This window comes from Rhamphochromis sp. 'chilingali', assembly GCF_963969265.1.
Source record: "Rhamphochromis sp. 'chilingali' genome assembly, chromosome: 12".
Lineage (NCBI taxonomy): Eukaryota > Metazoa > Chordata > Actinopteri > Cichliformes > Cichlidae > Rhamphochromis > Rhamphochromis sp. 'chilingali'.
The window spans coordinates 24,633,657-24,771,346 of NC_137939.1; the positions used below are offsets into that span (position 1 = coordinate 24,633,657).

General features: G+C 40.2%; 11 protein-coding genes and 2 pseudogenes across 17 annotated transcripts; 11 read left to right on the forward strand and 2 right to left on the reverse strand.

Moving 5' to 3' along the window:
- The first annotated feature begins 681 nt into the window (after nt 1–681).
- Nucleotides 682–2,894, forward strand: b3galt4 (UDP-Gal:betaGlcNAc beta 1,3-galactosyltransferase, polypeptide 4). The gene has a single exon (XM_080898616.1). It carries the CDS (start codon nt 1,384–1,386, stop codon nt 2,497–2,499), a length of 1,116 nt encoding a protein of 371 aa, XP_080754742.1. The 5' UTR covers nt 682–1,383; the 3' UTR covers nt 2,500–2,894.
- A 1,034-nt stretch (nt 2,895–3,928) lies between these two features.
- Nucleotides 3,929–17,428, reverse strand: wdr46 (WD repeat domain 46). 2 transcript variants are annotated; one of them, XM_080898615.1, is made up of 14 exons: nt 17,324–17,428; nt 16,892–17,068; nt 16,379–16,456; nt 16,177–16,289; nt 15,985–16,072; nt 15,453–15,514; nt 14,664–14,768; nt 14,425–14,575; nt 12,726–12,961; nt 11,208–11,361; nt 5,232–5,379; nt 4,807–4,997; nt 4,540–4,653; nt 3,929–4,436 (listed from the first exon to the last, which is right to left on the reverse strand). In XM_080898615.1, exons 1-14 carry the CDS (start codon nt 17,378–17,380, stop codon nt 4,317–4,319), a joined length of 1,794 nt encoding a protein of 597 aa, XP_080754741.1. In that variant the 5' UTR covers nt 17,381–17,428; the 3' UTR covers nt 3,929–4,316. The 2 variants fall into 2 exon arrangements, with proteins under 2 accessions (XP_080754741.1, XP_080754740.1); XM_080898614.1 differs by having other exon boundaries at nt 16,379–16,459.
- Nucleotides 17,429–19,554: 2,126 nt separating this feature from the next.
- Nucleotides 19,555–23,023, forward strand: LOC308407355 (cytosolic sulfotransferase 1-like). The gene is made up of 8 exons (XM_080898923.1): nt 19,555–19,680; nt 20,491–20,629; nt 20,734–20,856; nt 21,033–21,133; nt 21,309–21,435; nt 21,511–21,608; nt 22,350–22,524; nt 22,602–23,023. Exons 1-8 carry the CDS (start codon nt 19,660–19,662, stop codon nt 22,712–22,714), a joined length of 897 nt encoding a protein of 298 aa, XP_080755049.1. The 5' UTR covers nt 19,555–19,659; the 3' UTR covers nt 22,715–23,023.
- A 1,912-nt stretch (nt 23,024–24,935) lies between these two features.
- Nucleotides 24,936–26,510, forward strand: LOC308407310 (cytosolic sulfotransferase 3-like; the record flags this gene model as incomplete). Its single annotated transcript, XM_080898882.1, has 4 exons — nt 24,936–24,979; nt 25,424–25,545; nt 25,643–25,750; nt 25,833–26,510. Coding segments are annotated over 4 exons (417 nt in total), but the record flags the coding sequence as incomplete, so codon positions are not given.
- A 631-nt stretch (nt 26,511–27,141) lies between these two features.
- On the forward strand, nt 27,142–29,322 carry LOC308406934 (cytosolic sulfotransferase 3-like). The gene is made up of 8 exons (XM_080898253.1): nt 27,142–27,273; nt 27,697–27,835; nt 27,962–28,090; nt 28,185–28,285; nt 28,452–28,578; nt 28,662–28,759; nt 28,857–29,031; nt 29,104–29,322. The coding sequence occupies exons 1-8, from the start codon at nt 27,181–27,183 to the stop codon at nt 29,214–29,216; spliced, it is 975 nt and encodes a 324-aa protein (XP_080754379.1). The 5' UTR covers nt 27,142–27,180; the 3' UTR covers nt 29,217–29,322.
- A 1,377-nt stretch (nt 29,323–30,699) lies between these two features.
- Nucleotides 30,700–33,071, forward strand: LOC308407311 (cytosolic sulfotransferase 3-like; annotated as a pseudogene). Its single transcript, XR_013974689.1, has 6 exons — nt 30,700–30,706; nt 31,926–32,135; nt 32,230–32,330; nt 32,501–32,623; nt 32,707–32,804; nt 32,902–33,071. The product of XR_013974689.1 is annotated as a cytosolic sulfotransferase 3-like (transcript).
- A 16,772-nt stretch (nt 33,072–49,843) lies between these two features.
- Nucleotides 49,844–51,973, forward strand: LOC308406935 (cytosolic sulfotransferase 3-like). Its single transcript, XM_080898254.1, has 7 exons — nt 49,844–50,033; nt 50,359–50,487; nt 50,782–50,882; nt 50,964–51,090; nt 51,187–51,284; nt 51,561–51,735; nt 51,855–51,973. The coding sequence occupies exons 1-7, from the start codon at nt 49,895–49,897 to the stop codon at nt 51,965–51,967; spliced, it is 882 nt and encodes a 293-aa protein (XP_080754380.1). The 5' UTR covers nt 49,844–49,894; the 3' UTR covers nt 51,968–51,973.
- Nucleotides 51,974–59,414: 7,441 nt separating this feature from the next.
- LOC308407312 (cytosolic sulfotransferase 3-like) lies at nt 59,415–61,571 on the forward strand (annotated as a pseudogene). The gene is made up of 4 exons: nt 59,415–59,496; nt 59,971–60,071; nt 60,149–60,461; nt 61,362–61,571. The product of its transcript is annotated as a cytosolic sulfotransferase 3-like (transcript).
- Nucleotides 61,572–71,546: 9,975 nt separating this feature from the next.
- Nucleotides 71,547–73,619, forward strand: LOC308406936 (cytosolic sulfotransferase 3-like; the record flags this gene model as incomplete). Its single annotated transcript, XM_080898255.1, has 7 exons — nt 71,547–71,685; nt 72,011–72,139; nt 72,434–72,534; nt 72,616–72,742; nt 72,839–72,936; nt 73,213–73,387; nt 73,507–73,619. 7 exons carry the CDS (start codon nt 71,547–71,549, stop codon nt 73,617–73,619), a joined length of 882 nt encoding a protein of 293 aa, XP_080754381.1.
- Nucleotides 73,620–78,008: 4,389 nt separating this feature from the next.
- On the forward strand, nt 78,009–81,010 carry LOC308407313 (cytosolic sulfotransferase 3-like; the record flags this gene model as incomplete). The annotated part of the gene is made up of 7 exons (XM_080898883.1): nt 78,009–78,147; nt 78,397–78,525; nt 78,927–79,027; nt 79,113–79,239; nt 79,331–79,428; nt 80,604–80,778; nt 80,886–81,010. 7 exons carry the CDS (start codon nt 78,009–78,011, stop codon nt 81,008–81,010), a joined length of 894 nt encoding a protein of 297 aa, XP_080755009.1.
- Nucleotides 81,011–85,487: 4,477 nt separating this feature from the next.
- LOC308407314 (uncharacterized protein) lies at nt 85,488–95,284 on the forward strand. The gene is made up of 17 exons (XM_080898884.1): nt 85,488–85,506; nt 86,396–86,534; nt 86,770–86,898; nt 87,252–87,352; nt 87,437–87,563; nt 87,655–87,752; nt 89,080–89,254; nt 89,648–89,749; nt 90,696–90,723; nt 90,960–91,014; nt 92,673–92,811; nt 93,114–93,242; nt 93,338–93,438; nt 93,522–93,648; nt 93,737–93,834; nt 94,668–94,842; nt 94,949–95,284. Exons 1-17 carry the CDS (start codon nt 85,504–85,506, stop codon nt 95,059–95,061), a joined length of 1,839 nt encoding a protein of 612 aa, XP_080755010.1. The 5' UTR covers nt 85,488–85,503; the 3' UTR covers nt 95,062–95,284.
- A 2,583-nt stretch (nt 95,285–97,867) lies between these two features.
- LOC308407315 (cytosolic sulfotransferase 2-like) lies at nt 97,868–117,481 on the forward strand (the record flags this gene model as incomplete). The annotated part of the gene is made up of 14 exons (XM_080898885.1): nt 97,868–98,160; nt 102,977–103,071; nt 103,575–103,713; nt 103,842–103,970; nt 104,353–104,453; nt 105,059–105,185; nt 105,287–105,384; nt 106,357–106,531; nt 106,638–106,736; nt 116,522–116,622; nt 116,707–116,833; nt 116,925–117,022; nt 117,111–117,285; nt 117,369–117,481. Exons 1-14 carry the CDS (start codon nt 98,082–98,084, stop codon nt 117,479–117,481), a joined length of 1,656 nt encoding a protein of 551 aa, XP_080755011.1. The 5' UTR covers nt 97,868–98,081.
- Nucleotides 117,482–117,575: 94 nt separating this feature from the next.
- Nucleotides 117,576–133,724, reverse strand: LOC308406826 (uncharacterized protein). Of its 4 annotated transcripts, none has more exons than XM_080898064.1 (4): nt 133,138–133,724; nt 125,660–126,578; nt 125,154–125,456; nt 117,576–121,843 (listed from the first exon to the last, which is right to left on the reverse strand). In XM_080898064.1, the coding sequence occupies exons 2-4, from the start codon at nt 126,501–126,503 to the stop codon at nt 119,823–119,825; spliced, it is 3,168 nt and encodes a 1,055-aa protein (XP_080754190.1). In that variant the 5' UTR covers nt 126,504–126,578; nt 133,138–133,724; the 3' UTR covers nt 117,576–119,822. The 4 variants fall into 4 exon arrangements, with proteins under 4 accessions (XP_080754190.1, XP_080754191.1, XP_080754193.1 ...); XM_080898065.1 differs by having other exon boundaries at nt 125,660–126,581; XM_080898067.1 differs by lacking the exon at nt 133,138–133,724 and adding an exon at nt 130,450–130,572.
- Nucleotides 133,725–137,690: the final 3,966 nt, after the last annotated feature.

The following is a 137,690-nucleotide window of genomic DNA, read 5'->3' on the forward strand; positions in this document are numbered from 1 at the left end:
GAATATTTATGGTCACCCTGCTGCCACCTGAAGTTAAGCATGCTTGCTCCCTTAAAACCCCATAACCCAACACTGCTTTCTTGTAGACATGTAGCCTGAGCAAAACATGCAGGAAGTATCTTCCTTATATGGAAGATTATGGCTCCCAGTAGACATCTGTATTGGCTATGTCCAGCTGTTCATATTGTGGTGATTTCCCTGGGATTTACCCAGTGATACATGCAGGGTATTGGACAGCCTGTTACTGTTTAAGTTGTTTTAACCATCTTATCTTTCCTTTAGCTTGTTTATAATTCTTGTATCGGTTGTGCCAGTGAGTTTATTTTTATTCATGTGATTCTCTATTCAATACACTCCAGAGTGTATTGAACAGTTTAAACTTAACATTTCATAAATGATAACTTTAAGCTTATTATTCATTATAAATGATAATTATGATAGAGGTGTTTAAGACCTAGGACGTTTCTGGGTGGTTAACTGTAATGAAAAGAACTACACTTTAAATAAAATACCACTTGATTGCTTCAGTTTTTCCCCAAGCGCAGTTTTAGCGTGTGGGATAGGCAATTTGCTTACACATACACTCTCACATAAGGACAGGAAGGAAACGTAACCAAGCATCACCACCAGGTGTCACCCTGCACCATCCCGTATGACAGGAGCGACTGCAGAAGAGAAAAGCGCAGCGCCGCTCCACACTGATTCAAAGGAAAATTCATACATATCTGAAAATAGCGCATTTTCAGATATTTTTCCACTACTTTGGATTTTCTAGTTTGTAAATCGCACGCTGGGGTTTTGCCACTTCATTGAAAAAAGACTGCAGCCAAGACTCACATCTTTGACTGATTCTAAATAATAGGATCAGAATTACAGTCTTTGGATGTCATTTCAGAGCCTGTACGGCCATCTGGCTGTAAAGGAATACGTAGCTTTGTGACCTAAAAACCGCCGACCTTCAAAGCAAAGAAGCAGAAACAGCTTTGCCCCGGAAAGTCTGACAAACAAGCATGGGTGGAGTAACGGGTCTTTATCGCGCATAGCTCGACCTTTATCTCATCTAAAACGCTTCATAAGAGCTGGGGTAGCGGGGGGAATCGACCGTTTCATATGCGCAGCTGCAAACCCTACTTTCTCAAAATCCAATCAAGCTGCAGCATCAACAAAAAAACTAAAAGCTGGCGCATCCTTCCACTGACACAGTCTACTGCTGGTCCTACTGTAACTGAGACCGAAAGAGGAACGAAGGGGGACGCCCGAAGGTTAAAAAAAGAAAAAGAGACGCAATGACAAGGAGATACCTCTAGCTGTGAAGTCGAGGGACAGCCAAGGATTAAGAGGGGGGATTGTGGCGGCCACAGCGGTCTTCAGCAGAGGTTGGTCATGATCGGACGCGCATTATGGGTATGTAAGACCCGGGCAGGAAAGAGGGGTAACAAGCCTGGGATTCTGCCTTTTCTATGCGCGGTGATAGCGTGCTCAGCCCTGTCGGCTCTGCTTTTCGTGGACTTCATTGAATCATGGGTCACCTCCATGGGAATGAACACTGTGGTAGAGCCGCACATCGGGATCATCCCACCGCAAAGCGTCCCTCCTACCAGACCAGAGGAATTTTTGCTCATGCCTAGCCCACTTGTGTGCCAACGTGCCAAGCCTTACCTCATCATGATGGTTACTTCGGCTCCTGCCAATCAGAGGGCTCGCCAAGCCATCAGGGACACTTGGGGAGGGGAGGTGGAGGTGAGAGGTCTGCGGGTCATGACCCTCTTCATGGTCGGTGTGGCGTCTGACCCCGGACTGGCTAAGCTGCTGATAGAAGAGGCTCGGGAGAAGGGAGACCTGGTTCAGGGGCGTTTTTTGGACACGTACTCCAACCTCACCCTTAAGACTCTGTCCATGCTGGGCTGGACCCGGAGGTTCTGCCCTCAGGCTCACTTCATGGCCAAAGTGGATGATGATGTCCTGTTCAATCCCAGCTCTCTCCTACACTTTCTGAATAAGAGCCGTAACCCCTATGAACAAGGAGACTTGTACCTTGGCAGGGTGCATCTCCATGTGGCTCCCGACCGGGACCCGGACAGCAAGCACTACCTACCCTCAGGAGCCTACCCTCCTTCTGTCTTTCCAGACTATTGCAGTGGCACAGCCTATGTATTGTCCCGGTCTGCATTGCTCAAAATTTCCCTGGCAGCCTCTGCATCACCGTTATCCACACCTCTTCCGCCCGAGGATGTGTTTGTAGGCTTGTGTGCCCGGGCAGCTGGAGTGCTCCCCTCACACTGCCCTCTCTTCTCCGGTGGACCAAGTATGCCGTACGGACGCTGCTGCTATCAGGCCATGGTGTCCATCCACCACATCCCACCCAGAGACATGCTGCACTATTGGGCTGATGTGCATTCACCACCTCCCTGCTCCTGGTTGAATGTACGTGCTTCTTTGGGGATTTGCAAAGTCCGGGCGATGCTGGGCACAGCTCTGGGATTGGAGCAAGGATTGTGAGGGTTAACGGAAAGCAAACTCGGACTTATTTGGAGGCTGTGCCTCGCTTCAATACTGTGAACAGCACAAGTGCTCTTTAGGCTGTGAAGCTACACGTGCACTACGAAAATGCTACTTTGTTTAATTTGAAAGCTTTATTTTTTTAAACACCTCAATGTACTTATGTATCTTATTTTGCTGAAAAGGGAAGATCCGCTGGTAGTAAAGGGGGCTGTCAGGATCAGCTGTAGTATAGGGGTGTCTGCTGCCTCCCACATTATTACACTGACACGAACTGTAGATGTAGAGCAAAGTTTAGCATGCTGATGCTTTAAAGTAAGGACGCACGCAGCAACTGCACATTAAAACAACATTGTTTAGATAACTAAGTAATGATTATAGGCTGCTACTTTCAACACCTGCACAGGCCTGTAGTCTAGGCCAAGTATAATAGTTTAAATGCATGTTCACAAAAAAATAGGACCGATATAAAATCACAGGCTTATTACACAGCAATAATGAAGTTTTAGAATCACCAATAATGACTAGAGTATTTTTTATTTATTTATTTTAAAAAGGAGGGATTTATGATGTTATTCAGCCACAAGGGCACAATATTCACACACAATACGAAGGGATTACCTCGATTAGATACAGGGATCTTTGGGGGGGGGGGTTCATGAAGGCTTCACATTACATTAAATAGCTGAAACCGAATGCATGATAATTATTTTCTTAAACAACTGAAAATAAAACTAATATGATGCACAGCTGAATATTTATGCATCTGACAACTATTACTTATAAGATTCCTTTCTTTTGGCAAGATTACACACTGACTGGCAGCTTTGCAATGCTGTGAGTTTTATGGTCAACTGTGTCAGGCTTGGATCACATACATTTTCAATGAGGCTGCCATTTGTCAATAAAACCTCAGGCTGTTATTCTCACCAACAGTGTTTAAAGGGAAACGCTGATCCACTGTACTCAGGAAAAATATGTATTAGATTAAAGCAACCAATAAACTACTCAGTAATGAAAAATAGGTCTGTGTTTTGTTTTGAGCAGGATTGAACATTTCTATAAAACTGTTCCTCCTCTATAAATATACAGCAAAGTAGCAAACAGTTGTGACAGTCTGTCATGCTGCTATGATTTAGTTAGTTTGAAATACTTAAATTAGGATAAGCATCGATAGAAAAAAAACACGTAAAATGTGAATCCTAGAAAAACAGCCACATGCACACATACAAATTAAAACATGATAAAATATTTAAAATACCAAAACCTTTACGTTCCTCAGATGATCAAATTTCTGCTGTTCTAATTTGATAAAAGGAATTTTACTCCACCCAAAGACGTAATCATGGTAAATATATTCCAGCTTGGTTTGGATTCAGTAATAACAGTTCCGTGATTTCAAAATAATAGTCTCAATTCAAAGGCTTGGCATTATGTTGTTTATTTTTATAATTTAGTTATACCCAATTATAACACAGTTGACATATGCTCAGCAAGTTCAGAGGAAAGAACACCATCTGACAAGGTTAAAACTTCTGGGTGAAATCAATCCCAGCTAGCACATCTGCCCATGCAAACAGGATGCAGACATCAAATATAGCTTCCGCCGCTGCTCCACTCAAAATTGATTAGTTGCCCGTCACAATGCAAGCCCTTATTCCCAGAGTTTCAGCAGTTGGTGTTTTGCTCCCTGCAGTGGAATTATGTGTGCAAAAAAAAAAAAAACAACCAAAAAAACCGTGTTCTTTATGCAAAGTTCAAAGGTCACTCCCATAGAATGCCACTGGGCTTTCAGCTGCACAAAGCATGTTTCTTTTCTATTTCTTGAATCTGTCCAGAGCTGATTTCTGGGTAGATAACGCCGCCTTCTTCCGCTCTCGCTCCTTCCTTTCTTTTTCCATCTTCATTTTGTCCTCCACGCTTTTTCTGATTACATCCTGGGGAGTAAACAAGTCAAGAGAGATCAGCCATGGCCTGCAAATACAGCATAAAAGTCAGTGAGATGTGATTAAATTTCATTTCCTAACTTGGACTACTCACCCTCTGCTCCTCATGAGCCACTTGTTTCTTGCGCCTCTCAATGGCTCCTGCAGAACTACGACCTTTTTTCTTATACTTGGGGACAAACTTTTCTTTAGCAAGTGGATCAAATCCCTGAGACAAAAAAAAAAAAAAAAAAAAAAAAAAAAAGATAAAACATGCTTTCAGATGGGTGGCAATAATATTTAGCCTACTATATCTTATATCAAAATATACAGATATACATCTTAAATAATTGTAAATGCACAGTTGCTTTAAGACACTGACCAGAACTTCAACCCTGTCTTGATGCCTTTGTTCCCAGGTGGCCTGGTCAACTTGTGCCAGCTCAGTGGGATCAAGGCTGATAAGATCTGGCTGAATCTTCTCCATCAGTGCTTTAACCTCCCATTCCTGCCTCTGCTTCGCACTTCGGTATGGATTTGCATCCAGACCATCAAAGTTAGGCTCACCAGCACCTATGATAGTAAATGATGCGTTGCATTCAGTTTTAGTCAACAGTAATATGTATGCCAGGATTTACAAAAAAATAAAAAAATAAATTTACTTCAGTGAATGTAGTAATTGTAACAACCCATTAGGATCAATCATCAAATTAGTGCACCTATATTTTTGTTAAAATTTTCACTTTGGCCTTAACCTACATAATGTAGTTAAGGTACATGCCCAGATGTAATGCAAAATTGAGTGACCTGGTACGAGCATGCTGGTGAAACCATCTCCGTGCCCAACTCCGAGGACATCCTCAAAGGGACAGAAGTGCAGCCCCCACACTGTTCCCCGAAGTCTATGAGCCATGTACGGTTTAGTCACTGGCATGCTACATATGTCCTTGTACACCTGCAGATAAAGCATTTCCACATACAACATTAATACGTCATATCTACTGTTTATTAAAGTAAAGACACCAAGATATGTTCAACTCCTAAAAGCCATATGGAACTTTTCAATAGCCTCTTATTCATACTGAAAAGTTAAAGCATGTGGTTTGCGGCTTGCTTGGTGTTTCTGCATTTTGGTAAATGGGTCACCTGACTGCAGCAGTTTAAAGAAAAGGGCTCCAATAAGTTTAACTAAAATAGAACTTGAGCCATGTGCCATATTAATGATATCTGCTCAGTGATGAAGACCTTTCTGACATTGAGCATTTAGAGCAGCCTGAGTGTTTAGATTACAGGGATATGTGAAAAAATATGATCTTATTAGATCAATGCTTTTAACTGGGTAGCACTTTATAATAACGTCAAACTATTAAGCATTAGTAAAGTATTAGTAAGGGATTAGCAAGCACTTCATCATTTATATATCATTACTGCTCCGTTAATACATATGTTTATCCATCTGTTACTCTTACACCAAGTACAGCTATCACTGCTACTAATATATTACTGCTAGTAATAATCAAAATCATAGTTCAAATGATAAATCTGTATTTAAAAATGGCATACTAAGGAGGAGTAATGCTATATAAATGATAAATTAAGTACTTGCTAACACCATACTAATGCTTAACAGTATAACATTATCATAAAGTGCTTCCAAAAACTGTTGTCAGGTTAAAATTGGAGGTACAAGTCCTCAAGGTCTGGGAGCTCGTTTGGTGTGTGTTGTACACAGTTTTGGCTTCCTCAGATGGGGTCTGGTGTTGAATTAGTGCTGTATGACTGGTCCAAACATCTAAGTGCTGCCAACCATGGCAACCATGGTAACCATGGCAACCATCGAACCTGAGGGAAATCGCTAGTATTATTATTATTATTATTATTATACACAGTTCAGAACAGCTTGCTGACCAGCTGGTCTAGCTCCATTGCACTGCCTGCGGTTGAGTCGCGTTTCTTTTGTATTGCTCCACTGCCAGTGGCCCAGGGCGGACACAATCGTTTTCGCAGTTTCTTCCAATATACCTTCCCAACCTTTTATTTATTTTTTCCTTCTCTTTATCATTATGACTCATCTCCATATAAATATCCATATTTATATGATGATGATGAAGACAACAACTATTACTGTAGGTGATATAAGTGTTATTATTATTTTTACAATAGTAACGAACACTGTTAATTGATATATGACCTGCTAGTAAATACATCAGGGGGTCACCTAGGCAACAGGCGCCTGCTCAGGTGCGATGGAGCAAGATGCGAGGAATACCCTGTACAGGTTGAGAATGTGCTGCAAGGCCAACTCAGAAAGCAAGACAACCATTAAAACTCACATTGACACCTATGGGCAGCTTAGATTCACCAATTACCCAACTCCTGTGAGGGGAAGCCCGAGTGCTCTGAGGGAACCGACGCAGACACAGGGAGAACATGCAAGCTCTACACAGAGAGGCCCCAGCCTGATGGTGGATTTGAATCCAGGACCTTGTTGCTGTGAGTTATCCTGACTGATGCACTGTTTACTAGTAAAGTGTGGTTTCACTCAGACATCAGAGATATAAATACTTGGATAAACACCCAACAAATCTCTACATGCAGAATTCTGCAGATGTATGTACTGCAGATGTTAGTAATAGCAAGATCACTCCTGTCACCAGTTGTATGCATGTAGAATGTTATCACAAGTGGGCTTCATATCTATTGCTGTCATGAATCGCTGTGTGGCAGGCAAGCAGGAGTGGTGGACCCAAAATGCAGAACTCAGACACGGAAGTGAAACTTAAGGCGCAGCTTTATTGCTGGGAAAAACCTCGTACAACTAAACTCACCAAAAGAAAACCAAAAGTCAGAACAGAGGAACCAAGGACTGAAACACTGGAAAGAAACACTAAACTGGAGCAGGAGACCAAACACTAGGAACATAGAAGCAGAACACACAGCTAGTTGAGGGTACGACGCGACACTGACACAGAGAAACACAGGGCTTAAATACACAGACGGCAGTAATCAAGGGATGAGAGACAGAAGGGGAACACACCTGGGAGAAATCACAGCTGACGGGACAGGGGAAACGTAACTGAGCACACTGACATATGACACAAACCTTCACAATAAAACAGGAAACTCAGACACATGGAACCAGACAAGACATTGAACTAAACAGACAGATTCACAAACAGATGGGGTGACACCATAGACAGAGACAGACTCAAAGGCAGACCAAATATAACACACAGAACTCAAACAATAATAATCATCATCATCATCATAAACTAGAAAATGATAACTAAAAGCGCTGGGTCACCGACCCAGGACCATGACAATTGCACCCTCGCAGAGGGCCTATTGTGGAGTTGAGGACAACCAGGTACCCTGCTCAAGGGAGGTAACGGCTGAGTGAAACACAGAGTCATAATTCTCTCTTTTTTTAAGGTTTTAAGGATGGGGCTGAAGTTATAGCCCCCCGTGACATGGGCCAACATGTAAGAGTTGTGGATTTTCCTTTGTTTGTGAGTTTGGTCAAGGTATAAAAGGAATCAGGGTGGTGGCCCATCTTCAGAGACTGCTTAGGTATTCAACCAGAGCGTTTCTCTGTGTGTAGAATAATGATGAAAGATGTGTCAAAAAATGTATAGAATAATCAGAGAGGGAAGGTGTTAACGCAGAGATAAAAATGATATTAAATAAATGTCTTAGTGTATCAGTTGGCAGGTGACAGCTAATGGCTTAGGCAGCGGTTGAGGTCAAGGGTCGTGCTGTTTGGGGTCCTGCTAGTCATCATGAGAAGATTCCAGAACCACAGCAATAACCACAAAAGTTAAGAAAGATCTCTGCGTTAGACGCTGAGGAAGACAACAAGGGTGTACGACGTGCTCTGCCCTTCCATCCTACAGCTGTGTTGGAACGAGAGAGCGAACAACAGCATGCCAAGCTCCAACTCGGCGAAGACATTCAGGGGCTCTGCTCAAGGAAGCCCACCGTGTGGGAAGATGCGTAGTTGGTGGATTGTAATTTATCAAATCTCTGTGGACAAGTCTGCGCAGTTCCACAAAACAGACAGGCACCCAGACTAATCACTTGATGATGAAACTTAAAATACTGGCACCCAATTGAACTCGCAGACGTGGAAAGTATAATCCCTGCTCACATCCCATCACATTGATACATGCATCAATAATTTATGTTATTTTATTCTTTTTCTATGGTTCTTTTATTTGATCATAAATTGGATTTTGATTTTAATTATGTAACAGCATGATGGAAAATAAAGAAAGTAAAATAAAGGACAATAAAGAAAAGCTAATAGGTAGGACTCTTTACCCCCTGAAAGCCTACTAGGAGTCACCCTTGATGCTCTAATGTTCTGGACAGAGCAGGTTTTGTCATATTTCAGTTCTACTTATAAAACAAAATGACTTGAGTGTGCATCAGAACTGCCTCTGCAGTTACCCTGGGAAAACCTATTCTCATAGCCATCAAACACCTCTTTTCTAGCATTTACGTGCGAGTTTATGTACTATTTTAATATCAGCCACTTCCTGTACCCTAATGCAACATTAGATTTGATTTTCTGAAACACCAACTTCAACCTTCAACCAGTGTTTACCCACAGCAAACCACTGCTAATAATAATAATAATAAATCAATAAAAATAAATCTCTTAATCTTTACCTTCTATTTTTTGAAAAAATTAGAAAATCCTTTGCCTTATGGGGTCAAAGAGTGTGGAATTTGCATCTTCTCCATTTGTCTGTGTGACTTCTTTCCGGGTACTCTGTTGATACTAAATATATCGTTGGTGAAAATGTAAGCATTGTGTTTCTCTATGTTAGCCGTTCACCCTATAAAAGCACCCCTTGTAAAAGATTACTATTTTGTTTATGCTTGAGGACTCAGCCCGCCTGGAATGTTGATCATCGATGGAAGCATAATTCCCTCTAAGCTTTTCACCAAGTTGACGGATCTAGGACTCAGCTCATCACTGTGTCAGTGGATCCTCAACTTCCTCACAGACAGACCCCAATCAGTGAGGGTGGGAAAACAAGTCTCCCCCTCCATCTCACTCAGCACTGGAGTGCCTCAGGGCTGTGTTTTAAGCCCCCTGTTGTACTCACTGTACACTTATGACTTTGTAGCCACATCAGACACCACCTCCATTGTCAAGTTTGCTGACGACACTGCTGTTGTGGGTCTGATCTCCGACAACATCGAGACGGCCTACCTGGAGGAGATTAGGAACCTGGAGACCTGGTGCCAGGAGAATAACCTCCTAAACATCAGCAAGACTAAGGAGCTGATCGTGGACTTCACTACAAAGCAGGCGAGGAATTACAAACCCCTCATCATCAGTGGCACGCCAGTGGAGAGAGTGGACAGTTTCCGATACCTGGGTGTCCACATCACTCAGGACCTGTCATGGTCCTGCCACATCAACACCCTGGTTAAGAAAGCCCGTCAGCGTCTCTTCTTCCTCAGAAGACTTAGAGACTTCCATCTGCCACTGAAGGTGCTCAAGAACTTCTACTCCTGCACCATCGAGAGCGTCCTGACGGCAAACATCTGCACCTGGTTTGGGAACAGCACCAAGCAAGACAGACGAGATCTGCAAAGAGTGGTGCGCTCAGCCGAACGCATTATTCAATCAGAGCTCCCTGACCTGCTGTCCATCTACACCAAGCGGTGTAAGTCCAAAGCTAGGAAGATTATGATGGACCTCTCCCATCCCAACAATGGACTCTTCTCACTGTTGAGGTCTGGGAAGCGCTTCCGCTCCCTTAAGGCCAAAACAGAGAGAATGAGGAGGAGCTTCTTCCCCCAGGCTATTCGGGCCCTGAACCAGGTGTAGGACTGGACTCTCCCACACACGTCACTATAAGACTGGACTCTCACACACATCACATCACCACACGCACCACCACAAATTTCCTATAATTCCTATAATTTATAATCTTTATCTCTTCTGCTATTTGCACATTCTTTACTTTAAATTCCTAAGTTAATTTGTAAATTTTGTAGTAACCTGTAAATATATATATATTAAAATGTATATATGTATATATTGTAAAATGTATATATTGTACTATTCTTAGTTAGCGTATTGTCTGTCTTGTCTTAATGTTGGTTTAAAATGGAGCACTGTAACAAAAAATAATTTCCCCCAGGGATCAATAAAGTATTCTGATTCTGATTCTGATATTGTAAAACTTTTTTTCTGTCATTTAATGGTCGGACATTGTACAGCTACAAGCATTTCACCCCCATGTCATACTGTGTATGGTTGTGTGTGTGTGACAAATAAAATTTGAATTTGATTTGAATTGAATTTAAAGTAATGTATAAAATATGTATAACCAGTCTGTTAAACTTGCTCATGTTGGACTGTCAGTCAGCTCTAGAGAAGAACAAAGTGATAATAAACCAAGAGCAGAAGCCAAACTGATTGTAAAAAATAATTAACAGTCCTCTCTGCAGCCACTTTTCACACTATATTTATTTATATTAGATTTTTTTGTGTGCTTCTCCCATTACTGGTGAACTCCATTGGTCCCCCCTCCCCTATTCCAGCCAATGTATCAACCGATCAGCCTTCAACAGACACATGTTATCTACTTCAGTGATGTGCAGTTGGGATTTTGGAGTACTGCATGAGATAGGAGCAGGTTTCATCGGTTTGTGAAAACCCCTGTCTCTTTGCTGCTCAAACAGAAATGCATGTGTTGATGGACACATTTGCAGCATGTAATGTTTTTTTATTATAAATGTGCAAAGTGTGGCTCTGATAACCTGAACAACATCCCCCGTGGCTGCAGATAGCAGTCCCCTCTGGCTCAGTGACAAACAGGCAGCTCCAGCAGGAAGGAAGTATGACTTTAGGGGCTTGAAGGTTCTAACGTCATACACCTTCAGCTTCTTATCCATGCCAGACGTCACCATGTATCTGTCAAAAAAAAGAGGAAAAAAAACTAAATGAAAAGACTACTTTCTGGTGGACCAAGAGAAAAATGCAATTAACTGCTCACCAAAAAACTGAGTGCAAAATCATTGACCGCTGCAATAATGTACCCTATAAATCAAAAAATATTTTGCAAGGATTTTTTGATTTAACACAAAATTTAGACATACCAGATGTGCATAAACATCTCCCATGTGATTGCTGAAGCTTTTACATCTCAAAGAGAAGGTTTTTGTTAGCATGTGACTAAATGAGGCTAGAGGAGTTGTCAGGAACATCAACAACATCATCCCACCAAACCCTTGACTTGGGATTCAAAGATCCGAACTAGGATTCATTTGTTAAGTGTACACAAAAACAACAACAACAACAACAAAAACTAAGTTCTTATAAGATAAAGTAAAATATATACTCAGTGGCCACCTAATGTGATTAATGTGACTTTGAATGTGGCGTGGTTGTTTCAGAAAATGCTCATCCACTGAGATGTTCCCAGCAGATCTCAGTAGATCCATCTCTAGGATTTACAGAGAATGATTCAAAAAAAAGAAGAGCCCCAGTGAGTGGCAGATCTCAGAGGAAATGCCAGAGAAAACAGACAGACTGCTTCAAGTTGACAGAAAGCCAATAACAACTGTAATAACCACTGGTTACAATGAAAGTAAGCAGAAGAGCATGCCGAACACTGAAGCAGACAGGCTTTGCTGTGTGTCACTGCTGGCCGCTAAGAACAGGAAACTGAGGCTACAATTTACAAGTGCTCGCCAAAATCAGGCAGTGGAAGATTGGAAAACCCTGCCTGATCTAATGAGTCTTGATTTTTTCTGCAATATTCAGACACCAAGTCCAGAATTTGGCGAAAACATCATGACAGCATGGATCCATCCTACCTTAGTACCAGCTGAGCATTATTTAAATGTCACATCCTACCCAGGAATTGCTGCTAACAATGAAATCCCCTCTTCTGATGGCTGCTTTCAGCAGGATTCGGCCATGTCACAAAGCATGAATCATCTCAAACTGGTTTCGTGAACATGACATTTTGTTCGCTGTATTCAAATTAAACTCGACAACCACCAGATTTCTATCTAACGTGGTATCGGAAGATTCACATCGTGTATGTGCAGCAACTGTGTAATGCTATCATGTCAATACGGACAAAAATCTCTGAGGAATGTTTCCAACATCTTGTTGCATTAATGTCATGAAAAGCTAAGGCTGTTCTGGAGGCAACAAGGGGTCCAACCTGGTATTAGCAAGTCACTTTTAGTGCCTAGGACTATTGTGAAACAACATCCAGGTATCTTTTACAGACATTACAAAACATTTCCTCTTCTCATGTGACTTACGTGCCCGTCTTATCCACAGCGACAGAGCGCACGCCCCCTTGGTGACAGAGCATCTTCACCAAGGCTTCTTTCTGGTTTGGTGACCATAGGGTGACCGTGCCATTGGCATGACCTAGGTGGATGATGGCATTATGAGGGTTCTGACACATCACGTCAAGTCGGCCAGTCTTGGTGCAGATAGCTGCCACTTCCTTTCCCACTGACACATCCAAATACTGCAGGAAACTGGTAGCACTCTAAAGAAGACAGAAAAAAAAAACGTTTTACAGATAGTCAGGGCATCTAATTTTGCTTATAAATTTATTGTCAACAATAAATATTAAACAAAACAATTTTGACTCGTGTATATTTATCATGGTAACATTTAAACTGTCACAGTAACACATTCAAAACTGTTATCTTTACTCCTCTGTATTGTACAACACGTTGTCATTATTGCAACAATGTTTCAGCCCTACTCTCTTACTCAGCTTACTCTTATAAGAAAAGGTTTGGGGGCTTTTTGTACTGGCAGATTACTGGTTTCCCTTCGTAATCTGGCCAACCTGACTAGGAAATGACATTTGTTTGTATGCAGGAAAACAGTCTGTACGCATTTACCAAAGTTCAATCTGAAACTTGGCTATCGTCTTACCACGATTTAGCTTTTTAAAAGCTTTTATTTTTATCTAGAGTTACACAGACTGCCAGAAGCCAGAAAAAATTAATCGGCTGACAAAAGCAAAAAAAGTAACTTTAATAACAGCAAGACTATGACCTGAGAAAATTAAAGCTTAATAAAAAGAAAATACAGTGGTCCCTCGCCATAACGTGGTTCACCTTTCGCGGCCTCTCTGTTTCGCAGATGTTTTTGGGTGTAATTTTGCATGCTTTTTTTTTTTAACAGCGCATTGTGTTCTGCATCCTGCTTGGCTGCAGACCATCGTAAATCAATCTCGTGCTGTGTCTCCTGTACAGTACAGAATAGCTTCTCAAATTTACATGAATCTTCCATTGCTAGCAGTGTGACTCTAAAGTGCTGCACTGTATGATTGTAAGTTTTTCTCACCAACAAACACAACAATGTCGATGAAATGTTTTGCACCGTCAAAGGCACCTGGGGTAGCACCCAGAAGGCAGAGGAAGATGCTAACCATCGCACAAAAAGTTGGACTTCTAGACATGCTAAAGGAGGGTAGAACCATATTTTTCAGATTATAAAGCACACCGGATTATAAGGCGCATTAAGCGAAACAAAACAGTCAGATAAGTCAAACGTTACTCAACTCATTCTTTTTGCTTCCTCTATTTCCATACCATTGATTCATTAATGTTGAATTCTCTCGCAGCTGCTCTATTCCCATGTTCTGGTCCTGAAAACAGGGTTTGATCTTTGGTTTCCTTCTATAACACTGGACTTATTTTTCTACGAAGGTTTGAACTTTGAGAGTGTTTAAACAAGAGAGAAAAGTGTGAGAATGTTCATGCCTGTCTGAGAAAAGTGTATAAAGTGCGTAGTGAGGGGTTTTCCAGCCTTAAAACATCAATAATAATTGTAAAAGAATAAAGCTGGCTACTTTGCGGATTTCACCTATCGTGGGTTATTTTTAGAACATAACTCCCGCGATAAACGAGGGATCACTGTATTATATAATTTTTTAATTATTGTGGAAATGGAAATGCAAGAAATTGAAAGAAAAAAAGATTACTGTGAACTCACCGCTGTGGCAAGCAAAAAGTGATAGGGGAGGAACTGCATCCGAAGGACGTCATTGAATTTTCGGATGCAGTGAAGCTCTATTCCGTTAGAGTCGTAGATATAAAGCCACTTCTTCTGAGCCACTGCATACATAGCCTCGGTATGAAGCCACCTAAACAAAGGCAGAAATTTGTTTTAGTCTGGAGAAGATGATCAAAGTTTTATTTCTGCTTTATTTTTCATGAAGGCGGATGACTTACTTCACATCATTGACAGACTCCATCACATTTATCTCACACATCAGCTGTTTCGACGCCCAGTCTATACAAGCAACATGGCCTCTCCTCCCACCAAGCAGCAGGTGACTGAAGTGAAGAGAACATAAATATTTGCAAAACCTAAACTTATGAAGTCTCTCTATTTATATCTAAATAAATCTATTTACTGTAAAAACAGGAAATGATCATTCAGTTCTGCAGGTTCACCTCAGCTGTGGTTTAATTTCTTTCCATGTCTTTGTTTTAATTTCCAACATTGTTGATTTGCACTCTCAGCCTTTAGTAACAGGTTTTTTTTTCAAGCACAGAGAATCTCAGAAAAGCTTAAAGAAAGGAAAAGTTTATTTCCTTTGCTTGTACTAACTGGTGAGTGTGCCACTTAGCAAAGAAGCTAGAAATAATGAAGGCCTAATGTCAAAATCTACTTTTGTCAGGAAGACAGAGTTGGAAATAAATATGTACGTTTCATATCTGCTTAGAAGATTACAAAGGTTATAAAGGATACTTAGCATTTCCTCTAGAAACGGTGAGTCGTCCTGCCAAGCCCATCGACAACTTAGGTGGACTTGACATAAATCAGTGTTTTACAAAAAAAAAAAAACAAACCCAAAAAACCCCCACCACTACATGAAGGAGCAATTTGTTAAATGTTAAACCATCTGCTGATATATTGGCCTTTTAAATCACTAAATATCAGTCTCTCTCCACAAGAGAGAGACAAAACACTTCGCACAGATAAGCATGTGCTGCATGATATTGCATGATACTGACCGTCCAGTCTTGCTGTAATCCAATCGATACGGTCCAAACTGAGACAGTTTCAGATTAAAATACTGAGGAGGAGAAGATAGCAAGAAATGAACAACACTCACTCTGCAGAATCTCTTCCCGTGACAACTCCATAGCAAATTTATGTCTACGGTTGGAACTGAACCAGCAAACCTTTGCTTGCAAAATAAATGTGTTAAATAGTAATAGTAATAATAATAATGTAGCTTGCCATCACCAGTGTGTGAATTTGTCAGCAAAACCAAACAAAAGCCCATAATCTGTGTTGCTTCAAAATTTCTGTGCAAATTTTTCTGTTTAATAAGTTATTTATACATTCACACAAAACCTTTTTAAAATCCATCTTCTCCCCCGCAAAAATGGTTGATGATGAACTACATAAGTATGATGGTATGACAGGTATCAGTTTCCATTATTTTCTTAACCAACTTCAGTGCACACTTCAGGTACAATTTGTTAAAACAAACAACCTGTCAAACAAAGAAACATTTATTTGATAAAAAGGTCTCAGTACCTTTGCTCCAGATGTTATGTCCACAGCCTCCGCAATATCCTCCTGTGAGATCATACACGTGTCCTCATCTTCATCTCCTTCTAAAAACCTGAGATCAGGGACAAACATCACTCATGGGGTTTGAAATCACATGATATCTGTCACAGAGTACGATCTAACACAAAGAGGTGAGCATCATTTAAAGGACATTACCCTGCCTCCTCCGGGAGGAGAAGGTCAAACCGTGCTGCTTGTTTCTGGGCCATTTCTGAAGCGTCTTCTGAGCGAGCTATGATATCTCTCAGCTTGTGCTGCTTACGGTGAGGCTATTACAAAATGAAAGAGAAATCAGATGAAAGACAAGTGCTGAAAAAAAGAGCATACTATTTTAAAGAAGAGCCACTCAGATGCTTACCTTTTTAAGTTTATCTTTCCTCTTGAATTTTTGCAATCTGTCTTCTGGAATAGGAGCAGGGCCTGGGAATGGATCAGACTTCTGAAAGAATATGAACATTAGTTAGAACAATATATAATATACAGTCCTATATTACCTATACTAAAATGTAAAAGCAGACTGAATCATGATAAACATTAAATGCTATCTTCTTCTGGTCGTAAGTGGTGCTTCAAACTTAAATATTACTGCTAAAAGATTCAGTACAACACTCATGAATCATCATGGGAGATTAGGCATGCCTGGCTACCTTTGTTTACATAATAATCTGCTTTTTGGGGGATATTTGGAAGATTTTGCAGTGTAATAGCAGTACAAAGGCGATGCATAGGCTGTTTAGTGCAAATAAGGGTACCCCAAACTGCATCTTAAACATATTCTAGTGCAACACAGGACCTCACTAAAACAGTTTAAGCAAGAGCAAGAAATGATGGCGTGATTTTTGTCTGTCAATAGTAATTCGTGTACTCTTACCTCTGGCTTGACTTTCTCTCCATCACTTGGACTTTGGTCTTGTTTTCGCTTCTTTGCCTTCTGTGTCTTGTCCTCCTCCTGCTGCAGAGCCTCTTTGCTCTGTTCTCCGTCGCTTTTAACTTTGTTTTCATCCTTCCGTTCCTCCTCCTGGAGCTCCTGCCAGTATCGAGCAGGCAGCTGTAAGATAGGAGCGAACAGTGGCAAGTTAGAAGAAGTGACTATAACGTATTTCGTTATTTAAGCCCAGAAACTTTTTACACTGGTCTTCGCCCCCGTGTGGGGCTACTCACATTAGCCGCTTGACGCTAGCAAGAAAAAACTACCTTACGTTTACTGTTTATTAGTTATAAAACTGCGTTCCTCAGCTGCAGTCACCAATAGCTTCAAACGGCTGCGACGATATGCTTCTAGAAATTATTTATCTATATTTACCTTCTTCTTTTTACCCACGTGTGTCTCATCCACCGATGCCTCGCCGGGTGACGCCATCTCTGTTGTGTACGTTTTTCTTCTTCTGCATTAACGGCTTCAATAAACTGTATCTGTACATGATGAACGCCACCGTTCGGTCTGAAAGGGTTACTGCATCGGCTTATAGGTTCAGTATGTGCATAAAAAAAGAAATCTTTATAGTTCATTTAATGATACTCTCTCTTTGTAACAGGATTAAGATAATAAAAAAAATTCTACTTTTTTCTTTCCCTGCATATTTCAAATCTTTTATTTCAGTCTTGTATTCATCTTAGCCTTTTAATGTTGTCTCATGGTACCACCTAGTGGGTTAAAAGGGAATAAAAGTTTCCCTTCATCAAGTTCCTAAGTAACAAAATACATAAATAAATGAATTAATAAAAACACTAGGGATAATCACAACAAAATATCCAGGAAATTAAAAAACAATTAATAGAAACAATCAATTAAAAAAAAAACATAATAAAAGATGGTGATAACAAAATAAAAGTCTTAAACTGCTTTTCAAAGGAGTCCACAGAGTGGGAGACTATCCACAGACCAGAGTTATTCAAGTTTTTGTAATGATCTAATTAGTGTTTATTTTTATTTTGCTTCGACTTTTGGCTTTTAATTCAGTCTAGTTGCAGTATACCCAAGAGAATTTGCTCGTTTCAGTTTAATCTTTACTTTTTTTGAAAATGTTTAGTTTCTATTAGTTTCAGTCTTATTTTTAGTTGCTATTCATTATTATTGGATCATGCAATGCTCACAGTCTTGTAGACATCAAAAGACTCAATAAATGTTTCCATCAAAGCCTCATCTGGCAAGTTTTGATAAAAAAATAAAAAATAAATTCCCCCCAAATAACAAACACTAATACTATATTTACTCTTTGAAAACTAATGAACATTTTTTTAAAGTTCACAGATTAATTTCAGTTTGTTTTAACTTTTTATAAGTTTAGTTTTTAAAAATATGATATATTTAGATTTTTTTATTTTACTGAATTTCTTTTTCACATCTAGTTTTAATTTTTAGTTTAGTTTTAGTGAGCTATAATAACCTTGCCACAGACTGAAATACTCTGTCCCCCCAGTCTTTAGTCTCAACAGAAACTAATACGTTTTTAGCCTGCACTTAAAGTCTTCTCATAGAAGTGTGTTTAAGAAGAAGCTCGATGCCTCAGAGTCACAGGGTGGTGGAGCCCTTCACCCCTAACATAATTTGAAAGGTGGGGTACAGCATGAACTTACTGCCAGCCTATAGCAGGGCTCTCTCTTTAACATGCTAATTAATCATTCCTACCATATTCTTCTGACTCTTTTCTTTAGAGTTGATCTTGCTTGTACTTTACCCCTCTGAATAGTGTTTGTGTGATCTTTGGTCTGCAACTTCCTTTTTGTTCAAACAAACCCAATGTGCAGTTGTAATTTTTAACTTTTCATTTATTTTTCAGTTCCTTCTGTGAACATCAATTCTGGTTTTATGTTTACATTTCAAAGATTATATTTTGATGTTTGTGATTTTAATAATAAGTTCCATTAAACTGACCTGCAAAAAATGACTTATCGTTTGTCACTACAGTAACTACGATACTGATGTTCTAACTATTGTCCCCATATTAAAAATGTAAGCATAAAACACATGCATGCAGGAGATTTTTGCTATTTTTTTAATACTTGCGAAAGTAGTTAAGCATAACTGCTAAACTGGAACAATAATGCTGATAAAGGCCACAAGCCCAGAAATGTTTTTACTCTCCTTGATGTGTCTTTAAAGTAGATTAACTCCAGCCAGAAAGCCTATTCTCTTTATCTACAGCTATGTTGGATTTGAAAATCAAGATTTCCTTCTGACTTTTAAAAGCTTACCTTTCAAAGGGGAACATATTTGTTCCCTCACTTAAACCTCTGTACAGTCATAAATAAAAAGCTTTGTCATTGCATGACATTGCTTTTTGTTCAGTGGTCATGTGATAATATTACTGTAACGTCATCCAAACTTCTAATCAATGTATTGTATATCATGCATTTGCAATACTGTCCATTTAAAATGTCATACCAAATAAAGTGATTTGAATGCATGAGTAATGTTTTCATTGACACAATTCTAGGATTCATTTAGATCCTAGAATAGGAAAAGAAATGCTCCCAACAAAAGGATCCGGAAGTCAGGGAAGGGCTGGAATTTCAGTTCTCCCCTGGGAGGGCCCTTCTCACTGCAGCGTGTTACGTAATCAGAAGTTGCATATAAAATACTCATCTGGACAGAGAAAAATCCCAGTAAGAGAAACCAGACAAAAACCGGCAATCAGCATGTCTCTCGATCCAGAGAAGGTATGCCTGACATCTTTAAACCAAACTGTTTTTGTTGTTGCTTCAGCTAGAGTTTGCTCTAATTTTATGGTGTTTGTCTCTTGTTAAGCATGTAGAGCTAAGCTAATGACAATGGATTTATCAGTTAAAGTCGTGTAAATGCATGCATGAGCCATGTGGGTTCATTTTATTTTGCAAGTCAGAGGGTTACTTTATCAATCAGCACCAGTGTTTTTGTTGAGCAGCAGCCAGACTTCCTCTCTGAGCACACCAAGTATTTTTGTGCTGTTAACCATTTGTGATCTCGCTCTCTCTTTAAAGAGGACTTGTATAAAACAGCTTGAAGCATGATCTGACTTCATTACCCACAGATGGCACTGCAGTACCTGATTACATTACATTACATTGATTTCTCAGCCTTGATAAAGACAGCAAGAGCCCTGGTCCTCATAATATTTCAGGAAAACTTTAACAAGCCTGAGAGCAGCTGAGTGGTATTTCTATTATACATTTAACTGGTTAGTACACAAACAAAGTGTCCTCACTCTGTAGAAACAGTCAGCCATTGTAACCATTGTAAAATTTAATTTGTACCATCTGCATTCATACTATGAGTGAAATTTATAACTTGCAAACAATATTTTCCCTGCTTTATATTCTCTCTCTGTGTGTGTTTTATTTATTTATGTACATATTAACTGCATCATAAGTGATTTATTGTTGTTTTTAATCATCATGATGCACAACAAGTGTCCTTTTTGGGACAATAAAGTGAATTTAAGTACACATTCAGATTTTTTAAAAAATCTGGTTTTTGCTTTTTTCCCAAAGGCAGTTTTTCCTTCTCGACAACAACTGTTTGATTTCCATGGAGTCTCAATGATTCCCATTTTCACAACCAACTGGGAGAACGTTCAAAACTTTCAGGCCAGACCGGATGATATACTTATTGCAACATATCCCAAAGCAGGTCGGTCCAAGAAAGAGGTATAAACCTTTACAGCTCATCAAAGTGTGTGCATAGAGGTCAGTGTAGGGGTCATGTTAACTTCTTTTTCCCCCCTCTCACTTTAGGAACCACATGGGTCTCCCAGATTCTTGACCTGCTGTATTTTGGTCAGACAGAACGACAGAAAACCATCCCTATCTTTGAGAGAGTGCCCTTCCTGGAGATTGCCGTTCCACCTTTGTTTTCAGGTTTTTGATCAAATGTACCAATTTTACACAAACACCTACAAACCATTATGGATTGTTGGCCTCTTTTTCCTCAAACTTGACTAAAATCATATCGCTATGTTACCGTTGGTTAGTTGGTATTAACATTTTACACAGACAAACTTGTGTTTTTTTTTCATCTTCATCCCTCCATGCAGGAAAAGACCTGGCAGACAAGCTGCCCACCACCCCTCGACTCATTAAGACTCATTTTCCTGTCCAGTTTGTGCCAAAGTCCTTCTGGGAACAAAACTGCAAGGTTGCATTTTCCTGTCTGTTGTTTGCATCAGCTCAGTGTATCATCAAGAAGCTGATAATAATACCGATAATAGTGCAGTTTTCCACTTGGCTTAAGTTAAACTTGAAGCCTACCAAGAGAATTTGAGATTCATTTGAGTTAGAGTTCGTTTTTCCTTTTTAAAAATCTTTTGTAGATTGTCTATGTAGCCCGCAATGCAAAGGACAACATGGTGTCTTTTTTCCATTTTGATCGCATGAATATTGCTCACCCAGAGCCTGGCGACTGGAGCAACTACATCCACAGATTCATGGAAGGAAAAAGTATGCATAAAATACTATATTAAAGTTATTTTCATTTACTGTATGACTGCTATTTTCCTGTTTCTGTGGCCCTAGTGGTGTTTGGCTCCTGGTATGACCATGTGAATGGCTGGTGGAAGAAGAAACAGACTTACTCAAACATTCACTACATGTTCTATGAAGATATGATTGAGGTAATCTGATTCCTTTGTGAGTTCCTTTCTCTTTACGCTACTTGCTTGAAGCTCTCATTTAGTAGCTTATAATGCTGTAATGATGGCTGTAATGTTGTGATGATACAGTTAGGTCCATAAGTATTTGGACAATGTCACATTTCTTTTGTAATTTTGCCTCTGTGTACCACCAGAAAGGCTGTTAAATCAAGCAGTCAGTTTGTTTTAACTTAAAAATAACTGGACACACTAATATAGTTACCGTATACCTATATGGACTTGCTTTGAGATGTACTTCGAGGCCTTTACTGCAGCCACCTTCAGGTGCTGCATGTGTGGATCTCTGTCTTCAGTAACTAAACTGCATGCTCTATTGGATTGAGAGCAGGTAACTGACTTTGCCACTGAAGACTATCCCCTTTCCTTCTCTTAAGAAATCTCTGGGTTGCTTCGAGTCGTTATTTGTTTATATTATGACGCACCGTCTCATCAGTTTTGCAGCATTTGGATAAATCTGAGCAGATAGTATAGCCCCGTCCACTTCTAAAACCATCCTGATACTTCTATCAGTAGACACATCATCAATAAACAGTGACTTTGTTCCACTGGCAGCTATACATGCCAAAACATCATCTCCACTATGTTTGACAGATAATGTGGTATGCTTAAGATCAGGGGTCTCCAGCTCCAGTCATCGAGAGCTACTGTCCTGCAGCCTTTAGATGCATCCCTACTCCAAATAACTCTTATCTATCTTTTCAGGACACTGAACGGGAAATAGACAAACTCTGCAGCTTCCTCAGTTTGTCCAATTCAGCTGAGGATAAGAAAATGATTGCAGGTGGAGTCCAGTTTGATAACATGAAAAAGAATGAGATGACCAACTATTCCACGTTCTCCATTTTAGATTTCAAGATTTCTCCCTTCATGAGAAAAGGTACATTGAACCATATTGTGATGCATGAGGTGATATTAGGAAAAATACCTGACTGGTTTTTATCTATGTCTCTGCAGGAAAGGTTGCTGACTGGAAGAACCACTTCACCGTCGCTCAGAATGAAGTGTTTGATGAAGACTACAAGAAGAAGATGAAAGATCCCACACTTCAGTTCCGCACTGAAATTTGAACAGAGCCAGGCATATAGAATGTAAAAAGGGTCACTGATTGACTTTATCTAAATCTTTAACTAAATCAATGTGCTTTATATTATTAATCACAAATTAAAAGGCATTTCATGTTTGAAAGTGAATATTTATGTCACTACAAACAAAAAAATATTGGACATTACCAGTAACACTGTACTGCAATACTGAAACTTTGGTGTGTAGATTAAAATGTATAAAGTAATACGAAAGTTTACTTTTTTAAGTTTTTTACTAAGTGCTAACAGCCCATTTTTTATTCTCTGTGTGTGATAAAAAAAATAAAAGGTAATGACTGGTCCATTTGTTTTGCAGGGTTTTCTATTTGATTTTATTCAGGTTTAGTTATATTTTACAGCCAGGTAAAAAATCTGCATTGTTCCGTCAAGAAATACCGAACTAGCAACAATGTATTGTTTGTGTAGCTGAAATCAATATGAATTCCTCTGTCTGGGGGGTTTTGAGAATGTGGTTTACCCAAGACAAAATGAATACAACTATTCTTATCATATTTTAATTAGTCAATACTATTTATAAACTAAATATAAAATACAAATGTACCTTATCACAGGGGATCGTCCTCCTGGCCCTGGGAGCAGTATTGTCTAATAGGGTCTCCCATTAGAAATTGGTCACAAGGGAGGCACCAGATTAAGAGTGATTCAAAACATGCTAATGGAAATTCCTGCACCGTATAATCTCACCATGGGAAATCAAGGCCCCTCTTGGAGCCAGATTGGGGAGGGAAGCTTGCCAGCTAGACTCTGGTGACTGGATCTGGATTAATGAGGCTTGTTCAGGCACAGCTTCAAGAAATCATATGAATCCACCATCCTGTGGGCCTACTATGCACAATGACAGGCACCAGGGCCAGGGTCAGTGTAATCTGGGTAGCAGGCAAAGGCAAGGGCTAGGCATATTGACAGCCCCAAAACATCACAGACTTTGTTTTGTGGGAAGTGAACTGTCTTGCTAGCAGGAAAGAAACCTAGATAACTAGATATAGTTAGGTTCACCACGACATAAGGGTCCTGGAACCAAACTGCTGGAGAAGGGCTGGACTCATTCTTTTTCCAGAGTGGCCCATGGTGAAAGGTGCTGGTGAAGTCTGACTCACACGGCCTTGGCCAGCCGCCTGAAAAGGTATACCAGAGATGTAGAAGGCAGGAGAATAAACCAGCTGTTCTCCACAGAACCATCCAAGGTGTATTCTCAGTGGCAGGGGAACAATATGAGAACAGCAGCACCACCAAGTCTGGAGATGGAGTAATACTGGAAGAGCATATGGGACAAGGATGCTATGTATAACAACAATGTTCAGTGGCTCGTGAATCTAAGGGCAGACCACAGCAACCTCCCTAAACAGGGTCCGGGGAGGCTGTTACCCTGAGCAGGGTCCAGTAACCATCACAGTGCTAGACATCCAAGAAAGGGTCTCAAGTATGAAGGGCTGGACAGCACCAGGCCTGGACATGGTTCACGGCTAAAGAAGCCAGCTGCACTCAATGAACTTCTAGCAGCACAAATGAACCAGCTGCTAGTCAATAAGAGACACCCAGAATGGTGTCTGATGTCAGAAAGGCCAGAAAGTCCTGATGCCCAAGGATCCCCAGAATGGATCAGTCCTATCTAACTACCAGCCAATAACCTGGCTCAGTACAACATGGAAGCTCCTGTCCAGGCATCATAGCGGCTAAGATGAATAGGCATATGGCTCAAAACATGAGCGGGCACAGAAGGGAATTGGCACGAGTATCAATATCAGTGGAGTGAAACACCAGGTACTGGTAGACAGAGCAGCCGAGACTACAAACCCTGGCTCAACATCCTGTGCACTGCCTGGATTGACTACAAGAAGGCCCATGACTTGATGCCCCACGATCCTTTTTGGGAATGTGCTGCAGGTCTGAATGACAGGAAAGGATGTATATTTACAAATGAAATGAAGTTGACCAGGCAAAACATGACAACATTTTGTGTTCATATTGTCTGTAATGACACACAAGTCAAAGTAAATTTAGAAATCACTAATTTCTATACTTTTCCATACTGTCCCAAATTTTTCTGATTTGGTTTTGTATGAACAAGAAGGAAGTACTGGACTTTCACAACGTAACGCAAAGCTCAGATACGCTGATAGTGGTGTGTTTCGCAACCAGACGTTTGGTAGAAAACACTCAGCTGGTGAGGGAGTAATGCATTCAAAGAAGCAAGGCAGAACCCAGATCATGTTCCTTAACCCTAAAAAGGTATGTATGATATCTCTAAACAAAGCTGTTTTAGTATCTTTTTTAGCTACAATTTGATTTCCTTTCATGGAGTTTTTACTTGTTAAGCATGTAATTCTGAGCTAAAAACAAAGAAAGTAGTTTGAACGCATGCAGGAGGAATCGATAATCAATTCATTTGACAAAATGTGAAAGTTTAAGACCGTCTTTTTGTCACTTGGCACTAGTGTTTTTGTTGAGTTCAACCAAAGACTTGATCTCTAAGCACAAGGGCTTTTGTTCCGTTAATCATTTGTTGTATCACTCTCTTTATAGAGGACTTGTAGAAATAAGCTTGAAGCACTACCTGACTTCACTACCCACAACTGCCAACACTCTTTTTCTTCTCCGCAGTCAAATCCCTGCAGTTGCTGTTCACACATTTAGTTTTTTCTCTTTTCCCCAAAAAGCTATTTTGTTTTCCAGACCAGAGCTCTTTGATTTCCATGGAGTCTCAATGACTCACTATTTTACAGACAACTGGGAGAATGTTCAGAACTTTCAGGTCAGACCAGATGATATACTTATTGCAACATATCCCAAAGCAGGTCAGTCCAACAAACGTGTACAAACTTTATAGCTCATCAAAATGTGTGTATAGAGGTCAGTGTTGGGATCAAGTTATTTGCCTCTCCCTCTTTCTAGGAACTACATGGGTCTCCCAGATCCTTGACCTGCTGTATTTTGGTCAGACGTGTCCAGAGAGGCAAAAAACCATCCCCATCTATGAAAGAGTACCCTTTCTGGAGATTGGTAACCTGAATCCAAAGATGGCATGGCAATCAGTCATATTGCTATGGTTATATTATCATGTTACCCGTTTCCCATATCAAAGTTTTCCTTACTCCATGTTCACCCCTCCATGCAGGGAAAGACCTGGCAGACAAGCTGCCCACCACCCCTCGACTCATTAAGACTCATTTTCCTGTCCAGTTTGTGCCAAAGTCCTTCTGGGAGCAAAACTGTAGGGTACAGTAACCTGTGTGCTGTTTTTCAAGAAGCTGATAATAGTACTGATAACAGTGCAATCTAAGGCAGCACGTCAGGCGTAACTTGAACCTTTAAGCCTAATAAGGAGCTCCAAAGTGTCTACTTCTGGTAAAGGTTTAAGATTTTTTTTTTCCCCCCCATCTTCTGCAGATTGTTTATGTAGCCCGCAATGCTTGTTTCCTGAAGGGGCAGCACGGCGGGTCTGTGTGCCGCGCTGGAATGGTAGCGCTGTGCAGGGTGGCTGCTGTGTTCGCTTCGGATTACTCCTCAACCCCCACCCACCCCTGTGGCTTGTCATGTCTTCACAATGTTGTGCTGTGGACATTTATGTGCTTCTTGTGCAGAGGAGTTTTTTTGTTTCCTGTTCTCATGCTGTCCTACCATGGAAGCATAGCATGAGTAGGGGTCTCTTTTTTTCCTCTTGTACTTTCCCCAGTGTAGTGTACATTTCAATGTTTTTTTCTGATTCTACCAATCTCTGACCTGTATCCCCATGTAATGTTTGTGCTATATGTGTAAGGTCGGGGGGGGTCCTATTTCACTGCAGGGCAACCTGCATGTGACGAATAAAGCTTTGATTGATTGATTGATTGATTGATTGATTGATTGATTGAGAACAAGAAGAACAGAGAAATGAGATGTAGGCTAGGGACCAATGCTAAATCCACTGAGATGCTAACCTTTAAATTTGTCTTTGCTCTTAAATTTCTAACTTTTATGCTGTCTTGCTTGTTTCTGGGCCACTACGCCCTCAAAGGCATCCTTTATTTTGACACTTTTTTTTTGACAAATAAAGGACAGCTCAAATTTAAAGCTGTCATTTTAAAGTCAAACAAACCTTTTCTTAATGATTTTTCATTTTTAAATGGGGATTCTCATACATTTATTCTCTTTCCATGACCCTTGTGTTTAAAAGTCTTTGGTCAGTGGTCAAACTTCTTCCAACTCATTACAAAGAACTCACAAAAAAAGATAAATAACTAAATGCACACTTATCTCTATCCAGTCTACAGCATATGATGTGCTTTTTAAAAATATTGCCTACTTAAAATTTCACACCAAATAGAACACGGAATTCATTTGAAGCACTTCAAATCCTTAAGCGAATGTGGCCACAAAAGGGTCAGGAAATCTGAAACCAGAGGGGCGGGGCTTTCAGATTACATGTGGAAGTGAGCGCAGCTAACAATGGTATGTTATGCAACCAGAAAAGGAGGAGAATTTTTCTTACAACACCAAAAGCCAGGCAGAAACCAACAATGAACATATCACTTAGTGCTGAGAAGGTATGTATGGTATCTCTAAACAAAACAGTTTGATGTTTTTAGCTACAGGTTGCTTTCCTGTTGTGGAGTTTGTTTCTTGTTAAGCATGTGAGGCTGAGCTATTAAAAAAGAAAGCGGTTTTAAATGCACGTAGAAGCAACCTATATTTTATTTGTTTTTCCAATGTTTGAAGCTTTAAGACTTTCTCTTTGTCACTTGGAACCAGTGTTTTTGTTAAGTTCAGCCAAAGACTTGATCTCTGAGCACACTGTGTGCTTTTGTGCTGTTAATCATTTGTTGTGTCACTCAGAAGTAGAAACAAATCTGAATTCACTACCCACAACTGCCAACACTAGTTTCTCTTTTTCTTCTCCGCAGTCAAATCCCTGCAGTTGCTGTTCACACACTCTAATGTTAGTTTTTTCTTTTCTTTTTCCCCAAAAGGCAATTTTGTCTTCCAGACCAGAGCTCTTTGATTTCCATGGAGTCTCAATGACTCACTATTTTACAGACAACTGGGAGAATGTTCAGAACTTTCAGGCCAGACCAGATGATATACTTATTGCAACATATCCCAAAGCAGGTCAGTCCAACAAACGTGTACAAAAATTATGGCTCATCAAAATGTGTGTATAGAGGTCAGTGTTGGGATCAAGTTTATTTGCCTCTCTCTCTCTCTCTCTCTCTCTCTCTCTCTCCCCCTTTCTAGGAACTACATGGGTCTCCCAGATCCTTGACCTGCTGTATTTTGGTCAGACGTGTCCAGAGAGGCAAAAAACCATCCCCATCTATGAAAGAGTACCCTTTCTGGAGATTGCCATCCCATCTTTGGATTCAGGTTACCAATCAGTCATATTGCTATGGTTATATTATCATGTTACCTGTTTCCCATATCAAAGTTTTCCTTACTCCATGTTCACCCCTCCATGCAGGGAAAGACCTGGCAGACAAGCTGCCCACCACCCCTCGACTCATTAAGACTCATTTTCCTGTCCAGTTTGTGCCAAAGTCCTTCTGGGAGCAAAACTGTAGGGTACAGTAACCTGTGTGCTGTTTTTCAAGAAGCTGATAATAGTACTGATAACAGTGCAATCTAAGGCAGCACGTCAGGCGTAACTTGAACCTTTAAGCCTAATAAGGAGCTCCAAAGTGTCTACTTCTGGTAAAGGTTTAAGATTTCTTTTTTCCATCTTCTGCAGATTGTTTATGTAGCCCGCAATGCAAAGGACAACATGGTGTCTTATTTCCACTTTGATCGCATGAATGTGGTTGAGCCAGAGGCTGGAGAATGGAATAACTACTTCCAAAGATTTTTGGAAGGACAAAGTATGCATAAATAATACAGTTATCCTTCGTGTGAGGTGTAGATCTTTTCCTCTCATTGCTTAAGTGTTGTTCTTTGATCTTAGTGGTATTTGGCTCCTGGTATGACCATGTGAATGGCTGGTGGAAGAAGAAACAGACTTACTCAAATATTCATTACATGTTCTATGAAGATATGATTGAGGTAATCTGATTTCTTCATTGGCACTTTCTTCTGCATGTTCTCATGCTCTCATCCAGGCGGTTTTAATGCTGCGATTAATTCCATGATGTGTTTCCAGGACACTGAACGTGAAATAGACAAACTCTGCAGCTTCCTCGGTTTGTCTCGTTCACCTGAGGAGAAGAAAATGATCTCAGGTGGAGTCCAGTTTGATAACATGAAAAAGAATGAGATGGCCAACTATTCTACAGCCCCGGTTATGGATTTCAAGATTTCTCCCTTCATGAGAAAAGGTACAGTGAACAGTAATGTGATGCATTTGGTAACATTAGGAAAAATACCTGAATTATTATTTTTTTCTGCAGGGAAGGTTGGCGACTGGAAGAACCACTTCACCGTCGCTCAGAATGACGTTTTTGATGAAGACTACAAGAAGAAGATGAAAGATCCCACACTTCAGTTCCGCACTGAAATTTGAACAGAGCCAGGCATACAGACTGGATATAGTCTGAAAAAAATGAAGTATGAAATAAGCCAGAAGTGCTGATCTGTTTATTGAAATAAATAAACTTACAAATCACAAACTTATGAATCATCAGTTAACAGGAATGTCATCTCTGACAGTGAATATTTAAGACATGTATGTGCCCAAAACAGCCCATACCGTCTTGACTTTTTAAAAAGATCAAACAGATACTGCTGAACAGTACTGTTTAACAAAACAAGATCTTAATCTGACCAAAATTGAATCTTCATTTTTCTGGTTTTGATTGCAGTTGGCATACTTTGATGTTGCATCACTGTTGTCTTCAGTTTCATTATTGTTTCATTGATGTCCGTAGTCTTCTTAGTTGTACATGAATGCATGATTTATACTTATTACACACTCGCTTTACTCATTAGGGTACATCTGTTCAACTGCTCGTTAACGCACAGATCCAATCAGCCAATCGCATGGCAGCAACTCTGTGTATAAAAAGAAAATCAGAATGGCATGGTTGCTAAGCTGGTCTAAGTAATTCAGTGGGACTACAAGGATTTTCCAGCAAATAGAGACAAAAAAGGAAAATAGCCAATGAGCAGCACTTACCTGGGTGTAAATGACATGTTGATGTGTTAGGAGCTCAGAGAAGAATGATTAGACTGATTGAACCTAACAGGAAAGCACTAAAATAACCACTTGTTATAGCCAAGGTAAGCAGAAGAGCATCTCTGAACACACAGTTGAAGACCACAGTGGGCCCCACTAATATCACCTAAGAACAGGAAACTGAGGATATAATTTGTACGTGCTCACCAAAATTGGAGGATGGGGGGGAAAAAAATGTGTGGGCACATTTTCTTGGTACACTGAACATTGTTTAAATGCCACAACCTACCTTAGTACTGCTGCTGACCATTTCCATCTTGAACATTACCTCCAGTCTGCTGTTTCTATTTTCTAGGCCCCTTGCTTCTCCCCTCCCCTTTTGATCCCCTTTTGTTGCATCACTCAGTTTGTTCCATTTGTTTAGGCCTGTCCTACTACTATGTGAATCAGTGACAAAATTTGCTTTGCATTATACATTTTGAAAAGATACATGTTTCAATGCCTGGAACCAACACATTAATTTTAATACACTATATTTATAGGAAACACAACGGTTATCTACGTTACTGATCTGCAGTATTTTGGTCAGAAAACATAGTTCTGTCAAAACAAGGCAACATACACCAAGTACCAAAGTCTGACTCAGCAGAAACAAAAGCATGGGGAACAGGGGTTATACTGGGATTTAGGATGTAGGGGAAGCCTAAGAATTTCTACATCAGGGTACACCTCAAGCTAAACAAACTAATTTGTAGTCTTTGTGGACAGGCTGCACCGTTAGATTAACAATAAAAAATTTTCTCTCAGTTTTGGACAGTACTGGTTATATGTTACAGACATAGTCTCTATCGAACATGTTAGCATACCATCCATGGCTAGTAAGTCATCTGTGGAATCATGTGAGCAGTGAAATTATTTTTCCATGCACTTTAAGGACTTCCTTCCATGACTAGACGAGTCAGTTCCTGCTGGCCATTAGGAAAAAAACAAAAACAAAAAAAACAGCTTGAGGCACTTTCTTAAATTTGAGAAAATGTCATTAATTTTCTGAAGTTTCCAGACGAACAAGCTACAGTTAGTTTTGTAGTTTTGCCTCTGTACATCACTGCAGCAGATATTAAATCAAACCATAAATATGCGCTCGAAGTTCAGGCTTTTAGCTTCAATTCAAGAAATCTTGCCCAAACTAAACTGTGTAAGAATTACCTCCATTTCTATACACAACCTTCATTTTCAGAAGCTCAAAATTATTCAGACAACTGACTAACAAGCAGTTTCATGGTCAGGTGGTTTGCGTGATAGTCAATGAGAAATGAAGCAGATAAATTGCAAGCTTGTAATGCTTGCAGTGAGGCTAGAACAAGAAGAACAGAGAAATGAGATGTAGGCTAGGGACCAATGCTAAATCCATTGAGATGCTAACCTTTAAATTTGTCTTTGCTCTTAAATTTCTAACTTCTATGCTGTCTTGCTTGTTTCTGGGCCACTACGCCCTCAAAGGCATCCTTTATTTTGACACTTTTTTTTGACAAATAAAGGACAGCTCAATTTTAAAGCTGTCATTTTAAAGTCAAACAAACCTTTTCTTAATGATTTTTCATTTTTAAATGGGGATTCTCATACATTTATTCTCTTTCCATGACCCTGGTGTGTTTAAAACTCTTTGGTCAGTGGTCAAACTTCTTCCAACTCATTAGAAAAAACTCACAAAAAAGATAAATAACTAAATGCACACTTATCTCTATCCAGTCTAGTAGTGAAGTGTCCTGTGTGTCGAAGCGTCTCGGGGGCGTTTTGTGAAGCACGTATCGAGGCTTGCTTTGATTACGTATGCAGTGACGTTCGAGGCCTCGCGGGCAGTCCGTACCACGTGACTGATTCAGGGACCGGTTCACCGGTTCGCGCCAGATTCGAAATAAAATGGGCAGCAAAACACAGCTGATTTCCCATCACATTGTGTTGTGGAATTGGATTACGTACGTGTTACATAGTTACTTGAGCATTTCTTCTTTGATGGAACCAGCAAGGAAGACATTTTTTTTAAAATTTCATCTCTCCTAATAAAGTATGCACACAGTAATACATATCACAAATGAGTGTACAAAAACTATGGCTCATCAAAATGTGTGTATAGAGGTCAGTGTTGGGATCAAGTTATTTGCCTCTCTCTCTTTCTAGGAACTACATGGGTCTCCCAGATCCTTGACCTGCTGTATTTTGGTCAGACGTGTCCAGAGAGGCAAAAAACCATCCCCATCTATGAAAGAGTACCCTTTCTGGAGATTGCCATCCCATCTTTGGATTCAGGTTACCGATCAGTCATATTGCTATGGTTATATTATCATGCTACCTGTTTCCCATATCAAAGTTTTCCTTACTCCATGTTCACCCCTCCATGCAGGGAAAGACCTGGCAGACAAGCTGCCCACCACCCCTCGACTCATTAAGACTCATTTTCCTGTCCAGTTTGTGCCAAAGTCCTTCTGGGAGCAAAACTGTAGGGTACAGTAACCTGTGTGCTGTTTTTCAAGAAGCTGATAATAGTACTGATAACAGTGCAATCTAAGGCAGCACGTCAGGCGTAACTTGAACCTTTAAGCCTAATAAGGAGCTCCAAAGTGTCTACTTCTGGTAAAGGTTTAAGTTTTTTTTTTCCCCCCCATCTTCTGCAGATTGTTTATGTAGCCCGCAATGCAAAGGACAACATGGTGTCTTATTTCCACTTTGATCGCATGAATGTGGTTGAGCCAGAGGCTGGAGAATGGATAACTTCCACAGATTTTTGGAAGGACAAAGTATGCATAAATAATACAGTTATCCTTCGTGTGAGGTGTAGATCTTTTCCTCTCATTGCTTAAGTGTTGTTCTTTGATCTTAGTGGTATTTGGCTCCTGGTATGACCATGTGAATGGCTGGTGGAAGAAGAAACAGACTTACTCAAATATTCATTACATGTTCTATGAAGATATGATTGAGGTAATCTGATTTCTTCATTGGCACTTTCTTCTGCATGTTCTCATGCTCTCATCCAGGCGGTTTTAATGTTGCGATTAATTCCATGATGTGTTTCCAGGACACTGAATGGGAAATAGACAAACTCTGCAGCTTCCTCGGTTTGTCTTGTTCTGCTGAGGAGAAGAAAATGATCTCAGGTGGAGTCCAGTTTGATAACAGAATGAGATGGCCAACTATTCTACAGCCCCGGTTATGGACAGAGATGGGCAGTAACGTGTTAGTTGTAATGCGTTACTGTAATCTGATTACTTTTTCAAGTAACGAGTAAAGTAAGGGATTACTATTGCAAAAACGGTAATTAGATTACCGTTACTTTCCCGTAGTGTTACTGCGTTACTAAAACTGTGTTGTTGTTTTTTTTGTTTTTTTTGCGAGAATGTCTCACGACAGTGACGTAAGCGAGTGCGCCGTTAGTGACAACAGCTGTGTGCAGATCAACAATGGATCACATATCGATTGTGGGAGAGAGTATGAGCGTGCAGCGTTTAAAGCGTGGAAGTACTGACCTTTGAGTTTGATTCCATAAAAAGTGACAAAAACATTAGCGTCCATCGTGCGTGGGAAGAAAACTTCTTTTTACAGCGAAAAAAAACCCTAAACTTCCAAGCAAGCACTGAGTGCGCAACGACGTAATGGGAAATTCACAGAGAAACTCGCAGATTCTTCAACTTACCGCGGCACACCTGCACCAGGGTAAACCTCCGCCTACCGTAGTCCTGCTTTACAGGTGAAAATAGAGCAACAGGACCGCTGAGTCTTTGACTTTATTTATTTTCTGCTGTGTTTTACTTGCATCTATTTGAAAGAGTGAGTGTAAACACACACAAAAAAATTTATTTTATGTGCTGGAATGTGTAGAAAATAGATTTAAATGTTAAACTAATTTATTCAAGTCAGAGAATGTTGCATATAATTAAATTTTTGCTTGATGCATAAAGTTAAAAGATTAAAACTGATAAAAACAAGTTAAAAAAAGAGACTTTTCCATTTGATTATATTTTGTATGATGGATTATGTAGGAAAAAGTAGAATTGGGCTGAAAGATCTATCACTTTATCACCTCTTCAGGTTGTAAATTGTATTTTTAAAAAGTAACTAAGTAATTACTTTTGAAAATAAGTAATCAGTAAAGTAACGGGATTACTTTTTGGGGGAAGTAATTAGTTACTGATTACTTTTTTCAAGTAACTTGACCAACACTGGTTATGGATTTCAAGATTTCTCCCTTCATGAGAAAAGGTACACACCTAACAGTAATGTGATGCATTTGGTAACATTAGGGGAAAATACCTGTATTATTATTATTATTATTATTATTATTATATTATTTATTTATTTATTTTTTATTTATTTATTTTCTGCAGGGAAGGTTGGCGACTGGAAGAACCACTTCACCGTCGCTCAGAATGACGTTTTTGATGAAGACTACAAGAAGATGAAAGATCCCACACTTCAGTTCTGCACTGAAATTTGAACAGAGCCAGGCATACAGACTGGATATAGTATGCAGCTACTGCTGTGCAGTGTGTATTACAAAGATCTCATCTAAACAAACTGTGGCATACATGTGTAGCACCCCACCCGTGATACGGAGTCTAAATCCACTTACCTCAGTTTGGACCCCCTAGGCGGGGTGTTAGGTTCGTTACAGCCTAGATACCACAAAAAGGTTCTGGTATAGACAGGAATCAGGGAAACTATCAGTAAACCTTTGCCTGCAAGTTAGACTTAACCAGTAGTAAAAGAATCAACCCCAGACAACTCTTTAACACAAACCAAACGTTTACTGAATGTAAGGGCAGGAAAAAGTAATGTATAAAACACCCTTTTCTTAACTCAACTCAAATGATATCCAGCTCCATAAACAAATGAAACATGCTGTGTAAATGAAATATTTCCCTTTGAAATTATGTTAAACAACACAAATTATGTTATCACCTCTTGGTAAGTGACTCACGAATGTACACTCAAAAATATGCTATATAATCCACTAGATACACAATATTCACACATGGGCCCCACACACACTCACATTCACACTTGTTGCAGGCCTGTTTGCTGCTCACGCCGGACGATGGAGAAAAATCCTCTTCTCCCCAGTAAGAGCACGAAAGTCCAACTTACAGTTCAGTTGCTCGGTAGGTTTCCGTTCGCCAGTCCCAAACTAAATTCACTCTCCGCTCTCCCTGCGGACCGGATGCTGTCTCTGCTACAACGCGTTAGCCAGTCACTGTCCAGCTCTCCGACAGTCCATAGCGGCTGCCTCCGTGGCGCAGCCAGGCAGTCCGGGCTAGCCTTTAGCCTCGGCGGTCGTAGCTGGAAACACAGTTTTTTCACGGTGGTGCGACCATTGAACACAAAGTCACTTCCCCCATACTCTGTTGCGAAGCTCTCACACGGTTAGCTTTCTAGTCCGACACTCTTTTGTGCTAGGTAACTTCAGTAAAACTAGCTGAGTCTCTCACTTTGGTTCAGCTAACCTCGTGCATCTCTCCATGCCGTTCTCCTCTCTTCCTCCATTACAACAGATACACAGGTCCCGTTTCATGCTACCTTCACGGGCCTCCAGAAAATTAGAACTCTGAACAATACTTTAACTCTCTTCAGAGTTACATACCATAAAATAATACTTTATGATTAACATAACAGGTTCATTGCTCTAATTACCTGTATTTACCTTGTGACATATTACAGGGCAAATTACATTCAGAGTACAGTTAAATCACATAATATTAACTGTGAACACCTTATGTTACTGTGGCGTTTAAGTCCATGGGAATTACGAGTATCTACTCCCAAATTCCCATCCGGGCTACACCCTCCCCCTTCTAAATGCGTTTGATGCCCCTATCAAACCCCACAGATTTATAAACACAAAAATCTGTGCTTTGTTAGTCCAGCTCTAATTTAACACAGGAAGGGCATAGTGCTAGTGGGTGACACCATGAAGTCTGGCAAGTGTGATCTCGTGAATGTCTGTAAGTGCCACTTCCCACCAAAACCCCATGGCTCAAAACCACTACAGGGTGATCTGATGATTGCCCGAGTTCATCATAACTCAGTCTCACCACAGGCCTCTTTAGTCTTTGTGGGCGGCACACTGGATGCTCCTCTCCTTCCAGCGACATCCCACTCTCTTCGGTTCCCTCCTCAGGGCCAGTCACTGTAACTGCCTCAGGGTCTAGCTGGAGATCTGGAGGGTTATGATCATCTGAATTTCTTTCAATATCTGCCAAATCAGTGGTTGAACTCTCAAGATCCAACACATTTGGCTTTTGACCTTGGTCCCTCAGAAGCTGTTCTGACAGTGACAGAAGGTTTTCACAATCCATGTATGGGAATTGTGTCAGGCATGCATCTTCGGATTCCGACTCTGAAGAAGATATTGCATCTCCTTGATTGTCAACTGGTGTAGCCTTGGCGAGTCCCCTTTGGGATCGAGTGACAGGTCTATCAAACAACTCTGGTTCACTATCATTTGGAAGTCTCACTAGATACCCTATGGGTAATAAGTGGTTACGATGCACCGTTTTCTCCACCCCCCTTCCCTTCTCAGGTTTCACTCTGTATACTGGTAGACGGGGCATTTTGTCAAGCACAACATAGGGTGCAGTTCTCCACTTATTCTTCAACTTGTGCTTTCCAGAGACACCAAAATTCTTTAGCAACACCCGGTCTCCTGGTGCCAAGGTCTGTTCTTTCACATGCTTGTCATGTGCTTTCTTGTTTCTCTGATGACTTTTGTCAGCAGCCTCTGTCGCTAGGCGGTAAGCTTGTTGCAAATCAGCTTTCAGCTTAGCTACGTACTGGTGATGTGTCAGACTGCTGTGTGTCTGGTCGTTGGTTCCGAAACAGATGTCCACAGGCAGCCGGGCCTCCCTGCCAAACATAAGCAGGTAGGGTGAGTACCCAGTTGCTTCGTTCTGCGTACAATTGTACGCGTGTACCAAATGACTGATGGACTGATTCCACGCCTGTTTCTTCTTGGAATCCAAGGTTCCCAGCATGGAAAGTAACGTCCGGTTAAATCTCTCTGGCTGTGGATCTCCCTGGGGATGATAAGGCGTTGTCCGGGATTTCCGGATTCCCAACACTTTCAGAAGGTCGTGGATCAGCTTACTCTCGAAATCACGTCCCTGGTCGGAATGTATCCGGGTCGGAAGTCCATAATGCACAAAGTACCGCTCACAGAGAATCTTGGCTACTGTGGAGGCTTTCTGGTCTTTAGCTGGAAAAGCTTGTGCATATCTGGTAAAGTGATCAGTCACTACCAAAACGTTAGCATATCCCTGAGAGTCTGGCTCTAGGGATAGGAAATCAATACACACGAGATCTAGTGGCCCACTACTGGTGATCTGGTTCAATGGTGCAGCTCGTTGTGTGGGTGCCTTACGTGCAACACATCTCCCACAATTCCTGATGTACTGCTCAACTTCTGCACTCATCCTAGGCCAGTAGAATCGGTCTCGTATGAGCTCCACAGTCTTGTCCACCCCCAGGTGACCTGACTCATCATGAAGTGATCTAAGCACCATGGCAACATGCTCTCGGGGTAGTACAAGCTGATGGATTTCCTTTCCAGGTTGTCTCTGTACTTTCCTGTAGAGTACTCCATCAGTGATTGCCAACTTGTTTGCCTCTCTTTGAAGCAACATGGCTTCTGCATTGGAGTCTTTGTCGAAAGTAAAGGGAATCGCTCCATTCATAGATTTCTTTACAGGAGCGATCACTGGATCATTGTCTTGTGCTTTGATAAGCTCGGCCTTGCTTATCTGGGTCAAACACCCATAGTCAAGATGAGTGGGGAAAACAAAACACTCTGGGAGTGCCTCAGGGGAAACTCCTAACGATTCAGCAAAGCTGACTGCCCCCCCTCCTGCTGAATTTCTACAGGAGATCTGCTTACACAGAGCTTTGACACTGTCCAAGGGCAGAGTTTGCCAATCAGTGTCCTCTGTTGGTAAGGGGTTGCGCGATAACGCGTCAGCATCAATGTTGCTGCTCCCAGGTCGGTACTGGAGAGTGAAATCGTAAGTGGCAAGAGCAGCTAACCACCGATGCCCGGTGGCATTGAGCTTGGCAGTGGTGAGGATATATGTGAGGGGATTGTTATCCGTCCTCACAGTGAACTGTGCTCCATACAGGTAGTCGTGAAACTTGTCAACTACAGCCCACTTCAACGCCAAAAACTCAAGCTGGTGCACGGGGTAGTTTTTCTCTGATGAGCTAAGCTTTCGGCTAGCAAATGCAACTGGTCGCAGCCCTTCTGGGTGTTCTTGGTTGAGCACAGCACCCAACCCCTGAAGGCTAGCATCAATGTGCAACACATATGGCTTGGTTGGGTCTGCAAATGCTAGAACAGGTGCATTTGTAAGAGAATGTATAATGTTCTGGAAAGCTTCTGTACATGCAGCATCCCACCTGTCCCCAAACGGTTCATTTACGCGATGGTAGGTCTTTTCTGGGACTCTGACAGCTCGCTTTCCCTTCTGGGTTGGTGGGTAACCTTTACATAGTTCGGTTAACGGCTTGACAATGATGGAGTAGTCCTTTATGAAGCGACGATAATACCCACAGAACCCTAGGAAAGACTGCAGTGATGGGAGATCGGTGGGTTGCTTCCAGCGAGCTACCGCCTCAACTTTGCTTGGGTCAGTGGCAATCCCTTTCTCTGACACTATGTGTCCAACATATGTCACCTGTGGCCTGCAGAACTGACATTTGTCAATGGACAATTTTAGGCCAGTCTCTTCCAGTCTGTCAAGAACTTTGATTAGTCTCTGCTCATGTTCTTCCAAAGTTCTTCCGAACACGATCAAATCGTCAAGGTACACTATGACCTCAATCATGTGCATGTCTCCCACTGCTTTCTCCATTACTCTTTGAAAGGTCGCGGGAGCTCCGGTTATCCCCTGGGGCATTCTCTCAAATTGAAAGAATCCCAAAGGACATATGAAAGCGGTCTTCTCCTTGTCCTCTTCTGCCATGGGAATTTGGTAGTATCCACTACGCAAATCCAAGACAGAGAACCACCTGCTGCCAGACAAACAGTCCAACGCCTCGTCAATGCGAGGAACTGTGTATTGGTCAGGGACAGTTCTGCGATTCAGGGTCCGATAGTCCACACACATGCGCAACCGCCCCGTTTTCTTTCGTGCCAAGACGATGGGGGAAGCATAGGGACTCCTTGATTCTTTTATTATCCCCGCTGCCAAAAGTCCTTGCAGGTGGCGGCGTAAGTCATCCAGGTCAGCTGGGGCAACACGGCGGGACCGCTCTCGGAAGGGGGTATGGTCAGCTAGACGGATGTGATGTTGCACTCCTTTAGCCAAACCCACATCCCATTCCTCCGTCGAGAAAACTTTGCCTCTCTCTGCAAGTTTCTGACTAAGCCTCTGTTTCCATTCAGCTGGTATAGGAGAGTCCCCAAAATTAAACAGAGATGGGTCAAGCATAGTAGAAGCTTTTGTGTTTGGGCCGGGGACATCAGTCACTATGTCAGCTACATGCAGATGTGCGACCACAGTGCCCATGGGAATGGCAGTGTCTTTTAGTGACTGGTTGCGCATGAGCACCAGAAACTTGTCTCTATCAAGCATCTTGGAGAACAGTACGGTTGGCTGCACAAGCACACTCGGGGGAAGGGCATGTGAAGCTGCCCGTTCTGTGATGAGGATGCTGTCTCCAATAGTGTGGATGTCTTTGACTTTACAGACAGCTATGCGTTCTTTCCCAGCTGGAATGACCAGTGGGCCAGGACCAGTCCACTTAACGTTAGCTACTGGACTGTCATCATCCTTGGCAGACTCAGACATAATAGTCGGTAGGTTCTGAGGCTGCTGAACATTCACTTTGGCAGAGCAAACATTCCCCACCCTCACTTTCTTTCCAGTTGCAGGAATGGGTCTGATTTTATGAACATTGGTGCCCAACAAGACAGGTATGGTATCTGAGCACCGAGGGTCTGGGCACACCAAAGCGAGGACTGGGATAGTCTCAACTTTCTCTCGTCTTTCTTCGGGGAATTCCAATTCAATTTGAATGTACCCCCTGTAAGGATAGCTGGTCTCTGATTCACTTAGTCCCCAAATATCTAGGCCCGTAACAGAGCGTAAAGGCACATGAGACAAGTGTTTTGAATACCAGCTGTCAAAAATGATGGTCACCTGAGAGCCACTGTCTAAGAGAGCGGTGCAAGGTACACCATCTACCTTCACACCGGCTGTGGAGGGTGGCCCTACCAGTCCTTCAGGGAAACTAGGCGTCCTGACATTGACAACACTCCGGTTAACACCTACATTGGTGGTGGTCGGTTCTTTGGCAGGACTGGGAGTTCTATTACTTTTTCCCTGTTTCCGTTGAGCATGAATGAATTTCTGTATCACTTTAGGGTGGTTTTCTGGAGCCTTACACTTGGTAGAGATGTGCCCATCCTCCCCGCAGCGATAACAGAAAAAGTGACTGGGATCTCTGAGTGCTCTTGCTCCCCGCTGAAGGTGCGTGGGAGAACCATGGTGCCTGGGTGAGGGCACCGCAACCCCTTTGCTGGGGTTGACTGACATGACAGAGATCTGTTTTCTTAGCCTCACCACTTCTTTCTTTAATGCTTGGAAGTTTTTGTCTTCTCCCAAGCCGTCTGCTTCCACATTCTCTGTGGATGCTGCCCCAGGTGAATGGACACCTGGCACCCCGGCAGCAGTGGTGAGATCACTGACTTGGGTTTTCAGACCTTGTATCTCAAGTCTGAGATTTTCCACGTGTGCCCCTGTGGGTACAGTAGCGCTTTTGACATGCACGACTTTATTGAGGTTAAGTCTGCGCCGAGAAGCTTCATGCTCCTCTTCAATGCGGACCTCATTTAACAGCTGCAGAAAGGTAGGGGGATTATCTTTTCGTTCCCTTAAACGCAAACTTAACAGCATCAGGTCAGACCCTGTTGCACCTTTAATGAGCTGATCAAGACGTGCTTTGTCTATTAGGGCAGGAGACAGACCTCCCCTTTTGACCACCTTGCTGAGAGATCTCTCCATTCTTCTCAGAAACTCAGAAAGTTTCTCCCCTCTGTGTTGACATAGCATTCGGAAGGCAAAATAGAGTTCCTCTCCTGTTTCTGGTGTGTCAAAAGTATTCTCAATTACATCAATGTATTCTTGAGGTGTTGCTTCAGGGTTATTAAATCGTACAGCCTGTAAAATCTCCAACGCGGGACCCTTTACACTTTCCATTATCCTGATTTTCTTCTCTCTGTCAGGCTGATCATATTCCTCTATCATCAGTCGAGCCTGTAGTATCCAGTTCTCCAACTGCTCCTCTCCTGGGGGTGTGGGAACAACCCCTGAGAAGGTGCGCAACCTCCTGTAGCTGCTATTGTCACTGGCAGGCTTAGAGGTATTTTGCAGAAGGTCACCAACAGCTCTGATGATTGCTTCAGGAGTGGAGGCCTGAAGTGTGGCGGCAGGTCCCAAATCAGTTTGAGATGCCTGCCAGTCATCTGCAACCAGCTGGTCAACCGAACCATCCTCCTCCTCTAAGTGGCCGATGATTCTCCAGGGTGAATTGCTGCCATCAGCTAGAATGTCCAGAGGAATGGCTTTAGTATTTACCTTCTCTCTGCATTCACACAGTACAGTCAAACACTTGCTCTGAGGATCATACATACGTCCTCTAACCTTCACACGTCCAAGAACTTTAATGGATTGCAGAGTTCTTTCTATGACTTCAATCTCTGTGTCCTCGGGAACATCTTTAAGTAGTATGGCATGCGAAGGGTTAAGGCCTTCTCCTTTACACCAGTGCCGTAACTGAGCCATTTCTTGGTGTTGAGTGTGTGAATCTTACTGTATGTGTATAGTGTAACACAATACCAAACACAAACTGATTTTGCTCTGCTGTAACCTACTATAACTTCAAATCACCCTCTCTTTAAAGGTTGTCTGGGTCACAAGTTAATACTAATTACTACCAGTCTTTATCCCAGCGGTGCCTCCATTTTATGTAGCACCCCACCCGTGATACGGAGTCTAAATCCACTTACCTCAGTTTGGACCCCCTAGGCGGGGTGTTAGGTTCGTTACAGCCTAGATACCACAAAAAGGTTCTGGTATAGACAGGAATCAGGGAAACTATCAGTAAACCTTTGCCTGCAAGTTAGACTTAACCAGTAGTAAAAGAATCAACCCCAGACAACTCTTTAACACAAACCAAACGTTTACTGAATGTAAGGGCAGGAAAAAGTAATGTATAAAACACCCTTTTCTTAACTCAACTCAAATGATATCCAGCTCCATAAACAAATGAAACATGCTGTGTAAATGAAATATTTCCCTTTGAAATTATGTTAAACAACACAAATTATGTTATCACCTCTTGGTAAGTGACTCACGAATGTACACTCAAAAATATGCTATATAATCCACTAGATACACAATATTCACACATGGGCCCCACACACACTCACATTCACACTTGTTGCAGGCCTGTTTGCTGCTCACGCCGGACGATGGAGAAAAATCCTCTTCTCCCCAGTAAGAGCACGAAAGTCCAACTTACAGTTCAGTTGCTCGGTAGGTTTCCGTTCGCCAGTCCCAAACTAAATTCACTCTCCGCTCTCCCTGCGGACCGGATGCTGTCTCTGCTACAACGCGTTAGCCAGTCACTGTCCAGCTCTCCGACAGTCCATAGCGGCTGCCTCCGTGGCGCAGCCAGGCAGTCCGGGCTAGCCTTTAGCCTCGGCGGTCGTAGCTGGAAACACAGTTTTTTCACGGTGGTGCGACCATTGAACACAAAGTCACTTCCCCCATACTCTGTTGCGAAGCTCTCACACGGTTAGCTTTCTAGTCCGACACTCTTTTGTGCTAGGTAACTTCAGTAAAACTAGCTGAGTCTCTCACTTTGGTTCAGCTAACCTCGTGCATCTCTCCATGCCGTTCTCCTCTCTTCCTCCATTACAACAGATACACAGGTCCCGTTTCATGCTACCTTCACGGGCCTCCAGAAAATTAGAACTCTGAACAATACTTTAACTCTCTTCAGAGTTACATACCATAAAATAATACTTTATGATTAACATAACAGGTTCATTGCTCTAATTACCTGTATTTACCTTGTGACATATTACAGGGCAAATTACATTCAGAGTACAGTTAAATCACATAATATTAACTGTGAACACCTTATGTTACTGTGGCGTTTAAGTCCATGGGAATTACGAGTATCTACTCCCAAATTCCCATCCGGGCTACACATGTGACAGAATTATACAGTGGAATAATAAACACTCCAAATACCTTAATTTTACGTGTACACGTTGTGCTTTTATTGTAAAACCTGATGATCAATGCATGGAAGCCAAAAGCACAGTGAGGGGCTGTATTGTCAATTTATTTCTGCACTTGAGCTCAAGATTGCAAACTTTGTTCTCGAAAAGAAAGTTATTCCAAGCCAAACATAAACAGCAAACTATGACCAAGTGTCATCGTGGCTCCAGCCTTAAGTAGACCGCCTGATTGATTGATTGATTGATTGGTAATTTATTTCAACATGTGAACTGATAGAGTTGTATTGTTGATTGTCATTTATGCTTAGAAATATTTAACCATAGATGCTTAGAAGTGTATAATTAATTGTGTAGTGATAAGTTGTGTGATCTTTAACAGGCTACAGAGGCTTGGTGTGCATTCCTGGAATGCACACCTGCATCTTGGGGGCATGGGAAAAGTTTGCATCTTGCCTTATAGTTTTATGGTAGGATTAACGTAGTTACATTTGTTCTAGTCTAAGTGCTTTTCTGTTTAGATGAACTGCTGGACTTCCTTACCGGGGGGGTCTAGTCTACCCTCTTCCTAACCAAGGATGTTTGCTTGTGTGCTTTTATGACCCTTTGATCAGCAGTACCCCCCCCCCCCCCCCCCCCCACACACACACACGGTACTCTTTGTGTGTATGTAGACGTCATATGTTAATGACCCTATGCATATTCATGTAACCTCAATAAAAGGATAGTGTACGGGAGAACGGACGAGAGCTACTGGGGTCAAGCGAAGGGACGGCGCTCTGTCCAGTCTCTCCCGTGCACGAGTACCATGAAGAAGTTTGCCTACTTGCGTCTTGCTTGCAGTGTAATTATATTGTCTTAACGTTCCAGCGAATAGGTTCAAGCTACAAACCTAACATGAACAATATACAAGTACATTTAGAAAAGAAATGAGAGAAAAAAAATATACTATACAAATTACATACAAAAAAACATTCTGATTAATTTACATGTTGAAAGGGAGTGGGAAGAAGTATACACTTATTTAATCCCACCCCTGTCCCATAAATTATCAGTGAATATTTAGTCAGCTTCCTTACTGATATAATTTGTAATAAAAATAGTGAACAGATTTCTGATATACTATATACTATAATATCACATCATGAATTTTTTGTTTGTTTGTTTTTAAATAGAGACATTCACTTAATTTAAATATTTTCCTTTTCTTTATAGATCGAGAAGATCATATTTTTATAACTCTTTTTGAACAGTTTTATGTTTGGACATTGCTTTAATTCCATATTCAGTTTGTTCCATAGTTTCACTCCTTGAACAGAAACACAAAAGCCTTTTCTTGTAGTACGTACCTTCATTGTTTTGAAGTTACAAAAACCCCTTAAATTATAACTTCCTTCTTTCAAAAAAAACATACTCTGAATATTACCTGGCAGTTCTTTATTTTTTGCTTTGAATAGAATTTGTGCTGTTTGGAATTTCACTATATCGTCAATTTTCAATATTTCAGACTGCAAAAATAGTGAGTTTGTATGTTCCCTATAACCTGCATTGTGGATGATTCGAATTGCTTTCTTTTGAAGAGTAAAAAGTGAATGTAATGTGGTTTTATAGTTATTGCCCCAGACCTCTGCACAATAGCTTAAGTATGGTGAAACCAGTGAACAGTAGAGAATATGAAGTGATGTTCTGTCGAATACCTGTTTTGCCTTGTTTAGTACTGCAATGCTTCGTGATACTTTGGAATGAATATATCTTACGTGAGCTCTCCAGTTAAGTTTTTCATCTATTATTACCCCCAGAAATTATCTAACGAGCCACAGGTGAATGTGATCAGTGACTCACTGACCCGCCGGCAGGAAGGTGGGTAATCAGGAAGAGCCACTACTGATGGGAAGATAAAAATAACTCCCACAAACATACAAACACTGCTAGGAAAGAGAGAAGGGGGAGGTGGGCTAGTGCAAGAAACTTGGAAACCATGACAGATTATGTTCATGCAGTCTGAACCTCAATCTCTTAAAAGTTGTACATTAAGCAACACAAACTGTTCCATAATGCTCAGGAAATGCAACAAAGTGTGCTAGAAATAAAGATCATAATAATATATTGGAAAGCATGAAAAAACAAAATGAAACCAGTACACTTTAAATACAACACTAATGCCTTTCATCTTTGTCCAAGAAAGAGATCCTGTGAATCCTGGTGCTTGGATCTTGTAGTGTAGGCATTGGAGAGTAGACAGTTGGTTGAGCAGGTCAAAGTACTATATTACAACTACAAAAAATGTATATTAAAAGTAAGGTGATAACATAATGGTAACAAAATGTGACTCTTCCTACAGAGTACAAGTAAGAGACTATATTGCACAGAGTATGATAATAAGCTGGATATTAAGCTGCATCCTAGTAATTTAACTTATTGCTCATTAATGTCATGGAATTTTGCAAATAAGGTCTGCAACACCCCACACACACACACACACACACACACACACACACACACACACACACACACACACACACACACACACACACACACACACACACAACTCTGTGTATCTTTTAGTTACAACAGGTTTCTGTCCCACAGGCTGTGGCTGGACAGAGAACAACTCCTACTATCTTTTACCAGGAAGCTCCTGGCACTGGCCCTGAGTTTCATCCTTCTGAGCAAAACAGTTAGTGAATAACACATTGAAACATTGTTACACCGAGCTAAGCAGTTTTTACGAGGTCATACTGACACACACACTTTATCTAAGCATACAAATCCTACAGTGAGATTCTAAACACATAAAGAAAATGTGAGGATAAACTAGAATTTTTCCATAACATTACAGTTTTTTCTGAATGCTTAAACCCTAACTGATAGAGGAACCCTCTCGAGGGATTAATAAAGTTAAGTTTAATTTAATCTAATCTAATAACTTTAATCTCAGCCAAACCAATTCACTCACGAACAAATAAAACACCGAAAAAGCCAAACAATAACATTTTTAAGTTATCAAAGTGACTTATATATATATATATATATATTACAGTTTTTTCTGAATGCTTAAACCCTAACTGTGATTCCTGTAGCACAATCTCTAAAACTATTCAGACTTATAGCAAAACCACTCACTGAGTTTGCAAAACTAAAAGCACAAAAACTGCTTTGCACTCAGTTTGCAATTTTGTAACACACACTTTGCAAAACTGTAGGCACAATTCACTGCACAACACTCAATTACCAAATTTCCAACACACTCCTAGCAAAAGTATACACATGTATGGCTATCATTAACACTAATTTGCCAACTGTCTGGCACACTTTCACATGTCAAAACTTTCTTAGATAATTAGTTCACTTTGCAATCAGCCTAAGCACTATAATACAGGTAAGCTCTGTGTGCGGAGTACAATGGAGGGAGCAGAAAGAGTGAGAAGTAGAGGAGGCCGAGGAAGAGGACGTGGAGGTGAAGAAGTAGGATGAAGAGGACGACAAGGACAAGGAGGAGCAAGAGGAAGACGAGGAGGGGGGAGAGGAAGATGAGGAGGGGGGATAGGAAGGGTAGGAAGAGTAAGAAATAGAATTGCTGATGACATCAGAGCTACAATAGTGGACCATGTAATCAACCGTGGAATGACCCTGAGGGTAGCTGGCCAACGGGTTCAGCCTAACTCGAGCCGCTACACTGTAGCAAGTACCATAAGGACATCTTGAAATGAGAATCGGTTAGTACAGTCACTTCGCACAAAGATTTGTAGCACTGCCATATGCCAATGAGAAACACACCAATACCATTGATGTAAAAATACTGAAATTGTTACTTTACAGAATTGCTAGATGACCAGATGCTGGGGCAGAGGAAGCATGTTCACTGCAGACCAAGTAACCCATATAGTCATTATGGCGATTGCAAATAATCCTATACTTGGAAATAAACGCTTGTGTTTGTTTTGATGTGTTTGAATAAACACCAGTACTTGAAGTTTGGATCCCTCTATGCTTATGGATCTATGACAGAAGTATGAGCTCAAACTGACATAGCCTACCTTGTGCACAGAGAAAGCAAAAGCCAGATGTGTTTTGTATTCATACCATCAGTGTGCAGTTGGCGCATTGTGTGCTTAGTAGATGATGGCTTGTGTGTACTGTTTGATACGGAAACACCATTTTTACGAAGGTGTGAAGAGTTAATCTGGCTGTGTTTGCTTTTGCAAGAGAACTACAATGTTTTGATGATTGGTTGACAGGTTTTCTTATTTGTGTGAAGAGTTTTGCAAAATTAGCCAATAGTTACAATAAATGTGCTTAAGCAATCAGAAAAAACTGTAATCAAATATTGCCTTCCTCCCTCACTACCATCACTGCCCTCTGCTCCAATCCAAGCAAGGCTCATTTGAGCAGCTTTTAGAACGGCTGGGAAATTGTCATACATGTTGGCTGGTGCAAATTTCCTCAGTGTCAACGAGGAGTGAGGTAATAAACACGCAGCGCAGTTGTTGTCATAAAAGGCTCATTTCCATGGTGGCTATTCCCTACCAAGCTTTACCACTTCAGTGCCTCACTACTGAGTGGGGTCAGGTGCACAGGGTGGCACCTACAGCAGGAGAGAAAGAGGGCAAACCAAACTGCGATTTAACAGAAGATTTAGTGTCATTGTGTTTGTGTTTTTGATTGAAAGCGGGTGGGACAAAAGCTGGAAATGAAACATAATAGCCTTCATATTGATAATTCACCTCTGCTGTTGTGAAAGTTTTTACTGCTGGAACTGTGCCTGTGCTTTTTCTCAGAAGCAGTCGGTGCTTTGACTAATCATTAATCAGTACCATACGGGCTGTTGATGTGTTACTGTTGATATGAGTTCCTTTTAAACCAAGTTTATGCTAAATGATTGACATCTAGTTAGATAAGAAACTTTTTAATCCTATTACAGTTTTTTCTGATTGCTTAAGCACATTTTTTGTAACCATTGGCTAATTTTGCAAAACTCTTCACACAAATAAGAAAACCTGTCACCCAATAATCAAAACATTGTAGTTCTCTTGCAAAAGCAAACACAGCTAGATTAACTCTTCACACCTTCGTAAAAATGGTGTTTCCGTATCAAACAGTACACACAAGCCATCATCTCCTAAGCACACAATGCGCCAACTGCACACTGATGGTATGAATACAAAACACATCTGGCTTTTGCTTTCTCTGTGCACAAGGTAGGCTATGTCAGTTTGAGCTCATACTTCTGTCATAGATCCATAAGCATAGAGGGATCCAAACTTCAAGTACTGGTGTACTTGAAACACATCAAAACAAACACAAGTGTTTATTTCCAAGTATAGGATTATTTGCAATCGCCATAATGACTATATGGGTTACTTGGTCTGCAGTGAACATGCTTCCTCTGCCCCCAGCATCTGGTCATCTAGCAATTCTGTAAAGTAACAATTTCAGTATTTTTACATCAATGGTATTGGTGTGTTTCTCATTGGCATATGGCAGTGCTACAAATCTTTGTGCGAAGTGACTGTACTAACCGATTCTCATTTCAAGATGTCCTTATGGTACTTGCTACAGTGTAGCGGCTCGAGTTAGGCTGGACCCGTTGGCCAGCTACCCTCAGGGTCATTCCACGGTTGATTACATGGTCCACTATTGTAGCTCTGATGTCATCAGCAATTCTATTTCTTACTCTTCCTACCCTTCCTCTCCCCCCTCCTCCTCTTCCTCTCCCCCCTCCTCGTCTTCCTCTTGCTCCTCCTTGTCCTTGTCGTCCTCTTCATCCTACTTCTTCACCTCCACGTCCTCTTCCTCGGCCTCCTCTACTTCTCACTCTTTCTGCTCCCTCCATTGTACTCCGCACACAGAGCTTACCTGTATTATAGTGCTTAGGCTGATTGCAAAGTGAACTAATTATCTAAGAAAGTTTTGACATGTGAAAGTGTGCCAGACAGTTGGCAAATTAGTGTTAATGATAGCCATACATGTGTATACTTTTGCTAGGAGTGTGTTGGAAATTTGGTAATTGAGTGTTGTGCAGTGAATTGTGCCTACAGTTTTGCAAAGTGTGTGTTACAAAATTGCAAACTGAGTGCAAAGCAGTTTTTGTGCTTTTAGTTTTGCAAACTCAGTGAGTGGTTTTGCTATAAGTCTGAATAGTTTTAGAGATTGTGCTACAGGAATCACAGTTAGGGTTTAAGCATTCAGAAAAAACTGTAATAAGACCTACCTTGGCACTTGTGCAGGTGGAGCCAAAGGGAAGACATGCTTCACCATATTTTCTAGTCTTTGGCTTAGAATGAACTTTGCTTGGAAACATATTCAGCGATGCTTCATCTCCTGCTTTGCGTTAGTGTGGGAGCCCCGTCAAAAACCTTTCATGCTATGCTAGCAGTGTCCAAACAATCTTTTTTTTTCCCTTTTCATACCATGCCCAGGGGGCGGGCCCCACACCTTGGGAAGCTCTACTTTGAGGTATTGGACACCGATGGTAAACTGCCATCAGACCCTAAATCAGACCCTGTTATCTGTTGTTATCAATATTTTTTTTTAATTATTTCTTGGTGAGTGGACATATTGGTTACACTTTGACTAATCATTAATCAGTAACACAACCTTCAGGAGCAAAGTGCACTGAGGGTGTAATTACTGAAGGTTACTCATTTCTGATGTCAAGGAGGAGCAGAGAATAAAACAGTAAAGCAGACAAAAAAATTACATCATATGGGTGAAAGATACTCTAAAGTGTGGAATAAAAACTCAGGCAGTTATTCTAATAATAAAAAAAAGTCAAGAGATGGAGGTGCGACCTCGACCAGAACTGTTTGACTTCCATGGAGTTGGCATGATCACAGACTTTACAGAAAACTGGGACAACATACAGAACTTCAAAGCAAGACCAGATGATATTCTTATTGCTACGTACCCTAAAGCAGGTAAGGTTAATTTAACCTTAGTAGACAGAATTGTGCCAGCCTGGGTGAACATAAGAAAGTGAAGACATGTGAAAGTAAACTGATTTAAACTCAAATCAAAGCCTTGGAAATTATTTTAGACTCTCTTTATCTCTCTGTGTGTTTTATTGGCTTTAAAAAACCTTTGAGCTAAATGTTGTGCTGAAAGGCACTATATAAATAAAGCTTAAGGGCATGTACAAGGGTTGTGTGGAGCTAGTTACTATAGTATTTTTTTTAAATAAATAATTTCATGGATTGCTATATTTCCCACTGAACAGCATGGTTTTATCTCTTTCAACCTCAGGAACCACATGGGTCTCCTACATCCTAGATCTTCTGTATTTTGCGCACATGGGTCAAGACCGTCAGACTTCCATCCCTCTTCATGACAGAGTACCCTTCCTGGAGAGATGCGAACCCCCTATGCCCAAAGGTCTCAGATCAGTTCTGATTGCAGAAATTTTTTGTGTGTCACATGTTGAAACAGCAGCTGCTAAAATGCAACCTCAGTGTGTTTCACATTCACTGTTGTCTAAACAGAGTGATATAATTTTTTTTTTGCTTGATATTTGGTTATTTTTCAAATCTATTTGGTTATTAGACACTCAAAATTGTTTGCAAACTCACTCGAAAGTGCCTTAAAATGTTGGCCTTTTAGCCATGTTGACCTCTGACATCTAGAAAAGTCCAACTTATTAGGGGCAAACCAATCATTCTTACCTTACAGGTACAGACTTGGCAGACAAACTTCCCACCACTCCTCGTCTCATTAAAACTCATCTACCAGTCCAGTTTGTACCAAAGTCCTTCTGGGAGCAGCGCTGCAGGGTAAAATGCATATATACCTGTAACCATAGAGACATGGGATTTATGAAACAGATTAGAACTTGTTGTTGTCTGGTTCTGCAGGTAGTCTACGTGGCCCGCAATGCAAAAGACAATGCAGTGTCCTACTTCCATTTTGAACGCATGGACAGTGCCCTGCCAGAACCGGGGAAATGGAGCACCTTCCTGCAGAACTTCATGGAGGGGAAGAGTGAGTTCAGTTTAGTTTTACTGTAGAAAGAAGAGACATTGTTTTCATTTTATTTCTCATGTAAACACTCTGTTGTGTTTTGTTGTGTGTTTGTAGTGGTTTTTGGATCGTGGTATGACCATGTGAACGGCTGGTGTGAGAAGAAGCAGACTTATTCAAATTTTCACTACATGTTCTATGAAGATTTGATTGAGGTATCATGAGCTGTGCTAAAGAATGCCCTTTACAACAAAGCTCATTACATTAAAAAGTGTCTTGAGTTTGTTAATAAACACGTTGCCCTTGCTGAAAGATTAAATAGCTTTTAGGAAATACTTAGCCTTCGTCTGGTGTTCTAGTCTGTGGGACTCGCTTTCTATGTTTACCAAAAGAAACATTATGCAGTTGTTATTTTAACTTCAAATTCTTTGCCTTTGTATCATTTTCTTTGAAGAACATATAAATGAAATATAAAATAACACTTCACACAGGACTGTGGACGAGAAATAGACCGACTGTGTTCCTTCCTTAATTTGTCTCCATCACCTGAAGAGAAGGAAAGAGTCAAAGCCAGCGTGACTTTTGACAATATGAAACAAAATAAAATGACCAACTACTCCACCTTCGATTCAATGAACCAGACTATATCTCCTTTCATGAGAAAAGGTATAAATGTCTAAACCTAAAAGTTGTTTTGTTCCCCTCTGTGTTTCTTCTGAGAACTGTGTACTGCATTTATGAATAGGTTGATCAAATAACCTGAATTATTTTCTCTGTTTCTTCAGGAAAAGTTGGTGACTGGAAGAACCACTTCACTGTGGCCCAGAATGAACAGTTTGATGAAGACTACAAGCAGAAAATGAAGAATCCTGATCTAAAGTTTCGTTATGAAATTTAGATCCCCAGCTGGGTGTGATGGAACTCTGCACTGATATGTGATTAAAGAGTTAAGAAATAAGCCAAATTTGATATGAAATTTAAACAAACTAAATTTCAGGTAGATGATAGAGAGCTGTGGCAGAGTTCACAACCCTGAGCTGTCCTGCAGAAATGATAAATTCGACAGAACAATTTCCAGAAACAGTACCAACTTATATATGATAGCTTCCATTCTTTAAAAAATGATGGTCAGGTATGATTTGTCTGACACCATGTGTTATCGTATATGGATATTATACTTTTGGCTTTTCTGCACCTTCATTCTGCTCAGTAACATGTTTTAAACTTTGTTAAATAATGGCAACTTTGTGGTATGCTGTAAAGTTAACCCATTATCCTCATATCAGCACACCTTTTTAAAACCACTTTCTGTTTAAAGGCGATTCATAGTTTTATTCTTACAAGATCCAACTACACTCAAATAGGAGAAATTAAAAAGGCAAACAACAAACAAAAGTCTAGGTGTTCAGGGAATGATGTAAACATTCGTTAGGGCACTAATACTCATGAAAAGGGTCAGTTTTACATATACATTGGAAGGACCTTTACTTTCACTCAGCTTTAGGGAGTATTTTAACATCTAATAACTCTTTCTTTAGCCTCAAACATTGATTCAATTCATCTGGACACAGTTGTTTTATCACTGAAGAATATTTAGAAACTTCATTTTAAATTTGAGAAAGAAAACTAACTTTTGACTTAGTTTATTGAATCTGTTGAAATTGCAGTTTCCACAAGACTTATACATTTTTTTATTTGTAATTAAAATATTTTTGCAATAAGGTTTGAGAGTTCAATAATTTTTTATGAAATCCATTTTTGATTTGAAGAATAATGCATTTCTAATAACCATTTATCTGCATAATCACAACAAGATGCTGAAACTTTTTAATGTCAACAGGACTTTTAAAGAGAAATAGACCAATGGTGTTCCTTCCTTTTGGGGAAGGAAAATGTCAGAATCAGTATAAAAATTAAAAGAAAATGACAGTTCGTGTGATGAACCACAAGGTTTCTCCTTAAATGAGAAAATGCACAGTGCAAAACTTCTACAGTGTTTTTCTTATTGTTTGTTTTTTTGGCTCCTGAAAAAAAAATCATGTTCTGCATTAAAAATCAACATTCAGTGATTAACTGGATTAAATCTAATGATGAAATATTAACTGTTATTTTCACCAGGTATTACTTCTGTCGTGTTTAGTGCTGTGGCAGGCAGGATGAGGACTCACAGACACAGAAGGATAAAGAGGCAGCTTTATTGCGCTGTGCAGACACTCAAAAAATAAACTCACAAAGAATAGACCTAAACTAGAAACGAAGAACTTCAATAATAGAAAACTAGCAGAGATGGAAGCCAGAAACACAGAGAAACTCACATATCATATGGAGTAACAACACAACAACGACACAGTTGAGATAGGATAATCTAAACTCAGTGACTTAAATATATACATAGAATTCCAAAAAATCAAGAACTAATAGTAGGTTACTCTGAGAAATACGCATAAACAATGAGTTGAACTACATGAAGCTTGCAGAATTGTATGGCATCATACCTGATCTAAACATTTATATAAAACAAGGAAGAGAAACAAACAAAAGAAAACTTGTTGAGGCAGAATTCAGAGATGAACAGGAAAAACCAGAACCCTGAAAAGCAAGTGCACAAAGTGTGGTGTGGCTAGAAATAGTGAAGGTTACTGATTTGTGGAGTACAATCACGGAAGGAGTAGCAGAGATGATCAGGTGATAAAGCAGTCAGAAATAGGACGGATGATACATGAGAATACAGAAAGAAAATTCGGGAAGCTATTTAGAAAAAAAGCTATTAATTGAAATAGATGGAGGTCCTACCTCGGCCAGAAATGTTTGACTTCCATGGAGTCTGCATGGTCCATCAGATTACTGACAACTGGGATAATCTACAGAACTTCAAAGCAAGACCAGATGATATTCTTATTGCTACTTACCCTAAATCAGGTAACTTTGGTAGACAGATTTTTATATGCATTAGTGCACAGCAGAGATTGAAAGCTAGTGAATATGATATTTCTCAAGGTTCTTTGGCCAAGTATATGCTCCCACTTGGTAACATTAACAATCACCATCACCTTTGCAGATGTACACCTATAGACATAGCTTTGGTCAGAAGTTTACATATATGAATCATGGGATTGAATTTCATGGTAATTAGGGGCTTAAAACACTTTTTTAAATACTCTTTTTCCAGGTTAAAATGATTATACAACATACAGCTTTAATTATTTAAAAAGCAAGAATTAAGTCACAACCTTGAATTGATTGGAATTTCTCTAATCCATTTGCTTTGATAAAAAGTAGAAACACGGGCTCAAATATATATATACACTCACTTAAAGCGTTTACTAAGTCATGCTGAATGTTCTAAGATATCTTTCAAATTGACAAGGCCAAGGACTATTAACTTCTTGTTACTGATCATGATTAACTGCAACCGGTAGCTTCTCTTTGTAGCATAAAAAAAGGATTTGTTTGACAACACTCATTGGATTTACCAAACTTCAGAACTATGGGAAAGTCCAAGAAAATCAGTGAAGATCTAAGAAGGAGAACAGCAAATTTACAGAAGTTGGGAAAGTCTATTGGAGCAATTTTAGATAACCACAGAATCCAAGATAATCAGTTAAAACAATCGTATGTAAGTACAAGTTATTTGTCTGTGTTACCACTTTGCCAGGGTCTGGAAGAGGACCCAGTGTCATGAACCTAATTTTCACACACACAAGTGGGGCCCAAAAATAAACTCAATACACTTCAGTACGAGTAAGTACAAGTTTTATTATTCAACAAAAGGTGACCCAGAATAACCAAGGGAGGTGAGAGGCTAATTGCAGAACTGAAGAAAACTGGGATCACAGCACAGGGAAGCCGTGATCAGGACCGTAGAAGGCTGGAACGGAAAGGGGAAAAGGTTACTAGTAGTGATGGCCCGCTTGAAGCTGAAGCTCTGGTGCGTGTTTCAAAAAAATCAACACACTGCTTCAGAAGCACTGTGTTGAAGCTAGATTTGTTTGGCCAGAGTCACGTGATCAGTGACGTCTGAAGCTTCATTTAGAACCTAACTGCTTCGGTGTCTGATGAGTCAATGGTTTATCCGGTCATTAAGTCTGACGTCACTAGCCGTGTCTCTGGGCCTAAACTCCGCTGCAGGTCCATATATCAAATGATCACTATGGCATTACTGAGAGTTGAAAAACTGTCTAAAGTCTTTCATCTTTAATAAAATGATCAGTGTTCTGCTCTACCAGGTGTAACAATTGAGTTTAACATCCAGGCATCCATGAAAACGGAATTTATGACATTTAACGGAGTTAGAAGTTAGCAGGGAGTTAGCTCGCTAGCTTCTATCTAAATACAATATAGCATGTCCTGACTGCGGGGTTTTGGCAACAAATTAAAACGTACAGCTCTGTTATCACTTCCAAATGAAGACAGAAAACTAAACAGCAGTGACGTTTGTAGGGTTACTGAAGTTTGGCTAGCTGGTATATAATGATGTGCTACGTGACCGCTAGTGACACAGCTATGTTAGCATAATATAAACAGGCTAACTTTTTTTCCACTCGATAAAAGTTAACGTGAGTGTTCTCGGTGGTCAGGAACAAATGTAATCGCATGGCAGGATGCTGTAAAAGGACCAAACTTCAGCCAGGAGAACAACTGAGATAATCCACCCACAATATGAGGTTAGTCATTCATATACTGCTGCATGGGCTGGGCTGTAGTTACATCCTAAGGTTTTAAAAACTGAGCTTAAATAAATGATTAGCGGTAATAAAAGCCGAGGGAGGTCAACAGTGATCACTGACTGTTTTAGGAGCTTTTCGAGATCAAATAGAAGAAAATACAAAACATTAAACATGTTAACAACACAAAAGCCATATTAAACGCAGACTACTTTAGGCCCGGAAGTAGGATTCGTCACGTCATGACTTAACGACCGGATAAGGAAATGAATCATTCGCGGGATTTGTGGAGTGTTTTGATGGTGACAGATAGCGAACCACTGATCATTCCACTGAGAGATTTGGAGCCAGCGAGGAATAGAGGAGGTTCTGTTGTGTGGGAGAATTTTGAGTTGACTTTTGTCAATCGGGTGGGTTTTCCAGCTTTGTGTTCTGGCTGTTTGCTTTTGTTTTGTGCGTGTTTATTTTATCTGAAAACGGGAAAAAGGTAAAATGTCAAAAATCTGCTTCCATAATATAAATATCATTAAATAACTTCCACTTGACTCTTTACATGTAATGTTGTAAAAATATATATTTTATTGTTTAATTAATCTGAAAATGTTAGTCTGTCAAATGTGCAGCAATTGAATGTATTTATTCTCGTTATCTGATAGTTTGTGGGGCCCAGGTAGAATGTATAACTGCATCTCTACCAGTTTCTCTGCACTCCAGCCTCCCCTGTGCCATGTGAAGGGATTTTCCTTAGGGCAGGAGAAATTATCTCCATGAAAAGGAACAGGTTTGGCCATCGCACACTAGAACAAATTCTCTTCTTAAATAAAAATGAAAAAGGGCTACTTTAAATGCATCATGTTTTTAATTTGCAAGTTCATAAGCATTTTCCCTTTCCAGTTCACAATCAATTCTACCCCCAGGTCAAAAATATGTCTTGGAAAATCTCCCTAATATAATATTATTTATGGAGGCAGGACCTCACAGCAGAAGCCTACTCCATAATGTGTTGTACATTATTATATGTATGTTATATGTAATGTGGTATTTTTCAATTATTGTATTTACCAACATCAAGAAGTCACAGGCAAAGAAAGACCAAACCATGGTGCATGTTTAAACAAGGAGAATTTACTGGTCAAAATTATTTATTAAACAAATAAACCACATTTTTTTAACCACCAAAGAATTCACGTTCAAAGCAACACAACGGCGGCCCAATATCAGACAGAATTCCACTCTGTAGAGTGAGCAATCTTAATGAAGCAGTTGGTTTTATTTTGTGGATTCAAGCTGCTCCTCATATTTTTGGCCACCAGATGTCACCAGAGCGGACTGTGTTGAAAAGCTTAGAGTAATGAACCGTTTTTCAATACAAGCTTCAATGCTTCAGAAAGCTTCACTTGGCCATCACTAGTTACTAGTGTGCAGGGGAATGGAGAGACACGGAGGTATAGTTAACACAATTCATGCAATACTTGAACATACACAAAGCTTTGCAGGGAGCCAAGTTACTATTGAGGGGTGAGTAAAGGACTGGCGTGGAGCAGCTGTCTGTGCAGGGTTAAATAGTCCTCCTGGTAATCACCTGGAATATGACCTCAAATTAACAGCTGGATAGTTGAAACTTGGACCCTCTTGGGTGTTCCAATAGCACAATGATCCCAAACACACATCAAAACTGGAATAGATAAAGAGGACTAACATTAATCTTTTGGAACGGCCTTCACAAAGCCCAAATTTGCGGACTGTATGTGTGCATGCATGGACGTAAGTTATATTAGCTATATTTTTTAAAACTCTTCAAAAGGAATTAAAATGACGCTAACTGAGTGTGTTGAGTGTGTTGAGGAAGCAGTTTAAGAACCTGAATGCTCGGAAAGCTCCCGGCCCAGACGGCGTGTCTCCTGCCACCCTCAGACACTGTGCAAACGAGCTGGCCCCAGTGTTTTCTGGCATTTTCAACTCCTCACTGCAGGCATGTCATGTGCCTGCCTGCTTCAAGTCCTCCACCATAATCCCTGTCCCCAAGAAACCTAGGATCACTGGACTAAATGACTACAGACCCGTGGCTCTGACATCTGTGGTCATGAAGTCTTTTGAGCGCCTAGTTCTCTCCCATCTCAAGACCCTCACGGCCCCCCTCCTGGACCCCCTGCAGTTTGCATATAGAGCCAACAGGTCTGTAGACGACGCCATCAACATGGCCCTACACTTCATCCTGCAGCATCTGGACTCCCCAGGAACCTATGCCAGGATCCTGTTTGTGGACTTCAGCTCTGCCTTCAACACCATCCTTCCAGACCATCTCCGAGACAAGCTTTCCCAGATGAATGGGCCTGATCCCATCTGCCGGTGGATCACTGACTTCCTGACAGACAGGAAGCAGCATGTGAGGCTGGGAAAGAATGTCTCTGACTCTCGGACCATCAGCACCGGCTCCCCTCAGGGCTGTGTTCTTTCTCCTCTGCTCTTCTCCCTGTACACCAACTGCTGCACCTCCACCCACCAGTCTGTCAAGCTAATCAAGTTTGCAGATGACACCACCGTTATTGGGCTCATCTCTGACGGGGATGAGTCTGCCTACAGGAGGGAGGTTGAACGTCTGGTGTCCTGGTGCAGCCACAACAACCTGGTGCTGAATGCCCAGAAGACAGTGGAGATTATTGTGGACTTCAGGAAGCACACAGCCCCACTCCCCCCCATCATCCTGACTGACACCCCCATCACCTCTGTGGACTCATTCCACTTCCTGGGTACCACCATCACCCAGGACCTGAAGTGGGAGCCCACCATCACCTCCGTCATTAAGAAAGCCCAGCAGAGGATGTACTTCCTGAGGCAGCTGAAGAAATTCAACCTGCCAACACGGACAATGATGCAGTTCTACACTGCAATCATCGAGTCCACCCTCACCTCCTCCATCACCGTGTGGTACGCTGGAGCCACTATCAGGGACAAACAGAGACTGCAGCGTGTTGTGCGCTCTGCTGAGAAGGTGATTGGCTGCAGACTCCCATCTCTGCAGGACCTGTACACCTCCAGGACACTGCGGCGTGCAGCTCGGATCTCAGCTGACCCTTCTCACCCTGGACACAGTCTGTTTGACCTGCTCCCCTCAGGCAGGAGGCTCCGGTCCATTCGCACCAGAACCTCTCGCCATAAGAACAGTTTCTTCCCCTCTGCTGTTGGACACATGAACAATAACCATATGACTGTTCCCACCACTAACACATGACCCTACGCTGTGTCACTGCATCATTCCATGATTGGCACTGATCACCACCTGCACTCATGTATATATCTTTCTACGTAGCACTCTTAATTCTTATTCTCATGTATATATCTCATGTATAGCTCATGCACATATCTTTCTACGTAGCACTTTTAATTCTTATCCCTACTTTTATTTTTTCATGTCTATTTAAGTGCTATTTATGACACTATTTAAGTGCTATTTATGACACTATGTTTGCACTGAAGCACCGCAGCAATTTCCTAATGTTGTAAACCTGCTCAACATTTGGCAATAAACCCCTTTCTGATTCTGATTCTGATTCTGATTGTGAATGTGATTATAGAGCTTATATTATCTTGGGTTGATAATTCACTGAACAGTATATATCTGTTTCACTCTTAGGGACCACATGGGTGTCTTACATCCTCGATCTTCTATATTTTGGACACATGGGTCCAGACCGTCAAAAATCCATCCCTCTTAATGATAGAGTACCCTTCCTGGAGATCTGCAAACCTCGTTTACCCACAGGTGTTAAATAATGTGTTCACTATTTATGGTCACTCAAATGTTATCTACCATATCATACAATAACAAAAAACACATGTATATCTCAATTTAGAGTACTTGAACGTTAGGACCTTCAGAGAGTTGCTTTTGTTGCACTTTGACATATAAAACAAGACCTGTTTGTCTGAATGAATGAAAAAAAAACTCCAACTAAAAGTTTGTGTAATGCATATACAAGTCATTACACTCACTGCATTTAAGATATCTGAGGTGTTAACCGGACTTGAAAAAAGTAACTTTTCTGTCTTGAAATCTGTACTTCTGAATGTTTAATGGGGATTAATTTAAAAAAAATTGTTTTTGTTTTTTATAACAATGTTCTTTACATAGATTATATTGGTAAAACATTGAGAATTATTACTGGATTATGCAGTTTAGCTCTTTAGCTTGAACTTTAAAATTTAGGAACACAAACTAATCCTTTTAATCACTCAGGTACAGAACAAGCAGAGAAACTTCCCACCACTCCTCGTCTCATTAAAACACATCTACCGGTCCAGTTTGTACCACAGTCGTTCTGGGAGCAGCGCTGCAGGGTAATACATATCTGTACCTACAATAATGAGTAAGTCATGAAACCCACAGATTATAATTTAGTGTCATCTTTCTACAGATAATCTATGTGGCCCGTAATGCAAAGGACAATGTAGTGTCTTATTTCCACTTTTCACGCATGAACAGTGCCCTGCCAGAACCAGGAGACTGGAGCACCTATCTGCAGGAGTTTATGGAGGGGAAGAGTGAGTTCAGTGTAGTTTTGGTGTAAAGAAAGGTGAAAATCATCTGAATTCCTGTGTAACCATTCTTTTGTATATTCTATGGCTCCAGGGACTTTTGGGTCGTGGTATGATCACGTGAACAGCTGGTGGGAGAAAAAGGAGACTTATTCAAATCTTCATTACATGTTCTATGAAGGTTTGATTGAGGTGCGGTGATTTGGGCTTATGTGCAATTTTCATCAGAATTTTTTATTGTCTAAAACTATACACTGTATGAAACAAAATAATAGAAACTGCAATTGGGTAAAACATCTTGCAGGTCTAGCTCCTGATGTAAATTAATTAATCCTTTCTTTGTTTATTATTGTTTTTCGCACAATAATGACATGAAAAGTAGCATATTCTTTACAATAATATTTTTACACATTAAAAGCCATCAGTAATGTGATATAGTTACAATTATTAATGGGTAGAGCTATATTTTACATAAACACAATTACACTGACAAAATTATTAGTGAGTGTAGCTTAAAAATAACTGTATTGGAGTACAAAATAGATTACTGTCCTCAAAAGTATACTTGAGTAGAAGTAAAAAGTAACAATTTTCCACTTCAGTTTAATTCAGTTAATTAAGGACCAACCTGTGAATTTCCCCTGCTGTGCCTCTGTAGTACCTGAAGCTAATTTATTTTCTGGCAGTACTGGGCACAAGTTTGATATGGATACTTTTTGGTTCATAAACTCATTCCTGCTTGCGTGCTAACAATTACCTAAGGTGAACTCATTTATCATTTAATCATAAACTATAGTACACTGCCTAAAATAAACTCTTTAATAGTGAATATGTTATAGTGTAGTGTAGAAGCAGATATGAGATCTTTTGTCATGACAGAATACATCTCATGCATTGCACAATCTTGTTCTTGGCAAAATAAGTGTACAGAAACAAGCTTCCCAAAATTTGCCATTAACTCTTACAGAAATATTAGCACATAAAGATGTTCGAAATAGCACTGCCTCTTTTCAAAAAAACAAAAAACAAAACAAAACAAGAAAAGAAAATATCTCCCCTCAGGCTCATGCTGAAGCTTTTTAATGTGAACAGGACTGTGGACGAGAAATAGACCGACTGTGTTCCTTCCTTGGTTTGTCTCCATCAGTTGAAGAGAAGGAAAGAGTCAGAGCCAGTGTGACATTTGACAGCATGAAACAAAACAAGATGACCAACTACTCCACTGTCAAAACTTTGAACCACAAGATGTCTCCTTTCATGAGAATTAGTGAAGGGCATTTATCCATATTTTATCCATCCTGATGGATAAAATTCAGCATTAAAGAAAAAAAGACAAAACAAAAATAAAACCGTAAGGGTACATCTTTCACCATCTTACATGATCTTGATGATCTTACAATGATGATTCCCATTGGTGACACTCACGCCAGCTGTTCCTCTGGACCTCGAGTATTTGGACCGAAGTACTCACACACGTCCGCATTCAGTGCTATAGACTTTCTTTATTTTGCTGGCCAGCTATCATGATTGTTTTCTCAATCACAAAGACTTTACAGAGACATTTTGGTAATACTACTGAGCCGATCAATTGAAAAATTGCTTATTCAAAAAGATAGGCAAGTTTAAAAATAGATATAAGAATTCAGGGAGAGTTTCCCTGTATCGTTTAGGTTTTATCCGATACCAGTACCAAACCGGTACTTTTGAAACGGTGCCGGTGCTTAAACGGTGCTCGAACTGGTGCTTAAAGAATGGAGAACACACAATTTGTCCAAAAACCTCTCATGTTTAGCTGTTTTTTTGTGAAAAGATAACAATGTTAGCCTTTTCTACAGCTATAGGGCATATATGGTATCACTCTTGGCTGGAAGCAGTGCTTAAACATTGGAAAAAACACAAACTTTGTCCAAAAACCTCTCATGTTTAGCTGTTTCCCACTTTTTCTTTGGTCATTTTAGCCTTTTTGGCCAGGGTGAAGAGAGTATCTGCCATCAAACAAGATAGACAGCCGCATGTAACTACGACGGTGTTTGCTAGTTCACCTTACATGTATTAATCTAATAACGTGGTTAGCGTACTCAACGTAAATTACACACAAACAACATTAAGCCACTCACTCAGAGAAGGCGGCTGCTGCCATCATCATCCGTCATCATTTCTGCTACACTGGCAGGACTAGGAGCCAGGACTCTACTCCTAGGGTTCTTGGGGGATGTTGCTAATTCCGCGTCTGATAACAGGCACCACACCCGCAGTAGATGTGCACGGTGTGAGGTCTCGCAGCAAGCTATCAAATATAGTGCATTTCTCGGCTTTTAACAAAATGCTATGCGTCACTAGGTGTTTCATCAGATTCAAGGAGTTACCTCCTTTGCACAGTATCACAGTATCAGCTTAAAGCACTTGTTGCAGGCTGCTGAGTTTGCATATTTTGCTGTGAAGTACAGCCAGACTTCTGACCGCTTCGCCTTGGGCATTTTTAATCTGTAGCTTTGCTCTAAAAGAACGTACGTACCTGGGCCCGCCTACTATGCTTGCAAAAGTAAAATGATTGGCTAGAATCTAAAATGTAATACATCTCAGGGGGGAAAAAAAGCACAGAAAGAAAGCACCGAAATGTGCACTGCTTTTCGGTCTGGTTAATACAGTTTATGTCAGAACCGGTACCGGTACCCATCCCATTCGATCACAGCTGCTCTATTCCCATGTTGTTGCAGTATATTAATGACTAACCTTCTATTGTGCATGGATTATCTCAGTTGTTCTCCTGACTGAAGTTTGGTCTGTTTACAGCATCCTGCCATGCGATTGCATTTGTCTCTAACCATCAGGAACCTTCACGTTAACTTTTATCAAGTGGAAAAGTGTTAGCGTTCATCCTCGAGCTTCACTGTTTATGTTATGCTAACACAGCTAGCGATCACGTAGCACATCATTATATCAATCAATCAATCAATCAATCAATCAAAGCTTTATTTGTCACAAGCAGGTTGCCCAGCAGCTGTAAGCGTCTCCAAGGTGTTAACCATGCTGCATTCGTTGTGAGAGGTCGCGCCTCGTCCCATCGCTTCAATTCCAGCGGGCAGCCTTGGGGGGGTTTGAACAGCCGGTTCCGCTCTCTTATTTCTCCGATAAACCAGGGTCAAGCCAGCTCCGATCAGCAAGAACCCTGTTATCATGGTTCCGAATAGGTAGATATCTTCAGCGTCCTCTCCCGAGCCCAGACTTCTTGTTGAGAAAAGGGTGTCAATAGCATTCAGAGACCAGTTGATCAAATCCATAATTCTCTTTTAGGTTTTAGAGAACGACAGTGAGAGACTGTTCCAGGGAAAGTAATGCACACGAGACAAGACAAGGACACAGAGGCTAAGCAGGGACGATAAGGGTAAGGAGGAGAGGAGAAAAAGTGCGACCGCCTTCGCTGAGAGCCAAACGACCAGCTAGCCCAACTTCAGTAACCCTACAAACGTCACTGCTGTGTAGTTTTCTGTCTTCATTTATGTTGGAAGTTATAGCAGAGCTGTACGTTTGAATTTTTTCAGAAATCTCTCAGTCAGAACATGCTATATCATGTTTAGGTAACTAACGAAACTAGCAAGCTAACTTCCGCTAACTTCCTGCTAACTTCTAACTCTGTGAATTTTGTTTTCATGGATGTCTGGATGTTAAACTTCATAGTTACACCTGGTAAAGCAGTGTAAACGACCACGGCAGACCCAGTGGCATTTTGCTGCTTTTATTAATCCCTACACGGTTGCTGTACATTCGCACTCAGAGCTGCAGCTCTCCCGCTTCCAGCTCAACATAACACCAACAACCCAACCACAGGACCCAGTACAATATTTAATTCGGCGGGGCGTGATTGCGGATGCCGTGCAGGTGCGTCCGCCTCCTCTGCACGGCACCGCAGGCCACGCCCCGCCACAAGCAGCAATGCTGATCATTTCATTAAAGATGAAAGAAATGACGGCCCGCTTGCATGTTCTACAAAAAAAAGTGCTTTGTTGTGTATCTGATGGACAAACACCAAACCAGTTAAGCTGCACCATTTTTACAAACCAATTCTGGCTCATCCATTTCACTCAACAATCTACTTTCCCCATTCTCATTCTCCGTTACTGTGCATTCTCTGTGCTTTTTCGGCACTGCGCATGCGCGTTTTACCCATATTCTATCGCGATATATCATTGTCTTATCATTGCCTAGCTTTGTACCGGTATTACCGTGAATGGTATAATATGGCCCAGCCCTAGCCGTGTGTTTATAAGCCCTGTGTTTCCTTTGTTCTCTGTCGCGTTATTAACATCTACTACCCTCATTCCCCACTGTCTGTTCTGTCTGCCTGTTTAGTTTAGTTACTTTCCCAGTTTTCTGTTTTGCCTGCTGTCCAGCAATAAAGCTGAGTTGTTTAAGTTCACTTTTGCCTCTGCGAGTCCTACTCTTGGGTCCACCATTCCAGCCTGTCTGCACAGTCATGACACAATTGCGAAGAGCAAAGGCCTCAAAGGGGGCAGCCTTGTCGTGTCTTGCAATGTAAAAAAAAAAGAAAAAAAGTGCAGATTTATCTTGATTAGTAAGAATGGAAGAAGTGGGATGCCTATATATCATATCAACCCATGATATATACTTTTCCATAATTTCTCCTTGCATTACCACTTTAAATGTTTCCCATAAAATTGAATCAGAAACATCTTGTTTATCATTAGTTTCCAAGAATTCTGATATTTACTTGTCATAAATTGGCAGAAGGATGCCTCAGGCAGGAGTGATGGGTGAAAACGCCAGTTTCATAACACAGAATTCCAGAACTAAAGAGGTTGGAGAATGATCTGAGATCAAGATGTTGTGATAAGTTGAACATATAACTTTAGAAATCAATTTGGAATCAAGCAAAAAGTAATCTATTCTGGAGTACGATTTGTGCACTTGTGAAAAAAAAGAATAATCTCTAGGGTTGCACAGGGTTTGATGTCTCCAAATATCAACTAGATTAATGAAACTCAAGACATTATTCAGAACAGTTGAAGAATTAAACAACTGAGAGGTTTGAGTAGATCTGTCCAAGTGTTTGTCAAGTTGCCTCCTAAAATTACATGAGTATCAGAGAGATTAGGTAATAAATTAGCTCGTTTGTGCACATGCCCAAGTCCTCACACATTCCATCTCACAAATCTATTGCCACCGCTTAGCGATGATAGATTAGGATTCCCTCCTGAAAAAAATAGCACTGTACACATAAATTGCCGTTGTATAACACTGATGCCAAAAAGACAAAAAACATAACCCTCTTCCCCCCCATCCCACTTTCCCAGACAAAAAATAAACCCCAAATACTCACAGAGGGTCCGCAAGACCATTATGAACTAAACCGTCCAAGGTAACGAGCTCTCCAGCCTTCCCCCACAAAAAAAGAAAAATAATTATACCCTCAATGTCTACATAGTTGACAGAAAAACGAAATAGTCACATACATCCCGATGCAAGGAGTTCCAAATGAAATATCAGCAATAATAAATTAGTTACAGTCTTCCTTTATAGTTCCCAAAAATCCTTAGTCTCACCATGGAGCCATGCGTTACTCGTAAACGCGCTTGATAATAGAAACTACACCGAGCTCCAGCATCCATTAGGCGTTTACGCACGTCCTGGAAGACCTGATGCTTTTTCACCACCTCTGTCGAGAAGTCAGGGAAGATGTGAATCGCCTTGCCATTGTAGTTCAAGGGAGACTGTTGCTGAGCAAGCTGTAGTATCTTCTCTCTCACTTGGAAGCGGTGAATCTGCGCTATAGTTACCCGAGGATGGTCTCCTTCCCTGGGGGTGTGGCCACCCAAACGGTGTGCTCGGTCAATGTCCAATAGCTTCTCAAAATTGTGGGACCACTGCTACCTTCACCTTCCACATTTTCTCAACCTCTTCTCTGAGCTCTTGGTATTTCTCGAGCTTCCCATGTCCCTTCTTTCTGAGGTTGCTGTCATTGGGAACTGCTACGTCTGTCTTCTTCTGTTTGTCTACCACCACTATGTCCGGTTGGTTAGCCACCCGACTTACTTACATTTAGTCAGTGATGGGGATAACGGCGTTACTTTTTTCAGTAACGAGTAATCTAACTAATTACTATTCCTATCGTTACAACGCTGTTACAGTTACTAATAAGAAAATGCGGTCCGTTACTATTTTTCAATAAACAGACGGTTGAAGCTGTGTTCAGCTTACCGCATCTTATATCAGTTGCACGGAAGTAATGTGGACGCTACAGCTTTAAGCAGCTGCGCGCGCTCCCGCGGACGGCAATCACGATCACTTTCTAGCACAACACCTGGAGCTAAGGGGGCAAAACAATCGCATGAGTGCTGCTGTTTGACTGAGGAAGAATAAGGTAGTCGTGGTAAGCCAATCACATGACCACTTAAAGACAAAGCAACAAGGTGACATATACCAGTTTATAAATTGTGTTGATAGGCCACGTAAAACCAGAGTCATGATAAACAATATATACGCGGCGTTTTTTCCTCAATAGTTTCGTCACGTTTACTGTCTAAGGACAGCGCTAGCAAGTACTCTCTGCTTATGAGCAAAAAACAAACAAACAAACAGGGGAAGTTTTAGGAGTGACGGCGAGAGAGAGAGAGAGAGACTCTTTTATTTCTTTTTCTGCTGTTTCTCTCTCTCTCTCTCTCTTTCTCTCTCTCTCTCGCCGTCAATTCTAAAACTTCCCCTGTTTGTTTGTTTTTTGTTTTTTCTTGTAACCGAGGACAAGGGATCTTTGCCCCATTTATTCGAGTAAACGGGGCAAAGAAATAAATTGATAATGTATTTATTGCATTAATTAGACACTCAAATTCCCAGTTATTTCCAGACAGGACTTACAACACATCCTATCCCAGCTGCACATGAGACTTACCACACAAATGGTGCGAAAATTAACACAACACTGCAAACCGTCACACCCCGTTTAGCGACACTGCAATCGATTTACCTGTGGCACGCACTGCAAACAATTTGGGTCTCAGCACAGCTGGGAAGCAGTGCTATGCATGACCTGTAATCTGGGATATAAAGGGAAGTGGCACAAACAAATAAACAAAAACAAAAAAGGAGGTTAGTCCGCCCTTACACAACTCGCATTATCGATTAAAATATTACCCAATAAAATATAAATTTTATGAAAACATTCAAAATCACAAAGCTAAAACAAACACTTAATATACCTACAATACTGATCAGTTTCCCTGCGCGCAGTCGATCTAGGGCTTGATCAATTCTTCTATTAAAACTCGTGGTCACACTAAAAAAGTCCAGCGACACACATTAAAAACGGGCACCTACAATAACAAATAATCCAAACAAAATGGCAAAAGGCTCTTACTTAGTATACCCACTCGCATCCGAGTGAATTAATCGCCTCTGTTTTTTTCCACAGAAAAGCGCTGACTTCACCCCACACACCCACTACCTTTTCACAGCTCTTCAGCAAATCACCTGGCAGAAAGCAACAAACTGCCAGGTGACACTTGTTACATGACGTTTAGCGTGTTTGGAGTGTGTAGTTAATGTGTTGTCTTGTGTAGTTAGTGTAAAGTGTTGTGGATAGTTTTGTGTTGTGTGTCAGAACAATGAGGCGACTGCTGTCTCCAAATAGAAAAAGGAGTGATACACCTGCTGCTGTCAGACCTGCAGGTATCAGGCTGTGATGTTCTCCTTTATAGTGGACAGAAATTATTTTTTTGGAGTGGCACAAATAATTTGTGTGGCATCTTACTGAATGCAGAACAGCTGATTGTTCTGTAAATAGTTTGAAATGGTTATTTAAAAAATCAAGGTAAAAGGTAAATGGATGCAAATAACTGTTGTTTGCAAAACTTGTGCATAGGATTTTATATTTACCATTTATATTTGCATTTAAAGTTATGAAATATGATTCATTAAACATGTTTGTGGTTGTTACAGTAAAAAAAAAATACAACTTTTTCTACTCTGATTTTATGTTTTTTGTCTGATTTTAGATTAATTGTGTTAATACAGTACGTCAAAATGAAAACATGACTGTAAATTCAGACACGTGAGGTTGTGCTGAAAAGAATGATACCAAACAAGGCAAAGTAAATAGTTTTTAAAGGTGAAATGTCGAGGGAAAATCAAAAGTAGTTAAAAATGGCCAATTATACCCTGGACCCCAGAGGGTTAAATGTTTTTTTTAAAGTAACGCAAGAGTTACTTTTCAAGTAATTAATTACTTTTAGAATATTGTAACTCAGTTACTAACTTGGTTACTTTTTTGAAGAAGGAACTAGTAACTATAATTAATTACTTTTTCAAAGTAACTTGCCCAACACTGCACTTAGTAGACTTGTAGTCAAGACCGCCTAAACCAAGAACAAGACAATACCAAGACCAAGTCGTGATGAGACCAAGACCGAGACAAAAAAGTCTTTAAACTGCAGCCAGACGCTGCTTCGTTTACGGGTGTCAGGCATATTTATGTATTTTTGGGATGCACTTGCATAGTCCTCCGCACCGCTGTCTACTGTCTCACTCACTTACTGAGAGGACAGACGCACGCTCCACTTGACTGTCGTGTCTCTCTCACCCTCTCTGTTTTTTATATCAGCCTATATCATAGGTATCAAACTCTGGCCCGCGGGCCAAATTTGGCCCACAGCCTAATTACATTTGGCCCGCGAAGCCATACCAAATTACTATTAGAGCTGGCCTACTGGTATTATACAGCTAATATATATATTGTTTAGTATTAAGCTTTGCTTGTTCCATATTCAGTTTTTCAGCAAAACGTGTTTGAGTCCATAAGAAAAGATTCATTCTTATATCTGGAGGAATAAATATATTTCAATAAATATTAACGTTAGCCCGCGACTTTGTTCCAGTTGTGAATTTTGGCCCACTGTGTATTTGAGTTTGACACCCCTGGCCTATATCCTCCCATGTGATTGGCCACAATATATAGGGACTGGAGCTGAGCCACTGTGTGAGAGCTGAGCAGCGAAAGGAAATTAAGTGAGGAGCCGGCTCTCGCTCAATGGGAGTTGACGCTTCTAATCGGCTCTTAGAGCTGATGCTTTTATGTGTATGTGTATGTGTTAGTCCCCCGTAAGGAAATTACTCCTCTGCATTTAACCCATTCACCCAGTGAAGCAGTGGGCAGCCACCAATGCAGCGCGTCGGGCCAGTACCTTGCTCAGGGGTACCTCAGGGTAGCCGTTCAGTGGATTTGAACCCCTGACCTTCCGATCATGGGGCAAAAACTAGGTAGGACTAACTACTGCTAGCCCTACCCCCAGCTAGCCCTGCCTCCTGCTTTTGCGCATGACACATTATCGAACATTACGTTGTGTGTCATGGATGCTGATATGAGAGCCCAGCGTGTGCTCCCGATGCAGGGAAAACCAATTCTGCATTAATTAACTTCAACTCTTTACAGTTTTTTCTGATTGCTTAAGCACATTTTTTGTAACCATTGGCTAATTTTGCAAAACTCTTCACACAAATAAGAAAACCTGTCACCCAATAATCAAAACATTGTAGTTCTCTTGCAAAAGCAAACACAGCCAGATTAACTCTTCACACCTTCGTAAAAATGGTGTTTCCGTATCAAACAGTACACACAAGCCATCATCTCCTAAGCACACAATGCGCCAACTGCACACTGATGGTATGAATACAAAACACATCTGGCTTTTGCTTTCTCTGTGCACAAGGTAGGCTATGTCAGTTTGAGCTCATACTTCTGTCATAGATCCATAAGCATAGAGGGATCCAAACTTCAAGTACTGGTGTACTTGAAACACATCAAAACAAACACAAGTGTTTATTTCCAAGTATAGGATTATTTGCAATCGCCATAATGACTATATGGGTTACTTGGTCTGCAGTGAACATGCTTCCTCTGCCCCCAGCATCTGGTCATCTAGCAATTCTGTAAAGTAACAATTTCAGTATTTTTACATCAGTGGTATTGGTGTGTTTCTCATTGGCATATGGCAGTGCTACAAATCTTTGTGCGAAGTGACTGTACTAACCGATTCTCATTTCAAGATGTCCTTATGGTACTTGCTACAGTGTAGCGGCTCGAGTTAGGCTGAACCCGTTGGCCAGCTACCCTCAGGGTCATTCCACGGTTGATTACATGGTCCACTATTGTAGCTCTGATGTCATCAGCAATTCTATTTCTTACTCTTCCTACCCTTCCTCTCCCCCCTCCTCGTCTTCCTCTTGCTCCTCCTTGTCCTTGTCGTCCTCTTCATCCTACTTCTTCACCTCCACGTCCTCTTCCTCGGCCTCCTCTACTTCTCACTCTTTCTGCTCCCTCCATTGTACTCCGCACACACAGCTTACCTGTATTATAGTGCTTAGGCTGATTGCAAAGTGAACTAATTATCTAAAAAAGTTTTCACATGCGAAAGTGTGCCAGACAGTTGGCAAATTAGTGTTAATGATAGCCATACATGTGTATACTTTTGCTAGGGAGTGTGTTGGAAATTTGGTAATTGAGTGTTGTGCAGTGAATTGTGCCTACAGTTTTGCAAAGTGTGTGTTACAAAATTGCAAACTGAGTGCAAAGCAGTTTTTGTGCTTTTAGTTTTGCAAACTCAGTGAGTGGTTTTGCTATAAGTCTGAATAGTTTTAGAGATTGTGCTACAGGAATCACAGTTAGGGTTTAAGCATTCAGAAAAAACTGTAATAAGACCTACCTTGGCACTTGTGCAGGTGGAGCCAAAGGGAAGACATGCTTCACCATATTTTCTAGTCTTTGGCTTAGAATGAACTTTGCTTGGAAACATATTCAGCGATGCTTCATCTCCTGCTTTGCGTTAGTGTGGGAGCCCCGTCAAAAACCTTTCATGCTATGCTAGCAGTGTCCAAACAATCTTTTTTTTTCCCTTTTCATACCATGCCCAGGGGGCGGGCCCCACACCTTGGGAAGCTCTACTTTGAGGTATTGGACACCGATGGTAAACTGCCATCAGACCCTAAATCAGACCCTGTTATCTGTTGTTATCAATATTTTTTTTTTAATTATTTCTTGGTGAGTGGACATATTGGTTACACTTTGACTAATCATTAATCAGTAACACAACCTTCAGAAGCAAAGTGCACTGAGGGTGTAATTACTGAAGGTTACTCATTTCTGATGTCAAGGAGGAGCAGAGAATAAAACAGTAAAGCAGACAAAAAAATTACATCATATGTGAGAAAGATACTCTAAAGTGTGGAATAAAAACTCAGGCAGTTATTCTAATAATAAAAAAAAGTCAAGAGATGGAGGTGCGACCTCGACCAGAACTGTTTGACTTCCATGGAGTTGGCATGATCACAGACTTTACAGAAAACTGGGACAACATACAGAACTTCAAAGCAAGACCAGATGATATTCTTATTGCTACGTACCCTAAAGCAGGTAAGGTTAATTTAACCTTAGTAGACAGAATTGTGCCAGCCTGGGTGAACATAAGAAAGTGAAGACATGTGAAAGTAAACTGATTTAAACTCAAATCAAAGCCTTGGAAATTATTTTAGACTCTCTTTATCTCTCTGTGTGTTTTATTGGCTTTAAAAAACCTTTGAGCTAAATGTTGTGCTGAAAGGCACTATATAAATAAAGCTTAAGGGCATGTACAAGGGTTGTGTGGAGCTAGTTACTATAGTATTTTTTTTAAATAAATAATTTCATGGATTGCTATATTTCCCACTGAACAGCATGGTTTTATCTCTTTCAACCTCAGGAACCACATGGGTCTCCTACATCCTAGATCTTCTGTATTTTGCGCACATGGGTCAAGACCGTCAGACTTCCATCCCTCTTCATGACAGAGTACCCTTCCTGGAGATATGCGAACCCCCTATGCCCAAAGGTCTCAGATCAGTTCTGATTGCAGAAATTTTTTGTGTGTCACATGTTGAAACAGCAGCTACTAAAATGCAACCTCAGTGTGTTTCACATTCACTGTTGTCTAAACAGAGTGATATAATTTTTTTTTTGCTTGATATTTGGTTATTTTTCAAATCTATTTGGTTATTAGACACTCAAAATTGTTTGCAAACTCACTCGAAAGTGCCTTAAAATGTTGGCCTTTTAGCCATGTTGACCTCTGACATCTAGAAAAGTCCAACTTATTAGGGGCAAACCAATCATTCTTACCTTACAGGTACAGACTTGGCAGACAAACTTCCCACCACTCCTCGTCTCATTAAAACTCATCTACCAGTCCAGTTTGTACCAAAGTCCTTCTGGGAGCAGCGCTGCAGGGTAAAATGCATATATACCTGTAACCATAGAGACATGGGATTTATGAAACAGATTAGAACTTGTTGTTGTCTGGTTCTGCAGGTAGTCTACGTGGCCCGCAATGCAAAAGACAATGCAGTGTCCTACTTCCATTTTGAACGCATGGACAGTGGTATGCCAGAACCGGGGAAATGGAGCACCTTCCTGCAGAACTTCATGGAGGGGAAGAGTGAGTTCAGTTTAGTTTTACTGTAGAAAGAAGAGACATTGTTTTCATTTTATTTCTCATGTAAACACTCTGTTGTGTTTTGTTGTGTGTTTGTAGTGGTTTTTGGATCGTGGTATGACCATGTGAACGGCTGGTGTGAGAAGAAGCAGACTTATTCAAATTTTCACTACATGTTCTATGAAGATTTGATTGAGGTATCATGAGCTGTGCTAAAGAATGCCATTTACAACAAAGCTCATTACATTAAAAAGTGTCTTGAGTTTGTTAATAAACACGTTGCCCTTGCTGAAAGATTAAATAGCTTTTAGGAAATACTTAGCCTTCGTCTGGTGTTCTAGTCTGTGGGACTCGCTTTCTATGTTTACCAAAAGAAACATTATGCAGTTGTTATTTTAACTTCAAATTCTTTGCCTTTGTATCATTTTCTTTGAAGAACATATAAATGAAATATAAAATAACACTTCACACAGGACTGTGGACGAGAAATAGACCGACTGTGTTCCTTCCTTAATTTGTCTCCATCACCTGAAGAGAAGGAAAGAGTCAAAGCCAGCGTGACTTTTGACAATATGAAACAAAATAAAATGACCAACTACTCCACCTTCGATTCAATGAACCAGACTATATCTCCTTTCATGAGAAAAGGTATAAATGTCTAAACCTAAAAGTTGTTTTGTTCCCCTCTGTGTTTCTTCTGAGAACTGTGTACTGCATTTATGAATAGGTTGATCAAATAACCTGAATTATTTTCTCTGTTTCTTCAGGAAAAGTTGGTGACTGGAAGAACCACTTCACTGTGGCCCAGAATGAACAGTTTGATGAAGACTACAAGCAGAAAATGAAGAATCCTGATCTAAAGTTTCATTATGAAATTTAGATCCCCAGCTGGGTGTGATGGAACTCTGCACTGATATGTGATTCAATAGTTAAGAAATAAGCCAAATTTGATATGAAATTTAAACAAACTAAATTTCAGGTAGGTGATAGAGAGCTGTGGCAGAGTTCACAACCCTGAGCTGTCCTGCAGAAATGATAAATTCGACAGAACAATTTCCAGAAACAGTACCAACTTATATATGATAGCTTCCATTCTTTAAAAAATGATGGTCAGGTATGATTTGTCTGACACCATGTGTTATCGTATATGGATATTATACTTTTGGCTTTTCTGCACCTTCATTCTGCTCAGTAACATGTTTTAAACTTTGTTAAATAATGGCAACTTTGTGGTATGCTGTAAAGTTAACCCATTATCCTCATATCAGCACACCTTTTTAAAACCACTTTCTGTTTAAAGGCGATTCATAGTTTTATTCTTACAAGATCCAACTAAACTCAAATAGGAGAAATTAAAAAGGCAAACAACAAACAAAAGTCTAGGTGTTCAGGGAATGATGTAAAAATTCGTTAGGGCACTAATACTCATGAAAAGGGTCAGTTTTACATATACATTGGAAGGACCTTTACTTTCCCTCAGCATTAGGGAGTATTTTAACATCTAATAACTCTTTCTTTAACCTCAAAACATTGATTCAATTCAACTGGACACAGTTGTTTTATCACTGAAGAATATTTAGTGAAAACTTCATTTTAAATTTTAGAAAGAAAGCTATATTTGTATTTAGATTATTGAATCCATTGAAATTGCAGTTTCTAAAAGATTTATAATTTTTTTTATTTGTAATTAAAAATATTTTTGCAATAAGGTTTTGTTGAGAGTGTAATACTTTTTTTTATGAAATCCATTTTTTTTTATTTGAAGAGTACTTATTAATGTCAACAAGACTTTTAAAGAGAAATAGACCAATGGGTATCCTTCCTTTTGGGGAAGGAAAATGTCAGAACCAGTATACAAATTAAAATAAAATGACAGTTCATGTGATGAACCACAAGGTGTTACAAGGTGTATATGACTCTGGTTTCACGTGGCCTATCAACACAATTTAAAAACTGGTATATATCACCTTGTTGCTTTGTCATCTTGAAGTGGTCATGTGATTGGCTTACCACGACTACTATGGCTGTATCCCAATTCAGGGTCTGCAGCCTTAAAGTACGCAGCCTTAACGGTCCACAAGGCCCGCATACTCAAAGACCGCTAAGGCTGGAACTGCGGGGCTTGTAGGCTTATGAAATGGGACGGTCTAGCCTACGTCGCGCTGCCCAGGTTGCCTAGCAACCATGATACTATCCGCTGGAAAAGTTTCATACAGCATTGTTTTTCACGAATGAAGGCGAAAATATTTTATTTGTTTTTACATGAGCGCTGTGTGATTTGATAAGTATCTGAGGCTGAGACCACGGGACAATAAAAACATAATTGCTGGGCCTTATTTCTGTACTGAACAGTCATTTTAAGATTAAATAAGTAAATAACAATTAGCTCATGTTGTTCATGAGACTACAGTCATCTTACTTTGGTAATGTAAATATAATAAATGGTAAATGGCCTGTATTTATATAGCGCTTTACTAGTCCCTAAGGACCCCAAAGCGCTTTACATATCCAGTCATCCACCCATTCACGCACACATTCACACACTGGTGATGGCAAGCTACATTGTAGCCACAGCCACCCTGGGGCGCACTGACAGAGGCGAGGCTGCCGGACACTGGCGCCACCGGGCCCTCTGACCACCACCAGTAGGCAACGGGTGAGGTGTCTTGCCCAAGGACACAACGACCGAGACTGTCCAAGCCGGGGCTCGAACCGGCAACCTTCCGATTACAAGGCGAACTCCCAACTCTTGAGCCACGATCGCCCCAATATGGCCAATATTATAGTTATATTAATCATTACTAGTCATTACTAGTAGTAGTCATTACGGCAGTGTGCTTGAACTCTGTGTCATTCAATGAGCATCAATAAAGATTCAAGTTGCAGTTATTTATATTTCTTATCACCTTAAATCTTCACTCAAAGACAAGTATCTTTGACAGTGTATATATAGATATATCATATATATGAGACAAATATTGTTCTTTCAGTATGTTGGCATTACTAAATTTGGCTCAATGCTTACATATAAGTATAAAAAGAAAATGTACAAGCTGTGATAACTGTTTCTGATAAAATGAAGAGTAGACTGATATATTAAATATTCCTTTATTGGGTGAGAAAATCAGACCATGTCATAACTGCTTTCAGTCATACAGAATAGATATCAGAGCCTTAAACAGGCTGACTTCTGCTAAATGGGTCAAACTGGGTAGAAAGTATACAAACACATAACATCCTTATAGAATATAATGTAACACTATAGATCAACTTACCTCAGAATATATAAAGCACATAAACAATTACAGCAATATGATGCAACAAACACAGCAGTGCTACTAATCCAAAATACTCACAGCTTCATAGAACTGAAACAAACAGGGGCATTTATTTTTAGCTCCATTCTGCTGCTGATACATACTTTAGGTTTCTGAATATTAAACTTGTTGCTGCCTTTCATAGTGTGTATCTTGAAGGCCCTGAGTACTTACTCCCACACTGAAAACACTGGAATTATAAAATTATTTTAACATCACCTAATAAGACTGATTCAGGACAGACAATTAGTTATTTTAAACTTTCCTAGCAGTCCTTCACAAACAGGGAACAGTCTGTCTATTCTCTCCATCTGTCAGCTGCTGCTGGCTCTTCCTCCTCCTCTTCCTCACACACTGCTGAGTTTGTCCTGGTGGATCATCAGGGGTTGCAAAGCCTCACAGATGATGTGCAGCAGTGGGTCCTCACTGTCCTCACTCTGGACACTTGCAGTTGTCACACATGGAAATCAAATGTGTGATAAGCTGCAGGATTCAAACTCAAGTGTGACTTATAAACACATGTTCGTACTTTTATTACACAATCAGAGAGAAAGAAAAGGAGAGAGAGTGCAGGACAGACAGACAGGTGACAGTCTCAGGTGTATACACTGCTACAAACAGGAGGATTTAGTGTTTGTGTTATTACGAGTGCTAAACAAGAGTTCCCAGATGGTACAGTGGACACATGTGTGACTCCTGTGATTAAAGCATCTTTCTTTCAGCTTAACGAGTGAACCGTCAGCTTGTTCAAACACACGTTAAAGTCCGTTTGGCTCGACACCACCGAACAGAGGCAGCAATATAACATAGCTAACATTAACAGTCCAGTGAATCCTGCTTGTGCCGTGATATTCAGGACTGCAAACCGAGCAGCATCACTGACTTTCAGCTTGTTGTGTTTGTGGATATATGACTGACTTTAATTATCCATAAAATCATCACATTCTCTGTAAGATTAAAATCATGTATGTCAGTTGGTAGGAGTGATCCTAGAAGGTAAGTAAGCTTCATAATCTTGTGTTACCAACAATCTAATGTGTTTTTACTTTACAAAAATTTGTAAAGGAATTAAACATGTTCTGTTTAAAATACATTCAGTAAATGTTACTGTGTGTCTGAATCAGAGTGATGGAGGTGAAATGTTGTAATTTTGGTGTTTACAGATTCTACCAATGCTGCAGTGCACATGTCGTAATTAGTCATCCTTTTCGTACTGGCAGCTGACTGTTTTTGCACTTACTTGAATGAAGCAATTCAAATGAACTTTGAACTACATTTCTAAAAATTTACATCAAAGTCAGCTTTATTGTCAAAAACCATATGCACAGGTCATACACAGGAATTTGAAGTTTCAATGCTCCCACAGCCCTCGGTGTACACTAAAACAATATAAAGATTAAAATAAGTCTTATGTACAACACAATACAATACAAAACAGTGTCCAGCACAGTCAGAGTGCTTGTGGGCAAGAGTTTGTGTGCAAGTGGGGTGGGGGAGTCAGTGAGGGGCGATGGTGGAGGTTGAGAGTTTTGTATGTCCTGGGGGTGGGCAGGGTTAAGAGGGGAGAGGTGGATGCAGGTCTGTAGTTCTGTGTGTGTCAGACTGGAGAGGGACAGAGCAGGGAGAGAATTCAGCATCCTGACAGTCTGACTGATTAGGTGTGCAGACCAGCAACACTGCAATGCCAAACAAAAAGGACAAGATGAGCCCCAACAGATGTCATGATATGTATATCAATTCTTTAGACCTGTGAGGAAAAGAACCACCGGTCAACCTGCCTTAAACCCTGACAACAGGACAGCAGGTGTGACCAAAAGAGGGCGTCCCTATAAAATCTATCCCTACAAACTGAATCACAGCCATCAACCATCATGAAACATCCAGTTTGCAATTTCATCGTTTTTTAGGACTGGAGAAAACATGAAAGACTTTTAAAATAATCAGTCTTACAGATGGAGGTGCCACGTCGACCAGAAATGTTTGACTTCCATGGAGTCTCCATGCTCAACGTCATCACTGACAACTGGGACAACATACAGAACTTCAAAGCAAGACCAGATGATATTCTTATCTCTACGTACCCTAAAGCAGGTACTGATGTGGTGTGTGCAAGAGTGTGGAGCTTATCTAATTATAAAATAACTTTTTTTGTTAAAAAATAATTTTAATGTTGGTGTCTGAGTTCATAGGATTCCCACTAAACACTATGCATCCACGAGTTCAGTGTTGACCTGAAAAATACTAAAATGATGCTGAGTGTCTTAATTTGGGTTATGGAGCTTATATCTTCATAGTTTGGTATCCCACTGAACAATATGCATCTATCTGTTTCAACCTCAGGAACCACATGGATCTCTTACATCATAGATCTTCTGTATTTTGAGAACATGGATCCGGATCATCAGACATCCATCCCTCTTCATGAAAGAGTGCCCTTCCTGGAGATTTCTGTACCTTCTCAACCTTTAGGTTGAATCTTGTGACCACCTTCAATTAGCCATATTTGTATTAAGTCAGAACCAAAAGTTAGTTTCACTTTGGTGTACTTGTACATTAAGGTATCATTAGAATTGTTCAGACAGAAAAATATTCCAAAAATGTTTGAAATAGGTTCAGTCTTTTTGTCTGACATCTGTTTTGCTTGCATGCCATCATTTTGTGACACGTTTTGTCAGAGTTAGTTATAATATAATGTAGTATAAGGTAGTATAGTATAATGTGTAGTAATTAATGTTGTTGATCTATGCTATAATAAAAAAGCCAATCATTGCATTTTAACAGTTACAAGTTACTCCTTCTTATCATTTAGGGAAAGACTTGGCAGACAAGCTTGATTGCAAATGATTCCTTCTTATCTCTACCTTACTCAGGTACCGATTTAGCAGACAAGCTTCCCACCACTCCTCGTCTCATTAAAACTCATCTACCAGTCCAGTTTGTACCAAAGTCCTTCTGGGAGCAGCGCTGCAGGGTAAAAATCATGCAAACCTGTAGAAATAGAGACATGGGATTTATGAAACCCACAGAGCATAATTTAGTTTTGCCTCTTTCTGTAGGTGGTTTATATGGCCCGCAATGCAAAAGACAATGCAGTGTCCTATTTCCACTTTAACTGCATGAACAGTGCCCTGCCAGAACCAGGAGACTGGAGCACATTTCTGCAGGACTTCATGGAGGGAAAGAGTGAGTTCTGTTTAGTTTCAGTGTAAAGGAAAAATAATATCATTATATTTCCCATGTTAACGTTCCTTTGTGTGTTGTTCTGTGTCTGCAGGGGTTTATGGATCGTGGTATGACCATGTGAACGGCTGGTGGGAGAAGAAGCAAACTTATTCAGATTTTCACTACATGTTCTATGAAGATTTGATTGAGGTACAGCACCGAGTTTGGCTAACGTGTGCCGACTGACAGTTATGTCATCTGCATCAACCACATTTTCACTCTTCATAGCAGTTCTTGCTTCCTCCTCACTAATCCTCTGAACTTCCTGATTCACTACCTGTTTTCCATCTGTCCGCTACCTCTCATATTCTTCGTTCATCAACTCCTCGGAGAACTCCTTACACTTTTCCACACACAATCTTTATTTGTTAGTACAGTTCCATCTCGATACCGATACTTAATCATCCTCACCTGCTACACATCCTTTCCAGCAAGATCCTTCTAGCAAGCAGGTGAGTGTTCCAGCTCCAGTAAGTCCTTTTACAGGTTACAGGTATTGATGGGACTGAAGGCAGGACAGAAATCCTCAAAGTCCCAGACAGAGCATAGAATAGGAATCCAGATGAGGAATGAAGTGGCTACAGCAGAGAGAACACAATATTGATTCATAGGAAACTAAGTGCAGAATTCTAACAATGAAAGTCTGATTACCATCACTGAGGTGAAGATGACCTGGTGGTGTTCTGCTGCCCACCCAGATATCAAATACAGTGGAGGAAGAAAGGAAGAAATGTCAAAGAAATGTAGTGCTCATTATCTGTTTCTGATACATAAACTTCAAATAAAGAGGACATTATTTTATCACAACACATGCACACATGCATAACGGTGCAAAATAGCCAGTTAATGAAATTTGCCTCTTTGGTAATGGTGCATTTTTTTCAGTTTTTGGCCTGAGGTAATAGCCTGTGGCTCTGTGGACTGTGATTGATCAATGGTTTGTAGTAAACCTTGTAGATGTAGTATCAGTTAAACATTAACCAGCTACAAGTGAGCATTTATTCATTGCCATCATTACTAATAATTAAGAAAAAAAAGATCAAATTTGACATCTTCAATTTGAAAATTCATAGAAAATAAAGAAACTCATAAATGAAATCTGTGTTTTTTTGTTAATCTCGAAGGTTTAAAATTTTAAGATGCATAAAAAAAAAAATCAAAATCAAAATTGTCACATATTGAAAGAGAAGTCTGTAAAATCCTAATATCTCCCAAGGAGAAATTCTTACACCAAATTTACTACAGACCAAAAGAAGAAAAATTAATAAAATTTAGAGATGAAACATCTCTTTTAAACTCATTCATATTTTCATTTATGTGAACAGGACTATGAAAAAGAAATAGACCGACTGTGTTCCTTCCTTGGTTTGTCTCCATCAGCTGAAGAGAAGGAAAGAATCAGAGCCAGTGTGACATTTGACAGCATGAAGCAAAACAAGATGACCAACTATTCCACAGCTCGCAAGCTGAACCACGAGGTTTCTCCTTTTATGAGAAAAGGTACAACTGCCTGCTGGGAAATTTTAGTTTTTTCTCAGTATAGGCACCAATATATGTTCAGTTTATTATTAGGATAATCAAATACTTTGAATGTTCTCCTTCTCCAGGAAAAGTTGGTGACTGGAAGAACCACTTCACTGTGGCTCAGAATGAGCAGTTTGATGAAGACTACAAGAAGAAGATGAAGAATCCTGATTTGAAGTTTCGCTGTGAAATTCAAAGAGGGGGCTAGAGCTGAGAAGTGATATGCAATTAAATAGTTAAGAATAAATCAAATATTAAGCCTGAACAACTGAATTCTCTTACATTGTGGTGCTGTTGGCTATCTACAGTGGGGCAAAAAAGTATTTAGTCAGCCACTGATTGTGCAAGTTCCCCCACCTAAAATGATGACAGAGGTCAGTAATTTGCACCAGAGGTACACTTCAACTGTGAGACACAGAATGTGAAAAAAAAAAATCCATGAATCCACATGGTAGGATTTGTAAAGAATTTATTCGTAAATCAGGGTGGAAAATAAGTATTTGGTCAATAACAAAAATACAACTCAATACTTTGTAACATAACCTTTGTTGACAATAACAGAGGTCAAACGTTCACTATAGGTCTTTACCAGGTTTGCACACACAGTAGCTGGTATTTTGGCCCATTCCTCCATGCAGATCTTCTCGAGAGCAGTGATGTTTTGGGGCTGTCGCCGAGCAACACGGACTTTCAACTCTCGCCACAGATTTTCTATGGGGTTGAGGTCTGGAGACTGGCTAGGCCACTCCAGGACTTTCAAATGCTTCTTACGGAGCCACTCCTTTGTTGCCCGGGCGGTGTGTTTTGGATCATTGTCATGTTGGAAGACCCAGCCTCGTTTCATCTTCAAAGTTCTCACTGATGGAAGGAGGTTTTGGCTCAAAATCTCACGATACATGGCCCCATTCATTATGTCCTTAACACGGATCAGTCGTCCTGTCCCCTTGGCAGAAAAACAGCCCCATAGCATAATGTTTCCACCCCCATGCTTCACAGTAGGTATGGTGTTCTTAGGATGCAACTCAGTATTCTTCTTCCTCCAAACACGACGAGTTGAGTTTATACCAAAAAGTTCTACTTTGGTTTCATCTGACCACATGACATTCACCCAGTCCTCTGCTGTATCATCCATGTGCTCTCTGGCAAACTTCAGACGGGCCTGGACATGCACTGGCTTCAGCAGCGGAACACGTCTGGCACTGCAGGATTTGATTCCCTGCCGTTGTAGTGTGTTACTGATGGTGACCTTTGTTACTTTGGTCCCAGCTCTCTGCAGGTCATTCACCAGGTCCCCCCGTGTGGTTCTGGGATCTTTGCTCACCATTCACCATTCTCATGATCATTTTGACCCCACGGGTTATTCATAGACTTGACAAAGGCATTTGACACTATAGATCATGATATATTAATAAGAAAACTGGAACGTTATGGTGTCAGAGGGGTAGTTTTAAATTGGGTCCGGAGTTATTTAAGTGACAGAAAGCAGTTTGTGAAAATAAATGGTGGTTGCTCCTTATGTATGGACATTGCTTGTGGTGTACCCCAAGGGTCAGTTTTGGGTCCAAAATTCTTCAACTTGTACATTAACGACATCTGTAAAGTGTCCAAAGTATTAAAAATGGTTCTCTTTGCTGATGATACAAACATTTTTTTGCTCTGGTGATGATCTGCAGAATTTATTGGAGGATATGACTAATGAAATAAGTAAAGTGAAGTTCTGGCTTGATAAAAACAAATTATCATTACATTTGAATAAATCTAAACTGATGTTATTTGGAAATAGTAGTTTAAATACAAATGCAAAGATTCAAATAAATGGTGTTGATATTGAAAGAGTCAGTGAAAATAAATTTCTGGGGGTAATAATAGATGAAAAACTTAACTGGAGAGCTCACGTAAGATATATTCATTCCAAAGTATCATGAAGCATTGCAGTACTAAACAAGGCAAAACAGGTATTCGACAGAACATCACTTCATATTCTCTACTGTTCACTGGTTTCACCATACTTAAGCTATTGTGCAGAGGTCTGGGGCAATAACTATAAAACCACATTACATTCACTTTTTACTCTTCAAAAGAAAGCAATTCGAATCATCCACAATGCAGGTTATAGGGAACATACAAACTCACTATTTTTGCAGTCTGAAATATTGAAAATTGACGATATAGTGAAATTCCAAACAGCACAAATTCTATTCAAAGCAAAAAATAAAGAACTGCCAGGTAATATTCAGAGTATGTTTTTTTTTGAAAGAAGGAAGTTATAATTTAAGGGGTTTTTGTAACTTCAAAACAATGAAGGTACGTACTACAAGAAAAGGCTTTTGTGTTTCTGTTCAAGGAGTGAAACTATGGAACAAACTGAATATGGAATTAAAGCAATGTCCAAACATAAAACTGTTCAAAAAGAGTTATAAAAATATGATCTTCTCGATCTATAAAGAAAAGGAAAATATTTAAATTAAGTGAATGTCTCTATTTAAAAACAAACAAACAAAAAATTCATGATGTGATATTATAGTATATAGTATATCAGAAATCTGTTCACTATTTTTATTACAAATTATATCAGTAAGGAAGCTGACTAAATATTCACTGATAATTTATGGGACAGGGGTGGGATTAAATAAGTGTATACTTCTTCCCACTCCCTTTCAACATGTAAATTAATCAGAATGTTTTTTTTGTATGTAATTTGTATAGTATTTTTTTTCTCTCTTATTTCTTTTCTAAATGTACTTGTATATTGTTCACATGTTGAAATAAATTACCAATCAATCAATCAATCAAGCTTGCGTGGAGCCCCAGATCGAGGGAGATTATCAGTGGTCTTGTATGTCTTCCATTTTCTGATGATTGCTCCCACAGTTGATTTTTTCACACCAAGCTGCTTGCCTATTGTAGATTCACTCTTCCCAGTCTGGTGCAGGTCTACAATGCTTTTCCTGGTGTCCTTCCAAAGCTCTTTGGTCTTGGCCATGGCGGAGTTTGGAGTCTGACTGTTTGAGGCTGTGGACAGGTGTCTTTTAAACAGATGATGAGTTCAAACAGGTGCCATTCATACAGGTAACGAGTGGGGGACAGAAAAGCTTCTTACAGAAGACGTTACAGGTCTGTGAGAGCCAGAGATTTTCCATGTTTGAGGTGACCAAATACTTATTTTCCACCCTAATTTACGAATAAATTCTTTACAAATCCTACCATGTGAATTCATGGATTTTTTTTTCACATTCTGTCTCTCACAGTTGAAGTGTACCTCTGGTGCAAATTACTGACCTCTGTCATCATTTTAAGTGGGGAAACTTGCACAATCGGTGGCTGACTAAATACTTTTTTGCCCCACTGTATCAGCTTAACCTCCCAGGACCTGGCATCCACATTTGTGGACATCACATTTCGGGTTGTGGAGACCAAACTACTAAATTTTGCTCTACAAAGGGCCTGATATCTACTAATGAGGACATTATACTGCCACTGTTCTATTGAAATTTAAAATGAATGTCCTCTTATGAGGATCCCATTTTTCTCAAAAACAAAAATCAGGTAAAAAAAAAAAAAATCAGCTAATCCTTTGTTTTTACATTCATCAGGTCCCAATCAGCCCAAATAGCAAAGAGAAATTAAAAATGCATGCCATGAAAGAGTTTGGGTCTTAGGAGGTTAAGAAAAAGGAGGATGAAGGAACATGTGTCATTTTTACTGAACATATTTAACTAACTGATTGTTAATGGTTAGTTTGTCTGACTTTATGCTACTGGGTTTGAAATTAAGAGACCCAGCTGGGCATGACGGTGGGAAGAAGCTGGAGTACCAGGAGCGAATCCACACAGGAACCAGAGTTCATTCTGTGTAATTTCCCAGCTTAAAAAACATTTATCCTCAACTTAAAAACTACACTACCTGAATAAACTAAACTTTGTTTATTTCTCAAATGAATATGTTCCAGTACTTAATAATTTGGCCACACATAAAGTGTAATGTGGGAATGTTGCCTATATAGAATCATAGGTCTGGTATAAATCAAAAAAGAGAAGCAGAAAACTTTTTACATTCACACAGTTATGGCAAGCAGCTCTCAGCTGTGTAGAGATAGTAGGCTGCTGTTGTATGTTGGATTTCATTTTTATTAAACACAGCCGTTTTAATTCTGTTAAAAGACTTGTGTTTTTATTCTTCTGTCATCGATGTGCAGGTTATTGCTGTGTTTACTCTTTTGTACAGCAAAACAATCAATCCAGCCTGCACCCTGTTCATTATTGATTTATTTATTTTGGTCGAGTTGAATGAACCTAGCTTATCTGACTTCATAGCACTGGATCAGTATAAATGCACACATTTCAGAAAATGGTGCGGTGTGTTCCAGTGAATAACAATGGTCTTTTGTTTGGAAGACAAAAAATGCTTACACGTGACTTTGAACAATATTCAACAGAATACACATGCCATGCTGTCTGATGTATATGTTTTAAATGTGCTGCATTTTTGCTTTTTCATTTGACATGTTAATGAACAGTAATAAAAATGTTATTTTTCTAACTTCTAACCTTATCCTTCTAAAGTTTGGTCCAAATATACTGAGCAAATACTGAACTCCTTCACTTTAGGTCTGAGTCATTGCTGAAATTAATGATTAAACCGTCGAGTCACGTGCCCTCTTCACAATTTCAGGATTACGTTAGTTGGTAGGAGTGATCCTAGATGGTAAGCAAGCTTTGTAATCATGTGTTACCAACATTAAATCTCTGCCTTTACTTTACAAAAATATTTTGTTTGCATTAAAATGTCCTTGTTTTAAATACTTAAACACTAAAATGTAACGAATGAAATAAATGTGTCTTATTCATTGTGGTTAGAGAACTCAGCTGGAGGGCAAATGTTGTAATTCTGGTGTTTCCTGATTCTACCAATGCTGGACTGCATCTTGTTTTTTATCATGTACTGTCAGCTGACTGTTTTTGCACTTACTTGAATGAACCTCTTTGTGACTAACATGACCGATATTCACAGAGCAATGTTAATATTATTCAGAGTTTTATTAAGCTAGTACAACAAACAAAAAAACAAGGTGAGCAACACAAAGCTCAGGCAGAATCCAGACAGACAAGGTCCAAACTGCAATCAGAAAGTGAATACTAAAAACATAAATGCTCTCATAAAAAAGAAAACACTACAGTTGCAAAGGTTAAACTGGCAAAGGTGATGATGGTAAGTTAGAGGTATAATTTCAGTAGGACTTATTAGTGGTGCAGGAACAAATCGTCTTCACTAAACCTGGAAACAACAACCAAACAAACAGCAGAGACAGCAACTCCAGAATGTTGAATTAATAGATTAATGCAGACCTTCATCAGATCTCTTATTAAAAGAAGAAACCAAATCAAGCACCTGGATTCTTCCATGACTTTAAATCACAGATGAGCTGCAACAGTGTGTGACCGAAAGAGTCCCGATGAAACTTCTAGTTTCAGCATAGTCATCAACTCTGGTTTTAAAAACCAGAGGTTGCAAAACATAAGTTACCGTGCAAGTAACAGAAGGATGGGGAAAACATGAAAGACAACTTCATTTTAAAAACAAGTAATTCTCACAGATGGAGGGGCTACATCGGCCAGAACTGTTTGACTTCCATGGAGTCTCCATGACCAACGCTTTCACTGACAACTGGGACAACGTACAGAACTTCAAAGCAAGACCAGATGATATTGTTATCGCTACGTACCCTAAAGCAGGTTTGTTAGTTAGTTAGTTACTTACTTAGGCTATAAAATTGTTAGTGCTTTTTAAATAACATTTTCCCATTTTAATGTTAACGTGCAAGTTAATAGGTTTCCGACTTTACAGTGTGCATTGGCTGAAAGACACTATAAGGATGCTATCTGACTGTGTTCATTTGGATTATGGGGCTTATATCATCATGTGCTGATATCACACCAAACAATATGCATTTATCTGTTTCGCACCCAGGAACCACATGGGTCTCTTACATCATAGATCTTCTTTATTTTGGGCACATGGGTCCAGCTCGTCAGACATCCATCCCTCTTCATGACAGAGTGCCCTTTCTGGAGCTCTACGTACCTTTTCTACCTTCAGGTTGAATCTTGTGACCACCTTCAATTAGCCATATTTGTATTAGACCAGATCCAAAAGCTCAATGTCCTAATTTCACTTTGGTACTTATTTGTCATTAGAACTGTTCAGTCAAAAGGAAATTCAAAAAACATTCTGAATCAGGTTACAAATAGTTACAACTACAAATACAGCCTTGTTCAATAGCTTTGTGATGGTTCTGGCAGTTTTATTGGTGTGTAAATCTGTTAAGTTAGTCATAGCACCTCAAAAACACAATGTTTGGGCAATTCATGTTGTTGATCTGTGGTCTATAAAGAAATCTATCTTTGCATGTTCTGTTGCAAACGGTTCCTTCTTATCTCTACCTTACTCAGGTACCGATTTGGCAGACAAACTTCCCACCACTCCTCGTCTCATTAAAACTCATCTTCCAGTCCAGTTTGTACCAAAGTCCTTCTGGGAGCAGCGCTGCAGGGTAAAAGCACACATACCTGTAGTCATAGAGACATGGGATTTATGAAACCCACAGAGTATAATTCAGCGTTTCCTCTTTTTGTAGGTGGTCTATGTGGCCCGCAATGCAAAAGACAATGCAGTGTCCTATTTTCACTTTGAACGCATGAACAGTGGCATGCCAGAACCAGGAGACTGGAGCACCTTCCTGCAGGACTTCATGGAGGGAAAGAGTGAGTTTAATTTATTTTTAGTGTTAAGGACAAAACATATTATCACATTTCCTGTATAAACATTCCTTTGTGTGTTGTTCTGTGTCTGCAGAGGTTTTTGGATCGTGGTATGACCATGTGAACGGCTGGTGGGAGAAGAAACAAACTCATTCAAATTTTCACTACATGTTCTATGAAGATTTGATTGAGGTACAGTAAGTTTGGCTAACATGTGTGCCATTTTTGACAGAGATCTTAATATTTAAAATTATCATATAACAAAGGATGTTAAATATGAGGCTGCAAGGCAGGAGGAAAATGTGAAAACCAGAAAGAGTATTCATGGATTTAGTAAAAGAGGACATATGTGTATGATAGAGGAGGATGCTAGGGATAGGGGAGATGATCCACTTTGTCATCCATTGCAAACAAAAAGTGGCACAAAGTCAGTCCCTGAAATAATTTGCATCTTGAACCTATTTCTCACACCTACTGACCGACTTACTGTCCTCATAAATGTTGTGCACCACCCTCACAAACTACTCCCCTGAATTCCTCATAGAGTACCACAGTTCCTCTCTTGTCTCCCACATATGCCCTCTCCACATCCACAAAGATACAGAGCAACTACTTTTGACCTTCTCTACACTCTCCAAGCAAACATTACATCTGTAGTGCTCTGTCTGCTGCTCTCACTGCTGCTCGTTGATCGCCACCTCTCTTCTTAATCTAGCTTCAGTCACTCTTTCCCATATGTTCATGCTATGGATCATTAACTTTATCCCTCTGTAGTTACCACAGCTCTGTACATCCCCTTGTTCTTGAAAACACATCTTCTCCATTTCTCAGGCAACTCTCATTCTCCAGGATGTTAAACAATTTGATTAAAAAGTCCACTCCTCTCTCTTGTAGACATCTCCATACCTCCACAGGTATGTCATCTGGACCACCTGCCTTTCCACTCTTCATCCACTTCATAGATGCACTACTTCTTCTGCATGTCCTGATTCACTATAAGTCCTCAATCCAATCTCCTTCCTCTCTTCTCCTCATTCATTAACTCAGCATATTCTCCTCACTTGTTAATACATTTCTGTCTCTATCCTTAACCGCCCGCCTAACCAATCGATAGGCGTTTATTGTTAACCCAGCCCCTGACCTGTTTGGTATGGAAATCTTAATTTTGAAAATCTGCATATTTGATCTGGCAAAGATTGGGTTATGTCTGAAAACTGTAGTTCGCTGAATTGTTTCTGATGCATAAACTGCAAAAAAAGAAAACCTCAGATCCGAGGTTTAATAATAATAAATAAAATACAAAGAATGGTCAAAGTCTGACGTCTTTAAATTGAAAAGTCACAGAGAATGAACAAAGACACAGACAACTAAAATGTGTTTTCACATGTCAATTTATATTTTCCCTAGTGCTATGAATAAATAGCACTAGAGAGCAGAAGAAAAAAAAAAACATACATTCCATGTTGGAGTGAACTGTCCCTTCTAAACTTATTCATATTTTCAATATTGATGTTAACAGGACTATGAAAAAGAAATAGACCGACTGTGTTCCTTCCTTGGTTTGTCTCCTTCAGTTGAAGAGAAGGAAAGAGTCAGAGCCAGTGTGACGTTTGACAGCATGAAACAAAACAAGATGACCAACTATTCCACAGTTCCTGTGATGAACCAAGAGGTGTCTCCTTTCATGAGAAAAGGTACAACTGCCTGCTGGGCAACATTTGTTTCTCAGTATTTGCGCAGTCCAGTAGTGCTGATCAAATACACTTTTTCTTACACCCTGTCCCGTCTGGCAGCTTTTGTGATCAGAATTGTGATCTAAATGAACTGTGGTGCCAGCCCCAGCCCCAGCCACACACACACACACACACACACACACACACACACACACACACACACACACACACACACACACACACACACACACACAGAGACCATTTACTCACTCACTTTCACCCACTAATGACACATGACACACACAAACACTTAATGTTGAAGGAGTGTTAGGTGGGTGTGTCGTGGAGCATGAGCGTACAGGACAAGTATGACTGTGGGACTGATCAAACACTCTGAATGTTCTCTTTCTCCAGGGAAAGTTGGTGACTGGAAGAACCACTTCACTGTGGCTCAGAATGAGCAGTTTGATGAAGACTACAAGAAGAAGATGAAGAATCCTGATCTAAAGTTTCGCTGTGAAATTTAGAGCCCTGGCTGAGCGTGATGGAGCTCTGAAGTTAACTAGTTGAGGATAAATCAAGTGTTGAGACAGATTAATTAGTATCCCTATTGTAGTATTAGTATTCCTATATTATAATGCTTATCCAGTTCAAGGTTGTGTGGCGACTCGAGCCCATCTCAGCTATCATAGGGTGAGGCAACAGTGCTAACCAACACACAACCATGGTGCCAAATAACGTATTAACTGAAATTAATTTGATTTTTTTATTTGATATGCTCCCATTTTGATTGTATTCAAAGAGATGCAAAAATGTCTGTTATTGTTATTATGTCTGTTATTGTTATTATCCTTGGATAGCATGCTGTTCAGTAGTGTGTTTACTGTTTTGTGCAACAAAATAACCAAAACTGTTTGCGATTTTTGCTGATAGCATTGAATTAACAGATTTAATCTGGTTTATCTGAATTTATACTACTGGGTCTGGCATTAAAAAGCCCAGCTAGGCATGATGGAGCATTGAACAGATGTGTGCATGTCCCAACAAATAAATAAAAATATATGTATGGATCATCAGAATTAACCACAATTTAACTGACATTCGTTTTGCTGTTTTTGCACTAACCATTCAGTAACAAATAAAGAATAAAAAGGTATATGGTAAATAGAGTTGTAAATATAGACACAACACACAGACCTGGTATGAATCAAGCAAAAGAAGTAGAAAAGAGTGCTTTGCATTGCGGGCCACATAGACCAAGAGAGCTAGCATTCTCAGTCTTCTCATCTTCTTATTGTTATGTTGGGATGTTCAGAATAATTACATACAGCTTTTTAAAATATAATGAAAACCTCTCTTGCACTTCTTCAAAACAAGGCTGATGCTGAAACTTTTCAATGTGAACGGGACTGTGGCGAAAGAATAGGCGGACTGTGTTCCTTCCTTGATTTGTCTCCATAAGCTGAAGAAAAAGAAAACAGCCAGAGCCGGTGTGACCTTAGACAATATAAATCAAAACAAAATGACCGACTACTCCACCTTCCAAACAATGAACCAGACTGTGTTGCCTTTCATAAGACCTGTGCACTCATACAGGTTTTGTTGCTTTTTTCTTTGGTCTGATCTCACTGTATACTATTGTGTTCATGTTTGAACAGCAATACTCACAGACACACATCTAAGGAAGTTGTGCAGTGTGTTTAAGTGAACGTTGTGCAACAAACAGATTTCTTTCTTCTGGAAGATCCAGACCCAACCGCAGTACAGAAATACTCAGCTTGGTGAGTGTGTAGTACATCAAGTAATATTCACTAGAACAAACATGCTAGACTGAAAGATGTGTATCTTTTAAAACTGTGGTGCTTTTTTGTTTTTGTTTGGCGTAAATGGCCAGAAAAATCAAACTTTTCTAACTTCATGCTCACTCACTATATGTCTGAGTCACTGCTGACATTAATGGTTAAACCGGCGAGTCACGCCTCTTGTTCACAATTTCAAGATTATGTCAGTCAGCAGGAGTAACGCAAGAAGGTAAGCAAGCTTCAGGATGTTTAGTCCCCAACAATAAATCTGTGGTTTTTACTTTATATACAAGTTATTTTATCTAGAAAACAAAATAAATATAAATGTTTATTATCTCTTTTTTTTTTTTATTTAATTTGAATATTGATTAAGTTATTCTTTAAATTTCACCATGTGTCTTGCTTAGTGTGGTTGGTGAACACAGCTGAAAGGAAAATGTTGTAATTCTTGTGTTTCTCAGTTTTACCAATGCTGCAGTGTGTACTTTGACCTCTGGTTGTATGGCAAGCTGTTATTTATTATTTATTTATTATTTTTTATAAATCTCTGTTAACCCTAAAATCATCAACTAATTAATAATTATTATTACATTAACTACTGATTTTTTTTTATTGCAATTACTAGTTTAATTTTACTGATGACTCGTTATACCATCTTGCATCATGTCAATATGCCCAATATTCACAATTTCAAAATAATGTTAAGTTAGTTTAAAGCAACACAAAACCACGTGAGCAAACCAACAGAAGGCTGAGGCAGGAGCAGTCCTAGTAAAAACATAAAAACTAAAAAGCAGTAACACTGCAGTCACAAAGGTTAAAGTGGCAAAGGTGGTGTTGGTGAACTTACAGGTATAATTACTGTAGAGCTGATTAGTGGTGCAGGATCAAGCAGAAACAGCAGCTCCAGAATCTTAGATTAGCAAACTCTAACACTGGGATTTACACTTTATCAGATTATGAGATCTGTTATTAAAACGAGAAACTGGATGTGATTCTGATCCTTAAACTGATCTTTAAACTGAATCATAGCCATTAAATGTATATCAGAGGTGCCTTTAACATGCAAATTCCAGTTTAGCATTTTGTTCATCACCTCTGATGTTTAAAACCTGAGGTCACAAGCTAGAGCTACATCTGCCACTGCATGATGATAATCAGTCAATAGTCCACAGCATGAAGCATATACTGTTTAAATTATTTTTTTTTTTATAACATAAAGTGTTAAATGAAGGCATATATTAGGATTAGAGTGATTTTCTTTTACACTTCTGTGCTATCGTGCCACTTTCTGCCAAAAACCTCCCTCTGCTGGCCGTTAAAAATAATACAGATTTAAGGATTTACTTTTGCAGATAATCTGTTATTTCAATCAAAGACCCACAAACAGTTTTTTAAATGTGGACAGTTCCCAAGGACCTTTTTTTTTAACTTCCAGTGCCTCTCTTATGGAACAAAAAAGCATCATGTTTTCTAGACCGATGGAAGTTAAAAATATCACTTCTGATCTGTGGGGGGAGAAGTCAGCCTACGCAGTTGTTAAAAATGTTTTAAGCATAGCTTTATGTTGTTGCACAAGTAAGGACTGGAGAAAACACGACATACACTTTGATTTTAAGGGCAAATCATTCTCACAGATGGAGCTGCCACCTCGCCCACAACTGTTTGACTTCAATGGAGTCTCCATGACCAACATCTTCACTGACAATTGGGACAATGTACAGAACTTCAAAGCAAGACCGGATGATATTCTTATCGCAACTTACCCTAAAGCAGGTACTGATCTGTATATAAAAGTATGGAGCTTATGTAATCATAGTATTTTTTTGTGTGTGCACACACCCCACTTTTCAGTTATTTATTTGTAAAAAATGTTTGGAATCATGTATGATTTTCGTTCCACTTCTCACGTGTGCACCACTTTGTGTTGGTCTTTCACGTGGAATTCCAATAAAATTGATTCATGTTTGTGGCTGTAATGTGACAAAATGTGGAAAAGTTCAAGGGGGCCGAATACTTTTGGAAGCCACTGTATGTTTACAGCTAAACATAAAACATTTTGTCCATTTCAACCTCAGGAACCACGTGGGTCTCTTACATCCTAGATCTTCTGTATTTTGGGAACATGAGTCCAGACTGTCAGACATCCATCCCTGTTCATGACAGAGTTCCCTTCCTGGAGATCTGCGCACCTCCTCTACCTTCAGGTTGAATCACATGTCCACTGTCACTTTAAAATACATCAGACAATTACAATGTTTAGTATATTAACCTGTGGTATCTAATCCTCCTGATAATTCAGGTGCAGACCTGGCAGACAAGCTTCCCACCACTCCTCGTCTCATTAAAACTCATCTACCAGTCCAGTTTGTACCAAAGTCCTTCTGGGAGCAGCGCTGCAAGGTCTTGCACATACACCCATAGCCACACAGATATGTGATTTATGAAACTCCCAGACCATAAATTAGTTTTATCTCTTTCTGTAGGTGGTCTATGTGGCCCGCAATGCAAAGGACAATGCAGTGTCCTATTTCCACTTTGACCGCATGAACCTTATCCAGCCAGAACCAGGAGACTGGAGCAGCTATCTGCAGGGTTTCATGGAGGGAAAGAGTGAGTTCAGTGTAGTTTTACAGCAAAGAGACCACACTATTTCATTTCCTGTATAAACATTCCTTTGTGTATTGTTCTGTGGCTTCAGGGGTTTTTGGATCCTGGTATGACCATGTGAACGGCTGGTGGGAGAAGAAGCAAAGTTATTCAAATCTCCACTACATGTTCTATGAAGATTTGATTGAGGTGAGCTGGGCTAACATGTGTACCATTTCCAACTGAGCTCTAACACTTTGTTTAATCATCACACGCCTTTTAGAAGATGCTTAAAATGCCAAACCAAACTCTCAGTTCAACTCAGAAATACTGTCTAAAAATGACATGCATCAATATTCTAATCCAATTACTACATTTTTCTGATGATACGTGGTAATATTTCTCAAACCAGGCTGTATTTTATTCGTTCTTCGAGCACTGGGTGGTGTGCATTTTAATTCCACAGTGCAAGAAAAGCCAGCCAGAGCTGCAGATGGGTGTACAAAGAAAAAAAGCTATGACTCGTGAAGACTTTATAATGTTTGGTATCTCTGAAATTCACTGATTGCAAAAATTTCTCTAAACCATGTCCAGTATATTTTGTTAATTGAATCCTTTTTGATGCATAAGTAACAAATAGAGAACACACTATTTTCCACCAAATCCTCATCCAGCAAACATCTCTGCTATGTGAAGGGGAAATCCCCACTCAGCATACACATATGCACACTAAAATGTGGGACCTGGCCAGTCAGCCAGCAAGATTTTTCCTCTTGTGTTCCTGGCAACATATCAGTTTTTAGCCTGAGATGCTAACCGTCTGTGTGGACTGTATTGGATCAATGATTTGTTGTAAACCTTGTAGACTTATTACCAAAAGTTTAAACATTTATGAATGTGCTACAAGTGAGTATTTATCTATTATCAACATTACTAAACCACAGATAAAGTAAATTAATTTATTGCATGCTAATCTAAAGGTTCTGAAATTTAGGAAACACAAAAGGGTAGAAAAAAATCATATCTAATTTTAATGTGAACAGGACTCTGAGCAAGAAATAGACCGACTGTGTTCCTTCCTTGGTTTGTCTCCATCACCTGAAGAGAAGGAAAGAGTCAGAGCCAGTGTGACGTTTGACAGCATGAAACAAAACAAGATGACCAACTATACTTCAGTTCCAGTGATGAACCACAAGGTGTCTCCTTTCATGAGAAAAGGTACAACTTCCTGCTGGGCAACATTTTTTTTCCTCTATATCTATATCAGTGTGTGCTCCATTTATCATTAGGTTAATCAAATACTCTGAATGTTCTCCTTCTCCAGGGAAAGTTGGTGACTGGAAGAACCACTTCACTGTGGCCCAGAATGAGCAGTTTGATGAAGACTACAAGAAGAAGATGAAGAATCCTGATTTAAAGTTTCGCTGTGAAATTTAAAGCCCCAGCTGGGCATGATGGAGTTCTGATCTGATGTAAGTTAAGAAAAATCAAATGTTATACTTGATTTATGTAATTTTCTTCCACTGTGATGCAGATGCATATAAATAACAAAACATGAAAAACAATTCATTGACACTGAGGTTTAACCAGAATAATAAAGAATTAAAAAAAATCACCAGTATGTCTCTTCTACTTGGGCCACAGCCTTTTGATGATGAAACTCTTTAATATGAACAGGGCTCTGAACAAGAAATACACAGACTGTGTCTTTATGAAATATGGATGGGCATGATGGAGCTCTGATGTGATATTTGTGTCAAGGAATACATTTTTAATTTTATCAACATAACTATACAACTATATAACATAAAGACTTAGTGGAGGCCATGTATCCACAATGTTATGCTCATAGACATAAATCAGACCATAAACAATGATTGTGACTGAAATTAAACTTTAACCATCGAGCTTAACTTTCTCTCGAGACATACGGTGAACTTATGACGAAGCTTTGTCTTTCTACGAAGTAGAACTGTAGCAATGTCCTCCTTCTCAACATCCATGAATCCTCTCTGTGGTCTTCCTCTTTTCATCCTGCCCTGCCCAGCTTCACATTCAACATCCTCTGCCCAACATATCCACTATCCCTCCTCTGCACATATCCAAAGAATCTCAGCTTTTCCTCTCTAACCAACCACAGCCTCAAATCTTCTTTTTGTGATGCCACTAACATCAAACTATACATCATAGTCTTGTTGTTATCCTTCTGTCACAAATCACCTGTGAAACTCTTCATCTCTCTTTATACCATCCTTTCCTTTGGATGATTGACCCCATGTATTTAAACTTGTCCACGTGTCTCCCTCTCATTCACAGTATTCTACTGGTTGCTTCTGTTGACTATATTTCCTCTTCTCTCCAGAGCATACCTCCACCTCCCCCAGGCTCTCTTCTACCTCCTCCCTATTCTCCCTACAGATCATATCATAGTCCATGAAGACTCACATCTAACCTCATCTGTCAGCAGTTCAGCTTTCAGTCCCATGACCACTACAAACAAGAAGGGACTGAGAGGTGATCCCTGATGTAATCCCACCCCTGCCTTAATCCTAACTGTCACTCCAGCTCCACTGCTCACTACTATCTCAATGTCCTCATAAATGTCACATACTTCTCTGTCACTCCTGACTTTCTCATTTAGTACCACAGTTCCTCTCTTGGCACCATATTAAATGCTGTCTCCAGATCCATAAAGACACAGTGAAAGTCCTTCTGCATGTTTTTCTACACTTCTCTATCAACACCCTCAAGAGAAACATCTGCAGTGCTCTGTCTCAGCATGAAGCCATATAGCTGCTCATTGATCATCTCCTTTGTTCTTGACTTAGATTCACAGTTATTTCACATATCTTAATGCTATGACTCATTAACTTTATCTCTCTGTAGTTACTACAGCTCTGCACATCACCTTTGTGCTTTAAAAGTGGTAACGTACACTTCTGCTCCATTCCTCAAGTGACTCTCATTCTCCAAGATATTTGTTAAACAATCTGATTAAAAGGTCCTAGACTTCTCCACACCTCCACAGGTATGTCATCTGGACCACCTGCCTTTCCACTTTTCATTCTTTTTCAGTGCTGCCCTCACTTCCTCCTGACTTATCCTTTGGAAGCTCCTCAAAATCCTCCTTCCATCTTCTCAGCACACTAGCTTAACTCAGTAGTACATTTCCATCTCTATCCTTAATCAACCTAACCCGCTGCACATCCTTTCCAGTTCAATCTCTTTGCCTGTCCAGTCTCACTTACAGCTCGCTACAGGCCTCTTTCTTTTCCTTTGTCACCTCTCTCCCCCTTTTCTCACCTTAACCATACACTTAGCCTCCCAGTACTCCTGACTACTTTCTTCATCTCTATACTTACCCCATTTTTGCTTCATTAAACTCTACCTTTGAATACTTTCCTGAACGTCTTCATTCCTCCACCAAGTGTCCTTGCCTTCTTTCTTCTGTCCTTAAAACTTCAGCTGTCCTTTCCCAGTTATGTGATAACTCTTCTCTACTACCCAGAGCCTGTCTCAACTCCTCCCTGAACTCTGCACAACATTCCTTCTTCTTCAACACCCTTGCCTCTGACCTTCACTTGCTTCCTTATCTTAATTTCCATATCCAGTACTGCCTAGCTACATTATCCTTGTCACCACCTTGCAGACAGCTTTCTCTTTCAGATTTCACCTTATGCTTACGATATAGTCTGTGTCCACTCTTATATGTTATCCCGTGTCCCTCCCTCTTCCTGAAATATGTGTTTACCATAGCCATTTCCTTCCTTTTCACAATATCCGCCACCATCTGTCATTCTCTTTACCCCTGCTCTCTTCACTTACATATCCATTGACGTCTGCTCCAGTTATCAAGCTTAGTCATCCAGCGTACTCCAGAATTCCTCTTTCTCTTCTATCATCCAGCCTGTGAGGCATACACATTGACAACATTCAACATCATGCCTTCAATTTCCAGCTTCAAACTTATGATCCTGTCTGACACTTTCTTCTTCTCCTCTGCAACACTATTCATGTACTCTTCCTTCAACATTACTCCTACTCCATTTCTCTTCCTATCTACACCATGGTAGAGCAGCTTGAATCCACCTCCAGTGCTCCTCGCCTTGATTCCATCTGGTCTCCTGTGCACACAGTATCTACCTTCCTTCTCTCCATCACATCATCCAGCTCTCTTCCTTAACCAGTTATAGTCCCGACATTTAAAGTCCCTACTTTCATCTCCGCATTCCTGCCTCTCTTTCTCTCGCTGCCTCTGAACACGCCTTCCCCCTCTGCTCTTCCTTTGTCTTCGGTCAATAGTAACATAGCTTCCGCCGGCACCCTGGTAACCAACACCACTGGAAGTGGTCGTCGTTAACCTGGGCCCGACCGATCCGGTATGGAAATCTCATAATTGATGATCATCATGTTTGATTTGGCAAAGGTTTTACGCCGGATGCCCTTCCCGACCGAAGATGGGGGTGCAATTTGTGACGGGGAACACCGGCACTGGGAGTACTCTGGCTTGTGGCCCCCTCGTGGCTGTGTTGATTGGTGATATATATATTTACATTTTATCCCAGTCATTATTGTATTTTATCTTTCGTGCAACATGTTATGATCCCTGAAGCCATGGCTCAGGGGGACCTAACATATGAGATGCCAGCGCGCTTTTATAGTTCAACAAATATTTAATAGTAGAAAAATAATTACATAAAAAGACCGAGATGGGAGGCTGGGGCATAAACAAACAAAAGGGAAAGATCATCAACCAACCAGACACTTGGCGATCGGGATTCTACATTAATCCCCAAACTACTATTAGCAAAATTAAACAAAAAGAACCAAAACCATAAACAAGATATCCGGATCCAAGTAACAATAACCAGCACTGCAACAGCAGCTGCAAATTAACACTTGTGTCAAGCCAGCCTCCAATTCGAGACTTGCAGTCAAGCCAGCCTCCAGTTTGTTTTACGTTCCCTGTGTATTCAAAGTATTACGGGAATGGATGTGGAAACCGGATTTCAAAATAAAAGCCAACTTCGAGTGAATTAACAGATATGTTAAGAACATAATAACATATAATTTAGGCTTTTTTTTTTTTACAAACTCTAATGTTAGATCTATATGACACAGCCTTGTACCCTAATTGTGCCCTGTCACTATCAAGGCCATCTTATTTTGGATTTCAAAGTAAAAGCCCTGTGAATCTTCATTTTTGAACTACTCTTTCAATGACTTAATAATGCTCTTAAAAGCAAAAGTCGTATTTCCAAATACTATTTGAACTTTATATCAACACTTTCCAACCACAGTCTTTTTACAGTGATACCATATCAATATCAAGTCAGTCTGATTTTGCCTTTCATAGTAATGGCCCTTTGAAATTGTCCATAATTGACTTAATCTTCTAACGATTCAAAATGCTCTAAAATGAAAAATTCTTGTTTCCACAGGGTAATTCCACCTTAGATCAACAGTATACAGCCCCACAGTGATACCATATCAATATCAAGTCATTCTGATTATGCCTTCCAAAATAAAAGCCTTTTTAAATTGTCCATAATTGACCTAACTTTCAGTGATTTCAAAATGTTTTAAAATGGAAATTTCCTGTTTCCACAGGGTAATTCCACTTTAGTTCAACAGTATACAACCTCACGATGTTACCATATCAATATCAAGACATTCTGATATTGCTTTAAAAAATAAAAGCATTTTCAAACTGCCCATATCTGAGTTGCTCCTGGAACAATTTCAAAATGCTCTAAAATGGCACATTCCTGTTTCCACAGGGTAATTCCACTTTAGATCAACAGTATACAGCCCCACAGTGATACCATATCAATATCAAGTCATTCTGATTTTGCTCTCAAAAATAAAAGCCTTTTCAAATTGTCCATAATTGACCTAACTTTCAGTGATTTCAAAATGCTCTAAAAAGGAAAATTCCTGTTTCCACAGGGTAATTCCACCTTAGATCAACAGTATACAGCCCCACAGTGATACCATATCAATATCAAGTCATTCTGATTATGCCTTCCAAAATAAAAGACTTTTTAAATTGTCCATAATTGACCTAACTTTCAGTGATTTCAAAATGCTCTAAAATGGAAATTTCCTGTTTCCACAGGGTAATTCCACTTTAGATCAACAGTATACAGCCCCACAGTGATACCATATTAATATCAAGTCAGTCTGATTTTGCCTTCCAAAGTAAAAGCCTTTTCAAATTGTCCACAATTGACCTAACTTTCAGTGATTTCAAAATGCTCTAAAATGGAAATTTCGTGTTTCCACAGGATAATTCTACTCCAGATCAACAGTATACAGCCCCACAGTGATACCATATTAATATCAAGTCATTCTGATTTTGCCTTCCAAAATAAAAGACTTTTCAAATTGCCAAGATACGACCTACTCTTTTAAAGATTTCAAAATGCTCTAAAAGTGAAAATTGCTGTTTCCACAGGATAATTTCACTTTAGGTCAACAGTATACAACCTCACGATGTTACCATATCAATTTCAAGTAATTCTGATTATGCCTTCCAAAATAATGGCCTGTTGAAAATGCCCATAATTTACCTAACTTTCAGTGATTTCAGAATGCTCTAAAAAGGAAGATTTCAGTTTCCACAGGGTAATTCCACTTTAGATCAACAGTATACAACCTCACGATGTTACCATGTCAATTTCAAGTCAGTCTGATTTTGCTTTTCAAAATAAAAGCTTTTTCAATTTGCCCATATATGACTTACTCTTGGAGCGAATTCAAAATGCTCTAAGATGGAAAATTGCTGTTTCCACAGCATAATTCCACTTTAGATCAATAGTATCCAACCCCACAGTGATACCATATCAATATCAAATCAGTCTGATGTTGCCTTCCAAAATAAAAGACTTTTCAAATTGCCGATATACGACCTACTCTTTTAAAGAATTCAGAACGCTCTAAAAATGAAACTTGCTCTTTCCACAGGATGAATCCATGTTAGATCAAAAGTGTACATCCACACCATGGTACTACTTCAATTTCAAGTCATTCTGATTTTGCCTTCCAAAATAATGGCCTGTTGAAAATGCCAATAACTTACCTAACTTTCAGTGATTTCGGAATGCTCTAAAAAGGAAATTTTCTGTTTCCACAGAATAATTTCACTTTAAATCAACAGTATACAACCCCACAGAGATACGATGTTAAGATCAAGTCACTCTGATTTTGCCTTCCAAAATAAAAGTATTTTCAAATTGCCCGTAGACGACCTACTCGTTTAACGATTTCAAAATGCTCTTAAATTGAAAGATGCTGTTTCCACAGGATAATTCCACTTTAGATCAACAGTATCCAACCCGACAGTAAAACCATGTAAATTTCATGTTGGTCTGATTTCGCCTTTCAAATTAATGGCCCGTCGAATTTGTCCATATGTGATATACTCTTTCAATTATTTCAGAATGTTTTAAAAATGAAAATTGCTGTTTCAACACATATTGGGTTTTCATTTTGAAAAGCAAAATCAGACTCAATTGATTATGACAGAATTGAATCATAAAGATGATGTAAAAGGAAGCTGAAATTGCCACTAGGTTGTAATTGATAGTACGTTTATATTTTAAGTCTGTGGAAAGATGTCATTCTAAATAAAGAAATTACAAAACAGCTTGCAAACCAACCATGACATCTTTCCACAGACTTAAAATATAAACGTATAAAATATAAAATATAAAATATGGTAACATCGTGAGGTTGTATACTGTTGACCTAAAGTGGAATTATCCTGTGGAAACAGCAAAATTCTTTTTAAGAACATTTTGAAATCATTAAAAAAGTAGGTCGTATATATGCTCAATTTGAAAGGGCTTTTATTTTTGAGAGCAAAATCAGAATGACTTGATATTGATATGGTATCACTGTGGGGCTGTATACTGTTGATCTAAAGTGGAATTACCCTGTGGAAACAGGAATGTGCCATTTTAGAGCATTTTGAAATTGTTCCAGGAGCAACTCAGATATGGGCAGTTTGAAAATGCTTTTATTTTTTAAAGCAAAATCAGAATGACTTGATATTGATATGGTAACATCGTGAGGTTGTATACTGTTGAACTAAAGTGAAATTATCCTGTGGAAACAGCAAAATTCTGTTTAAGAACATTTTGAAATCGTCAAAAAAGTAGGCCGTATATGCTCAATTTGAAAGGGCATTTATTTTGGAAGGCATAATCAGAATGACTTGATATTGATATGGTATCACTGTGGGGCTGTATACTGTTGATCTAAGGTGGAATTACCCTGTGGAAACAGGAAATTTCCATTTTAAAACATTTTGAAATCACTGAAAGTTAGGTCAATTATGGACAATTTAAAAAGGCTTTTATTTTGGAAGGCATAATCAGAATGACTTGATATTGATATGGTATCACTGTGGGGCTGTATACTGTTGATCTAAGGTGGAATTACCCTGTGGAAACAAGAATTTTTCATTTTAGAGCATTTTGAATCGTTAGAAGATTAAGTCAATTATGGACAATTTCAAAGGGCCATTACTATGAAAGGCAAAATCAGACTGACTTGATATTGATATGGTATCACTGTAAAAAGACTGTGGTTGGAAAGTGTTGATATAAAGTTCAAATAGTATTTGGAAATACGACTTTTGCTTTTAAGAGCATTATTAAGTCATTGAAAGAGTAGTTCAAAAATGAAGATTCACAGGGCTTTTACTTTGAAATCCAAAATAAGATGGCCTTGATAGTGACAGGGCACAATTAGGGTACAAGGCTGTGTCATATAGATCTAACATTAGAGTTTGTAAAAAAAAAAAAAAAGCCTAAATTATATGTTATTATGTTCTTAACATATCTGTTAATTCACTCGAAGTTGGCTTTTATTTTGAAATCCGGTTTCCACATCCATTCCCGTAATACTTTGAATACACAGGGAACGTAAAACAATCTGGAGGCTGGCTTGACTGCAAGTCTCGAATTGGAGGCTGGCTTGACACCAGTAAATTAACGCTGGTGCTGGTGGAGATGAGAGAGAGCGAGGGGGGAGGGAAAGAAAAAGCTCTTGTTCTGCTTTTTCAAGCCTTATACAAAATTTGGTTAATATTTATAGCCAATCAGCGATTGAGAAAAAACAGCGAGCCGAAAACATGGCAGAAAACCAGTATCAGGATGCATAGCACAACAAAACAATCAAACTTCTTGTTTTTCCTGTTTGATATTTTTACTGGCAAGTTTGGATGAACTTATTTAACCCCAATCATGTGACTTTATATCACTGGTGCATGTGTTCATATTTGAACTGTCAGGCTCAGTATGAATGTAAGGGTACAACAGTCTGCGTAATTCTACGCAGATTTCAGGACGCTGTGCAGCGTGTGTGCTACAGCGAGTGTTACGCAACAAGCAGACTTCTGGGAGATCCGGATCCAGCCCAAGTGTAATACTAATCATCAGGGTGAGTGTGGAGTCCTTTAAGTAATGTTTACGAACAAACACACCAAGCTGTCAGCTGTGCACGTTTTAAAATGTGCAAAACTTTTTATTTGGCATATCAGTAAATGAAAACAAATATATTTTTCTAACATGCTGCTAAAGTTAGTTCAGCTTTTACAAAGAAAATGTTAAGCTCATTCACTAAGTGCCTGAGTCACTGCTGAGATTCCGTTTATACATGTAAGCGACCATCAAAGCTTCATAAACACTGGCTGCCAACAATAAATATGCTGTATTTATTTACACACACACACACACACACACACACACACACACACACACACACACACGTGTTTTCAAGTCCCATCTAAGATTTAATTAGTAATAATAGATTATTTTGTACATTTCACGACATATGATGTCATGGAGTAAATTAAAAATGGGAGAAATGAACAGTATGTAGGCAGGAAAAATGTATAAAAAATGTGACCCATATAGGATTTTAAAGGCAAGTAATTTCCACAGATGGAGATGCAACCTCGGCCAAAACTATATGACTTCCATGGAGTCTCCATGACCAAGATTTTCACTGACAACTGGGATAACATACAGAACTTCAAAGCAAGACCAGATGATATTGTCATTGCTACTTACCCTAAAGCAGGTACTGATGTGTTATTTAATCATGTGTAGCTTATGTAATCATAATACATTTTTTTCATAAACAATTTCCTGTTGGTGTCTGAGTTGATAGGTTTACAGCTTAACAACATTTATTCATTTCAACTGCAGGAACCACGTGGGTCTCTTACATGCTAGATCTTCTGTATTTTGGGCACATGGGTCCAGACCGTCAGACATCCCTCCCTCTTCATGAACGAGTGCCCTTCCTGGAGCTCTGCGTACCTCCTATGCTTATAGGTTGAACTATGTTGCCACTCTGAATTTAAAATACGCCAGAATAAAAAGCGCTAGGTACCAAGTTTATGTCCGTGTACTCAGTTCATTCAGAGGATTATTGCAAGTCACCAGTTTCTAGAAACTGTGCTGAAAACAGGTTCAACCTGTTGCATTCTGTTTGTTTGCATGCATCTTTCTCTGCCAAATGCTGAAAAGGAAGCTACAAAATGTAAAAGCTCCTAAAATGTAGCAGTTTTATTAGTGTGTAAATGTGTTAGGTGAATCAGAACATCTCAGAAACACCTTAGAATTTTTTAGGCAATCGGTTTTATTGTTCTGTGCTATCTAAATAAGTCTAATGTTGCATGTTATCAATCGCAAACTAATCCTTCTTATCACTCAGGTGCAGAAATGGCGGACAAACTTCCCACCACTCCTCGTCTCATTAAGAGTCATCTACCAGTCCAGTTTATGCCCAAGTCGTTCTGGGAGCAGGGCAGCAGGGTAAAAGCCATGCACAAACACCCACAGCCAGCAGTGGAGATTTATGCAAAAAGACTCAGGACGCCCTTCCAACTAAGCATTTATCACTGTTATTTTATAAATTATGTTATAAGTAATGTGACACCAATAAAAGAGTCGCACACTCAGTTCAGTCACATCATAGCCAGAAGAGCTGGAAACACCAGGTTACTCTGCCAGTGGAGAAAACTGGGTTTTAGTGTCAGAGAAAGCAAAAAAAAAATGGTGTGATGCTGCTGGGACTCTCCCCCATAGTTGAGGCTAAGTTAGCATCATTTAGTTATTTTGGATTATATTTTATTTATATTTGATTTTATAAGAATAGCTTCGATTGTTGTCATTAGGTTTTGTCAAATTTAATGATTCAAGCTGTAGTAGGAATGAATGGAGCGAAGTGGGGGAACGTTAGGGAGGTCAGATCGATCTTACTCTCTCTGCTGAATTGCCACTGCTTTAATTTAAAGTGTGTCACCCCTGTGAGTGCTCCCACTGACTTGGGGCCCCAAACAGCTGCTTGCCTTGCCTGGAAGCCATTGAAATTTGCAATTCATGAAACCCTGAGATTATTGTGTTGTCTCTTTCTGTAGATAGTATATGTGGCCCGCAATCCAAAGGACAATGCAGTGTCCTTTTACCACTTTAATCGGATGAACAATGCTCAGCCAGAAGCAGGAGAATGGAGCACCTTTCTGCAGGATTTCATGGAAGGAAAGAGTGAGTTCAGTTTAGTTTTAATGTAAAAGAATCACAATGCGATCTAATTTCCTGTCTGTATACTTACTAATATTACTTTGTGTATTGTTCTGTGGCCTCAGGGGTTTTCGGATCATGGTATGACCATGTGAACAGCTGGTGGGAGAAGAAACAAAGTTATTCAAATCTTCACTACATGTTCTATGAAGATTTGATTGAGGTGCGGTGAGTTGGGCTAACATGTGTAACATTTGTTCTTCATGTTTAAAATTGTCTTGACTCTTTCCATTTACATGTTTTAATTGTTCATATCTCTTAGAGGATATGTTTAAAAGCCTTCAATAATGTTTCTAGTTATAAATGTAGTGGTTTGAAAAAACAAAACACAACAGGTGCTATCTGTAAAGACGCCAAGCCGAGACACGCTGAACTCTGTTCCTGGAAGGAGTTAGATGATAACAGAAGCAGGAAACTAGTTGGCACACCTTGTGCGTGTCACAAATTTGTCACTGAGTGCTTTTAAATAAAACCGCATGATCCATTTTTTTGATGTTACATGAGAAAAATTATCTTTAGATGACAAAAGTCAAAAAAATAGAACAAGGAGCTACAACAGACTCTGAAAGATCAGCTGCATCCACTTTAATTTCAATTCGATTTTATTTATACAGCACAAAATCACAACTACAGTTTCCTCAAGGTCCTGTTATTGTAGTACCCAGCTATTTGAATAAGCGTGCATCCATCACTGCGTTCATGCACTGCTTCAAAGAAACTGTTTTAGTTGTGTCTGAAGTTTGAGGCTGTGTTTCTTCCATTAGTGTGAATGACAGAAAATAAGAGCTTTTTGTTAAGTGGAAATGCACACAAAAGATGTAACAGTATTTCCTGTACAAGTAGTAGCATGAATCAAACTTATTAAAGCAGTAGAAAAGAAGTGTATATTTGGGCCATCACTGTATCAGTCTTCTCATGTTACTCCCTGAAGAGGATGCAAGTAAATATCTTTTCCACAAAGACACCAATGACTTCTTTTAATTCAGAATGACTCTCTATAAATAACAGATTTATTTTTTCTTTTCTTAAACACCAAATCCACAGTGATGAATATAGAACTACAGACCCGAGGGACGAAAACAATCGTTGGGGTTCTTTTAAGAGTAAGAAATATTTTCAATATTTTTGTGAACAGGACTGTGGACAGGAAATAGACCGACTGTGTTCCTTCCTTGGTATTTCTGCTTCAGCTGAAGAGAAGGAAAGAGTCATAACCAGTGTGACGTTTGACAGCATGAAGCAAAACAAGATGACCAACTATTCCACAGTTCCAGTGATGAACCAAGAGGTTTCTCCTTTCATGAGAAAAGGTACAACTGCAACATTTTTTTCTTTATATGTATAGCAGTGTGTGCTCCATTTTTCATTAGTTTAATCAAATTTATTTATTTATTCTAAATATTTTCCTTTCTCCAGGGAAAGTTGGTGACTGGAAGAACCACTTCACTGTGGCCCAGAATGAGCAGTTTGATGAAGACTACAAGAAGAAGATGAAGTATCCTGATTTAAAGTTTCGCTTTGAAATTTAGAGTCCTGGCTGGGTGTAATATAGTCCTCAGAAGTAATATGTGATTAAATATTTAACAAATAATCAAATTATAAGTTAAAAAAAAAACACAATTTCCTTATATTGTGATGCTGATGTGTACAAATCAGATCATTAAAACAAATCTTTATTAAGAATCTCTCTCTCTCTCTCTCTCTCTCTCTAAACACACTGTGACCTCTTTGCTCATAAGCAGAAATTTTGTCCTTAGACGTAGCTATGGTATAAGAGTCCCGTGACACAGCAGGTTTCAGACTGTAACCTTTTAATTTTCTCACCACACCGTCCCACCACGGTGAGGCAGATTACCTTTCTCTCGATGTTAAACCACGTGTTTAATTTGATTCTTTGATTCTATGAGTTTCCAGTGATGTGACCCCTTATTTTCTTTATGTTTCGCTTCCAAGCAGCCAGACCATCTTGTAATTTTGAAGAGATCTTGAGCAGTAGTTCTGTTGTCTTTCTGGAAGTATTTTATTGGACATCAGCTACTGAGGAATGTGTTTGTGTGTTTGTGAATTATTCAAGTATTAAAAAGCCATCTAACTCAAGGGATAAACCAGTCTTTTGTGTACAGATAACTTATTAAAGAACCGATTAGAAATTGTATCTGTTGGCACTTTGTTACTAGGAGCCTCTTCTTTTATGCACGCAAACACCTATGTAGTCAATTTCTTTAGCTGAATCTACCAAGTCTTCAAATGAACACTAGTTATATCTCAGGAGAGTGCGCCATGTGTCTTTAACAAATCTGAAGAAGCTGGACATGTGAAGGTGTGTCATCTGTCAAAAACCCAAGGAAGTGAAACAAGGAAACAGTGCCGGTTCTGGCATCATTTGGCACTGCGTTTTAGCCAATGCTGTTGGAGATTTATGAACACAGATAAATAACATCAGATTCAGGGAATAGATGTAAGCCTTCCTCTTTCACTTCAGCTCCAAAAGTGAAAGAGCGATGCCCCCTGGTGTTTGTGGAAAGTAATGACCTCCTTTTAAAGAAAGCTCAGCTGAGATGTCCTTTCAGCTGAAAAACAGGAAAGGGGCAACTGGAGGAGGGCCACAGTGAGGCCAGACATTTCAAAATTAAAGTCAGTAGAAGTTCCCCACTTTGTGAAAACTTCATGTAAATAGTTTTACAATTCTGTTTTAGGGATTTCATAACCTGTGGTACGGTACATTAAGAGATTTAAATACTTGGTTAAGATCTTCAAGCTGCTGAAAGAGCACTGAAAGTAGATGACTGTGATCTTAGGGACACTTCTGAAAACCACTGTCAGTGTCAAGTGGAAATTAAGCTCCTTTAGACGAAGAAAAAAAGAAAGAAAACCAAAACAAACATGATCCACTTTACTGAGAAAAGGTAAAAAACTATCCTGGGATTTCACAAGTCACAATTTGATATTACTTGTTGGAAATTAGTATTTATTACAGGACAGTAGTCATCCAACTTGTTATTGGTGGGTAGTTAATGCTAAAGTGGTCTGCTTATAAAGTCTGTGCATGTAACTCCTGAAAACAAATGTATTTTGAAATAGTCACAGCCACTGAAGTGAGATGTATTTACAGTTTATTTAGTTAAAACAAGGAAACACGACCAGCTGATTGTGTGATGTGCAACAGAACGGGCGTGATTATCCCCACTATTAAAATTAAGTTTTGAACATGCTGTCAAAGAATTCTCATAGTCAAAGTTCAGTTGATAAGTGTGATCACATTTCAGTTTAATCATTGTGACTCAGCAATAACAGCAACAAGAAAAGATATGATGACTATTCACACCAGGTGTTAAGGAGTTAAACACTATAATCAAAACAAATTTTCTCACGCTACAAAATATTTTCACAGACGTTTTAATGTTCATTGCTCCTCTGTTGCAAAAAGAGCAACAGCTAAATTCATTTTGAATCAGTAGATAGTCTGCGGTCCTTCCCATCGTGAATAGTCTTACTTGTAATATATTTCCCTGGAGTGGTGCAGATGGTTCATAGTACTTTTTGAACTCTGTCACATCCTGTAAGGCAAAGGAAACACTGAACATCTGCTTTAAGCTGCAGTGCGTCAGGTACAAAGTTGAATTTGGACTGTTTATTAGAGCAGAGCACAGATAAAGAGAACTGCAGGTGAGTTAACGCTTATTTACTTTTCTAAATTACATAAGGCTAAATACATAATTTACAGTCTGTTAAATTTGACTTAAAGCAAATCTTATGGTGACCCTTAAACTCTGTAATTGAACAATAAAACTGTTGGCACCTCATATCATAATAGTGTTGGCCTTTCATCGCTATGTTCATGTGTGTGTTGTGCACTTGAAATTTTATGTTAATAACCTTTTTCTACACAAACAATCACAGTGAAATCAAACAATATGAATGAAGGTGTTAGATACTTTTTGATTAATAGTTCTGTTTTCATTTAACGAATAATCTACAGTCATATTGCACATATCCTCTAATGAAATCTACGGCTTTGTAGGTCAGATAACAAGCTGTATAAATGGGATCTTCCAGCTGAATTCCAGCTTTTGACCAGTTGAATAAAGTGTAGTAGCGAATTGGTGATCTCCTGAAGGCAGACTTCCTCGGTTAAATATTATCTGCCCCTACCAGTCTACGTTGCAAATGCAGCCATAAAAGTAAGTACAGTACCCCACGTGACTGCATCCAGCTGAACATGGTGAACCAACTTAACTTAAACCAACTGTTCACGTTAGAAAATGATCAAAGAAAACGTGTGAAAAGCCTTTGTCTATGATCAATGACGATCAATACCAAACTTAACTTGCAGACTTTGTTTGATTTTATCTTGTTTCCTGCTACAGTAGGCTACCTGCCACCACGAATAATATAATAATGTCCCACTTCACGTAAACATATCTTTGCCCCATATTTAGTTTGCTGGGACATGACCACCGTTATATGTTTTAAATAAAGTTTGACTAAAGAGGGAAAAAAGTTAGTCTCCTTGCACCTTCCTCCCGGTGTTTCCTGGACTGCGGAATCTGCACAACAGCTCTGTCTCCTTATTTGGAAGAAGAGGTTGACTGTTTTGGTAAAGAGCCACAATGATGGAGAACTGAGGATCACAATCAGTTAGCAGCTTTCTGTGCAGTGACCATTTTACTCGGAAAAAAACTGACTTTTATTGGAGTAAGGTGAGATTCGCGGATCCGCTGTTACTGGTGATCTACCTCCAAGGACCCCCTCCCCGACGTCTGCAGCAGTATGGTTACTGAGTTTAAGTTGTCTTCTTTTCTACACACATATGTACAGTGGGGCAAAAAAGTATTTAGTCAGCCACCAATTGTGCAAGTTCCCCCACTTAAAATGATGACAGAGGTCAGTAATTTGCACCAGAGGTACACTTCAACTGTGAGAGACAGAATGTGAAAAAAAAATCCATGAATTCACATGGTAGGATTTGTAAAGAATTTATTCGTAAATTAGGGTGGAAAATAAGTATTTGGTCACCTCAAACAAGGAAAATCTCTGACTCTCACAGACCTGTAACGTCTTCTCTAAGAAGCTTTTCTGTCCCCCACTCGTTACCTGTATGAATGGCACCTGTTTGAACTCATCATCTGTATAAAAGACACCTGTCCACAGCCTCAAACAGTCAGACTCCAAACTCCGCCATGGCCAAGACCAAAGAGCTTTCGAAGGACACCAGGAAAAGTATTGTAGACCTGCACCAGACTGGGAAGAGTGAATCTACAATAGGCAAGCAGCTTGGTGTGAAAAAATCAACTGTGGGAGCAATCATCAGAAAATGGAAGACATACAAGACCACTGATAATCTCCCCCGATCTGGGGCTCCACGCAAGATCTCATCCCGTGGGGTCAAAATGATCATGAGAACGGTGAATGGTGAGCAAAGATCCCAGAACCACACGGGGGGACCTGGTGAATGACCTGCAGAGAGCTGGGACCAAAGTAACAAAGGTCACCATCAGTAACACACTACAACGGCAGGGAATCAAATCCCGCAGTGCCAGACGTGTTCCGCTGCTGAAGCCAGTGCATGTCCAGGCCCGTCTGAAGTTTGCCAGAGAGCACATGGATGATACAGCAGAGGATTGGGAGAATGTCATGTGGTCAGATGAAACCAAAGTAGAACTTTTTGGTATAAACTCAACTCGTCGTGTTTGGAGGAAGAAGAATACTGAGTTGCATCCCAAGAACACCATACCTACTGTGAAGCATGGGGGTGGAAACATCATGCTATGGGGCTGTTTTTCTGCCAAGGGGACAGGACGACTGATCCGTGTTAAGGACAGAATGAATGGGGCCATGTATCGTGAGATTTTGAGCCAAAAACTCCTTCCATCAGTGAGAACTTTGAAGATGAAACGAGGCTGGGTCTTCCAACATGACAATGATCCAAAACACACCGCCCGGGCAACAAAGGAGTGGCTCCGTAAGAAGCATTTGAAAGTCCTGGAGTGGCCTAGCCAGTCTCCAGACCTCAACCCCATAGAAAATCTGTGGCGGGAGTTGAAAGTCCGTGTTGCTCGGCGACAGCCCCAAAACATCACTGCTCTCGAGAAGATCTGCATGGAGGAATGGGCCAAAATACCAGCTACTGTGTGTGCAAACCTGGTAAAGACCTATAGTAAACGTTTGACCTCTGTTATTGCCAACAAAGGTTATGTTACAAAGTATTGAGTTGTATTTTTGTTATTGACCAAATACTTATTTTCCACCCTGATTTACGAATAAATTCTTTACAAATCCTACCATGTGGATTCATGGATTTTTTTTCCACATTCTGTATCTCACAGTTGAAGTGTACCTCTGGTGCAAATTACTGACCTCTGTCATCATTTTAGGTGGGGGAACTTGCACAATCGGTGGCTGACTAAATACTTTTTTGCCCCACTGTATATTTAGTAAAATAGTCCTAGTCCACAGTAAACGTTTCATATTTGGATCAATATAGCTATAGGGAGGTATTTTAAAAAGGCTTTATGAAGGGTTCCAAATTGACGCCCCCGGGGGTACAGTCCAAATATCCATTAAATACTTTGCACGTACTAATCCTCCCATTAACCCTCGATGTAAGCGGCCCCAGTGGTATTTTCCAGTTTGCCTCCATAGTGCGGTATGTAATCAAGGCTTAACGGTAATGGTTATGGGGTCTGCAGCCAGGCTTCTGGCTGACGTGCATACTGTCGACCAGCTCCCCCTAGCGTTTCAGAGTAGAGGATGCTCATTCTCTACAAAATGGAAAAACATGCATTCTTATACTTAATAATTCAGTTAATTAATTTGATAATTTAATTCATTTTTCACCATTAAATTTTGCCTGGATGGGCACAATGCGCTGTCTACACCGGCTCTCTATTACCCTTTACCCGTCCCTGTTGCTTGTCTTGTGTTTCTACGGTGTATTGATAGTCATGTGCTTTTTGTATGCGCTGAGGTGTTTTGTTTTTCTGTTCTCAAACTGATCTCCCTGTTGGAGCTCAGTCTGGGGGGAGCTCTTTTTTCTCCTCGTCTTTCCTCATGTTGTGTATTTTCCATTGTTATACCTCTCTGACCTGTCTAACCCATGTGATGTTTGTGTAATGTATGTATGGTCGGAAGGGTAAGATGGCGCTGGCACGGCTGGCAGCCTTAACCCAATTTCCCTCGGGATGAATAAAGTATGATCAATCAATCAATCAATCAATCAATCAATCAATCAATCAAACATGCATTCTTCTGGTGTGATAAGATCAGAACCCATATTTATTTATACTTTACAGGAATGAAAATGGGAAAAAAGGAATAAAATAAAATAAATAGATCCAAACACAGAGAAACACACACACACACAGACTTTCTATTTGTCCTTGAGTCAAACCTTATACTTTACTTTTAAAGGGCGTTTCCAATAACTTAGTAAGCTTTGTTTTCTGTAATGTGGCTACAAGGAACAAAGTGTTGTCGAATTTGCTCTGAATTGGTCTGTAGATGGTAAACAAACGCTGTTTTTCTTTCTTTTCTTTTTTCTTTTTTTTTTAAAAAAAAGATGGAGTCACTATCACGACCTACACTATTTGACTTCCATGGAGTCTGCATGACCAATTACTTCACTGACAACTGGGAAAACGTCCAGAATTTCAGAGCAAGACCAGATGATATCGTCTTAGCGTCTTACCCTAAAGCAGGTAGGTTTTAAAAAACAAAAACAAAAAAAAAACACACACACACATTTTGTTCACATCTTTGAGGAAGTACTTGTGTTTTTTCTGTCAATTTTTTTTAATTCCTGAGGAAACACATGGGTGTCTTACATCCTGGACCTTTTGTACTTTGGCCAGACTTCACCTGAGCGTCAAGGCTCAGTCCCACTCCATGAACGAGTGCCATTCCTGGAGATACAAATGTCTGGTTACCCCTAAGGCAAGTTGTTTTAAAGGCTCACAGTGTGACAGGCATAATAAAGACACTCTGATAAACTCTAGACACTCTAATAAAGACACTTTATCAGGTACAGCTGCTGCTGTGCAGCTGTTTATTAACTCAAATATTTAATTAGTCAGTTGCATCACAGCTACTCAATGCATTTAGGATTGTAGACGTGGTCAAGCATCAGAAGGGGGGGGGGGGGGTGATTTTGTTGTTGGTGCCAGATGGACTGGTATCTCAGAGTATTTCAGAAAATAGTGATCTACTGGGATTTTCCCACAAAACTGTCTCTGTGGTTTACAGGGAATGAGCCAATAAAGAGAAAATATCCAGTGAGCTGCAATTCTCTAGGTGAAAATACCTTGTTGCTGCCAGGAGTCAGGGGAGAGTCACTATTCTGCTTTGAGCAGATAGGAAGGCAAAGAGTAACTCAAACAACCATTCATTAGAGGCAAGCTGAGAGTATGAGAGTATCTGAACACACAACACACAGGGGCGGATTTAGAGAAATTTTCTTAGGGTGGCAAAGAAATCAAATGGGGTGGCAAAATCAAAGCCTTTCCCCCCCCAAACACATATGCAGGTGGTTACATATGGTCAAATGATTCAAATGCAGTAAGTATACACGTTTTTCATATAAATATAGTCTATAACTTAATTATTGTCTGTAGCCCACATGATTACACACTTTAGTTACATAAAACATGTGAGTTTTGATGTTATGTACTGTACAGCCTGTATAATAAATAAATATGTAGCCCAATGAGTATAAAATCCAGAAAGCTACACAACATGGGTGGTTCATTTACAAACACAAGTCTAACTTTAGTTTTACGCTGTTTTTTGTTAGAAAACAATCACATTGTTACAGCTTAAATTACACAAAATGTCAGAAATCTGCACTATCATGAACAAAAATTGAAACCTAATTTTTCATGATTTGTTGGATTAATCCACTGAGGTCTGAAATACAACTGGCATTTTTTGATTCCTTTTGAGTTTACGTTTGTATTTCACCCTCAGATTGTTTCATTTTATTTTTTTCCCCCCTTGCCTTGTTTGGTATCTCTTCCGCTCAACTGAATTTAGTTGTTTTTTCACTGACATACTGCATTAGTATTACTGATCTGAAATCACACAAAGAACTTAAAATCCTAGTAGTATTTTTTTACTGTAAAAAAAACCACAGACATGTTGAGTAAATTTTTATAACTTGAAATGCAAATACAAATTGTACATTTTGTAAACATATACAACTATTTATCTAAAAATGCAGCCAATACACCTGCTGTTTTTTTTTTTCATTTTATGGAACCATTTAAAAATATTACTAAAACTAAAATGAGAGAACAATCAGGTGTCACAATAAGATGCCCCACAAATGATGTGTGCCAGTAAAAAATAAGTTTGTCCACCAGAAGACAGAGGAGAACAGGGATAAACCTGCAGGCCTGACAACAGGAGGTGTATCACTCCGCTGGTTTTCTACTTGGTGACAGTGTTTACAAATGTGTCTTTGTGACATTCATTAGTGCCCTCACCGACACACAAAACAAAACGACTACACAACAGAACACAACACACTAAGTATACACTCCACACTAAACATCACAAATCTCCCACATCTAAAATCTCTCACTCGCTAGCTCTGTTGTTACCGTCACTCCCAAAACGTTCCCCTCTTCCTAAACAACCAAATCCCACGTGTTGACTTTTTTTTTAAATTGGTCGACATGGTACATTTTTCCACCAATAGGAAAGAGGTGGCTTTTCCCCTTTCTTTACTGTTTTCGCGCTGTCCTTACAAAACGCTTAAAACACACACACACAAAAACGTGACAACAGTATTTAGAAAAAAGCGTGGCTTATATATATTATCATAACTCTGGATTTACTGGCCTGTAATTAAAATTTAAAAACATTGCATTGAAGTCCGAACTTTCAATTTGGGCTGAAACAGAGACTCAGCATGGCTGCAGCTTGTTGCTATGTCAGCTTAAAATAGTCATGTGATTTGGAGGTGCAGCATGTCCGTGGACCATGGAGGGTTAATAACACTCACCTTCCTTCCATTTCCAGAGTGTAACATCCAACCACCTGTGTAAAAAGCGAAATTCCCATGGTGTTGTTCAAAATGTGCTCTGGCACAATCATAAGCATGCTTGCTACTGAAAACAAGAAAAAAGTCCTGCTATGGGCTGATCCATTTGTTAATGGTGGAGGGGGGAACACTATGGAATGTATTCAGTTTTAGCATTTATATTCACTGTTGACTGTAACTATGCTCAAAGTGTTAATGCCATCTTATTTTAATAAACAACACTGTCATATGCAAAAATGGGGTGGCACTTGGGGTGGCAAGGGATCATTTTAGGGTGGCACTTGCCACCCCATGCCACCCTTCTAGGTCCGCCCCTGACAACGCATCCAACCCTGGAGCAGATGTGCTACAGGAGCACACCAAGTATCTGTTATGTGACAGCTGTGTGCAGCCTTCACATAAATACACAGAGGGAGCAATCAGGGAATGGGTAACAGGAGGGAAACACAGCTGGGGCAAATCAGGCCTAACGAGACAAAGGAAGCAAAACCAGACGCATATACATGAGACAGACTTTCAAAGTAAAACAGGAAACATAACACAGAGACGCGAACTTGACAAAGCGATACACCTGACAGGGGAGACAGAGCAACTAGCGAACACAGAGACATAAACCATAAGACAGAACTCTAACAAAGAAACCAAAGACTAGAAATGATAAATAATATAATAAACTCAAAAACCCTGGGTCAACGACCCAGGCATCCTAACAGTATCCCTCCATTTAGGAAACTAAGGCTACAGTTCAAACAGCTCACCAAAAGAGGTGATAGAAGACTGTGGAAATGTTACCTGGTCTCATAACGCTTGATTTCTTCTGCAATGGTGTGAGGGATATTTTCTTGAAACACTTTGGAATGGTTACCAATCATATTTAACACCAAAGCTTACCTGAGTATTTTTTTGTTGTTTTTCGTCTATGTCCAAAGTTTACCCATCTTCTGATGGCTACTGTCATGAAGCTCAGATCATATAAAACTAGTTTCTTGACCATGAAGGCCTAGGACTAGGCCTTCACAGTCACCAGTACTCAGTCTAATAGAGCACCTTTGGGATGTATTAATATGGACCAAAATCTCTGAGGAATCTTTCTAGTACCTCGTTCAATCTGTATCATGAATAATTAGACAGTTGACGGCAAACTAGGCTCTAACCTAATAATAGTAAAGTGTATTTGGCAAAGTAACTGGTGACTGTAATATTGGTGATATAGATCAATGTCATTGTGACGTTCCGCTAACATAATGATCTCTTTTACTAGGAGTGGATGTGCTGAATGAATTAACCAGCTTTCCACGCATTATCAAGACACACCTACCAGTTCAGTTCCTTCCCAAATCATTCTGGGAGCAGAACTCCAAGGTACATGGCTCACAAGTAAGCTATTGGTACGATTCACGGAGACAATCTTCTCAGTGTTTGTTTGTCATTTCTTTCCGGTTTTAGATAATCTATGTGGCTCGTAATGCCAAGGACAGTGCCGTATCCTATTTCCACTTTGATCGCATGAACAAGGTCCAGCCAGAGCCTGGCAGCTGGGAGAGTTTCCTCCAGAGATTCATGGAGGGAAAAAGTGAGTGACAAACCATAAGCATGAATGACTGAATACATTAAATGCGAAAGGTTATTTTATCACTTATGATTTGTCTTCTGGCATCTGTCAGTGGTGTTTGGCTCCTGGTACGAACATGTAAGAGGATGGTGGGAGAAGAAACAGACCTGTTCTAATATCCTGTATTTGTTCTATGAGGACCTGATTGAGGTGAGTGTTGAAGTTACTGTCTGTGAGGCTGTGGACATAAACACATAATAAGGGGTTGTGGGTTTGTTTTTTTGTTTTATTTTTGCAGGATACTGAACAAGAACTCGTCCACATCTGCTCATTCCTGGGATTGTCTCCTACCACAGAGCTGAAGAAACAAGTCACAGAAAAAGTTCAATTTGACAACATGAAGAACAACAAGATGGTGAATGGCTCCGCTGATGAAGTCTTCGATTTAAAAATCTCCCCCTTCATGCGCAAAGGTCGGGTACATTCGCCTGTAAGTTTGTTTGCTGAAAGGTGAAGGAGGAGATGTTAACTTTGCTCCTAATTTCTCTATTTTCAGGAAGGGTTGGCGACTGGAATAATCACTTCACTGTACAGCAGGATGAACAGTTTAATGAGGACTACAAGAAGAAGATGAAAAACACTGATCTTCAATTTCGTACTGTTCTGTAGGTGATTATACAGAACAGTATAACAGTATATCTGCCATTGTGTTAGATATGCAAGTAAAAATAAAGAAAAACATGATAACAAAGGTGGGTTTGAGTTTTATCATTTTTATTTAAATTCAAACAAAAAATGCAGCAAGAAATACGAGAACAAAAGTTCAGTGAGCAAAGTAAACAGATGACGCTAACACTGCACTTCTGCAAAATGGCTAAAGACCAAAAGGGGCACATTTTCTACAGGACTTACTGCTCCGTAGGACAACACTACAGTTGCTGGAGGAACCACGGCTGCCATGAAGTAAAATAGGTAATGGCGGTAATGGCGAGAGCTGATACGGTAAAATTATACAGGTTCACTGGAATGTAGACAGCAACAAAAGGCCATTGTACTGTAAATACTATATAAGTCAAGCGTCTCACATCACTGGGAGGTGCTGCAAGTCACCCTGAGGTAACCGGAAAACAAGTAAGGGACTGGCTCTAATCAGGAACAGAGGCATGAGTAACTATGTTTCTTCCCAAATAATGCAAAACAAAATGTCACTTTATCCTCACATATTCAAAACAACATTCAAAGACTGAATCACAATGATAAATCTGTAAGTTTCATTTATAATAAAGTATATCTCAAGTTGGAGCAAAACCGTTCAAGTTTCAGAGGGAACCACTGGGCTATCTTTTGGGATCAGAAACAGTTCAAATGAATTAATGGACGAAATATGATTTCACCAAAATGTTGTTTTTGTTTTGTTTGTTTGTTTGTTTTCCCCCCAATAATTTTGTCACCGCTAACGACAGGAAAAGCTGAAATAAAATAAAAAATCAAACCGATCCTGACCGTCAACTGTACACTTCGCTAAACCTCCATCTTTTTTAAATTCTGAGCATAGCCCAAAAAGTCCTTAACATAACATCTGCAGTCAAGCATCAGCTGTCACAGCTCTGCATGTACTAAACAGGCCACAATCTGACGTCGAAATAGCAAAACTGTCTGCACAGCTCAGACGCATAAGCAATATCACTTAGATTGTCTTTCACAGTAACAACTATAACTGTTTCAAATACACCTTTATTCATGAAACATCAAAAATAACTATTTACATTGTTGCTTATACATCATAGATTTCAAAGATATTTTCCTTTTTAGTAATAAAATACTTCAGTCTAGTGCTCAGGCTTGGGGTTAAGTGCTCCGTTATTGAGTCAGGCCTAACTATAGGAATTCTGAGGTTCATGCTAAGCCGGTCTTGTGTGCTGCAGCCCTGCAAAGCTATGAAGCATGTAATTAGATACCAAACATATTGAACTGAATGCAGCTTTTTATTGAGAGGCTTACGTTAAGCATGGTTATTGATTGCAAAGCTCTGTCCTTCAACAAAATGCATCATAGTTGAGTTCCATATTTAAAGTCTGTCAATTTGATCAACAGCTAAAAACCTCAGGAACACATGTTAGCAGGTGTCTGCTCCGCAGCTGTGTCTCTGGCTGTTGTTTATCGCCTGCCTCTTTATGTAACCGGTTTTAAAATACAAGGCAAACTGGACAAGTACAATGATGGCAGCAGCAAGTTAAGAGCTTAGATGTAGTAATCTGCAGCTGAGTCATAATGCTAAGATGCTAGAGACCATTAACCCAAATAATGGGTTTATAAAACCATTAATAATAGCACAGAAACCAACTTTGATTACGTATGGCACAACTTTACATCACGAAGCAAACTGAAATATGAAAGACAGCAAAGAAACTCTAGTAAAGGAATCGAACTGATGAGCAATCATATGCAGTCATGTATTTTTCTTTTTGCAGAAACCATTTGAACAGGACACAAAGACACTTGGAGCATCATTTGTCTTTTACCCTTTAAACTTAACGCTGTTAAAGTAATGTTTCCAAGCAAGAACTTGAATATCTAAATCTACTTACTTTCTTGAAAGATTAAATTCATCAGCTTCACAAGTCTGAAGCCAGTCACAAGCACGGACCTGCTAAAGAGCCATTCTCAGGAATTGTATGTAAGTGTGCTCTCAGTGTACTTGAAGTCATACCAGTGTTAAACAGACAAGAAAAAGATAGACAGATGGGAAAGTGAGCGTGCTGTTTGTCTATAAATTATGCTAATCAACAGCTAATCTGATCAACAAAGACAAAAGGCAGCTAGGTGACACCTTTTAAGTTTGTCACCCAGATCCTTGTTTTTATATTTTCACTCTTTTGACAAAAAGTATTATTACACAGTTTAATAATACTATTATCCCAATATTTGCAGCATCCCTGGTTAGGATTAGTTCCTGTTAAATGAATGCGTTAGATGTGCAGTCATTTGGTCCTCATGTCCAAGGTTAGGCTCATAGGTCAATAATCTCACTGCTGACACTGGCAGAATCGTCATGTCGACTGACTTCCAGGTAACTGCGTGACCCCACTGGCCTCGCAGCTCTCCCTCGCACACTTTCAGAGTCTGGGGTGATAAACGGTCGTGTGTCGTCCACTCCATCGTCTCCCAAATGCCCCGTTGAGGTTCTGGAGGGACGGAGTGACACAGGACAGGACACTGATGAAGGGACACTTGTTGTCCCATTTCCAGCCCATCTGTGACCCTGGTGGGATGGCGTTGGGGGAGCAGTCACCTGCCTACTGGGTACACTACTGAGAATGCTTCCCCCCAGTGGCATGGAAGACTCTGTTGGAGCCTCGCTACTCTCTGAGAGCAACTGAGGATCACTGTTCCTGCGGAGCCAGGGCCCCTGACTGACCCCTGAGCCTGGGGAAGGGGACTGTAAGGTCTGGTTCAAAGGATGAAACAGGCTCCCTCCTTCAAGCAGGTGTTCTCTGTGCAGAGCCTCATCGATGCTGCGGGTCAGGTCGATGGGGGAGGGCGGCCGCAGGTCAAACTCATAGAAAGACAGGGAAGTATCCCTATCCTGATCCAGGCTGCCGCTCACCGAGCGCTGTGGAGGCTGGCCAAACGTCTGCAGTCTTAGGAGGGAGCCAGTAGAGCCGTCAGATGTGCCTCGCTCTGCAGAGTGGCCCCTATGGTTCCGTCCCCGGTTGCTGTCTTTGACAAGTGGCTGTGAAACGGCCTGCTCATGGTTCTGATTTCTAATCAGACTCTTGCTGATATCAGCCCCAGGACGCTCCTGGCCAGCCCAGTTGTTAGGCACTTCTCCTACTCCTCCACCTCCTCCTCCTCCTACGCCATTACTGTCAGACTTCCTGCAGGGCTTACCCTTCAGGCTCTGGACTATCTTGGACCAGCAGGTGTGTGTTTGAGGGGAGCCTGCAGAATCACTAGGGGATGCCAGGTCTCCTGCTGCTCTTCCATCCTGGCCACCTTCTTCCCTTCCACGGCAACTCTGAGGCCTCCAGAACACCCACGAGCTCAGGAGGAGCAGGGAGAACCCCCAGGCTAGTTCCAGGAGTCGGGCCCAGAAATGCACTAGCCACCATCCCCAGTTGAAGCGTGTCCAGTCACCTAACAGTCCATAAAGCCACAAGATAGCATGGGCATGCAACCCAAAACACAAAGCCCCAAGAACTGCACACACTGCCAGCACTCTTCCCAGAATCACTCCTATTCTCCTGCTCCCTGTCCAAGCCTTTCTCCGTACCTCTTCGGAAACTCCGGCTTGAGGAACAGCAGGGCAGCGTATACGTGGGAAGACATAGCAAAGAAAGCCCAGGCAGAGACCCAGACCCCAACACAGAGACAGGACTTGTAGGGTAACAGGCACCACAGGAGAGAGGGCTGGGGAGAGCAGATCAGCTGCCAGCAGCAGGGTACACTGCAACACAGTCAGCACAGCCACCAGAGGAGGCCGCTCCATGGTTGGCGGTAACGCACTTATTCCTGCCACCCTCAGTGCCAGCAGCGCCAGGGCAGCATGTGTCCATACCAGGAGGTGCAGAGGCAGGTTGTAGATGGCTGTAACTGCAGGGCGAGGGAGGAATTTTCGTGTGCCATAGGGATCAATGAGAAATAGAGCTGCTCTGAGGCCTCCAGCCAGAAACAGCAGAGCATTGGCCAGTGCAAGAGCACCACGATGAGGACAGTTTGCGCCAGGGGACAGTGTGAGGCCAAGAGCAGCTCCAGCAAACAGCAAGAGGAAGAGGCTTGCAGATCCGTAGACGTGAAGTTCCCAGGCGAAAGCAAGTGTCCGGCTTAGATCACCCCAGTAAAGAAGTGTGGCATTAGGTGAGGAATTGGCACTGGGAGAGGGAGCTGGATCAGAAGTGGAATAAGGAGCTGAGTGAGGGTTCCTCGATAGCTGATGAGAGTGGTTCTTCTGAATAATACCATTCCGATATGTGGGACGAAACCGTGTTTGGATGACTGGTACAACACTCGCTGTAAGACTGGAAGAGACCCCTAGAAAAAAAAGAAGAACAGTGTTTTGATTTTCAAATGCTGAAATGCACAAAATATGCTATATTGTTCTGAAGTGATATTAATACAGATGTAGAACCTAGGACAACCACTAGAGGGGTTTAGTTCACCACCACAGTCATGAGCTAGACAGCTGAGACCTTTCAGTTGTGCAGAGTAACCTAATCAGCTCTGCAGAGGTGCATTGTCCAAGGTCTATCTACTCAAATACGCCAAACTGTGAAATCAAATCAACTTTATTTTCCAGGCTCCAGATCATAAAAACTGCTTGTTTAGAATCACCATCCAATATAATAAAAAAGTCCTGGGTGTTCTACCTCTATTCAAATCTTGGCTGTTGTGGAGATCTCCTAAAATCAGGATCTTTTGAGCGCCACGTTTCTCTCTTCAAAATCTCTGAAATCACTTCCTCAGCTGCTTATCCAATTCAGGGTCACCAGAAGGTGAGGAGCAACATCGCCTGTGCACCATTGCATTAGCATCAGTTTTCGTGTCACTCTCATCTCTCTTTTCACTACCATCAGATGTATAACTGTTTCTAAGTATGGAAATAACAAAGTGTTCATGTATAAAAACAGAAGTCTAGAGACTGCATATCGCTTAGTAAAAATGCACATAAATATGGAATCCAAAGACAAGGCACCTCTTCTAAAACCAGTTTTAAAGATGAAATGTCAATCACCCAAAAACCCTAATATTCTATGTGAACAGCACTGCAAGCCGATCCTCTTGTTTATATTGTAAATGTATCTGACTAACAAAAGAGCTCCTCTGAATAACCGGGAAGCAATTGTCTGACTTAATTGGATTAGATTATGTAATTAACAAGGACATCTGTGTTATGCAACTCAGTGATGTGTCACAATACATGTATGATCCAGGGAAACTGCTGTTCACATTTAAAGTATTATACAATGCAAAATGACCTAATGAGACAAGACATCTTGGCAATATAACATCTCTGTCTGTGTTTCTCTTTCTCTCTTTAATATTGTCATGTTCACACACACTCTGTTTGTTCAATACACTCCACCTTTTCCTCCTGGAATGACTCTGAAACACACAACAACATTACCAAAGGTTCATTCATCGCCGAGGTCTTTGGAAGCCACTTATGTACATATATCACAGTAACAATACTACCATGTGTAACAATTTAGAAATAATTTAAGAAAGACAGCAAAGATACACAATATGTGGAGTTGTTTCACACACATTTAAATCTGATGGATGGTGGAACGATACAATAAAACACTCAAACCATCAACTGCTTGGAAGACTTTAAGCTCGCCCTCACCCTGTAGAAGACAACCATAAAACTGCCACACTAAATAATGACTCACTCCTCTCCCTCGCTGCCTCATTTTATCACGCACGCAGACACCACACACACAAAAATGCTTTGCATACTTGAGCATTGCATGCAGATCACAGGCACACTTCTTTATTTATACAAAAGCTATGTTTTACTTTCCTCTAGTTTTTTTTTTCTAACAGGAGCGAGATCCAGACACATTCCAGATGTTGTGATCACATTACACAGCTGGATACATTTAAACCTACCCCTGCCCTTGAGTTTTTTTTCCTCTTTCACATATGCACTGCCAACATGGCTTCATATGTCCACATGTTGAAATGAGGTGAAAAATAACTGGAGACCACCATGTGATTGGATAACGCAGGCCAAGAAGTCTGTGAGTTCTCGGACCACACCCACCTTTGGGAATATTTTATGTTTGAACACCGGATAAAGATACCTCGTATAAGGAAGATACAGATACGTTAGAAATTAAAAAGAATCTATGGCAAGGAGTTTTGTTTTGTTTTTTTAATTTCAAGCACACACTTAAGTTTTTTTTGCATCTTGCACTACTGAAAATCTACTGTGCTGACAAAATCAGTCCCCAGTCAGGTATGTAGACACAAAGAACACAAATAATCGTTGTGGTAGTTCCTGTTTCAGTAAGCACTTCAGGAACTACTTGATAATATATACAGCGTACCTAAAATTAATGCTTTGGTATGACAAATCTGCCTAAATTTATCATCACATGACTCACATGTTTAAAAAAGGTATATTTCCAAACACAACTATGGGAAAAGGAGTGGCTGCAAAACAGTGAACACAACATTTTTATCATCATTTCAGATCAGTTTTCTCCTGTAAACTAAAAAAAGTCTTAAAATCTATTTTACTTTTAATCCTTTTTGCAAGTAAATGGGAGAAGGATTCTCACTTCAGTCTTCCCTTTCTCCACCTGAGAGACGGAGTTTGATGGAGTTTCGATAATCACTAGAAACACAGTTATGGTGAAGTTTTCATTTACGCACTTGTGCTGTAGCCTAACTAGCCAATTTCCTTCGAGGAGCTTCCCAGTGTGTGTGTGTACATAACTGTAAGCATGTTCATTATGGTAGTTAACGTTACTGTTTGATATACGGATGGGTTTTGAGTCTGAGTGCATCGTTGTTTGTGCTCATCAGGTTATCTCTGCAGGTCTAATGTACGTGCACGAACTGAGGTTCATATGATAGAACTAGCCAGTGTTCTGCTTTTTATTATGAGCGCAGCAGCTGCTACCGCTGTCATGACTGAGTATGAAAGAGCAAAACAGACCTCGGACCCTTGCCCATTATGTCACGGTTAAAGAGCGGCCAAATGGCTTTGGCTGAACCAACGTAAGCTAATGTTGAAAAGAAAAAGAGTTGGCTCATGCTTACAGAACAAAAACCTGAGTGCGCTTCCTTTAAAGGTGCTCTGAAGGAGAGTCCTGCTGTTTAAAAGTCATAATGATGTTATTCTTACGGTATCTAAGAGACTGGGTCATGTGTCCCACGTGTCAAGCTTTTCCTTTTCCATTTACTTTTCCTCATCTCCTCTCCCTTCATCCCCTTTCCTCTCTGCATCTGGTTTTCATTGCCATCTCCACTCCCTGCATTTCCTATGCCAGTACCTTTCTTCTGCTTTCACCCACACCGTCTACTCTCTCATCGGTATTCCCAATAGTCTCTTTTTTAGGCCCTTGCCCCCCCTTCCTTTTTTTTTCTCTTATCTCTTTGCCTGGCTGAAATTCTGCCCACCCCCTCTTAAGCTTGCTCTCTCACCTCCCTTGCTGTGTCTACCCACACATTACAACCCCACTTTCCATGGAAACGTGTGTCTACTTTTCCCCTCCTTTGAAGACTTTTTTTTTTAATTCTTCCAGTAAAAAAGTCCCAGCTGCACAAATAATTCCATTTTGAATTACCAGAGGACACAGGAAACAGAGAACACAAGGCTCTCGTTTCTTACCTATCTTCAGTGACTGCACTGTTGTGCTTGCAGCATGTCTTCCTCGCTGTACTGTTTTGCTGAGCTGAGTCGTTGATTTGGCAGAAAGAAGCACACTGGGTGTAGAAGTATTTGTCACTTGTAGTTTTGTGGTGTTTGAATGCGAACTGTTCTTGCTTTGGGTAGTAACCGGCTGTGCTCCAGGCTGGAGCTGTTTAGCAATAGAGCCAGTCACGGTAGATGTTGGTTGGGGTAACATCTCAGCATCAGAGTCCTGCTTTGGAGTAACTCTGTCAGTGGAAGGAGTGTTTGGTCCCAGTTCACCTAGAATTTTCCAGGAAAGGAAACACATCGAGCATTAACCCCTTACCTGAACTTAAATTCAGTTACATTTAAGGCTTCAAACAATTGTTAAAAACAAGATAACTGAGATAAACTGATTCAGTAAATGATCCCAATCTTAATACTAACTAGCATAATCATGATTATGATTCTCATGTAACAACCAAGCATTTTCGATTTCTCACCTTTTAATTGCACAGTCTTAAGTGTCTGCTGCGTTACCACAGAGGACAGTGGGGTCATCACTTTCTCACTCGCTACTGTTGTAGAAGTGGTTCTGGTTGTGCTGGTGGTTGTCAACGCAAACAGGTGAGGCTTCACGGTCTGACTGTCCAGTGGTGGAGTTTTTACATCAGAAACTTTAGAGGCCGCGGTCTGTGCCTGCGGTCGATACTGTGCCATTTCATCATCAACTGTTGACAGAGGATCGGGTGATTCCTCCTTCACAAACATTACTGTTGGAGCAATACCTGATCCCAACCCTTGTGAATCAACACCCTGCTTCTCTTTAATTGCTTCCTCCTTTGGATTCGCTCCTGTCACTGTCTTATCACCTGCAGGCTCAGCCACTTCGGCAGAGTCCAACGCAAGTGGAGGTGGAGTTGAGCTTTTTGTAGTGGCAACTCCCTTTCTGAAAGCCCTGCTGAATGCTAAACTGGCTGTGTCAGTTCTGGGCCTAGAGGCAGTTGGTTGGGTTACAATTAGTCCACTGCTAAGGTTCTGTGTGGGAAGGGCAGACTGAAGAGGGCGGTTGAACTGTGTCACCGATGGATGGAGTCTTTCCCTCTGCTCCACTGTATTTGTAGTTGTTAACCTGTCCTGTCCTGTAACTCTGATGGGCACATCACTGCGTCCCCTGGGAGGCAAAGATGGCCAGAAACGAGGAGTCTGCTTGGTTGGTGGAGGTGAAGAATCGCTAGGCAGGTCCAGAGAAGAGAAGGAGGAGGAGTAGCCGATGACGGTCTGAGCATCGGCAAAATCGATGATGGAGGTGAGCAAGACCAGGAGCATGAGGGACATGGGAGCCATGGTCTCCCTCTGAGCGCTGAGCAGTGACTGGTTCCTCTGGAAGTCTGTTTGTCACACCATCCTTTCACTGCGTTTCTGCTGAGAAAAACAGGAATTGTGTTAATTTCATGAACACATTACACAAGCACAGATATATGAAGCACTGCGAATATGTAGACACACCACACAGGTGCGGGAAAGGTGTTTCAAAACCTACTTATATTGCATCAGATCATTCTAAAAGGTTTAACTTCTGAGTGGCGATTCCAGTATTCTTACTGATTTACCAGCAGAGGTCTGAAGCGCGTCATAACAGGAATTGCGAAGCAAGAATTTTTGGTCATATCTGATTTAAAGATTATGTGCTGTAGCCTTTGTTGTACTGATTCAGAAGGTAGGTCGGTGAAACTCCCACTGTTTTAGGAGCATGACAACAGCAGACACACAGGGTGTGGTAAGGTGTATGGTTACAGAGGACATGGGACACATAAAAGCATAAGTTCAGCTTGTAAGTTATATAACAAGTCACATTAAAACGATCGAGCCAGAAAAGAAAATCAAGTCACAGATGGTTTTACTGCGTGGCAGATGGACTTGTTAACTTTTGTCCTCACTAGCTGTTCCATAAAACTGATACTTCTTTGGGGAGAGTATCAGTTCCTTTCTCCTTAATAATCTTCGGTCCAAGCATCAGGACTCTGCTTTCTTTATTTGCTGTTATGTTTAAGCCGTGGATGCCAGAAGCTGACAGCTGTAACACCGAGTGTGGTGAAGCTCAGGGAGCCCAGTGACACGTAGAAACCCCCAGGCCCTTGAGGATTACACAATCCTACGCGTCATCTTGCCAAACAGCTGGCAGGCACGTCCCTTAAACAAGCTGCTCTTGTCCAAAAAAAACACCCCTTTTCTTTCTCTCTTACTTATATAAATCTCCCTTCACACCAGTTTCTACCTATGACTCACAGCAGAAGACAACCTCAGGGATGAGAGTCAGGACACTACTGCTGAAACGTTAGGAGGGAAAGTACAGAAAATAGACATCGGTGCCTATGGGGGAATTCATTCTGCTGCTGATGAATCACCTAGGGTCCATTCACAGGCACAATGTTTAGGTCTCAGAGGAATTACTGCAGCTCCACGGCTGACGTTCATTTTGTGTTCATGAACATATGTAGTGTATGAGTAATCTGTGTGAGTGTACGGAAAATGTGTATAAGTATGTGTGAGTCTGCACCACGGGTGAGACAACACACTGTTGATATGTGAGGAAACGTATACTGGTCTTTTGCAAAACACAATTTCTCACACGGGAGCTTCTGAAGGGAAAAAACTGTCAATGAGTATGGTAACATAAGTGCTTATAGATCTCAATCTCCACCCACTCACAGCAGTCTCTGTTTATTTTCTTTCTAGTCTCACCCACCTCTTCTGCTCTGTCTTGTCAGATTTTGGCCAACTCTAATTTCCCCCCCTTTTCTTTTCTCTCTTTTTATCCCTTATTTAACCAGAGCTGGTTTAGCAAAGGGGTTACTGAGAGAGTCCTAACAATAGAGCGATGAGTGGGGGGAAAAAAGATGGTAGATGTAAGAATGTGGAGATAGGAAAGTGGTTCAAAAAGAGTTTGGCCAGGAGGGGAGATGGCGTGATAAGTTAAAGCACGGGTGTCCAAAATTTTTTCCAAGGGTGCCATATTTATTAATGGAAAATCACCCAGGGGCCAACAATTCTTCTTGCCTTTTTGGAAGCATAAATACAATTTATTTTCAATAACACAAGAGCTGTCATTACGGTGATCAGGAGAGTTTAAGCCTTAACAAAAAAAATGTACTTTTCATTCACATATGGAGAGAAAATAACATAAAGATCAAGCTGTCGGGAATACCTGTAACTTCAGTGAAGCCGCTGAATATCAGTATCTCAGGTCAATTTTAAACGAGACTTAGATAAAACACATGGTCTGAAAATCGAGGGGCCATAAAAGATCTGACCTAGGGCCGCGATTGGTCCCCGGACCGGACTTTGGACATGCCTCAGTTAAAGGGGTCCGGGACAAGATTAAGACTGAGAAAAGCAGTGAGAGCTGTAAAATTTAGACTAAGATTGAGTGAATGCCGATAGTAAGGATATAAATATCTGAGAAAAAAGAGAGTCACACAGAAACTATGTTTCAGGATTAACGGGTTTGTTATGGAGAGCTGACACGGCCATTTATCCAGGAACCCATGTGGAGAAACTGATCCTACTTCACCTTTCTTCTGAGGTTAACTGGCAGGTGTGCAATCTCTGGCACAAGAACATGAACAACCTGACTATTACCACATATCGTTTAGTAAACATACCATTATCTTGATCTAAAAGCAAACCAACATGTGTCAGTCTGTGTGTATGAGGGGAAGCAGAACAGAATAATGAGTCTCAAATGGCATTTGGCTTTAGTGGCGAGGGAGTAACATTCTGCTGCTGTATTTGAAACGCTGTCAGCATTAATCTCATCTCCACACATCATCCAAAAGAACACAGTAACACACACTGAAGCGGCTCTCCAAAAATGTTCTCCTTCACTGGATTTGAGCAGCGTGACTAGGAATTTCCACTGAACTAATACGAGTGGAGTAAATTTAAGCAGAAAGACACCTCCTCGAAGCCTACGAACAAGCACATACTCCACAAAGCCTAGATCAGTGCGATCATCAATTCCGGGCTAGTGTGAATACTGCATCCTCTTAGCCCATTTTTAACACACAGTCAACACACATACACAAATAAGACAGTGCATCTCTCTGTGACTGTCCATGGAGGGAAGGCAGACGTGTGCATGGTCTGAGTATTTTTATCGTGTTCAGCCCCCGGGGGCCACAGACAGAACACATCACTCTGTATTTCATCTGCACTGTGTTGAGCATGGTGTGTAGATGTCGTCACGCTTTCCTGCACAATGTGTGCTTTGTCCAGAGCAGGAAATGCCCATGGATTATATATCCAATAGTACAGCAGCATGCAACAATCTGAAGATTACTGTAAACTGCTTGCCCACACTATAGACCTGCTGGTTATACAATCATATGATTCAGTACTACAACAGCTGTTACTAATCAGTTACTAACCATTGCAATTGTGATGTCACGTCTACAGTAATGTATTACAATGCAAGCTACTGCTTAAAGTTTGTGTAGGGAACCGGGCGGGGGCTTTGAGCATTAAAGTCTTTGGAGAATCCCCCTCTTTCTTGCTTATGTTCTCTCTCACTTGCTGCCAGATTGAAGACAGTCTGGCAGAGCAACATTCCCACTGATTTGAGTGGACATTTCAGTGTAAGCCTGTGAACAGAAGGATTTGTGTCTTTCAGTCTAATGTGCACTTGTCAGGTATCACACTTCAATACTTCTTAATGCAACGTGTTCATCGGGACAGAGTATAGATAACTGTCCAGTGCTGAAAGTGAGCACTCAAACACCAAGGTCTGATTTGCACTTGTGTTTACTTGAATTTTTCCAAATCAAATCACATTTTTTTATTTATTTAGAGTAGATTGTTTTAGGTGATAGTCTTTCATGCTGGCTCGTACTTCTTCTGAAAAGATTTGTAAAGAAAAAAAAATGTTTTTGTTCTCAGTAACTGATACCTTCAAGCAACCAGGCTGTTTGTTGGGTCATCTCTGAACCCAAATAAGTCTAAAAGGGAAAATAAGTCAAATTTAATGACAAGCCATCCATTAGTTGGCAAGATATTTCAGATACAACCTCCCTGTGGCGCTAGTGGAAAAAAATGGAATGAGCTTACTGCCACTGCCATTCGTATGGCTTAAAATCAAACATAGTCTCAATCTGTTTATATGTGAAGATACGATCACTTGTGCTACATCTATGTCGGTATAGGTAGACCTCTCAACTATAGACAAAGATCTCTGATATCTTAGTTGACCTGTAACATTCAGTGTTGATGTGAGCGTCTTGTGAAGAAGGCTTACTTATCAGTGAAGCGTTCATCCTCAGAGAAGAACTCAGCCAAGAATGAACGTTTTTGTTATGATTCGTTCTGGAAAAACCCTCTTCTTCTTCTTTCAGCTGCTCCCTTCAGGGGTCGAATCATCTCCCTCCATCTTACCCTATCCTCAGCATCCTCTGCTGTCACATCAGTCTTCTGCATGTCCTCCTTCACTACCTCCATGAACCTCCTCTGAGGTCTTCCTCTTTTCCCCCTGTCCGGTAGCAAAGTATTAAACATCCATTATCCAATATAGCCACTATCCCTCCTCTGCATATACCCAAACCATCTCAGATTTGCTTGGTAACTGGCCACTCCCAATGAAAATCTCATGAGAAGAAAACTTTAAAAAAAATGTAACTTGTAGAAAGAAAGAAAGAAAGAAAGAGGCTGAATGAATAACCAAAGACTGGTGTGTCACTGTGTAACTGCTCACACATCAGCATACTCTACAGATGTATAACTTGTTTGTACTGCATATTGGTGGGTGGAGAAGTAGGACTGTGAAGCAGTGTGTGTGAATTAGTGTGTATGTGAGACAGAGAGAGAAAAAGTCAGAGGGGGGAAATGAAAGAGGGAGTAAGTGTGGTTACGTTGGTATGCAACAAGTGGGGGAGGTCGCTGGTTTGACCGTTAAAAAATTCCTCACCTTGAAACAACATATGGATTACAAACAACTCTCAACTTGCCACCACATAAAATTTATTTATTAAAAAGTCCCTAAACTGATCTTTTTAAACTATTTTGATACATTTAAAGCCATGACCAAACTCTTTACATACATTATAGACTAACACCATCCATTTATCTCTTGATGCAAACCACAGCCTGTTAAAGATGCTTCTCTCGGGGAGAGGGGGGGGGGGTCTAAACTACAGTAGAGTAACCGACCACACACCATAGACATGCTATATGAGGAGGAGAGGGTCCTGAACCAATCGCCTATGTCTTTGATCCCCAGTTGAAGCGGATGTCCCGCTTAAAATTGCTGAGCCCCACAACATCTTTGAGTCATGTTACGCCTTCACACGAGCCACAGATCAAAGGCTGAAGGTCAGGCATAAAGGCTAAGGCCCCAAACCGCACTCCACACATACAAAGAGACACATCTAGATACACAAAAATAAAACACAGATTGCCAATATTAATATTTGAGAGGTGATAATGGTGAAAAAGTCAACCAGATTGGACAAATATTCACAACTTGGGAGGAACCTTAATTTCAAATTAGCACTCACACGTTAAACACTAAACACGCCCTGAAAGATAGCGAGTCTGATGACAGACTAAGATCACTGCCAAACCGTGTCAAGCCGCAAAACACTTTCAGGAAAATCAACTGCAGGCATCGCAAGTCATAAACTCTTGGCCTTTTACTGAACCGCGGCTTTACTTAAACCCCAGACACTCACATTGTTACATGCATGCAATAAAACTGTGTTGCGTGGCAAATTACTGAGTTTTGCAAGCAGGCTGTGTGCAAAATAATGTAAGCAGCTATCATCTGCATGGACATTTTTGATTTATAGTTACAAAACATTTATTGCATCTTTTATCTTCCCACAGATAATAAAGACCCAAATAAGAGATGTGGGCAGATCATCTTCTGGGATGAATGCTTCACTAATATCTTAAGCTATGCCTTATTTTCTAAAAGGCTGACAGTTCAGGGCTGTATAATTATGGGATGTTTTAACTGTCCTGCTTGTTTAAAGTTCTCTGGTCGAATATGAGTGACTACTTGTAGTTATAGCGCACCTTTTATGGGCTTTATTGTCTTTATGGAGCTTCTTTGGAAAAGGATAGGCCTTTTTTCCCCCTCTGTGTGTTGGTTCCTTTTTGAAAATTAGTTCTGTTGCATTTCTTTCTGCTCGACTACATCCACCAGCACTCTGGAGCAGCTCATTGAAAGACGCACTCCACTTCTTCCTCCTCACCTTCCACTTAAATCCCGATGAGGCATGGGTGTGAATCCAGACCATCTAAACTAGGGCCGCAGCTCTTTTGCGCATATGGCTTTGTTGGACGAGCCTGCTATCCTGTGTAAACACACTTAAAAACACATGTCGAGCACCTGGCAGCAAGGGACAAATAAAGAGATAACAGGGCGCACTCCACTTGTTGCTGTGTCACCAAAGAAAACAGCCTTTTTGCATGCTTACTGCCTATTGAGCCTAAACAATTTCCTTTTACGTCCCAATTATTATTATTATTATTATTATTATTATTATCATTATTATTATTATTACTTGATAGGGGTGATTTAAGACCAGCTGTATATATTTCATGTTGTTGGTTATGATGAGCAGTAGTAACGACGTCACGTTGCCGTCCTGACTGCGGGGACACGCGGTCGCGAATGGCTTTAATTGGCAAAATTCACCCAAACTGCCGCTTTTTCTTACACGATGTGAGATGGGGGTGATAAGGCAGTACTCCCTCTAACTTCGCACATAAAGTTCAGTACCGCAGAGGAAACCAGGTACAGGTAGAGGGCAAAGATTAACGTGCAGCGTATGCTCGCCTGTAAACCCGAGCCAACGGCTGACATCGCGGCACCGGTAGAGACAGCGTCACGCATATCACTGCGCAAAGACGTCTAGCCGCATAGCAGTCAACCAATAACTGTTACCGTGAGGGTTTGTCCGTTACAAGCAACAAACAAACATACCTGCGGGTCTGCGAGGCTCCGAGTCGATGGCGTCCGCTGCGGCAGGGCTATCAGGACTAGGACATCCTGAAGTGAAAGCAAAGGTGTCGTCCGGGTTTACCTCGCACGCAGGATAACAACCGCCGGCGGTGGAGGTTCAAACCGCTCCTCTATGGGCACAAAGAGAGGTTGCCTTTCAGCAGCGTTGTATCGTTGCCAGCTTTCTAGCCACGAGCGACTGAGGAGATGTACGCCCCCTCCGACTGCTCCATCTCTCTCCAGATCGCTCCCTCCCTCTCATTTTTTCCTCTCTCAAAAGCGGATAAACGCGACGGCCTACCTGCCAACCTTCCGCTTGGCACGCCTGTTACGCAATAGCAATAGGACGCGCAGCTGAACCTGAGCTCCTTGTCACCCCGTCTACCTTTACAAAGCAGCGTGTTTAGACGATGCCCAGTGGAAATATGACGACACTGCCACTGACATCATCACACAGCTTGCTGTAGTATCCAGGTTCTGGGGTTTTTCCTTGGATTATAGCTGAAAATTGGCTGTTATGCGTTAAACCTAGCCGATAAAGTGGCCGGGAAGAGGAGTGGAAACGAATTCATATTTGCGTGGACAGGTGAGGATACACCTGACATTTCTCTGTGCAGTACGGACTGTCAGTTCGGTGCTTGAAACTCTAGCCTCCAGCTCCTCTTCACTGCCCTCCAACCGGGCTTTTGTAGAGGGGAGGAAGCCAGCCTGAGCCAAGCTGATACAGTTTCCTCGTGCTGCACCCTGGCTCAGTGCCTTTCCTTCACCCACCCCTCGCCTGATTGTCTCTCTCTCTCTCTCTTGCACAAACAAAACATTTTCTAGTTTGGACATGCTGTTGAGGCTGCAGCTTTGCGGTGACTGAGACCAAACACAGACATAAGTTGACAAGTTTACTGCAGACATTAATCCTGCTTAGGAGCAGGTCTCATTCCCAATCACCTGTGTATTTGTCACTTTCGCTATATTGTCTGGACAGTACATCTGAGTCCTAAAATATCCTGTGCAGCTCAGAGGATTGTTCCTAATGCCATTACATTATTACTGAGCAAGCAGGAGACACGTAAGGGTTGGACAGGTGGCGCACACACATTTCTGCATTGTTATCACATTATTGTACACTACCTGGATTATATCTAATCCAGGTAGGGAATGAGTAACCTAACCCTGCATACTTTAAAGCACCAACCAAATATAGAAGATTAGGCAATGGGTGTCAGCCTGATTAGAATATAAGTACAGCAGGTATTTTTTGCGTCTCACGAGTACTATATAGCCTGAATTGAGTGTTGCCGATGTAAGTAAGGGATTAAATTCACACGTTTATTATAACTTGTGGCCAATATAATATATTCTTATTGGGTCTGTCACCTTCTCTATTATTTACTTCACTTCCTACCAGACATGGGGACCCAGGGGTGTTTCCAGAATTTTTTACAATCAGGTGGCACTAGGGAGTCCAAACAAACAGGTCGGGAATTAAAAATAACAAATAAAACTTGAAAAAATATAAAAAGCAAACAAAAGCAGTTGGAAACTGGCTGAAAATTTGATTTTAATGTGCACAGACCACCTGCCTCCATAAAAACGCATTAGGAGACACAGCTACCCTGTAATGGAGCTAATAAAATATAGTGTGGTTACAAGAGTAAATGTGTGTCATTTTACTACTAGAAGTAAAAGTAAATAACAGTGTCTTACACATTCTTTGTTTACAGCTTTCAAAGTAAGGAATTAGGGAATTATAGTGGACCAAACCACTGCAAAGTATATGAGTGGGAGTCCATCTCTGGAGCTTATCCCAGCTGTCATGGAAGGCAGGCAGGGTACACCCCGCAAAATTTGCCAGTTTGTCACTTTAACTGCATGTAATAATTATTCATCATTACATAATCACATATTTACATAATGAACCTCTTTGGCCATGCTATAATTTCCACCCTTGGTTACACAGCAGGGGTGCGATCAAATTCTGGGGTGGCACATAAAAAAATACGTTTTTTAAAAAACAGTTTTCTCTAAAATATTTTCATACCAATTTTATGTCATTACAGGTATTATAAGGAGTTTACTTATTGTTGATTATTTAAAAAGAAATTCAAATTGAAATTCAGGTACATTTGTATTCATATTTTTCTTTCAACATGACATATGAGTTTTTCATGTTTCTTGCTACTTTCATGCAGTATTTTTCTGGCTCATATGGAGGCTGTGGTATTCCTGTTAGCAAAGATGTATTTCTATCATTGTGATGTTGCGTATGTCAACTAATAAAAAAAAAATGCCTAGATGCTTTCGCTTTCTCTCGTCTGAACTTTGAACGGGCGGGACCTCAGGGGTGTTCATAAGAGGTCGGTTTCTCACATAATCATGTTGAGTTTAAACTGAAAGTTTCTTCTTCTTCTTTTTTAAAGGCATGCCCCAACAAGAAGTGTCTTTTCAACGGTTCTCCCCATTAGACATTAACCCACAGCATTCACAAGCATTTAATAGCAGCTGACACAGAAGACTTGCCAGGTGTGGTCGTGGTTGTCATCTTCACCTGAATTGTCTAAACATGAAGATTTTATTTGCTTAAGACATACCTCTACGTTTGCTTTTATACAAGTATCACATTACTGATTTTCCTCACAAAGACGAGAACCACTCTGAAAAAACATGTTCTCATTTTCAGTTAAATAATTATAATTTCCCTTGACGGAGAAAGAAATGACCCAAATTGCATGACTATGCTTACATCCACAACATCTGTTCCATTAAAACAAGCAAACCATGTAGATTACATGTATATGGAGCTGGAAGCCATTAAATCATATGAGAGATTTTGAGTGGGCATTAAATACAATCAGAGGAGGGTTGTATTTAAACCTCACTAATTTAACTTGCCTTTAATGGCAAACAGTAAACCACACATAAAGCTCCTGCTACCCCACACCCATAAATACTGTGGGTCATATTTCTCTTTCTCTCTGTGGCTTCCCTTCACCCATAAGATTGTCTAGGCTCTAAAGAATAATCTCCCCATCTCTGGGCCCCCAAAACAGACTTCCATGTGGGGACTGCTATCCTGTCCATCACAGCTGCATCCAACAGCATTAGATTACACCACATCTAGTAAATCAACACAGTTCTCTTTAAATTTGATCCAGTTTAGCTAGTCTGTCAGATACTGTTATATAATACTGCCTGTTACTAATCAGAAATAATAACATCCATCACTTTTAGTGGGAGACAGAAAATGTGGAGGTAAAGCACACAGAGACCACTTTTGAGCTCACAAAGAGGAGAAACAGAATCAGAGCTCAAATAAAAATAGTTCTTCAGACAGAGTATTTCAAAGTTTTTCTTTAGACATTAGCTGCTTTTTCACCTTTTTTGGTTTTCGCTTTTGTTTTGTACCTGAATATTTTCAGAGGAATGTTTTATAGTTGTTAAACCACTTAACACTGACCTGTGAATCATTAAAGCACAGAAAACTCAACTGGAATGAACCAGTGTTGTGTCTACAAATAACAGAAAACCTAGCAAACAGGGAAAAAAAGTTTCTTCAATTTGTTACTAACAATCTGCTACAAAAACACATCATTTGTTGCAAATTTTCTCTCACCAAATCTGCAAAAAATGCCACTGGCATAAAATTTCCAAAGATTTCCAAACATATTTATAGCTGATGATATCTGAAAGTCATTTCCTTAAGAATGAGGGAAAAAAGACAAATATACACCAAAGCTCAAATGTCCTGCAAAGCAGACGCTGAAGAGCTTGTCTCTAAGTAAAACAGTGCAGTGTTTGCTAACGTGAATCGTCCAGCATCAACTCAGACAAACATAAAAGTGTGCCAGTACGATACGACGATGTTTCCATCCACCTCACAAAGATGCACTGAAATCTTCAACACAGTCACGTTCCTTTGGCCAAAAATGTGTGTCCATTAAACATAGTGAGTAACGAAGGCTTCGGGAAAATGGTCATTATACTGGACAAAAGATTTATTGTCCCTCCAGGCAGTTGTTTTTCCAAAGTGGAAAAACCTGCATGGTACACAAAATGTTGCAGAACTAGTCCTGAAGACTACTTAAAGAAATGACAGCGAGTTCAGTTAGAATTATACTAGCCCTGTTTTTGTCTTATATACTAAATTTCCACATTTGCTCATTTCTGTAAATCACTCCAATCATTTTCCTAACAAAATATAATGAAATGAGGGGTGGCTTGAGACTTTTCACAGCACTGCTACGCACATTTTTTTAAATATTCTTAATAGTATATGTGTACTTGAAATGTCTATATTCAAATGACATATTTTTTTATACTGTGGTTAATCATTTCCTGCTGTAAGATTAGTTTTGATTTATAACCATCTGGACAAAACCTGCAAAATTAAAATAAAATCACAGGTGAATTAGGTCTATGTATACAATTATGGTATAAACTACTAACTATACAAGTGTGCCAAAGCTTCTGTACTGGATCGGATTAAAATCTATGAATGTACCTATATGAGAGAAAATTCAGTAGTATAATTATAATTCATC

What these genes read in the sequence shown, in the direction of transcription:
- b3galt4 (XM_080898616.1), top strand. Translation starts at nt 1,384, where the DNA reads ATGATCGGACGCGCATTATGGGTATGTAAGACCCGGGCAGGAAAGAGG.
- wdr46 (XM_080898614.1), bottom strand. Translation starts at nt 17,380, where the DNA reads ATGGCGTCACCCGGCGAGGCATCGGTGGATGAGACACACGTGGGTAAA. An exon ending in ACATAACATCTGGAGCAAAG is followed by an intron (nt 15,515 to 15,984) that starts GTACTGAGACCT and finishes TCTCCTCCTCAG; the next exon opens with TATTTTAATCTGAAACTGTC. An exon ending in GATTACAGCAAGACTGGACG is followed by an intron (nt 14,769 to 15,452) that starts GTCAGTATCATG and finishes TCTTCACTTCAG; the next exon opens with TCACCTGCTGCTTGGTGGGA.
- LOC308407355 (XM_080898923.1), top strand. Translation starts at nt 19,660, where the DNA reads ATGTCTCTCGATCCAGAGAAG. An exon ending in TCTGGGAACAAAACTGCAAG is followed by an intron (nt 21,134 to 21,308) that starts GTTGCATTTTCC and finishes AATCTTTTGTAG; the next exon opens with ATTGTCTATGTAGCCCGCAA. An exon ending in TCTATGAAGATATGATTGAG is followed by an intron (nt 21,609 to 22,349) that starts GTAATCTGATTC and finishes CTATCTTTTCAG; the next exon opens with GACACTGAACGGGAAATAGA.
- LOC308406934 (XM_080898253.1), top strand. Translation starts at nt 27,181, where the DNA reads ATGTTATGCAACCAGAAAAGGAGGAGAATTTTTCTTACAACACCAAAA. An exon ending in AAGATTTTTGGAAGGACAAA is followed by an intron (nt 28,579 to 28,661) that starts GTATGCATAAAT and finishes CTTTGATCTTAG; the next exon opens with TGGTATTTGGCTCCTGGTAT. An exon ending in TCTATGAAGATATGATTGAG is followed by an intron (nt 28,760 to 28,856) that starts GTAATCTGATTT and finishes ATGTGTTTCCAG; the next exon opens with GACACTGAACGTGAAATAGA.
- LOC308406935 (XM_080898254.1), top strand. Translation starts at nt 49,895, where the DNA reads ATGGAGGTGCGACCTCGACCAGAACTGTTTGACTTCCATGGAGTTGGC. An exon ending in GAACTTCATGGAGGGGAAGA is followed by an intron (nt 51,091 to 51,186) that starts GTGAGTTCAGTT and finishes GTGTGTTTGTAG; the next exon opens with TGGTTTTTGGATCGTGGTAT. An exon ending in ATCTCCTTTCATGAGAAAAG is followed by an intron (nt 51,736 to 51,854) that starts GTATAAATGTCT and finishes CTGTTTCTTCAG; the next exon opens with GAAAAGTTGGTGACTGGAAG.
- LOC308407314 (XM_080898884.1), top strand. An exon ending in TCTATGAAGATTTGATTGAG is followed by an intron (nt 93,835 to 94,667) that starts GTGAGCTGGGCT and finishes TAATGTGAACAG; the next exon opens with GACTCTGAGCAAGAAATAGA. An exon ending in GTCTCCTTTCATGAGAAAAG is followed by an intron (nt 94,843 to 94,948) that starts GTACAACTTCCT and finishes CTCCTTCTCCAG; the next exon opens with GGAAAGTTGGTGACTGGAAG.
- LOC308406826 (XM_080898064.1), bottom strand. Translation starts at nt 126,503, where the DNA reads ATGGCTCCCATGTCCCTCATGCTCCTGGTCTTGCTCACCTCCATCATC. An exon ending in TAAGACTGTGCAATTAAAAG is followed by an intron (nt 125,457 to 125,659) that starts GTGAGAAATCGA and finishes GGAAAATTCTAG; the next exon opens with GTGAACTGGGACCAAACACT. An exon ending in AGTGCAGTCACTGAAGATAG is followed by an intron (nt 121,844 to 125,153) that starts GTAAGAAACGAG and finishes TTTTTTTTCTAG; the next exon opens with GGGTCTCTTCCAGTCTTACA.